This window comes from Pholcus phalangioides, unplaced genomic scaffold, assembly GCF_987345545.1.
Source record: "Pholcus phalangioides strain wild (caught in Gottingen) unplaced genomic scaffold, Ppha-v1.0 ptg000001l_1, whole genome shotgun sequence".
NCBI lineage: Eukaryota > Metazoa > Arthropoda > Arachnida > Araneae > Pholcidae > Pholcus > Pholcus phalangioides.
The window spans coordinates 28,380,954-28,502,707 of record NW_028301594.1 but is presented as its reverse complement, the minus strand read 5'-3'; the positions used below and the strand labels follow the sequence as shown (position 1 = coordinate 28,502,707).

Sequence of the window (121,754 nt, the reverse complement as noted above, 5' to 3'; positions counted from 1 at the left end):
TATCTGAATTTACTTTTTTGCACTTTGGAGTGCTTTAAATTTTATTAGATGGTAGTTAGCTTTGATGCACAAAAGAAACGAAAATTTAATCATGTAATAATCCGCAATCGCACTCATAGGTAAATCTCTTTCTAAAAAAATAATCATTTTTTTATAAAATCAGGTTTTTAATTACAAAATTTTAATTAGTGTTTTGTCTTTTTTTCTTGAGCAGATATTAATTACTCAATGTTCAGCCAAATATATCTGCTAGTATTCATTCCAGAAATATATATATAATAATTAGGGACCTTCTCACTTGATTTCGGACCAAACAGGAACATCACAAGGACTTCACTCATACTTTAAAAAAATCGCATTATCTGATCATTGATGTTTTTATGAAATACCTGTGTTTGAGTCTTATTTTTGTTTGGTGTAGTCTCGAGCGAATAGGTGACTGCAACGTGTGAATGTACCAAAAAAATAATTGTTTTTTAAAGCATCAAATGTTATGTGAATATATATGAAAATCTTTTTTTTTTTTTCTGCTATGAGATATAGTTGTTTCTGCTTCTGTGGCAGTAGACGTTTGTTCTGGATTGAGTTTGTGTTTAAAATAAGTAAAGAAATCTTCGTGATATTCAAATTTTTGCTAATTTAAATGACATTCTGTACCTGAATTACTTTATTCATGTTACTTACACCAGGCTTGACAAATCTCGGGTCTCTATGGCGACTGGGAAATCGGTATTAGTACCTAAACTTTTCTGTGTATGATTGGTAAATTGGGCCTAAAATTTTGTGATTTCATAACAGTACATCTTTTAGTAGAGGAAGGATATTACGTCTTTAAAAAGGTATTTTTTTTAGGTGTTTAGGTTTATGATATGCAATGAGCCCATTGTGCAATCCACTTTTCAAAGCAAGTAGAGAATGTTTTTTCCGGAAGTTGACTCATGTCAATTAATTATTCATTGAGTGAATCCTGTGCAACTGAACTTTCTACCAGTTCACAACACTTTCTTGTTATGTGTTGTTGCAAACTTTTCAAACTGAAATGTGATATGTAAATCATAGGCCGAGATTGACTTGGAAGTCTGGGGGGCACGATGATGATGATGATGTCAATTCATCAATACATATATACATTAGATCAGTCGACTCCACGTTTGACTCTGGAGGGGGGGGGGCAATGCTCCCCCTGTATCTCCGCCCATGATGTAAATGCAGTCTTAAAATCATGCCACAACCTCATTACAGTGCGAATCTCGCACCATGTGATTTCCTGGCTGTTTCCGATGTTGAAGAAGAAGCTCTGATGGGAGAATTATATTAGTTATTTCAACTGGACAGGGAAGCTGAGACAGCTTCCAAAAAAACGCCTTCTTCATCTTGCTTTCAAAAGAGGATTGAACTATGGGTCCATTGCATATCATCTGAGGGGAGGTATTTGAAAAAGAATAAATACATTAATTTTTCGCTGTACCAATATTTCTTGATTTTACACTAAGTTATTGTGGAGCGCACCTTGTATTTCGAATCATTTTTCTTGAGCAATAAGTTATTCTCAGCTCATAAGATATCTTCTGCACCTATTTTAATTTGGATTTGTCAAGCCCTGTGTTATACTGTTGCAGTTGACGTTAGATTTTTACAAACTGCACTTTTTTATGAACTAATCTTCTGGTCCCAAATAATATGCTATTCGTTTAAACATCTTTCCCATTTATGAACTAGTTTTTCATGTCTGTATGGGTTCGTAGAAGCTGTGTCGACTGTCTTAATTTTAATTTTGTCATTAAAATACTGATGAAGCCCATTTTAACAAATTTAATTGATTTTTTTATTTTATTTTTTTGCTAAATCATAGAAAGTCATTAAGTGTCAAAACAGATGCGAATACACTCACTTCCAAAAGTTAAGCACACAACGGGTTACATTACGTTACGACACCACTTTAATCTTGCCCCTCTAGATTGCATTGTTAGTGGAACACAAACACGTGGTACTCGCGCATACAGTCCCTTCAAGTGGAGCCATTGGCACTCAGTACCAGCAGATAGTCTTACCAGAAGCAATTTCTTTACCTACAGAGAATAGGTATGGATGGAGCCTTCATTTCCCACCCAGCTCCACTGGTTGGAAATTGCCTTATGGCAATATATGACTGGAGTTGATGTGCTGTAAAGTATTCAACCAGGATTGCCAACCCCATCTGATGATCGGTATATTGCTATAGTACCGCAAGCAGAATCCATGAGTGACTTTCACCACTGTTACATCCATTATTGCAGCATCACTTGATAAGAGAATATTTGCCAGTACTGTGTGCCGAAAGCTCCATGTGAAGTGACTATTCTCCCGAGTACCATGCATTTGTGTTCTATTAACCTTCCAATTCAATTGGACACAGTTAAATTGGTGTTATGTTATATAAGATGTCGCATGCTTAACTTTTAGGAGCGAGTGTAGGTGAGGATTTAAAAAAAAATTGTTAAATCAAGATTGGAATGTATAATTAATAAAATGTGACATGTGGGTGCAAGGAAATGGCAGGGATTTGTTTTTATTCCTTTCTTGATTTGATAACTAGCATTTTGAGGTATGGGAAGTGATCATTGATCATATGAGTCAAGTTCAATATGTGTGATATAGTACAATGCATTTGTTTCTTTGGGGGGGGGGGTGTCAACCAAATGTAAAATATGGTGTTTCCCTTGAATTGTTTTTACATCTTTGTTCATTCTTCCTTTTTCATGAAAAACTAAAAACTACAGCTTTGTGGCAAACATAAATGCTGTTAAGTGTTCAAAACAGCATGAAACATGTCGCTTTGAACATTCGGGTGCTTATGTTAATCATGATTGAATTTGTTTGTGATTATGATGGTGATGAGTCAGAATTTTGTTGAAACTCATTTCTGGAATTTCAGCATATTGTAGAGCGTGATGATGTCTGACTTCCCTTTCTTTCGATATTCTGTTGAATTATGTGATTATTTGAAAATTGTATTTTTTCTTTCTTTCACCATTTGACTTTCATTTTGATGTATGAATAGGGTTTTTTTTTTAATTGAATGATTGCTCATGTTCAAATATTATAAATTGTTTTTTTTGTGTGTGTGTTTATCTCCTTGCATTGTATTTGTTTCCTGTTGTCTATGTTCTTGCACACAATTATGAGAATCTGTTCATAATTCTTTCACAATTTCTTCCTTTTTGAACTACAATGTAAAATGTAAAACCATGTGATTGTTTTATAGGGTTTTTTTTTCTTTTCTCTCCATGAAGAATATCACATTTTGAAGTTCATCATCTTATTTATTTATGTCCCACCAATGTTTCGGTAATAAAAAAAAGAGAAAAGAATACCATTACTGAGTATTTATTAGTTTTGTTGTGTGTATGTGAATTTTGAATTTATGTGCGTGTATTCAATCCCTTCTCTTTGGTTAAAGAGAAGGGATCAGATATCTTGCATTTCTCAGGTAAAAACTACGCAATTTTTTTTTGAAGTACAACTACGGCTGTTTTTTAGTTATCACGTGATTTTAATTTAAATTAATAGATGCCTTTGAAAAGTTGAAGTACCAACAACTTTTTTTTTTGATTGGTATTCCCGCAGGGAGCGTTATTCATACTTTTACACTTTTTTGATGTCCATGACTTCTGATCAGCTTCATGAAAATCAGACCACGATTGTTCAGGAAACCATTGTTTACAGCATTTCAGAAAAGTCAACTAACGACAGATTTATTTTTCGCAACGATGCTAGTGAGTACAACAAAAATGAAAACAAGTAAAATAAATATACATTGGATATTCCTACAATACCATTTGCAAAATTAAATTCGAAAAGTAGAGATGAAATCCAATTCCTGCGGACGAGTAGGCAATTCACACTTGAATTAGTGGCAACAAAAGGAAAAAAACTTTATTTGTGATTGCCATCATGGGAATATTGTTTAACTGGCAGTGAGAAAAAAGGGCAATAATATGCTCTGACTGGTCCTCCCCACTGCCATGTTTGTCAACAATGAACTCCAAGATTAAATAATAACATTATATTTAATTTTGTGCCAGTATATACCAGATTTTTTATAACTCTTTTTGTCAATTCAAAACGAAATCAATTGATAGCAATGAAAATATTGAAAGATTCAAAATAGGTACTGGTCGTTTCTGGGATATTTTCATTAATTTCTATGTTTATTTCCATTCAGCATCCAGGTTTTCAAATGCTTTCTGAAAATCGATACGCTATTGAGATCTGTGAGCATTCTAGGGGCTTTACTCCACATCACTGGGCCAACATAGACTACACTACTACGCCCTTAATATTCGGTTTCAATTTTTAACGAGCTAAGTTCATTATGATTTCTTGTCGCGTAGTTATGTTCAGAATTATTGCACACCTCGAGCCAAATGGGGTCCTCACAAAAAATGTACACTTATTTTAAATATTTTTTTCCTTTTTAAGGAGCCCCCAAAGAAAATACCTGCCTCGGGGCCCCGAGAAGGTAAACTATGGCTCTGTCAGTTCTACATCAGACATTATTGCAAAAACAACTTTAAAAAAAGTTCTTCTCTTTAGAGCTGCATAAAGTTAGAAATGACCTACTAATCCATGAGTTGGATTATGAGAAGTATTTGGAGGCGGGGAACTGATGAAATACAGTCGAATCCCGTTTTAACGAATACCGTTATAGCAAAAATCTCGTTTTAACGAACTATTTCCTAATCTCCCGGAAAAGTTTATATAGGAACTTTTTAAAATACCTGGAATTCCTTCATAACGAAATTTCGTTATAACGAAGTGATTTCTACGGTCTCTTTGAGTTCGTTATAACGGGATTCAGCTGTACAATTCTTCAACCAAATTCTGTCGAGATAACAAATGTAATCTCAGAATTCTTTCGGGATTTAGACCGTTTTGCGTGTTCGTAAATCGAAATTAGTTCGCAAACTGAGACGTTCGTAAATCAAGGGTACACTGTTGTTATTGAAGAGGCAGATTCTTCGAACAGAAAAGTTTCGTTGTGTTCCGATACTGGAATTCTAGAAGGACTTTCGTTTTAGTTCTAGTTCTCGTAGCGTGAAACTAGTGTAGTCTTAACGCATGGGCCCACCCGAGCACTGCCCGGGGCTCTAAATAGAATAAGGGCCTCATAAAAATGAGATATAGTTGAAATTTTCGAGGAGTATGCATGCGAATTTGCCTGGTAGAGAGAGTATCAGGAAAATGACTTGGCCCGGGGGCTCTTAAGTGCTCTTAAGTACATTGTGCTCTTAAGACGGCCCTGTGCTGTAAGCCCTTAAGCCCCGAGGCTTCGCAGTTGAGTGATGTGGAACAGTACAAGCGGGCCACCTAAGTGCCGATCAGTTCATTTTAACGAAATTAGGTTTGAGATCGCGAGCCACATCAGATGACCCTGAGGGTCACATTTGGCCCGCGGGACATGGGTTGAGCAATGACTAAACAATTTCACAAACTTTGGAATAAAGAAAACAGAATTATTACAGTATGCGTGCATAAAAAGGAACGGAAGAAGACATCCACTGCCCGGATTTATTCAAGTTGTTTACGCTTTCTAGTGTGTGTTATAAAGAGGTGGCGCACCAGCCAACAGCATGTGAAAAGAAACTAGCAGCTGCTGCTGAACATGATCACAAAGAAAGGAGGTTTTCCGAAGAAAAAATCACCATTCCCCCTCCTGTATTTTTTAACTGATAAAAAAGACCTGTTTCCACATCCCTTCCTTTATTTTCTCAAGAGGGAGAGAAAGAAAGAAATGCCTTTTTTGCCGTGTCCAATTTCTATTTTTGAACATAAATAACGAACTGCTTTTAAACTCCCCTGACCACAAAGGCCTTCCACGAAGATGTGCCAAAAAGAAACGCATTCGATTCATTTCTTTTTTTAAATATCGTTAACCATTTATCAAGTGTTGGGAGTATTTTTAGTTGGTGAAATACATTACGTATTGGTATTTTCGTTGATTTCCCCTCCTCTCGAACGATAATAAAAACTCTATGAACTAAACTATGAAACTAACACTGAGCATTTAAAAAAACCAATCAGTAGATTTTAATATAGATTATTTATAATCTGCGGAAAAAGGTTCTAAATAGGAACGTTGTACATATTATAATGTTATTTCCACTGTGAAAAAAATTACCTGCCTATTCCCTCGAAAACCATAGTACCAAATCTCATTATGACGAGTCCCCCCCCCCCCCATGCACTTGAGACCCCCGGTCATGCCCAGAAAACAGCCCATGCGTTAAGACGGCCCTATGCAAACACCGTACTTTCCCCATGGGGGAATCGTGCCCAGATTTCTATGAATTGATAGAAATTTCAGCTATAGGGCCTTTCTGAGGGAAAATTCAAAGTAAAACACCAAGTCAATTGAATTTAGTCATGCTTTATGGGCTTAGTATAAGTCGCTTCGACCAGGAGCTGCGCGAGAAAAAAATCTTTACCCGTGAGCAGAGGCATTACGCAGGGAAAGGGGGGGGGTGCTCTGGGGACCAGTGCCCTCTCCAAGCCGACCAAAAATTAGAAGGAAACAGGATTAATATTTCGTTTGAAAAATTGAAATGTCGAAAAAAAATACCCTTGTATGCCCCATTTTCTGTTAATTTAAATGTGTTTTGAAGTGTGACAACTCAGAATTTCTCTGGAATAAAATTTTTGTGCCCTCCCCCCATCCCTTATACAGGCCGATCCTGCGTTCGGCCTATTTTTTGGCACCTCCTGACCACATTTTTTTTTTTGGTCGACAAAGCTCTTTTTATCCTCGGATTTGGCATCCCTCCTAGAGTTGCGCCTCGTGCGGCACACGGCCCAAGAGCCACATCTGGCTTTGACCCCTTTATATTTTGCGGCAAATGGTGTGTTGAAAACCTCCGCGCACCTGCCAACCACGCGCAAGAAAAATGTTCTTCCGGCATCAAAATCGCTATCTATCAACAATAAAATCACGGAACGAATTTCTGTAATCAGAAACTCAGAGACAGTAACGTGGCTATTTCGAATTTCGTTTCATTAATCCCATTAATTGACGAAATAAAAAACCGATTTGTCAACAAGTTATTCAATGAATAAAACGAATAAACCGATGACGAATTCGCTGCAAAGCAAATATATGTATACTACTAAAAAAAAAAAACCCTACTAGTAGTATTTTATATTCTTCACGTTTCCCCCAGTGGTATGTGATTCCGACGGGAGCCAAGAAATAAAACGCGTGTAAAAAAACAAATGAGGAAAACACCTAAAAAAAAAGCAAGAAAAAGAGTGTTGTGTGTTGTTATTATTATTACACATTCATGGCACAGTGCCAATAACCCTGAGCCTCTGACGTCAGCGGATGACGTCACCGACCGGCAGACAGCGCGGCGGTGTCTTGACTTGACTGCCGGTAGTATCGACTCGGAGAAGAAGAAGAAGAAAAAGTTTCTCCTTTGTGTAAAATCTGGTTGAGTTGAGTCGCCCGAGTTTAGTTCATCCAAGAGAAATAAAAAAAAACAGCAACTCTTTTTTAGTGTCAACAAACCGTCGGCCTGTATAATACCTGCTTTTTTATTTATTTATTTAATGCGTTCATACGTGTGTAACACTTCCTCACACAAAGGTGGGGGGAACAGAAACAACAATGTTATTAGCTCGCAAATTATAGCGGTGGGATTGAATATGGGGAAAAAAAAAACCAGCCCATTTGATGAAACAAGGAAAGAAATGGTCGAGCATCAACTAGTTATTCATTTCTTATGTTGTTGTTGTTGTTGTTGTGTATGATCTTGTTTTTATGCTCTTCTATATTTTTTGTAAACAAGTTTAACCCGAGATATTCGAAGAATAAATAAAAAGAAAGCGTGAAAGAAAGAATTTCGGATCGATCCGAATAACGGTCTTGTTTACTAGGGCGAAAAAAAAATTTTTTTTTTTTTTCCTTGATCGCTCACGAGACGAGACGGAATTGAACTGTCAACACGGTTGTGTCATCATTGTACTGTAAAAGCTTCGTTAAATCGATTGAATGGTTTTCTTTATCCAAAATTATGCCATGTCTTCCTTCCCCCAAAAAAAGATTATTGATACGGCTCTGGCGGGATCGAGGTACGTTCTCATAATAAATTCACAAGTCAATATGGGAGACCTAATGAAGGTCTTGGATAGCCCCCCCCCCCACCCCGCCCCACTTTAGAAACCCTAACCCAGGGACTCCGTTTAAACATGTAGAGCAATGGTTCTTAACTTTCCAACTTCGAGGCACGAATGCGAACCGATCTCGCAGTTAAAAAGTCGCCACAGGGAGCAACAGGCCTACAACGGTAAAATCTTCAACCATTACACTTCATTCATAGTTAGAAAAATTGATCGCGGCACTTCGCATAATAAGCATTACACAAACAAACTTTACGTTAGGTTCACAACGCGGAAACGCACATTCCAACATGTACCAATCCGTTAGAAGTTCCGCAGAGGAATGTGGACGAGGTGCATGTGTGGTTTAGTAGTGGCATGGCCCTCACAATGGTGGGGCTGACAGGGCTCCAGCTCTGGGGTCCGGGACAATTACTATCATTTTTTTTTTCATGATATAAATTCACTATGAAAGGGCCCGTGAAAAAGTTTAGTTTCGGGGCATGGTAAAGATTTCAGCGTAGGGGCCCTTTTCAAGGATGTAGAGCATAGTTTCCCAAACTTCTCGTTCCATCGCCCCCTTCTTCAGAAATTGTTTTCTCTCATCGCCCCCCAACTCAACCTAACCCATAGGATCTTATGTTAAATCCGTAACTTCTATCGCCCCCCTGAACCATTCCATCGCCCACCAGGGGGCGATATTGCCCACTTTGGGAAACACTGATGTAGAGGAAACACTGGTTCTTAACCTTTTTTCCAACCGGATTGCCCACCCCCAGTGCAATACGATTTACCTTCCCACACCCACTTAGATAATGTGTTTTCTTTTTGTTGTGAAATTCAGTTTTATGTAACTAATTGCATTAGTTATCCATTTATAAATCTTTAGAAATTCTTTTATATATTTTTTTACAAGATATACGGAAGACTGTATGTTGTGAAGATATTTGTTATTTCAGATGTTAATTTTTTTAAGGAAGGAAAAAACTCATCTCTGCCTCTACCGGGAGTCGAACCCGGGTCCCTCGATTGCCGGACGAGTGCTCTGACCACTAAGGTACAGAGGAGAGAGAGATTTTCCTTCGCTAGAGCGTATATGTGCCGAACGGAACCGTGCAATGGACGGTGAACCGATCAGCTAATAGCTCATGGACGACGAGCCACCAGAGGGCTATATATATAGCGAAGGAAAAATCGCTCTCTCCTCTGTAGCTTAGCGGTCAGAGCACTCGTCCGGCAATCGAGGGACCCGGGTTCGACTCCCGGTAGAGACAGAGATGAGTTTTTTCCTTCCTTAAAAAAAATTAACATCTGAAATAACAAATATCTTCACAACATCCAGTCTTCCGTATATCTTGTATTAACAAGTGGAGAGCGACATTCATGTCATATATTTTTTTATTCTTTTTTTTTGGCCTATGGTTAATATGTAGTTTAGCTGTGACTTCTGACTCTTTTTAAAAAGTAATTCAAAAACTAAACTAAAAATTATTATCACTTTTTAAAATTTTTTGGGATTGAAGAGGGAAGATTCAATGAATTGTTTTTTATTTATTGATTCCAACCGGAAAAACAGTGTTATGTTCTTTGCTTCTTTTAGCACTTGCTACATTTTTCGACTTTTTTTTTTTGAGTCATGTATCAAGACAATATCAAATCTAAGCGCAGCATACTAATAACACGAGGTACATGTATAAACAAACTACAGAATATTTTAAGCGAAAAAGAAACTTTTGCAACGAGAATTTTGTATGATACTGGGGAAGGGAAAGCTAAAAATTAAGATGTCAAAATGTCGGTACGATTCATATTTTTCAAGAAATTCAGAAAATCAATTTCATTTTTCTCATCATTTCAATTTTCCTGAAACATATAGCCATTTTTTATTCCCATCTTGCATGCCCAAAAATGCTTTGCCCCCAGGGGTGCCCACACACCCCAGTTAAAAATCACTGATGTAGAAGGAAGCCATAAATTTTTTTATTATACTGATCAAAAGTTTCCCATTTCAATAATTTGATTTCTTACCGGAATCTTTGGTATGACTCAAATGGAATAGGGCACAAAAATTATCATTGATTATTTTTATGTTATAAACGGTGGGAAACATCCGAATCGTCATCCGCTGTAAATGCATCTGGAGTCATCATAGAAATGGGGAAAAAACCCATATTTTCTGCATTTACTTATGACTCATATCAAACAAAAACTATAAATACTGCAACTAAAGAAAATCAGTCGATATATCGTTTTTTTTGTAGTCATTTACTCGAAGAAGGCGAAGGGGTTTTTTTTTTGAATGATACCTGCACTTTCAACATTCGTGACATCATTGGGAATTCCAAATATCTTTCGGCACCTGATTTCGAAGCACTCCGATGACACCGTCGATTGCCGAGTTACATTCGTTGGAAATTATAGCTATATGTAACTAAATTCAATTCAATTATGTATATACCTAAAATACCTCACGATATACTACCTGGGAATCGCTGATTTATATCCAGAATAAAATTCTTATTAAATTTCGAGATATCTTAAACCAATACTCATGAAAAAAACCTCTGATTAAAAACAAAATAAAGGTTCCAGTGACCTTTCAAAAGGCAATATCTGGGGTGGCTCGACAAAAAATTTCTATCCGTGCGGGACTTATTTTTGGCACCTCTTGACAACGTTTTTTTTTTTTGGTTGACAATTCCCTTTTTCGCTTTTTAAACTTGGATTTGGCAACACTTATAGAGCGGCGCCCCGTGCGCTTCACAGCTGTCCCTGGGCAGTATTGCACACTTTGCTTTGTGTCCCTCTTTACTAAACCACACCCATAAGATCCTATATTGTAACTATTTCACCAAACACCTACTCTGACCATATCGCTATATTACAATTTACTGCCATTAATGCGTTGGATTGAGAATAAAAGCACCATCTATCGGTGGTCGTCTCAAGCTCGTTAGGGAAAATATCTATATTCTTCCCAGGTTTGAACTTGGGACCGTGACGGCAAACTATTAATTGAATTATTGAATTACCGAGAGTATGCGTAGTGAACGGGTGTGTGGAGGGGTGAATGTCTACCTCCACCCTCCCACCTATATCAATAACACAATTTTTTCATCAAACGCTCTCCCCCCCCCCCCCGATATCCGCCTATATCACACACTTTCGAAAAACACAGGCTACAAACATCTTGGGCTCTGGACGGAAGCGAAAGCAAATGCTTAGTCTGCCCAGAGCTCCACCAAGTCAAATCTACTGCTAGGAAAATATTTCGAAAATCTTTTAAGAAAGAGCTGTGCCGTATATTGCTGTTTTGATCAATTTTAAGTGTCTCCCTTTCTCTTTTAGAAGGTAACATAACCAACCACCCCCCCCCCCCTGCAATCCTAAGTTTGTGTTTCCCCTCCATCGAAAAGGTAGGTCCTGCTTACAAGGCGCACATCTTTGCAGAGCCCCCCACTCCTCCCCGATACAAGCAACCAAAAACTGAAACTTTTACATATCAAAAAATAATTCTTCATGACTGATTATTTCCACCATGCCCCAAAACACACACGAAAAAAATCAAGTTTACTTATTTCTTTATGCAATTTGGCATCGCATTAGTTTTCCAGGTGTTGGCCTATCTTCACCCATTCGTCCTTCTGACAACATTACACTAAAAAAGAAATTAGATCGACCAAAGCAACAAAAAAAAACAACAAAAAAACACAAGTGTAGCTCTAATGTAATGTTTGCTGTGTGATTCACGGAAAAGGCGAGCCCAGTATTTATTCGGGAGCAGAGAGAGAGAGAGATGTGTGTGTGAGTGTGTGTGTTTATTAAAATAGGTCGAAGAACAAGGCAGTTTCGTTTGTAAAGTAGGCGCCGTGCTTCAGAATCGGGGCCACAGAAAGAAAGACAGTCAAGTCAGTCCTCTGCTGTGTGCACCGGATATTATGAACACACAGTTTCCGTGTTGTCCTTCATCGGCTAAATACAGACGTTCGCAAATCAAACAACAAGAAATATTCGACAAAAACAATTTCTTCTTCCTTTGCCACGAACAAAAATATTCATACTGTACAACTGTACATCTTCAATCCTATCTCAGCAAATAATCCTGTTAACCAGCGTGTTCAGCCTTCGAATTATATTTAGAATATTTATGTTATACGGCTGGAAATTCCGTGCATTTATTACACACACACAAGCCCCCTTTTCCGTTTCCATATTCATCACGAGAATTGTTATTTTACTGTGTTTGTAAACAAATTGCGTAATTGACTTTCTTTTTTGTTAACCGCGTTGGAATTTATTATGTTCCTGTATAAAGGGATGGTGAATGTTGCCGGAATCAATATCACGTGATGTTTATTCCGTACTGCTGTGAGAAGCAATTTGCGCCACTGAAAACTCTCTTTTGTGCCAAGGTCTCGGCAACTATAAGCATTCATTTATCATCTGTTTTCGTCTTGTGTCTAGCCCTTCGCACACGTTTCTTCCTGACATAATTTCGACATTTCAAAACATTTTTCACTCGAAAAATATCAAATTAACTTCATTAATACATGAACAGAAATAACTATTTAAAAATTCGATAATAAAAAGGTTTCCATTAAAAAATTACAAAAATTGTAAGTTTAAATTTTGGTAGGTAAACCATATAGGTAATTAAATAGTTTAACTACATGGTAAGTAAACCATGTACGTAAATCGTTCACTCTTTCCCGAATTGTTGATTTTTCTTAAGGGATCACCAGATGGTGCTGCGCAAGATACAATACTACCGAAATGACCTCTTAATGGCCCCTCGAAAACATTCCTCTAGGGCAGCGGTTCTCAACCGGTGCTCCGTGGAGCCCTTGGGGCTCCTTGTGCACTCCTCAGGGGCTCCGCGGCCGCTCGAGGAAAATAAAATTAAAAAAAGTCATTTAAAAAAAATAATTATAATTACTTTAGAATAATAAAAATAAATCAGTAATTTTGCTGAATAAGTAAAAAATAGGTTTGCGGGGCTCCGCCATAGAAATTATATGCCCAAAAGGGCTCCGCGAGTCAAAAAAGGTTGAGAACCGCTGCTCTAGGGAATTCCTATAGAGTTATGGAACGCATGCTGGAACGTATTGTGTGTGTGTATGAGGGGCTACCGCATTTATGTTGTGTGTGTCAGAGTTGTATTCTTGTTTCATGTTATACTGGTGCTGCCATCCGTATTCCATATTTTGTAGTGAAATGGCAAACGCCTGAATTTACGTGGCATGTAAGTATAGTAGTGAAGGTCTGCCAGTGCACTCTGCAGAGAGACTTTGTCAAATGGGAGATCGGCCCATATTTGCTCCTTGAAGTTGGAAAATCACAGAAAACCAAAACTAGGGCTCCTTGAAACAACTCCAGGCTGATTCATCCACCATCCGCGAAGTCTGGCGTCATTATCACTATAGCCAATCGCTGTTCCGTTTCTTGCTTTTTTCTAACGATTATAGACGTCACTTGGAGCAGAAAAACCAGTTTTTTTATTTCAAAGATAAAGGGAGATGACCCCCCCCCCCCTCCTATAGGCACCTTACTAGTCCGTAGTTACGAAATCTAGTCTCTTAAGTGCTACTATATAAAGGCTCGTTTACATGGGAAATGGAAAAAGCCTGTTTAAAACAGGGTTAATAACAGGGTTATAACCGTTTACATAGACTGGCATTTCGCGCCAGAGGTTCGCGCGCTCAAAGGATTATGGGAAAGTAAGTTACAACCCTTAAAGATCCGCAAGAAAGAGAAGGGGCAATGCCTGCTGCCCATTTTTTTCCCTACGAAGGGAAAAAAAAAGTCGTCAAGTTAGTATCAGAACTTCCAATATGCACTTCCGCAATATTGCACATGTTAACGGGGCTTAAAGGAGACTTTGAGTTGCTACCGCCGTTTTATTTTCGAAGAGGTGGCTGTACGGAATTTTATTCTGTTGTAGAATTTTTTATTCTGTGCTTATGATAGGTGCTGCCATCCATTTTTCAAATCGGAAGTTATAAACTACATCACCAACTCTCGCCATGTCACTATACAGCAATTTACTGCTGTTAACAGGTTGGGTTGGAAATGAGTGGTTCCCTCAAGCTCATTAGGGAAAATATCGTGTTATCTATACGACGAATGAGCGTCATAAATACAAGTAGATTTCATACGCTGCCGATAACTGAACACTTGGACTTTTCTGTTTCAATTCTCAGAAGCCTTTCATGTTGAAAGCGATTGCAGCCGCCTGGGCGAGTCACGTGGATAAACACGATCATAAATTACGGATAATCATTACGATCATCAGTTGCACGAAACCCCTGCTTTTGTGTAAATGAATTCCGTGGCCTGACCGTTCCGTACGCGTTAACGAACACATCGAACACGACGATGACAACGGCATCTATTTCTGTGCGAAGAAGTTATGGCTCCATTGTGGGGAGCTTTGTTTTCCACCGAACAAAGGACATCTGGCATCTTTCCAACGACGACTTTATGCAAATTTCGGTTTCGCTTTTATCATATTTCGACGTTTTCTTTTTCTGTTTTTAGAATTATTGTTTGAAACGGGTCAATAACACGCGCTTCTGAATACGTTTCGTTTCTCTTTCCCGATAAATTCATCTCCATTACTCGGTACTCTGCTGCTACCACGACAGCCATGCGTTGACGTAGTCAAAAGACGTCAGGATTTTTTCCGATCATGGCGATTATTTTTGCCTGTCATTCTTCACAGTTTTGATTTTGGGCTATTGTAAGGGAACCACGGGTAAAAAAAATCAAATGAAAAGGAAGCCCGATAAGTGGTGAGGGGGAGCCACAAGAGAGCTGTGAAGAAATTTAGCTTTTAAGTGGGAAAAATGTGAGTTGCATGTTTATGTTGAGAAAAATGTGACTACTTTCGCAATCCAACAGAGCTGTCCGTAGAACTAACGCCATCTTAACCCATGGGGGAGGGGGGGCCATAACTCGGGGCTTACACGATCAGATCTGATACTATGGTCATGGCCCCACAAGGGCGGGGCTGACAGGGCTTCAGCCCTGGGACCCGGGACAATCACCATCTTTTTTTGTTTTATCATGCTATAAATTCATAATAGAATATCCTGTGAAAAGTTTGGCTTGGGGGCCCAAGAACGATTCCAGCCTAGGGAACCTGCTCCAGGATGTGGGGGCCATGACTATGGTTTTCGAATGTAAGTATACAAATATGTAGGCAGGTTACGTATGGGGGGGGGGGGAGAATGTCACTTTCTCCGAGAATCAATTATGTCTCGACAGCCGTGCATAAAACTCTCACAAGAAGGAAGCTCATTCATATTTAGCCTAGGTAGACGAACCCCACCTTGGCCGCAGTGGTGGTCGGCTGAAGTGGGTTTTCTGCGGTTCCCAACTTCGAGGCGCGAATGTTAGCCGATCTCCCCGTTAAAAAGTCTCGCAGCAGAGAGCAACAGGCCTACAACGTTACAATTATTCATTCATTACACTTCACTCACTATGAGTTGAGAAAAAACTCATAGTTTAAAAAATTGATTGTACAGATATTGTGTGTGTGTGCACTACGCATAACAAGCATTACACAGAAACAAACTTCACGGAAGGTTCACTATACATACACACACATTCCAACATGTACCAAGTTCCGCAGAGGAATATGAGCGAGGTGCATGGGTGGTTTAGTAGTGGTAGCCTAGGTAGGCGCAGATCCAGGATGAAGTGTTGGAAGGTTCGATTTATCGTGTAGGTTCTTTGCGGATCGTCCCGTATTTTGCACAGACCTATTTTCCCGATATAATTCGACTCTTGGGAGAGATGATCACCCACCGTCTGGATCCGTGATTGGCCCAGGGTTCCACAGATGATTCTTATCTATAAAATTTTTGTTCCTTATAAATTTAGTGTTGATTTAATTCAATTCGAAAAGTAGAAAGTCTCGCTTTTGAATGAGGGTAGAGGGGGAGGGAGGAGGACACAAAAATAAAATACTGTCCAAAGAGGGGCCATGGCTGAAAAGGTTGAGAAATACTGATGTCTATACAAGACCCGAATGACCCTCAAAGTACAGTAGATTGTTTATCAACAAAACTCAAACTGAACACGACTGACTTGAACATATGCAGTTGAAGTCGGTTAATACAGGAATCTATAAAGTCTATTGCCCATTCTTTGCTCGTATTAGCCTGTAATCAATAGCATCCAGTTATAAATTTAATTAAAATTCACCAGCAAAACCAAGTGCTGTTGGAAACCCAATTATCAACTGCGTAAGAAATTATACAGGGTTCATAGCAAATACGGGGGTATGTAATTTTACTGGCGAACCGTTGATCCTAGAGGTATACTTCCAGTTAGAAAAAGTATCCAAATAACGTGTAGTACTCAGATGATATGTCATTCATGTTTCAAGGGGTTGTATAGTTATTAGAATAAAAAACATCAACTTTTTATTCAGTCCCCGGGTGCCCCAAAACTCAATTAGAAAGTTGTTACCCTTGTCTCTCCTGATGCCAAGAAAAAAAATTCCATGTTCCCAAGTGCAACAATATTCACTGAGATATTTGAATTCGAAAAACGGAGGAAAGTTGGAAAGAAACAGTTCTAAATGCGGAAAAAACAGTGTTACTCGGTTATTGATTCCAGTTATCTATTTCAATACAGCCAATTCTTTCCAGAGGTAAAGTGATCGAAATACCCTCTGTGGCAACAGGCCCCGGGCTAATTAATTTTTCTGAGGCCCCAACGTGACTAGAAATGATTGCTTACCAACAAATTGGTTAATGTTGCAATGTTGGCATGTTTAATTTCGAAAATCTAAACGTAATCTCATTATTTTGTGCTCCCCGCACTTGAGGCCCAAGAGCCGGGCTCGACGGGTGGGCTCATGCTCAGGGCCGTCTTAAAAACATCATGGGGCCCCCGGGCCAATTGATTTTTCTGATGCCTCTACCTAACTAGAAATGATTGCTTACCAATTTTGCACTTTTAATTTCGAAAATCTAAATGCGATCTCGTTATTATGTGCCCCCCCCCCCCGTCTGCACTTGAGGCCCAAGAACAGTGCCCGGGTGGGCTCATGCGTTAAGGCGGCACTGCCTATAAAGGAAAGTGGATGGGTGGGTTCGTTGTCCAAGCAAAGAACAGGTTTGCCGCCCCAAGGAAATCGTTTGCCATCTCGGAAATCGTTGGAAAAAAAGTAAGATATAGAATAGTGATTGTCTATAGCGATAATACTGACGTCACTTTTGCTCAAAAATGGCGAATAAGTCAGCCATGAATTTCGAGTTCCGGGCAGTGCCGTCTTAAGGCATTTGCCCGACCGAGCATGGCCAGGGCACTTCAAAAGGGGGGGGGGGGAGTCTTAAAAAAATGAGATCTAGTGAAAATTTTCAAGAATTTGCCTTGTAGGGCCTCAGAAAAATCACTTGGCCAGAGTTGATGTAAAAGAATCACTAGCCTCATGATGCTCTTAAGCCGTCCCTGGCTTCGGGCTAGGGCTGTTTAGGGTGTGGGTCATAATCCCGACAAGTCACAATCTCGACAGACGAAATCCCGACAAGTCACAATCCCGACAGACGAAATCCCGACAAGTCACAATCCCGACAGACGAAATCCCGACAGGTCAAAATCCCGACACGGTCGAATTAAAAAATTCAATTTCGCCGTATAAGCCGCACTTCGCGATTTCTGCCGGGATTTGAATTTCTCGCGATGAAGGGCGTTGGGGCGACGATGAGAATGAAAAATTTATTTGATCGCAATTTATCATTCTCATCGTCGCTCCAACGCCCTTCATCGCGAGAAATTCAAATTCCGACAGAAATCCCGAAGTGCGGCTTATTCGGCGAAATTGAATTTTTAAATTCGACCGTGTCGGGATTCTGACTTGTCGGGATTTCGTCTTCGGGATTGTGACTTGTCGGGATTTCGTCTTCGGGATTGTGACTTGTCGGGATTTCGTCTGTCGGGATTGTGAACGGAACCCGGCTGTTTATGGTTAGTGAAGAAATTGGGATGGAAACAGTTTTGCTGAAAAATAAAATGTAAGATGAACGTCTAAAACAGAAAAAAATTAGCAAGCTCTCCAATTGATGTGAACGCTGGAACTGGTTTCTCTTCCCATTCCTTAGTTAAGTCGCTACCAGTATGACGCACTACACCACTTTCAAAACTGCTAACCAATTCGGGCTGTAGAGAACAACAGAGAAACACCCTATACACTCAAGGAAGTACCCGAAAACGATCGAAACTAATTTTGTAAATCTTTGTGATATTCCAAAAGCTTTACGAACATAATTATGGTAAAACGAGCCGGCGAATCGAATTGGTAGACTAAACGGAAACAATCGTAGAGAGGGAGAGAGAGAGAGAGAGAGAGAGAGAAATGCAATACCAAGCACAAATTTTCGAAAATGAGAACATTCATTTGATTAATCCCGGTATTACACTATAAAAGTTTGATAAAATCCCTTTTATAAAACTTGAAAAATCTAACCAATAAGGTTAATGGTTACATTCTAGAAAATGTAACCGGTGACCTTATTGGCTGCCTTTTTCAAGTTTTATAAAAGGACTTTTACCAAACTTTTATAGTGTAATACCGGCCTAAGACAGAAACTATTCCTTTACACATCGGTTACGAGTGCAATTTTTTTCTTTGCTTTTTGCACAACATTCTTATAGTGAAATAAGGTTGGGCCATTTTATATTAGTCAAAAATTCCATTATAGCGCCTTCCTATGTCCCGTCAAACCCGCTTAGCGCCACAAATTTTCAGTGAACAAATCTTCGATTTCTAGGCTTTATACGTGTTAAACCGTAATTCGATATAATGCCAAACTCGTTATATCGCCATAATTCTGCGAAATAAATGGTAGCGTTAACCCTCAGTTGGGAGCAATATGTTGACTGCTGAGTTCGAGCACAATATACTTGATGGGCATACATTCAGAAAACATAATAAACACCTAATTAAGTTATTTATGCAACTACCGAGTGATGAAATTATTAAGTATCAATTTAAAAAAAAACGCAAAAATTTCTGCAAAAAAAACCACATCTATATATATATATATATGGAATCATAGGCGTACACAGAATTTACGCAGAGGAGGGGGGAAGGGGGGTTTACGTTTTTTCCTGCATAATAACACTAATCTTGGCTCAGGCTCCCCCCCCTCCCTCTGCGTACGCCAATGTATAGGATAACATGTCCTGACTAACTTAATGATTCATCATTGCCAAGCCGAAACCACTGAAGTTATGACTATGAAATTTGGTCAGTTTTATTTCATGAAGTAAAGACCCACTAAGGCTTTTTTTTTTTCGAAATTCGACTCCTAAAGGGGGTAATAAAGGGATTCAAAGGTTATACAGAGAAATCACATGTCGAGTCGAAACCACTCTAGAGCAATATTTATGAAATTCGGTCAGTTTTATTTCATGACAAAGACTCACTAAGCAGGGGTTTTTTTTCCTAAATTCGACCCCTAAGAGGGGTTTTCTAAGGGGGTTTACAGGTTATACTGAAAAATGATGCCGAGCCGAAACCACACTGGAGCTATCTATATTTATGAACTTTGGTCGGTAGTTTTATTTTTTGACGTAAAGGTTTACCAAGAAGGGGGTTTTTCAAAATTCGCCCCTAAAGTGGTCATCAGGGGCTCAAAGGTTATATGGGACAATAATTGCTGAGCCGAAATCGCCGAAGCTTTAAACATGAAATTTTGTCAGTAGTTTTATTTTGTAATGTTAAAACTCACTAACGATAGATTTTTTAAAATTCATACTGTAAGGGGACATAGGGAGGGGTTCAAAAGTTTTATGGGGCAATGATCGCTGAGCTCAAACTGCTGGAAGCTACCGAAATATGAAATTCGGTCAGTATTATATTTTATAATATAGAGACTCGCCAAGACGGGATTCCTGGAAATGCAACACCCAAGGGGGTCATGAGGGATTCAAATGTTATTGGAATTAATCAGCGATGATCATCGCCAAGCAATTTTCATATTACCAAATCTACGTGATGGAAGCCTTGGGTAACAGCTAGTTGGACATTAAACCAGTCGAACAAATTTTAATGAGGCGGAAAATGGCTGCTTTGTGCCTGTTAGATCAAATGCGTACGGAGGGAAAGAAATTATAGAAAATCTCAAGATAAAATTGTTCCTGTTCGTAAATCAGAGAAATACATGCGCATGGGTCTCAGAGACCCAACCCGTACACTGGATGATTGAAGTACTTAAATCTCAAAATGTTGCGTAATCGGTCGCAATGAGCCTAACAAATCACTTTGGTCACCACCCACGTTCGGTAAGGTTTTGAGTGAACTGGCTTATACGCACTCAAACCTGACTGGATAAGAGACAGCTACTCAATAGCGATAATGCCATCAAGGAAAGGAGAGAGAAGAGAAAATGCGAAGAGAGAGGAGGCTGTGCCTATTCGACAAGCCCCTTCTTTACGGGGTGTTGGCCTATTAGATCAGTTGCGCCCGATAGAGGGTTAAATCGAGGTTCGATCGTAACAATTCAATATGATTTTGGTGGTAATCAGCATGTTGTCTTGAATAAGCTAACTGGTGGACCAAAATGCCTACCAGACTTTGTCCATCAGTAAAGTACAAAAAGCGTCACTGGTAGGGGTGTGACCACTTCCGTGACATTTTACGTTTATGGAATCACTTCATAAATTTAATCTCAATCCCGAGACAAAGAGGGCTGTTATAATATTGAATGATATATTAAGGATACTTTTACTACGTTACTAAATCATACATGCACCTCGTCAACACTCACTATAGATAAGATCTTATCTATAGTGGTGTTGCCCTCGTCCACATTTCTCTGCGGAACTTCTAACGAATTGGTACATGTTGGAATGTGCGTCTATGTGTTGTGAACCTATGTAAAGTTTGTTTCTGTGTAATGCTTGTTGTATGTAGTGCTGCCATCTGTCATCAATGTTTCTAACTATGAGTGAAGTGTAATGATTGAATAATAGCATCGTCGTGGCGAGATTTTGTTAACGGGGAGATCGGCCCGCATTCGCGCCTCGAAGCTGGGAACCGGCTACAAAGTATGTGACTCAGCAATGACCTCAACGACCATCTTTGAAAAGATCCATGCTACTCGAATGGCCTCTCACACACACACAGCTACGATTCCTGAAAACTGTCCACTGCATCTAACCCCTCGACACCCTGGAAAGAGTGCAATAGGTAGTTTTCAGAGATGCACTTTCCGGGGTGCTGTCTGTGTCTCGGGATCACACCAGGTGCCGCGAATTTGAAACATTCGGGTATCCTTGCCTCAGTCAGTTCCCGCGAGGAATGGATTGAACCAATGAATTCTTCAGCTGACGTCACGAACAGAAAAGAGAAATTGAAACCACGTTTTTTTTAACCATTAAAAACGAAATATGATACTCCATTTCTAAGAAATGAAAATGTGGAATATATTAAAACTTGGTTTTGGGCTGTCCAACCTTGTTCTGTTCTGAGTGTGTGAGAGATATATAATCATCATTACAAAATAGTACTATCTGAGTTTTTACCTTCTGTATAAAGGAGAGGAAAAAAAGTAAAAACAAAGCGGGTCAACATATTAACAAAGTCTCAAGGTGTGCGCGTTTTGTATTCTTTGCAGCATAAATTTATTACACATTTTTCATCATCTCGTCATCACTCACAAGAGCTTTTCTTTCTTTCTCAGTTCCAGACGTATTTGAAAGCTTCTCCAATAGACAAACACAACTTGAGAAATCATTCCTTGGCCAAAAAGAATCGAGGAGGAGAAAAGGTCGCCACCGCCATTTTCTTTTTCTTACCATCAGTACTCGGTCAAGGTGGTTTTTATTTTTTGGATAATTTTTCTTTTCCAACTTCTCTCGTTTCTTTCCTTCTGTAATGGAAAATATGTGTATCGCAACCATCGCATTCGAATTTCGTTACATTTATAATGAAGAACCTTGTGAAAAAAAAAGGGGAGAAAGTGCTCGAAAAGATGACGGTCTTGCAAATTTTGAATCACGATGAAAGTGATGAAATGGCGAAAAATTATGCAGAGAAAAACCTCTTCTTTCAATGACAAGTTATTTCAACATGAAGTCGATAGAATGGCCATGATTCACTAATTCGTCTAATACAACGATATTGAAAGGAAATATTTCAAGATTGATTATAAAGTTCGTAGATGTTGAAAGACTAAGAGAAATTATCACAACGCGAATGCGAAATGAAAAGATGAATTCAGCTTGCGGTACTCGGAAATTATTAGTGGGGACATCAGGGACGTCCAGTGGCGTAATTACGGGGGGGGGGGGCTAACGGCTATAGCCCAGGACAACAAATTCACACGAGCGGGATTTGAGGAATAAGTTTTCAAGAAAAATTAGAACAGAAGAATGGCCGCGAAATTTGTATAACCCACCTCTGCTAAGAAAGTAAGGGACTAGGTCAGTGAATGACCAAAAAATGACCTAAAGAGTTTGGAAGCACGTGAGTGACCAAAAAAGTGAACTAGAGAGACCTAGAGTACATGCAAGCATATGAATGACTAAAATAGTGACTTCGGAGACAGTGTACCTACAGGAGTGGGTGGGAGGCCAAGAGGTTATAGCACAGGGTGATGAATTCGAGGAAAGAGTAGTCAAGAAAATTAGATTAGAACGGAAGAAGGGTGGGGAAACTATAAATATGCGCTTCTGTGGATGTAGAAAGTGCTTCGAATCTGTGGATGTAGGAAGTGCTTCGAATCTGTGAGTGCTCGTCGAAAGTTTCATGTCAGAAATTGATTTCTGAATCAATTCTGGAGGTGTTTGAACCCGTGCTACAAGTTTCTGTCGCCACTGGGGACCCTTGACGCATGACCACGGAACTGTGAAAATAATTTAGATGAAATGAATTTTTAATGTGAAATTAGGTGGGAGAGAAGGATGGGTCATAAGTGGATCCATGGCTGTTATTATTGGCTGTTGGTTCGTTGAATCGTCCCGTATTTCAAAGGGCAGAAAAACTTTTCCCATATCATTCGCGGCTCTTGGGATCAGCGCCTGGACGAAATGACTTACTTTCATAATCTAGCAGAACTGCTCATAAAACCAGGGCCATCCAAATGCGTGCTCAGGGAACGTTGTGTCCATACGGTGGCTTCATGATCAGAGGCGTATTTACGAGGTGCTAAGCGGGCTATGCGGCAAATTCGAGGAACGTGAGTGGTCAAGAAAATTAGAATGTGATGAAAAAACGGCGGCAAAACCATAAATCCGAGTGACTGATCGGTGATTGCTTAGAAAAATTGACTCAAAGTGCAAGTGTAAATATATAAACTGCTATTTCTAACTAATGACAGCGACACATAAAGACTTAAAAAAGAGGGAAGTTGACCTTACTAATATAAAAACTTTTGTTCACTGTAAATGTCCTCAAAAAATCAATTCATTAAGTAGAAAGGGTCTCGCTCCTGGAGGCGGATAAGAGTTCTTTGCACTAATCATGGGCATGCTGGTGGAGAGGGCCATATTTCCCTGTTTTGAGGACTTAAAAAATTAGTTGGAGTGGACATAAGAACTGGCTGGCCTTTTTTTAGAATTTTCGCCCTCTTCTAGATTCCATCATCCACAAATCAATCAGATTGAGATGTATTACTTAAATAAGTTCTGTAAAAAGTGTCTGAAAGCAAGTACAGGAAACATGGCCAGATCCACAGAGATTGACTTTCAATCTGAGCACAACTCTGGTCTATCACCATGGACAATTTTCAACTGAGTGAGTTGTGCCAGAAGTGTGTACTTAACAGTCCAAGTGTGTATCTAGTGTGGTATCTATATTTCAAATTGTAAGTGTTACGATTGAATATTTGTAATGCTGTAGGGCTGTTGCTCTCGGTGGTCGAGAGACTTGCAAAAGAGGCCCCCAATATGAATACTATCATTTTTATAGTTTTATTTTATTAAATTTACTATAAGAATGGAGCCTGTGAAAAATTCTGACACGTGGATCCTCCACCAGATAACCAGATATACCCTAATCTTGAGATAGAGACGACCCCCCCCCCCCCCATTCAAACTAAAATTAAATTCGTAGGAAAAATGAGACACAAAAAAGAAACTAAAATCATTCTTTGAAACAGGTTTTGAAAAGAGAATTTCGGAAGATTTTTCAAAATTCCAACTTGGATATCTTACCATCCTAGGATTACCTGGAACCTTAAGTTTTGAGACTTGAGACTCTACTGTACTGTATTTCCCCAACTTTTGCAAATATTTTGCACATTTTCCGACAATTGTTTATTTTTCCAACTCTCCATGTCACCAGAAAACCTGCAGTCTCTTTATACTTTCATACAGCCAAATAAAATAAAATTAGCTGTTCATACGTTTTATTTTATGTCCACAAAAGAACTGAGCCTTGAATGAAACCAAGACTGAAGCAATATAATATGACTCATGAGCACTCCACTCTCAAACCTTGGGGGTACATCTAACAAAATAGGATTGAATTTGAGGAAATTTTGTTTGATGTGACCAATAAGAAAATTACTATCCAGAAAATAAAATTTTGCCCTCATATCGGCACAGTAACATCAAATTCAACATTTATAGAAAAACCACAACATTATAAGGACATTAATCGAGACCATAACAGACTGAGAAAACCAGAGACAAAACCAGCACATAAAAATATCCAAACAGTGAAATTATGGCATGAATCTCACACATCAGCACAATTTCTAAATTTGTGAGATAAGTGTGAATGCTTGATTTTTATCAAATTTCTGGTGAAGCATGTTCAAAATGTAAAAAAAATAATTCTTTAAAAAAAAAACTTGATTTTATATTACTTGATATTAATACAGTGAAATCTGCGTATAACGATACTGTCTATAATGATTTATTTTCCTTGATCCCGGCAGAATTCCTACTTACTCAACGTATTTTGAACCTGTCTACAGCAATTATCATTTTTGTAGATGCACCCGTCTATAACGATAATTTTACCTCTTTAGAAAGCTAGTAGTACATAATATTCCATTTTTTTTGTGTTGGGAAACGACAACCCCATGCTTCAGAATATAAAATAACAAAAGATTGAAGTACATGAGTTCTGCTAAGAATACCTCTAACATTCTTCAGGATTTTGTTTAAACATTACCAAATGTTTCAGATGTGCATATGAACTCGTTAAATGGGCACACATGTATATGTATGCAAGTGTCATTTGTGCATCAACGCGTAAACAAACAAAATTAATACATTTTATTGTGAAATAAAATTATGTTCCTTTTTATGCATATTGTTAGCAAAAATTGTAACTAAAATTTTCACTTCAAAGTTCTTAAAAAGTTCATAATCATCAAAAAATAAAATAATCGTAAAAAAGTTACATTATAAGTACTTAAAAATAGGATGTGCAAATGCTCAAACTATCTACAACAATAACCTGTCTAACAATTTTTTTTAAGGTCCCTATAGTATCATTATAGACAGGTTTTACTGCATATTGAATGCATTCAGAGATTCTTGATAAACCTTGTTTTCTTCCCCCTTCAACAATTAAAAATCTGGTGCCCAAATTTTATGAAATAAAGTGAATAAGAGTGGATGAAAAAAACAAATAGCTATAGAGATATATGTATACCTTTCGGATAATAAGTTTTTACTTTAGAAAATTCGTCTTTTTTCTGTGATTACATTAATTATTGGGTAATTAATTTCTATGAATTCTTTTACTCATGGTTTTGTCTTTTTGGCTAAAAAAGGCTAATATTTAATTTAATTTTTTTGAAAATTCAAAAATGAAACTAAGAAAAAAAAATTCTTTAACTTTTTTTTTTGGGATTTGGGAAAAAAAAGATTCATTGAATAGTTCTTTTTGCTCCAGTCGCACAAACTATAAATACTAGAATTTTTTCTGAACCGAAATGGAAAATAAATACTATCACTAATTGAAAAAGAAACTTACAATGCAAAATTTGCATGACACATTTCTATAAGAAGTCAGACGATGCGTGAAAATATTTGTACGATTCATATTTTTTTAAGAATTGAAAAGTTCAACTTTTATTATTTTAATTCTTCTGAATAATCAAGTGAACATGAAAAGTTTTTCCCATCTTGCATGCCCAAAAAGGCTCTTCCATACCTCCAGTTGAGAACCACTGTTCTAGTGTATTTAGGAATTCCCAGACTTTCCTGTCTGATCCATGACCACAATATTTCCAGACTTTCCAGGTTGTAAGAACCCTGGATGTCTTACAGTTTCTCCAGGGTGTAAAAACCCTGCATATCAGACTGGAGCTACACCTTTTATAGATTTCATCCGTGGGAGTGTTGATAGGAATAATCAGGAAATTTCAGAAAAAGTTGTGACAATCTCTCTTGTAGTAACGGAAGAGGAAATACAGATGGCAGCACTGAAAAATCAAACAACAATACGTACACACTCAGACTGTTAGGTACACATACAGTTACACTTCCGGCACAGCTCTCTAGGTAGTAAATCGCCCATAGATGGGCGATAGACCTGAGTTGTGCTCGGTTGAAAGAAAAGAAAGCAACGGAAGAGAGTAGTTTTCCAAACTTCAAGGCGTGGATATCAGCTGACCTCCAATTTAAAATAGTACCTCCACAGAGAGCAATAAAATAGCATGCTAAGTTGTTGCTTCTGAATTTGGAAGACAGATGATAGAGCACTTCTTAAATACATCACTAACATTCTCCAGAAACAGACTCAATAGATACAAAACACATAGACAGCACATTCTGAGACACGCCCAATGCATTAAAAGTTTCACTCTGAGAAATGTTTGTGATGTACATGTGTGGTTAAGTAGTAGTAACAAGTAAGGAAGCTGGTCTATCCCTTTGAAAAAATCTCAACACAGCGCGTAACAAACCTTACACAACTGACTGACCTTGAATTATATTGCACTCATAAGAATACTCATTCATAGCCAGTTTTGTCTTTAGATGATGATAACAGCACCTGAGAGAGAGAACACATTCACGTACAAAACTTGCATAATGTCATGGTTAGGATCCATGAGAATTCTGGCACAGAATTCTCTCTTCAGAGGTGAAATGTTATTAAATTGCATCTGTGGTAATAAGACAGCGGCTGAGCACAGTTGGTAAAGATGTATAGTAACCTAGGCACGATTACCGACATAAGAAACACATCAACATCAATATTGGGGAAAAACATTAATTTATAATCGAATTTATAGAAATAGAGTAATAAAACATCTGAAAATTTAGGCTGTCAACAATTTATTATTTTTAACCTCTCTCTCTCTTAGGATATCTTTTTAATGCAAACCTTGGCATGCCAGTATTCACAACAGAAGAAAGAGAAAACTTCTGAGCCCCCCCTAGAGAATTCAGAGAAAATAATTTTTTCTCAGGGAAAATTTCAAAAATTAATTTAAAAAATGTTGACTCCTACAATTGGATTTCAAGCACTTGATCCCCTACAAGCCAAATCAAATTATTCAACTTAAAATAAAAAGAACAAAATTTTGAATCAAATTAACTAGTTCCTTTAATTTTGATGTCACAAAATTACATACAAGTAGCCCATATAATTATAATGAAACACAGTCTAAAGCTTTCCGAAAACAGGGAGACAGAAAAAATAAGTTGTTTTTGTATACTAATTTAGCTGGATATCTACATTATGAAGCAATTTTTTTTTTTTTAAATCGAGAACAGTTCCATTCAAATACACACAATCACATGATTCCCATATATAAGCTACTCCAAAAACGTTAACTTTGTTTATGACAAATGTTCGACATTTACAGGATTTGATAAAAACACAGGAGAAAAAAAACTGTCCTAAATTTTAAAATGGAACTTATTCCAACGAAACCCTTCATTGTCTATGCAGATATATATATATATATTTATATGTATTGTAGAACAGTCCACACAGCACACAGGGAACTGAATGGTGGCTGGTTTTTTTTTTGTTTCGAACAAGTGCAGTAAAATATGTGCAACGTGGTACTGGCTACAATCCAAAAAACATGCAATGCTCCAAACCTGGTTACAAACTTATGCACCACATATATACATACATATGTGAAATATTGTACATCACATTTTTTTTTTTCATACACCTTACAAAACAGGCTAACCTATGAGCCATTATAAATAATAGTGAAAAATGTCAATGGGAATTGCCTCACAGTTGAATATAATATCCGAAATAATTTCTAGGATGTAAGTCGAGAATTGTTTCCCCATTTGAATTACTGCTGGGCACACTGAACACCTGGGCCCCTGATGTGGTCTTCGTCATCGGAATCGTAAGCTTCACATCTGGCACCACTTCCGCTGGCGCCTCTTTGTAAATTGGGATCATAATCATCCAGGTTGACTTCTTCAACGTGATCACCCACTGGCATTTCAAATGAGGGCCTGCCTGGTAGGAGAACTTCCAAAGCCTAACGAGTTCAAAAAAATCAAAATATCACAAAACAAGTTGAAGACTCCATTATTTTTTCTTTATTCATCATGGTTAATTTTTTTTAACCAGTCTATTGTTTTTTGACATAATAATTAAGTCAGCAGAAATATAAATGCAATTAACACTGCTTTACAGTTGTGAATTGATATCCAAGATTATTTACTGAATAATGCAAGTTCTGATAAGGTGACTTTAAGAGCTTGGTTTGGCTTAATTAGTTGATAAATAGTTAATCGCAGTTAAAAATTTTATTTGAGTTAATGAACTATATCAATCCAATTAAAATTTATGTAAAAACTTTTAAATTTAGTTTGATTTATTTTAACAAAGCTGATTAGTATCTCGATTGATACATAAGTCTTGATTTATGTATCTATATATAATATTGCAGATAAGTGACCACATTTAAAAATATCTTATGATTAAATTTTTTGGCATGGGGAAATACAGTTATACCTCTTGTACTTGAAAATGTCATACCTCTCTACCTTGAAACTGACGGGACAGAAAATTTTTTTGAGATGAAAGAATTTAAAAAATTGTATTTTGTTTTTTTGTAAGAAAGAAAAAAACACGACAAAAATTGCAAAAATTCCAAAAAAAAAAAAAAAAAAAAAAAAAAAAAAAAAAAGATATATAAAATTTTATGAGTCGAAAGAAGGTGAGTGACTGGCTCACATGATTTTACCCTTTATAATCATATTAACATTTTGTAATCAAGAATAAATAAATTAAACTGAAAGGTTCCTGCATTTGAACAAGTACTAGTTTTCATCTTCTGGATGATGCTGTGTGAGAAAACCAGACAGCAGTGCTATGACAATCAGGAACTGTTGTCATATTTAAACAATATAAACACTTCTACTTAAAATTAAGCACCACCAGTAAATAAAGAATCTCTCATCTATTATCATAAAATGATTTAAATTTGGTATTTCTGGAATCAAACACTTTTTACCAGAATTAAATTACTCAAATTCTGAGCAACTTATATCAAAATCTTGTATAAGAAATGTGATAAACATCTAAACCATAGTTTTCCAAACTTTTTTTGTTCCATCACCCCCTTCTTTAGAATTTTTTTTTCTCTTATCACCCCCAGCTCAAAAAAGCCCATAAAATCCCACGTTATACCCGTAGCTTCTATCGCCCCCCCCCCCGAACCATTCTATTGCTCACTTTCGGAAACACTGATCTAAACAATGAGATTAGCACAAAAAGAATGTAACATTATTAATGTTCATAATAAGTGTTTAGCCTATCTGTATCTGTAACCAGAATAATTAACTTATAGAGTATCTAAAAACCTGCTTACCTATCAATACACTGGGCAGGTAAATAAAAAGAGGGAGAATCAGATGGGTTAAATACATTTGAGAATGAATTTGTGTTTACCTCCTGTATACAATTTAAACCCCCTGTATCTTATTTTCATAATTTTTATTATCAGCACTGAAAATTTGAAATAATTATGAAAAAAAACCCACCAAGGGCTGAAACAAATGTCAAGAAACGCAAGAGTTTAGAACTTTCAATTAGAAATCAATAAGTTATAAACTAGTGCTGGTACGTTTCAGGTTTAGAAAACACAACTCACTGCTAGTTTTTCAGCATCAGCAAAATGATTCTCAGGAAACCCAACATCAAATTTAACATAAAGGCTTCCTTTGTCAAATGGACTTCGGTACATTGGCATTCCTTCACCAACAACTCCTTTTACAGTGCCTAAAGAAAATATTCAAATTAATGCTAAAAGCTATAGCAGCTTTTATCTCAATCAAAAATAAATTTCTGAAAATTCTGAAATACTAATAGCAACATAATGAGCAACTCGAGAGCAGGTTGTGAATTTGTTCACAGATGCACAAACCTTTTGGCTTGAAGACCCTATTCTACCCTGGATTACTTTTGTAAGCTATATTGTCGATTGAATTACTTCAAGAGCCAAATATAAATGAAAAACACACATATTGAAATAATTGAAAAAAGTGCAGTACAGAGTGTACTGCATTTACCAGTGTTTTGTTTACAATGAGCAAAAATTTTGAACAAATTTTAACTCTATAAACAAGTGATAATTTGAATCATGAGCAAGTAGTAAAATAGTAGCAAAATAACTTAATGGTTATTTACACTCCATCGCTTACTACTCACCATCAATTTGGCTTCAGGGGAAAAAGAAATACTAAAACAGCTATAATTAAATTGATGAATTATATACAAAATAAAATTAATAAAAACAAAAAAGTAGCAGCTGTATTTATAGACATCAGTAAAGCATTTGATATGGTAAACTGGGATATCTTATTGGAAAAATTAAAAAAAAATTGTAATAAGAGGGCTCAAACTCGATTGGTTCAGGTCTTTTATAACAAATAAAAGAGACTGTTAAAGTAGGGAATGCAATAAGTCAGGTACGAGCAATAGATACAGGGATCGGTTCTGGGCTCTAGACTTTTTTCTATTTACATTAATGAAATTCATAATATCAATATTTCCAGTAACTTGTCTCATTTGCAGATGATACAGTTCCAGTTTCCTCTGCTGAAACAACTGAAGAACTGATACAAAAATTTGCAAAAAGATATCTAAAAGAATTCAAAATCTTTGACTTAGGCTAAATGCTAACAAAACTAAATGGATTCTTTTCAACTTAACAAACTCAAACGCACAGACAGATTTAACAAAATTTCATGAATGTACTGACTTTCCTTCTAATACTATATGTAGCAGTTCATACATTGAAAGAGTACTACATTATAAATATCTTGGAATTATTATTTTGGCTAACCTAAAAATGGAAAGATCATACTGATCAAATTGTCAATAAATTACATGCAACTACAGCAATGATGAAGACATTGAAGACTATCATCTCATACTTAAGTTTGAAAGAAGAATTTTCTGCATGGGTGTTCCCACATATTTTATATGGGTTACAAGTTTGGGGGGACATAAAAATTCAACTATACTATACTACAAATCATCTTTATGACTGTTTTTGACGTGACATTCTACAAACCAACGGTTCTTCACATAACAGAGTATCATTAATCCAATTTAATATAACATCAACTTTATTTGTATAAAGTTTTACTATTCATGTATAAGAATCCTGATTGGTACCCCAGAGTAAATATACAAAGAAGCACTACTAGAGCACAATATCTATATCATATACCATTACCTAAAAAAAATGTCAAAAAATCAATTTTTTCTTGCTCTCAGAATATGTAGAGATTTTGATGATATTGTTAGGCAGCAGCAATCATTTTATATGTTTAAGAAGGCTATAAAAGATCACATACTGGAAATAACAGATATTGAGCAGTTCATTTTATTCAATGGTTAATGAATTTGTAAATTTTAATGAGTAAAATTTGTATATGTGTTTGTTTTCGGAAAATATATCTGTAATGTAACACATCAGACTATAGTATAATATATGAAAGCAATATATTTGGTGTGACTTGCCTGCAACTATTATAGTAGAATATATACCCTTGTATGTTGCCAAGAAATTTCTATGTAATTCATTAGTATGACCCATGGAAGGTTATTTATATTCCTTTGGGTCGAAAAATATTTGTTTATAATTTTTTGTCTGTTTTGTCCATTGTGCGGTTTGTTCAATAAAAAAAGTCACAAAAAGAAAAAGATTGCAGTGAGCCAGCAGATAACAGTGAGTCCGTAAGCCATTCTAAATAATAGTCCTTTCTCTCTCATCACTTTATAGTACATAGATATCAGTAAAGTGTTTGATAATAGGTAACTCTGTAAAATTTATTGTATTGTACATTTTACTTTTAAAGTATTATTGTACTATTCATTATATGCACTGTACTATTGTGTTGTGTAAAAATACCATTTGTATTAGTCATTTTATTTGAATGTATAGTTGTGGAACAAATCATCTGAGAATAGAATATTTCCCCCTTATATCTGAGAACAGAAATATCCATAGAATATTTCTTATAGGAAAGTTTAATTCAATGAATGAAAGATTCAGATTACAAGTACGTTCACAGAATGAATTATGCTTGTAAGGTTCACTGTACTTGTTTTTACTGGTGCACAGATATTAAGGTGAATTAATGCACATATTTCATGAATATTGCTAATAAAGGGAGAAGTTGAACTAAATACTGCTATTCTCATACAATTTTCTACGCAACTTCATGGTGTACACAGCATGAAATATTTCAACTGCTTTGTAGGTTGGGTAAAATTGTTGTTGAAAGAGCCAGATTGACTAGCAGAATAAAGTTTGTATCCATGTTCCAGACTTACCAGGCTCAATGACTTCTCCTGGTGGGTGACGGATGACAATATCCCTTCCATCAAGATGCTTAATGCACATGCTAAAACCGCAAAGTGCTTCAGTCAAATTGATACTGTGAGAGATGAAAAGATCGCTGGAATCTCTGGTAAACTTATCATGAGGAAGTTGCTGCAAGACTATAATTACATCTCCAGGTTCAACTCCAGGCTACAAGGATTCACAAAATGAATATTTGAAAGAGAAATAGTTTTATGGAAAGATTTTAAGTATTATAGTGTTAATTGGCCAAATAAAAACATGGACATACAACTGAAAAAAAAAAAAAAATAATAATAATATATATATATATATATATATATATATATATATATATGGAGTGCTCAGAAGCCAATCAGTAGTCAATTTTTTTTAAATTACTTCTGCATTACAGGTACCTCTTCGTTGTTTAAAACTTTCAAATACCAAAGCATTCAAGTCGATACACTTATATTGTACAGCATATAACACCATTTACACTGACCATGGAATAAAAAAGATCCTTTTATCTCATTTTTAATGTTTTTTGACTTCACTGATTGGCTTCAGCACCCTCCATGTATTGAAGTAAAAATAATTTTTTAAAAAATTAAAATTATTTCTCCCTTAATGATTCTCTATAGGTTAATAGCAGTGTATAAAATGACTATCTCCTAATTTATAGACAGCATAGCTAATTTATAGAACATAGGATGTTAACCCTTTTTCTCTTTGAATCTAGATTTCTTTTTGGCACTATGACCGATTCGGTCATAATTTTCCATGCATTCACAGCATCAACCTGCCTATACAATCAAAAGAAATGATTCTGATTAGTTATGGTTTATTTTATCAGTTACGATGAAAAGCTATAATGGTACAGTAAAACCCTGTTGTAACGCTACCATCCATCCCAAAAAATTTAGACGCTGTAATAAGTTTGGAATTACATGGGATCATGGTTAGAACAGCGTTTCAGAGAAGCTTTATCACATAAATTCACACTTGATCATTTTTGTCGCACCACAGTCATTTTCTGCATGAGGGCTAATTAGACTGGGACCTACAATTTATTGCCAATTCCAAACAGCAGCCTTTTTTATACTCACCGAAAGGTGGGTGCACTAACCCCCTCAGTATGGGACTTCCTATGGCAGTAATCTTTCTGTGAAGTCTCTGTTCCTGTTGTACTCATGTCAGGAAATTTTCTGACAAGGATGAACCAGGTATTGAACTCTCGACACCTCTAAACATCCTTTGATACTTTAGGCAAGTATCTTATTGACTTGGGCTACCCTGCCTATAAATTCACTCGTTTATTATGAAGTACTGTATCTCAGTATCTTATTAGTGTTACTCAATAACTAAAACAACCTATTTTATATACATTCAGTTTTGAAAAAATTCGTCAAATTGCAAAAACTATATGATTATTTGAATATTTCTTCAAATAAAACGTAAAATATATATACTCACCTTTTAAATTATTTTAATTTTACTTAAATTTACCTACACTTTTTATAAGTAAAAAAACAAAATAAGTAAGGGGAAATAATGGTGGCATTGTTTTTAGTCCATATTGGTTTGGTAACCACAAATTTCTCATTTCCCAGATATTGAAGAAACTCCTTTTGACATGATTCAATGAAGCAAATCAAGGGAGACGATAGCACTAGAAATGTAATGAGCAGCTAGTGAAAACATGCACTGTCAAAAAACTGGTGCAGTATGGTGCACTCATTGTACACTTTTTCCTTATCAATAAATCTGTTGTTGAATATGTTGGTTGTTTTGGTCCCTACATGCATTCAGGTATTCAATGTGCTTTCTAAAACCCCCTAACTACACCATTCTTTAATTAATTTGCTATAAACTATTGTTATGTGGAGATAACAGTGGAATGAAAAGGATAAATTCTCAACTTCTTTCGAAAAAAACAAACAAAATGATGGAAGAAGAAATTTTGCGGAAATTTTCTTGGAAAATGGCACACTGACTTTGTATACATCCAATTGTTAGGGTTATGAGTTGGAGTTAAAACAGGTTTTTTTACATCAGTTTCAATATGGAAGATTTGTTCACTGAAAATTTGTGGCGCTACAACAAAGGAGAAGGGTATAACAGGGTTCGACTATATAAAAAGGAATTATATTTGTACTTCCTAGAATCTCTAATAAAACCAAATTAAAGTCTCTCTGCACATAGAAAAGTAAGTGCTCCATAGCAACTTTTTTCTAACTCTTCAATAAACAATACATTCTCCTGTAAACACACATGGCTCACACAATTGCATGTCAAACTTGTAAATCAACGAAGTTGATATGAGCTGTCAAAATGCAGTAAGACAGCTTTGAAATCTTATAAAGACCTTAGCATAAACCCAACACTCAATTTTTTAATGCAACTGTAGAACAATGTTCTAAAAACATTTATTTTTGATAGAAACTATTAGATAAGTGAAATTAGCTTTTTTCAACAAGAAAAATGATTTTATATATATGTGTTGGGAAGCAACCCAATGTAGTTTATTTCCTATTTTGCAAGACAGTAAATTAAAAATTGATGAGTTTTCAGGTACTTCTCGCAAAGGATTATACAAAACATGTTTCTTTCATAAAAACCAATTTCAAGTATTCTTAAAATATCTTTATGTACGAAAAATCTAATTACTTGCTGATTGCCTTCACCACGGAAATATATTTTTTGTCCATCTTGCATTCCTTTGTCTACGTGGACTTCTAGCCGTTTTGTTTCATTCACAACTTTCTTACCATGACAAGCTTTGCAACGATCTCTGTCTGCAAAAGTTTCACCTGCAATGAAATTTATACACAAACGTTTTCTTTAATATAAATGTGCAAAGCTACAACTAAATTATACAACTACAGTTGAATCCAGTTTTAATGAATACCATTATAGCAAAAATCTTATTTTAATGAATACTCTTCTGATCCTCCAGATAAGTTTACATGGGAATAATGCAAAAACCTGGGATTCCTTTATAACATTTTATTATAACAAAGAGAGTTCTCCGGTCTCTTGGAGTTCGTTATAACAGGATTTGACTGTATGTACAAAAAGTATGTAACCCTTCTGAAAGAGAAAAATCCAAAACCTCTCCTTAAAAAAAAACTTTAATTTTTTTTCATTTATTTCAAATTTAAAAGCTCAAGAAAAATTAATTTTAATGTTGATTATATTAAATCATTCAACTTCTAAAAACTCAGTCTTACTCAAACAGAGGAAAAATACAATATGTACTGAGTAACAAATTTATTATGACAGCTGAACAGGCCCTCTGGTTTCCATATCCAATTTGATCATACATGAACACTGTGTTGAGACAATTTGAGAGGATCCTTAAGACGTGCTGTAATTTGTTATTTTCCCTTTCGTGTTGCCCTTTCGTTGTCTTTTACAAGTCTGAACAATTTCAGCTCTGCCAACTATGAGACCCAGTTTTATTTGGCGGAAAATCCAGTTTTCAAACATTTCAACAGCTGCTCTTGAAAAAAGTAATGAAAATGAACCTTGTACCATCTGGCTTGAAAGAGAGCTGCTTTTAAAGGTTCTAGAATTTCATTCTTTGAATAAATTTGGATTGACTGAATTCAATCAGATGAGATATTGGTTCAATTAATCATTTGTTCATACTCAGTATAATTTTTTTTATACTGTCATCCTTTCCTAAAACTTTACGCCTTCATACGTACATGAACGCTAGTAAAATAAATTCCCTGGACGGATCATGCTGATCCCTTGGGAATACGTGCAGATCACATTATTAAAAAAAAATTGATAAGCCATTCACACATATAATTATCACACCAAATTTACCACAAAAGATGAACTCAGAAAATAATATAATTATGTACACACAATTCAGCAGTTTATTATAAGCCAAAAAAATACTTGCTCACCTTCTCCATTGCATTCTGGGCAAGTGCTTTGCATGTGCTGGACCATTCCAGGTCCCAACTGCCTGTAGGTGATTTTTACACCAGCGCCTTTACAGGGGGGACATTTGATAACTGAACCAGGTCTACCACCAATTCTGGAAAATTAAAATAGTTATACTTACTGAACAAAAATGAAATAAAAATATTTTACTTTCTAACAATAAATGAAAAAATATTTAACCCCTGAACAGTACAGTTCATGATAAAAAGTTATTTTTATCATGAACTGTTAAAACTGATAAAAACTGTTATTTTCAGTTTTCACTGAAAATAACAGTTGCATGATAAAAACACTTTCAAGCATTGCAGAATGTACAAGGGTTATGCAGAAAATGAAAATACACTGTGTGTGGGCAGAGAGGTATTATATTATTGCATATATTAGCAGAACTGACTTTGATAGTCCTACCCTTCATGGTCTTTCGCCATTGCTATGCTGAATCAGATTTTTGTAGCAAGTGTTTACAATGGCAGTGATGATATGATTCAGAAACAGCAGCATAGCCAGGGGGCATAGCAGAGGGAGCGGTGACACCCTCAATCAAAATTTTGCCTACATCGGCGCCTATTCTTTTAAGTGATTTATCTCTCTCAGAAAAATATTGAATTCACACACTTCACATTTTCTGTCTTCATCAACTAAAAGTGAAGAATAAAATAAAAAGCTCCCTTTATATGTGCATCTTGCAATTTCACTGTGATTGGGTTAATGGTATTCATTTTGCAGACGAGACAGACAAAAGCAGGACTTTTTATTATCACCCTTTTTTAAATTGATTTCAAGCTTTTCATATGAGAGCACATGCTGTCAATTAGGTGTAATGGCTAGTTTAAGCTCCTATAACATACACTAACATACTACTCTGCTGTTTCACGACAAAAAATATAAAGCCCTCATACTGCTGCGCTAATGAAATGTTTCGGCTGAACAGAAGTTTGATAAAAACCTTACTCAAAGCAGCAAGCCTTTTTTTTAACACGTTAAAGAGAAAAATGTTCACTCTTGGGTTATGACCTATTGTTTTTCTGTCAGCGGCTATGACTTTCGCCACACTGTTGGAAGCCCTTTCTTCAAAGTAGCCCACCAGTTTGAATTTCTTATAAAATGGCTTTCAATGAGGCCGATTCCAGCTCTACCACAAGGCTGGGCTGCAAGAGAGCTCGGCAACGAGATAAGTTCGCCTTCATTCAGCCTAAATGCAGGACCATCAAAAAAGCAACACGAGACCCCGAGCCAAGTATGTCTGGGGGCCTACCGGGATAGAAGTATTTATATAGTACGAATTTCACTCTCACTCACTGAAATCATGGCGCCACATCACATTACCACAAGGTTGCCTCCTCCCCTCTATGCACTTGAGGCCCTGGGCCATACCCGAGTTATGGGCCTATGCATTAAACTGGCCCAACCCAGGTAAACAACTGAGAGCTATGTGATGTGACCCCATCTTCTTGCTTCTGGAAAGATTCCTCTCCGGCAAGTGTTTTCAAACGAAGAAAGAATTATAATAAAGGCCCAGATCTTAGATTTTTTTTTTTTTTACCGAGCACAACTCAGGTCTATCGCCATAGGCAATTTACTAACTAGTGAGTTGTGCCGGAAGTGTAAGTGTGTGACCTAACAGTCTGAGTGCGTATCTAGAGTTGTGCATGATTTTTCAGTGCTGCCATCTATATCTCAGAAGTGAAGTGAGTGATGTGTAGTGACTGAGATCTTAGATTATGTATTTGTAGTTTTCTTTTACTTTTTTTTAAAATTTAATCTTATTCATTTCCCAGTCACTTTGTTGGAAAATTTATCAGTTGTGGCCTTGGAATTTGTATTTGTATAAATATACAGTATATATACTAAAATATTATTTAAAAACTTTAAAAAAATTTCAAAAAATTAAAATTAATCAAAACTCAATTAAAAAGTAATTTTAATTTCTATAGATCAACTGAAAATAAAAAGTAATAGAAAGGGAATTCATTTTTTATTGTAATTTCAAGTACTTTCTAAATTTGCACCTAAATCAGGAACAGAAAAAATGCGCCTTTCCCAATTTTGCTCCCCCCACTGACAAAAACCTGACTAGTCCACTCTTCAGAAAACCCAACTTTCAGAATTATAAAGTGTGCTCTACCATAAATAAATATATATATTTGAAAATATATGAAATATATATGAAAATGGTAATAAATTGTCCTATGGATCCATGCACTTTGATTCTATTTCTGTGTGTGTATGTATATATATATATATATATATATATATATATATATAAAGTTTCAATTTATGGGAACTGAAACAAAATGTTATGAGTGGTTCTGTGAATTCTCCAGAAATAGAATCAAAGTGCATGGATCCATAGGACAATTTATTACCATTTTCACCACAGTAGGAATTCTATGTTCACTACTACTAAATTGCTCCTAATGAATTCAGGGCATGTCAGAATGCCACTTGTGTGTGTTCTATATCCAACATGACGTTTTGCTTCTGTGAAATGTCTGCCATGTGTCCAAGAAAATTGCTGCCATCGACCTTCCGAGTTTGGACCCAAACAACTTAGCAGGTTATTTAAATATAATAGTATACATAAACTCATTAAAATACTTTTATGCACAATGATTAAATGTCATGGAGCAATTCTTGTACCAACACATGAAAAAAAAAAAGACATTCATATAGAAAATACTTTAATATAATGAAACTTCTGACTCACCCATCACAAGCTTTACAGATTACAGTCTTGCCAAGATTAAGCTTTGAAATTTTTCCATTATAAAGATCTTCTAGGGTTACTCTGAGAAACCAAATAATAATTTTGAATCAAAATTTTAATTACTAAACAAGGACTTAATCATATGCATATTGATGATTCTGAGATAAATGACAATATGAATCAAGAAATACACAACTAACACGTACAATAAAACCTCTCTTTTGCAGTCACCAGCGGGACGAAAAAATTTGTACGTAAAAGAGAGGAGACTGTCACCTCTCATTTTCGTACAAATTTTTTCGTCCTGCTGGTGACCACAAAAGAGAGGTTTTAACTGTTAATCAGGAATTTGAAATGTATACTTTTACTATACAAGGAGAAAATATTATTTGGCTGTAAAAGAGGGGTGACAGCATCTGAGGGTATGTCCGTTAAGAGGAGTTTTACTGTAAATATATATTAAGATGTATTTTCAAATAGCACAGTACCAGCAGTTCACAAACTTAAGTTTGGCGCACTTTTGAGAATACAATATAATAATTTAAAACATCTTACAGCAACATGAAATGTACTGGTAATAGTGACTACTGTCCTAATTAGAGTTCTACAAATATTATTTCATTCTCAAAGTATGTCTCAGCGCCCCTAAAAAAGTAATGGCTCTTTATTGGGAATCATAATTACCATATGCCAACATGTATAAGAAACCCAGGGGGGGGGGGGGGCTCAAGGGACCTGTGCCCCCCCCCCCCCCCCAAGGCCAACCAAAATTAATGAAGGGGGGAAAAAATACTTCAGTGAAAAAAATTGAAATATCGAAAATAATTTTTATACACTATATTAACTAATTTTAAATGCTTTTTGAAGGGCAATCACTAAAAATCTCGAGAAGAAAACTTTGTGTCCTCTCCAATCTCCAAAGATTGATCCGGTATATACGCCTGCTCACTTTTAAAAACATGTACAGACTTAATAATTAGTTCGTAAATAGACAAAAAATATGTGAGATAAAAAATGAGTTGGACATTCACCTTTATTGATAATTTCCATAAAAACCACTTATTTTTGTTTGCTTCATCCCAACCTTTTGGTAAATATAAGATTCCATATAGAATAGATGTTGGATAATATTTCACGCAAAACGAGAAAATATTTCCCCCGAGATATTTTCAGAATGGTAAAATGCCAGTAGAACCACTTGCTGTAGAAACAATTTTTTGCTGATCTTTGATTTGAGAACCCAATGTAATTTTTCGAATCCCATACATTTTGGCAATTTCTGTTATTGTAAGAGTTCGCACACTGATTTTGTTCAAAATTTTTTTTTTATCTACTGTCAAACACAATATTTTCTGTTATGTTGACATTGCAAAGAGGAAAAAAGACGAACAGCAGTTGGTTGAAATAGAGTCTGATCAACTCGACTTAACAATGGCCTATCAATAACCTAATGTATTGTACCATTTCTAAACCCACTTGTTCAACCAATTATAATGCACAAAGAGTGAATTACGTTCTCAACACATCTTCAATTCATGGTCACCCTCTTTCCTATTAGGAATAAAATAAATAAAACAGCGGAATAAAATTAAAGTTTGTAGTAAAATGAAGAGTTCATAGAAATGGGAGTTTGTAAAATGGAACATATTTTAACATTAACTCTATGATACACTGTTTGGAACAGAGGACCAGTTCATAAAAAAAAAGCGTGTTGGTAAATTGGACGTTCGTAAAATTAAGAGTTGACCGTATAATACTATCCATATATAATGCCGGATTAATCTACAAAAATTTCAAGAAGGCTCTTTTATAAAACTTGAAAAATACAACTAATAAGCGCATCAGCTATTATTAGTTTAATATATCGGCTAATATATTAGCTATATTCGAGCTAATGTAACCAATAGGCTTAGCGGCTGTTTCTTTCATGTTTTGTAAAAGACCTTTTATCAGACTTTTATAGTGTAATCCTGGCTTAGGAAACCCTCACTTTTGGGGCAATTTTTTAGCAAAAAAAGGTTTCTTATACATGTTGAAATATGGTAAATCAATAAATTAAGGGAGTGGTTGCATGTTTTGTTCAAAGTTGATTTTGGGAAAAATTATGGATAATCAAATGCAATCAGTTCCATTGTTTACAACACAGTAAGCCACATGATGTGCTACTGAGCCTCAACTTGGTGACTTTTCTGTGAATTGAATATGTACACATTTCCCCTGCAGTACATATACATCCTCACTTGTATGTTAACACAAATTATGAAGACTAAAGAATTATTAGTTCCAAAAAAAGTTAAGCAGTAATTAATGTACCGATTCATCATGCAGGAGAATCATAATACTTACTGTCAATTAATCTATTTGTTATTCATTGTAACCACACTTACTTCAATGGATAAACAGTATCATCACCCCGCTGCTTGCGTCTCCTTGAGCCTCCCATGCCCATACCAAAAAGACCTCCACCAAACAGCTGAGAAAATAGATCATCTGCATTCAACGAAGCTGAAATGATAAAAATTAACAAAACATTAAAAACCGATACAATGACCATTGACCCACTGAGAGAGGGTACAAGGTTAAACCCCAACAGAATTAAAGAAAATATGTCTTTAAGGATTTTGTTTGAATACAACAAAACTAACTTCTCAAGCTTCGACTTCACCAGAACACAATTTTTACTTCACAAAAGGTTGAAGAGAAAGAAAAATCATGTGAATGAATCCTTCGGCATCTTTACCTAGAAAACTTGAAGATGACCCATAGCTTAAGAGCCTCTGACTGTTAGTAAATTTGAATGATCCATTTCTGAAGCCAGTGCAAATAAAGTTTAGGCTGTGATCCATAGCTCAAGAATCCTTCAGTGTAATTTTTGTGTCCTATCTCGAAGTCTTTGCGAATCAAATTTGTGTTATGACCCATAGCTCAAATATCCTCGGCAGTGCGTTTATTTATACCACACATTTCAGAAGACCATGCGAATCAAATTTTGGTCGTGATCTATAGCTCAACAGCCACTGACTAAGTGAATTTAAATGACCCATCTTTCGGAAGTCCCAGCAACCCAAGTTTCGGAAGTCCCAGCAACCCAAGTTTGGGTCGCAATCTGTAGGTTAAAAACTCCTGATTTACACCGACAAGTTTTCCAGTGCAAAGGTGTTCCCTCACACAGAAAAAAACAGTGTGCAAAAATTTTACCCTCTTTTCGATGGATATATATATATATATATATGGGTGTGGGGGGGTGTTATATCTTATTTCCCCAAAACACTCCACGGCAATGGAAAAAATTGCCAGACATTAAAGTAACATGAAAACAGGTTTCCCAAAATCTCTTTTGTTGGTATTATATACTGGATTTTTTATTTCCTCTATGGAATTTCTAAAGAATTGGTTGAATGAAGCTACTGAAAGAACTAAGAGTTTCACATGGCTGAGAAAACGATTCCACGTTTACCAAGACCCAGTTACATACTAGGGTCTGTTAGACTACACGTACGTACCTGTGCTGCCAGGTTAAATTGTATCACTGGAAAAATTTTAATAATCAATAGCTAGCAGTAGAAAACATTTACAATGATTCTGGCAACATTGAGGCAATGTAATAAACAAAGAATTTTCAAAAACACAAGATTATACGGATAAAATATGCCTTCACAACCCAGCTTCAGGAAATATTTTCATTCTTGGACTGGTTTCTTGAAGGGGGGGGGGGGGAGAATCTTGTACCTTTTAATATGGTGAAAAACTTTGCTCTAATGGAAATGTCATTAAAAATACTATTTGACCATTGGTGTATTTCCAATTTTTTTACCCATGTTCTTGATTGTATGGTCTATCCTATAAGCCAGTATAAAGTTTTACATATCCATGCCCGTCATTTAGGCCCCCCCCCCGGCTTTTGAAAATGCACTAAAAATGATATATCTATATATATATACACACATAAATTGAGTACATGTGCTTTGCCCCCCCCCCAGAAAAAGTTGAAATGACAGCCCTGTACATATCTGATATTTAATTTTTTGTACATTTTCAAAAAAATTCATTAAAAAAAACAGCTTGTGCACATGATAAAATACCATGACAAATATAATTTCAAATAACATTGAGTCAATGAAATCTCAAACTTTTGCTTCATTTGATGAACTGAACAGTTTCCTTTATTTTGAATTGATTTTTATTCAATTACAGTAGAGCCCTAATAATCCGAGGTGGATGGGGAAACTTGAATTATCCGGAAAACAAAAAAATGCTTGAAATGTTGGTTTTACATTTGAAAAAAAAAAAAAGAAAAGCAGTACTAGCATACTTACTGTATTTTTATTGCTCAATAAGATATAGATGCCATAGGATGTGCTTCAAAAAATGAAGAATGTGAAAAGGGCATGAAAATGAGAGAGTGATTGAAGAGAGAATTGGGGATGAGAATGATGGTGAATGATGATGAAACACTGATAGCTTACCTTTCCAATGATTTTACTTAAGCAATTAGAGGACAATGCCATTGTCCACCATTTCGAAGAAAACTGTCAAACTTGCTCCTCTCTCAGCAACCCCTGAAAGTTATAAATGGACTAAATCCATTCAAGGGTGGTGGACTGCCTAGTCCCTTTTAAACTGAAAATTACAGTGCAATATATATGTACTATGTTGCATTCCTAAGGAAAAATAAATAAAGTAATTAGGTTCTTGGAATAAAAAAAAGAGAAAGAGGGTCTTCTCAAGAAGGAAATTCGAAAATTTTCAGTGACTTCGGATTATCAGAAAACTCAAACTTTCAGAGCTCGGATTTTTGAGGTATATCATGGGATTTTATCATGCGTACAAGCTGTTTTTAATGCATATTTTTAAAATTTATAAAAAAATTAGAGTATCAGAGATATGTGAAACTTTATACTGGCTTAGGATAGAGCATACAATCAAAACATAGATAAAAATATTTAAATAAACCAATGGTTAAATAGTACTTTTAATTATATTTCTATTAGAGCAAAAGTTATTCACCACCTTAAAAGGTAAGAGACCGCTTAAATTATTGGAGAATTAAATCAACGCTAAAAACAACATTCATCATTAACTTTGTATTAATTCTGTTCATGGTTATCTCAGTCTGACACATACTCACTTTCATGAAAAAAATCCACTTGTTTCACTAGGTCTCCAAGATAGTACAATTCCAGACAAAGTAATTTTTTAACTGTAAGTTTTGCAAGTTTCTTTACCTCCCAAATAAATTTTAATAAATATACAAGGTATCCGGATCAAATGTCCTTAATTTTAAACAGCAATTAAAAATCAGTAATGTCACAGGGTGATGATACAGTTGGACCAGCTTATAGTGAAGTCAGAAAAAACAGTGATACTATTCGTTATATACTAACTTCGTCATATCCGCACCGAAAAATGTGTTTAAGCAAAATAAAACATTTTGCATGCACAATGCACATTTTTCAATAATTGGACTATTTTTAAAATGAATAGATTAAAATAAAATTTTCATAAGATTAAAAATTTAATTAAAATCTCACATAATACATCAATGAAAATATGTCTTTCATGGCTTTTCCCCCTTGACATTTTTGTGGACTTGAAAGGTTTAAATCATTTTTGACAAATAAACATGCAAAATGGGGAGAATGTCTTTTCTTTTAGTAAGAGCACGAACAACCAAAAAATTTTTAGCCTCATTTTTTCAAATCATTTAAAGAAAAAATAAGCTTTGAGTAATCTCACTATTTTTTTTATATGTCACTTTTTTTCCCCATTTTTGGCTTTTAACCAACTGTATAGCTACAATTTTTGAAGCAATGAGTTGCACTTTACACTTGAACATTCTCAAAAATAATAGCACACGATGAAACCACGACCACCATCAGAATCTAGCTTGAGAATGGCAAATGTACACTAAAAGTGGTTTGGAGGTTAGATTCTTGGGAATAAATACAAATATCTAGCTTCACAGATTTGAGGCACTAATAAATAACAATCCTTTCTTATAAATGAGGTTCTGTGAAAAAAATAAGATTGAACAGAGAAAAGTAGAAAAAGAAACCCCAGCAAAATAGGATTTTACAGTACCCAAAACAGCTCTACAGGAAGGACTTCCAAGGAAAAACAGACATTATCAGTTGCAGAAAGGGAAATTTACTGATCTGAAGATCATGTTGGAAACTAGGTAGAAAATTTGTTACAGGTGTACTTTGCTGAAATCAGTGTTTGTTACAAGCAATCAAAATAACATAGATGAGCAATATGAAATTCTTGGGACACGGAAAAACTTTGTTATATATAAAAATTTGTAACATCTGTGTTCGTTATAAGCAAGACTATCATAAAAACTTGAAAGCCTGATTCTGTGAGTTTGATGACAAATTTTCTGAAAGCGTCATTATGCCATTCTTATGAGCAAGCAAAGCGAAAATTTGTGTCACCATAGGAGGAAGCTTAAAATGTTCTGTGGAGATACTGGCTTGCTGCTCATTGATGGTGAACTTGATTACACGCACACACTTGAGGATCATTTTCTCAGATGAGGAAACATTCCATGTGTCCAACAGGGTAAATATATAAAAAAAGCCAAATTTGGCACTATTTCAAAATCAATTTGTGGTGTGAGCTTTCACATGATATGGTCATAGGGCCACATTTTCTCTAACAAGAGAAGCACATGTGGAAGTGGACTGATTATTTTTAGTTAAACTTTGAGTGTTGCTTTTGATTCATATACTTTTTCATCCTTTCCAACTTCTTGTAAAGTGTATGAACTGATTATAAATAGGGACATTTGATAAGGACACCCTGTATAAATAAAACTTTTTTTTGCAAATTGTAGTAAAGATTTTTAGCATCATATTTTTTAGATTGTATTTTTTTTTTAAATTTCTTGGCTCAACATTGGCTTTCAGGATTCAGCACAGATAGTTTTACTCTTTCTTATAAAATTCTTATTTTGTGCTTTCAGTTACTTATACAAAAATGTCAAAAAACTAAAAACTAATGATTGAATAGCTAAATATGATCAAAATACACATACAATCAGAAGCACCACCCTGTAATCCTTTGAGGCCATGTCTATCATAGGTTTCCCTCTTCTTAGCGTCAGAGAGCACCTCATAAGCAAAAGATATTTCCTTGAACTGCACATAAAAAAAAAATTATAAAGTTGTTGTCAAATCAACAACCAAACTGAAGCAAGTAAAAATATTGTATATGCGTTGAATCAAAAGCTGCTGCACAGACTACTTTACAAGCATATAGGGAAAAACATGGATAAAATTTTACAAAATCAAAGAGAAACTACTAAAATGTTAAATTCTCTTTAGCTAAGCTCTGACACACATGGCTTTTAACAAGTGCCAAAAAATGACTTTTTGATGCCCTTTTGCTTATTAGTGTAGAGAAGTAGTTACAAGGGCAGCTCTTGGGTTGTCGTTCTAAGAGGGGTGTCAAATCCGAGTTGAAAGGTTGGAAAAAAAACTTGGCCAGGAAGCATCAAAAATAGGTCACGAATAGAGATGCGAGATGAGAATATTCATTTTTCTTTCAAATGATTTAAATTTTTTTACTAATTTTGTTTATACTATGAAATATAAATCAGTTTTCATTGCCTGGTTTTAAGTTGATATGAAGATTTCAGAAACCTTAAAATTAAAACCTTGAAATTATTTTAAAATTAAGATAGATTTTCAGAAATAAGTTCAAAACAAAAATTAAACCAAAGGTGAGTTGATAAAGGAAGCTGTTCTTATATAATAATCTTCATTCTAAGATACAGAACTGTTGTTTTCTTCAATGTGCATACTCTTTAATTCTGTATCATTCATATTTCTTTAAAAAGTTATGCAATTCATCCATTTTGGTTTAATTTTCTTGATTTCAAACTTTGCCGACAAATTTTGTCGGCTACAAACTTCAGTATTCCAGTCTTCTTGACGGGGACAGAGTGACACAAGACCACGAGCTTGAGAATCTCTCTCGAAGAACTATTATAAATTACTATAGAATATTCTTATCAAAAATAATGAGTTATTCATAACGATTTATGTTTTTACATATATTCTTCAGAAAACTCTCTGGAACGACTTCTATAACAGGAGAATATTCGAGAACATTCTGAAGGACTATTATTAACTTGGGAATATAATTCTTATTATTTTCTATAACATTCCCCAGTAATTTATAGAAGCAGTCTTTCCAGAGAATATTCAAGGATATTATGAATAATTATATTATCAATAACAGGAGAATATTCTCATCAAGAACTTATAAGAATATTCTCAAGTTATTTATAATAGAAATTTCTCCAGATATAATACAAATAATGCTAAAGATTATTCTCAAGAATTTTACATCTCTAGTCCCGCACAAATAGAAATTTTTACCCTCGAGTCGCCCCAGAGTAGTTCCTATATTTTTGCAAGTTTAACAGTAAGGTAATGAGCCACAAGCTTTCAAAGTTCACTACTGACAAGAATGTCAAGCGGCAACATAATCTATAACACTAAAAATAACTTTTACACGAGTCTTAAAAATGAAAAGTCAAATGTAATCAGATTTATATAATGAATTTTACCTTTTCTCCTTCAGTTGGATTTTTGTCCGGATGGTATTCTTTAGCCAAACGCCTATAAGCCTGGGAGAAAAAAAACACAAATTTATACAAGCCAGAAGAAGGCATAAGGGTGCTAACTAGGATTTTATGGGAGGGGGAGCAATGCAAAATTTGATTTTATAACAGTGTATTTTTGTTCTAACCTAAAAGATCTGCTGCCCCCTTAACCCTTGCTCTATTTCCAACCCTGGTAGGACCCATTTAAAACAAGTCTACATTCAGAAAGTCTGGATACAATGACCAAATTTGTGCAACTTTTTGGTGTTAATTACATCAAAATTGTTACATTTAGCAAGCTTTTCTTTGATTTCATGAGAAACTTTAACATGAACAAAAAAGACACGGCAGAAAAAATTAAAGGAAAACCACAACTATTCAAAAATTTCTATTATTTTCATGATAGGCACTTGATAGAACTAGAATAGAGTACATAATAGAGATGGGAATGAATATTCGGCTGCTATATAGTATTCGGTCGAATATCTGTATAAATCTAAGCACAATAAACTAATTTCTAAAAATTATATCAATTGGAATTGTTCGCATACATTAAAATTTCAGTGATTATATTTCATTGCATGATATACCCCAAAGCAGAATGTTTAGCACTGTTCTGCGAGAGCCCTCTGCTGACTGGAAATGTTCTGCAGTAAAAATCCCCATACATGTAATAGTGTTTTTTGCACTTTTTCTTAAAATTCTTCCGAATTGTTCTGCGTCGTACGTCGCAGATTTTAACACATTCTGCTTTGGGGATGGTATACACCCCTTTCTGTGAGAAAAGGTTACATCAAGGTAAATTTCTAGGATAAGTAAAACACATAGGTGGAGATAGACTTGAAAGTCGGGAGGGGGCATCATGATGTCAATTCATATGTATACACAAATATATTGGATCAGTTGGCTTTACCTTTGATGTTGGGGAAGCATTGCCCCCATGCTTCCCATATCCCCGTTCATGGTAAAACATGAAACTGAAGATAGAATCCTACTGCAATAAGGTGGAAGTGAATATGCATTATACATAAGCTAACTAACTGAAGGATGTATTGAACTATGTATTGAACTACTGAAAGAGGCAAGAGGTGCAAAGAACATCTAAAGAGGAAAAATAAGAGAATAATTTGTAAATTTTATGATGCATTACTTGTTGAGAGTAAATAATGGTTGACATTTTCTTTTGATAAGATGCAAAATTGTAACAAGTGTTGAAAAAAAAAGATCCTGTACATAACATTAGAAGCTTGCACATAAATGTGAAAGTAGCCTATGCATGTTTATACTTTATACAAATCTACAGCTTTAAACCGATTGCCAAATTTTACATATATACCAAACAGAACCGGGATTGAACTGTAAACTACTTTAAAAGTTTGTCAGCGCAGGGCAAATGCCTGAAATAGGCAAAAACCATCAGGCAACAATGGTTCCTCGGCCTTAGCAGTCACTTTCGGAATGTTTACTTTGATTACCGTGGTTCCCTAACAATGCATTTCAGACATGCATATATGTCTTTACAAGGGTTTGCCTCTTCTTCAATGCTGCCAGTATTAGTTTATTCCTTTATAATGGTTTTTTCACTTTTTCAGTCCTCCCAGTAACTAAGAAATTTTCTTCAGTTACAGTATTTTTGCTAGTATAATATATCATTAAATTTGATTGTCAGTATCAAGGCAATAAAAACCTTTCAATTACCAGTTTTTCAATTTTTAATAGAGAAACCTCACTACAACAATAAATCGATGATATTGTTATGAAAATTATGCAAATAGTGCTTATTTATCATTTATTATGTAGTTTTTTGCATGTATATAATGTATTTCATGTATATACCCACCAATATATTTCTCTTCAAACTGAAGACAAACTTGGCATGTTTGGCGACAGCGCAGATAAGCTGGGGACATCATGACGTCAAGGGAAATGGTGGGATCTCAAGAGAATATGATAGATCTCTCTTGAACCTTTCTTCGCCTGTATATAAGTGCCGTCACAGCGGAACCATAAGCAGTGGGTTTTTATAATACAAGACCTCTGGTGTGCAAGAGAAACCACGCTATGTTTAACATGTTTTGTCAAATCGCTGTTTTTGAATACTTGCAAATAGCTGTTCTGTAAAATAAATCTGTTGTCCTTGAAATTGATTCCTGCTTTGCTATCTCGAGCGCTTATGAGAGGCATTATCCGGAACAATTTGGTGCCAGAAACGGATAGTTCAAGGACTTTGAATGGTAAAGACCAAAGGGATGGACATGGACGAGATGCAAGAGAAGCTGAACCAGTTGATGACTGTTATGGGCCAGATGAAATTGGGCATCGTGAATGACATGAACAAATCCATCACTGCCATGTATGATGAGATATAGTCAATGAGCTCGGCCCTCAAGGACAATGTCACCACCTCCATTGCTGAAGTTAAAGATATACGAAAGATTTTGAGTCATTTCATGTAAAATGAATAGACCTTGCTTTGATGAATAAAGCATTAAACTTGAATGGTTTTTGGTGTATTTAGTAAGATTCTTAATACTAAACTGAACAGTTTGCACGTTGTAGGAACTTTTCCATCTGCATAAGCATGAGAGAGAAATGAGCTGACTATATCACATAGCCTCACACACTTTTTTCTTTCGCTATGGCTCATAAACCCAACAGTATAGTTTACATGAAGTGAAATAAAACGATGTTGAGTTTTGCCATCTTTCTTCGAATTCTTCATCCAATTGTGTTTTCTCATCCTAGCCTTCGGTCAGTATTTGTCTTTTCTGCAGTACCTCTCATTGTTTCCTGACAGTTGCTTTGAAATTTTGGGCAGTTCCTAGTTAATTCAACTAATTAAACTATTTTTTTCAAATCAATTTATTAATTAATATAAGGTTAATAAAAATATTACATTTGGTGAATGAAAACCACCAAGGAGAGAGAGACTATTTTCCATAGAAGTGTACGAAAAATTATATTTCGACCAACAAATGCGATTCTGGAATGAATTATCACGGTTAGCGGAGGTATCACTGTATTAACCATTAACTGGAATTGTGAAAATTGTGTGTAATTGGAATCATGGTGCCATTTTGACCCCAGCAAGTATTAATAAAAATCCACAAAAGAAATTTTCATGAAAGCAATGGGTTTCTTCATCTATCAGTTATAATTAAATAAATAATTTTTAAAATTTCTTTAATTATTTTCTAAAAAATGGTCTTTTGCGAAGACATATATTCAAAAGAAATTATATATCAAGTATTTGAATGCAATGTTCATTATTAAAAAATGAACAGATATAAACTAGCTTAAAAGGTCCAAGGGTGATGTCACTCTCTGCTATCCATACAAAGGTTTTTAACAGCTGGCTGATGCGAAGATATATTTTGGAAAGAGAAAATTCAACTGCCCCTGTGGGAAATCGAACCCACGTCCTTTCACTTTCCGGGTGAATGCACTAGACTACAGAGGCAACGAATATCTCAATCTTTCCTTGGAGCTCATGTGCACTGAACAGGACATGGACGGTCGGACCTAACTCAGGCCAAAGCTCACAATTGCTGACAATGCCACCAGATGACAATTTATCCAAGGATGTCACTCTTTGCTATACATACAAAATATCTTTGCATAGCTTAAAAGGTACTGAAAATAAGATGGTCCAGATGCATTTCTTTCTCAAATGACCCACCACGCCAGTTAAAGGTTAAGCTGCAAAAGGGGAGGGAAGAACATCTAAAGAGGAAAAACAAGAAAATGAGTCATGAATGTTACGATGCATTACTAGTTGGGGTAAATAATTTCCGTAATTAGATGTAAAATTTGTAAAAACAAGCGTTAGAAAAAAACATTCTGTAAGTAACATCAAAATACAATATATCATAGTTAAATTTGATTGTCAGTATCACGACAATAAAAATCTTTCAATTAACAGTTTTTTTATTGCATTTTTAATTGGGTTGCTATATTTTTGAAATATATGACATCCATATTTTTATGGGCATCTTTTTCTCAGCCACCTCGTTGGGCATTTTGCCTGTTGTGGCGCTGTATTTGTATTTTTAACATTAATTTAAATAAAAACTTCATAATTAAAATTGAATTTAAATTACTTAAAATTTTCAATAATTTTATTTTCAATTGAAAACACCAATTTTATTTATAATTGCGATAAATTTTAAGAAAATTGATATTAACCCGCCAAACATTCAGTACTCCGCCAAATCACTATTCATCTTATTTCTAGTTCAAAACCTCAAAATGGAAACCAATTAGATTTTTTTCTGTTGATGTTACACTCATGGCCCTCCCCCATTGCAGGCCCCGCAAGACCAGACTTTCCCAGACCCATTTATGATGAATTTATGGCGTGAAAAGACAAAAATGATGAGAATGGTCCTATGCCACAGCGCTGGAACCCTGTCTGCACCACCCCGGAGGGGGGGGGGGGCCATGGTTACCCTAGCATACTATTGAAAATCAGAGGCAGTCAATTGTCTATCTGAAATCTGCCTATATGAAAGTGTCATTTGAGTTTTGTGCTTAATGTTTTGTTGGCCATTTTGTTAAGCTGGTGATTAACCTTTTAAGGCATGGTGTCCTCCATAATGGACCCACCTGTTTACACCGTTTTCTATGGGTTTTTGAAAAATGTCTGCCCTTCAAAGGATTAACCCTAGAATACTAACTAAAATAAAAACTGCATGTTAACTACTTATACATCTATGTTTGAGACATAGTTAGTATTCTAGGGCAGGAGTATCCAACTTCTCACTATTCAAGGGCCATCATAATGGTCAGCTGCAGTGCTGCGGGCTGCACGAGGGATAACACTCATGTATAAAGGTGTGTATACACCAGCGCACCAATCTTTCAACAGACAACCCCCTGCAGCGGTTCTAATCTGCTCATGGGTACACAAACCTTTGTGTTCCTTTCTTTCCTTTGTGTTCGTTGAAAAACCGATTCCAGTTGGTTGGGTCAAGTGAAAAGAGCAAGAATCGTTCACAATACCGTACAAATTACTAAACCACCAATGGTGAATGCTTTCATTGCATGATCCATGCACTATTGTATACGCGCCTTAAGCCACACCTGTAAAGTTACCTAGAAAGCTTCAAGATTTATATCCACATAAGCAATATGATGAAAAACGGGCATTCAGTCAGTGAAATTTTACCCCCGGGCTCCACTTCTTCATAAACATACATATCCATTTTTCTTTTCTGGTTCCCAGCTAGTATAGATACAATGCATCAAAAATCACTGTTTCTTATGCAAATTACTCCAATTACATCTTCCATAGTTTGAATTTTGCACACAAAACATTTCTTTTCTGTAGTTTTCTGAAACTATTTTCATCCCTTACTCTTGATTCAGCCAGCATACCAGTGGGAACCACATGGGTTGAATAGATGCTCAAGGAATTGGTTTATGTACCAGTACACTTTGACAGTACAGGAGTTTTGTTATTTGGATGAAAATCGTGCTGAAAGCCGGTTGTGTGGATAGTATTGACTATCATGGGTAAACCCAAAATAGTACCAATACAAAATGGATCAGCTTTGGCATGGACCAAGTATTCAGTCATTACACTTCACTTCTGAAATATAGATGGCAGCACTGAAAAATCAGAACACCAGTTATGCACTTAGACTATTAGGTACTCAAACTTACACTTCCAACACAACTCACTAGGTAGTAAATTGCCCATGACGATAGGCACAGGCTGAGGTTGTGCTCGGTTTGTGTAAAAAAAAAAAATACCTGTAGATGTAAAAGGATCCAAACATGCATCATTACACAGTGCTTCTGAGATGCCCACGAGATTACACGGAACCAGATTTGCAATACACGTATTCTTACTTCTATTATTACTTGAGTTCCCTTTATGGAACAGTATATCAGTACTTTGGTTTAAAGAAAGTGAATTCAAAAAAAGTTTTGGAAGTCTGCTTCAACGTGAAATGCCACAAAACCTGCTGAGTCAAAATTTAGATATGTGACTGCTTCCCTGTTTTCGACACAAAAAAATCATGTCTGGGTGTGGAGCTCTCTTGTGCAACAGCAGAATATATGAACCCGACCATCCCATATGACACATTTTTGCTCTTTGGAATTACAGTATTAGGATTTGCGTAACCTAGTTCGTTGTAATTCAAGCTGCCATAGTGAGTCGGCATCCACTCACTTCAAAAAAGTTCTGTCACTGAGCAGAAAAATATACATTCAGTTACAAATACAGAAACCACGAAAATGCAACTTGTTAAACGAGGTGGCGGAAAGAAATGAGGTAAAAATACCCATAACAAGCTTTAAGAACAATACATTTGTTCGAAGAGGTAGTGTGATGAGAACATAGCTGATTACTATCGTTACCAGAAATAATGAATAGTCTCTTAATTAGGTCTGGAAAATGATGGGCTTAAATAAGAAAATTGTTATGAATAAACAGTAATTTTACTTAGTCGCGGGCTGCACAATATCACCTGAGGGGCCAGCTATTGTCAACCCCCGTTCTAGGGTTAAAGCAGAAAATCTATAATAAATTGATAACAATCTCTCTCTCACACACAATAATTATGAGTATTAACTTTTTTATTTTTTAAATTTCACGAAGCTTTTCATTTGCTTATTAAGTAGGTCTAATTTTAACTTCACATCATAATTTCACACGTGGAGGTTTTAGACAGTTTAGGATAAAAGGGTTTTGGACAATACATTGATAAAAACATGTGTGTGCCTGTACTCCAGTTTTTTTCCATAATACTGTCCAAAGCTTGCCAATCATGAGTTGTATTGATAATTCTGACAGATTTTTGACATGTTTTTTTAAGAGCTTGAATTCAATTTTATTAAAGTTAACAGTAAATCTTCAGTCATCAATTGACTTGAATTATTAAGGCAATCTTTTGTAGGGCCGTAACTAGGATTTTTACCTCACAATTTTAAAATTTGATAATTCATAGCAGTGTTTCTCTTTTCCGTCTAAAATTGCCACCCTTTAAATTTCGCAGTCCAGGGTAGTTGCCTCCTCCCACCACTAGTTCCAGCCCAGGTGTCATGTAACTACTTTGAAAGACTCAATGGGAAAAAATTTGTTTAAGTTTTGTCCACTTGGAGTGGCCAGAACTAACATTGACCAGAAAAACTGCTCTGAATCAAAACTGATAAAATCCTGAATCCCAGATGTCAGGCTACCATAACTGGGAAGCCGCCTAAAATTTCCAGTATATGTGATTGCTTGACTGAAGTGTAAGGATGAGACAAAATTTTCGGACTTCATCGCAGTATCTTTCAACACAAAAAGTTATTAAGTGCTGAAAAAGTAAAAGTAAATATATTTCGTGAAGCATAATGATGGAATATTTATACCATTATAAGTCTGTTGCGCTCTGAAGAAGCAAGACTTTCTAACAAGGAAATTGACTCACATTTGCGTCTCAAGGTTATAAACCACAGAAGAAAAAAGGACCTATAAGGCCCAATTACATGGCTGAGTTTACTAGGTATTCTCCAGAAAGCAAAATAGCTGGGGAGCATTTAAAGTATACAAATTTCAACCACGCATGACTAGTAAACTCACTCACTACATAACCAAGCATTTCATTTCATCCCCCCGTTCTTGTTTTGTTATTGTCTACTTTGTCTAGTGAGCGTTTTTTTTTTCAAAATAAAAGTAACCACATCCATATTGCACCCTTCAGATAGTGGAAATGCAGGCCAGTAATGAAAAGGAAAAATAACCAAACTTAACTCGCATCTACAGAGCGAGCAGCAAGTTTTCTAGATAAGGTTACGCACAGCGAGTAAAACTTGAAGTAAATTCGAAAGAAAAGTAACCGCACAATGGAGATAGCGAAAATGCAGGCGAGTAACAAGAGAAATAGCAATCCTTCAGCTCAACTTATGTTCACACAGCGAGAGTTTTCTAGACAGTTATTTACACACTGCGAGTATAAAACTTCAAAATTTGAAAGAAAATTAACCGCATCCTGCAGATAACCGAAGCAAGAAAAAATAGCCAATCCTTCAACTATAATTCTCGCTAGCAGAAGCCACAAGTTTACTAGATAACACTATTACACAGCGCCACTATAGTAGCAGCGAGCAAAACCGCAAATGAGCATAGCTAGTGAACACACCCTTTGTAATTGAGACTCATTCTCAAAAACTTGTAAAAAACTGTCATTTAAAAAAAACTGCTTTGAACTATTTAATCAATAATCCTCGATCGTCACTAAATTATTTCAACTTTTGATCATTTAATTTTTAAAATTGAGATTTTGAAAAGTAAAAATATGCACATGCAGTAACATTATTTCGACACATCATAATCCCTTTCAAATTTAATATAATAATCAACGCGGCGATTAACCTTGAACTAAATGAGATACAATCGCGAATATCGAGACTACAATCAAAGAAACAACTACTGCTAATATTAAGCGTCGATGTTTTTCTTGTGTTGGAAAAACTAAGAAACAGAAAAAAAAATGTCCGTCTTCCGTGCGTTGTTACCCTTTTGATCTCGGTGTCGGTGGCGTGTCTGGACACTCCAAGCATATCGTACAACTTTGTTTCTGCCATTGTTTAGAGCTTCTACGACGAGAAGGAAGAGTTCCTGCTTATCTTCTTGAATGTCTTTCAATCGCGATTATTTCAATTAAGAGGTTATTTTAAATGAGCTCAAACACAAAGACCTTTAACAAGCTGTGAATAGCTAATTTCAGAGGAAATCACCAAGAGAAGGAGGCTACACTGTTGCCATTCCTGAAAAGAAACTGAAAGAAATATGTATATTTTAATCTCAGTCATCAGCTGTGCTCAGTTTTGTTTCTTTCAGATCATAGCCCTGGCAACTAGAGCCCTGTAAAATTTCAAGCCGAAGATTGTGTGGCTATGGTTACTTCTTGACTAGATTTTAACAAGATGAAAACAGGACATCCAGTCGTGTTTGAATCAAATATAACTGATTCTCGCTAAATGTAACCAATTACATCCAATATTTGTCTATTAATTCCTAGAATTTAGTAAGTGTCTAGTTTTACAGTCAAATTACATTCTTATGACATTTAAAAAAAAAAAATCAAACATTTATAAACTTCACTTTAAAATACGGAAATCAGATGACAGCACCAACTGGAGCCGCTCAAGTGTGAGATAAGTTCCTGAGCAGTGATTTTTAAGGCCTGGAAAATACTGTAAACCAAAGCGTATTATTAATACGCTTTGCTGTAAAGCCTCTGTTCTGGTTGGAGAACAATTCTTGTTCTTGGTTTGTATAAAAACTTCATCTGTTGTGAAATATGTAGGCCTATTTATATTTGAAAAATTACTAATAAAAATTATCTTCACCCACAATTTCACTTAAAATCAGGAATTCAAGTAAGTTTTCTGTGAAAATCTTAGAGGAGAAACAAGGCTTATATTTCTTCTCAATGGTGAAAATGCAATAATTAAAAAAAAAAACTGATGTGATGTCAAAATCAAATCAAATTGAGAGTCTTATCTTGCGTGGCCATATGACTCCTATTTCTGGAACAGAGTTGTTTTGTAGTATTTGGCCAACTCATTATTCAAATCATTTCGTCAAGTGTCCTAAAAAAGCTCATTTTGAATTTTTTGAACCGTAAATTTGTTGTTCAACGTGAATTGTTTCCTTAATAAAATGTCCCGTGTTTTCTAAATATGGTCAATACCAAGGTTTATCATGACAGAAACAATTATTCAAAAAGTGCTGCCATCTATCCAACCCATCGAGAAAAACTTGGTAAGTTTTCGGAATCAAACCAAATTGGAAACACTGATTTTTTTTGACAAAGCAAGGGTGTGCACATCTTAAAATCCTAACCGAACAAATTTTATTGTTGGTGTCGAAAATATACACCATATTGTGCTATTTAAAGTATCCAGAACTGCAGATGACCAAATTAATAAAGTCACTAAAGTGACATTACTCGAAGAGGATTGAAATAACCAATATGATAATGCAGTTTAAGATATTATGACCAAAAAAATGGTTTTTCAACACAAATGGTTGTCGATTTGATAGTTTTACTCAGAACTGGAAATGTCCGATGTAAAAGTATTGGAACGAATGAGCACATTTCCATACGATCCTTACCAGAAGCATAAGAACTCAACCCAGCTGTGTGAGTTTGTTGTGAAACAAAGCATGTATTGTAATAACGCAGATCTTGTTTTTTGCATCGCATCATAAGCAAATCTAAACAAAATTCGATGTTTGATCGGGGCAGTCCCAGTTTATAACTGAGATAAAATCATGTTAGAGCTGGAAGTTATGCCCGAACGCTCTCTGGGCAACGATCAGTGGGAGCTCGTTTTAGGTGAATTTTATTGTCATTTTTAAATTATTATTTGATTTGTATAAAGATCTTGGGGGAGATGGGACTTATCTACTAATCTGAGAGATACAGGTCACAGCTCTTGATGCGTCATAAATATATATCGGATCTTTATGTGTGTGGGTTAAGGTGAAGACTGCGCATTATTAATTGCTATGGCGTTGTTTTATTCTTTCCTTAATTATATCTACGGTTTTTCCTGAAATTATGTTACACTCCCAATTTCGTAATTATCCAGCCTTTGTAGCTAATCGCGACTGATCGATATGTTAGCGTTTCAAGTTGCAAAGAGCTTTGTAATAAAAGATAAACTTTCCCCCCCTTAATTTCCTCGGCTTTGCTTCTTTGTTTACACAGCCGTCCTTAATGTGGTGTGCATGGCCTCACCACGCCCATCACTGGTGAAATAAAAATGGGGGAAAAAAATACGCTTAGCTTTAGCTCACAAGAAAAGTGATGCCCTAATCAAGATTTTTCAATGATTTTCTCAATGAATATCTTTCTCGTTATCTGAAGTTTGGTGGTTTAAGGGCACGTAACAAACACCATTCTCAGCAACTCAAGCAACTACGAGCAAGCATGGTATATCCAGAAAACATGGATGACGCATGCTTTTACATTAAAAAAAAATTTCAAGCATTTGTCATTCTTACTTCAAAATGTAAAGGGCAGATGGCAGCACCAGCAAGATGGGGGAGGGGGGTTTCTCTCTCTGGCATAATGTGTGTCAGTTATAAGAAGTAGGATTACCAGATGTCCTCTTTTCTGATGTCATTTCAAGCGTCCTACGTTTCGGAAAATTCGCCCCTTTTTGTCCTCCTTTTCAGGTTTCTGGAATTATTTTTATTTTCAAGTGCAATTTTTTTCCATTGACTAATTTTTTCCTTTTTTTGTTGTATTTTTAGTGGTTTGGTTTTAGTTGGGAAAAGTTAGTGTTGTAGCCAGTTTTATTACTCAGAGTAGGGGTGCCATCTGTTGAGAAAAGTGACATTAGTAAGAGTATATGCAAGCGTCCTCCTTTTTAAGTTTTCAAATCTGGTAACCCTAGGTATTGGTGGTAGTGCACTTGCCTGGTATGCAAGAGATAGGTTTGATTCCTTGAAGAGAGAAGACATTTTTTTACCTGAGTGGCATGGTGGTAATATGCTACTCTACAACCATGAAGGTTGCCATCACATCCCAGGCTTGAACTAGGTGAAGAACATGAAAATATATTTTCCCTAACGAGCTTGAGGTGACCACAGATAGATGATGCCTTCATTTCCAACCCAACTCGTTAACTGCAGTGAATTGCATATAGCTATGTGGCCGGAGTTCATGTGTAAATATGTTGGCTCCACACATACACTTAGAACACGCATACCAATTTGTTAGGAATTACATAGAGGAATGTGTAAGACATGGACTCACATTCTGGAGCAGGGCCTCTATATTGGGACATTTGGCAGGCTCCCAGAAAAGACTTTTCACGGGCCCTTCAACAGTGAATTTATAGCATAAAAAAACAAAAAATGATGAGGATCATCCTAGACCCCCATGGCTAGAGCCCTGTTAGCCCCGCCTTTGGGGGGGGGGGGGCCATGGTGTACGAGGTGCATGTATGCTCAAGTAAGCAGTCATAGTTTGGTGCTTTTAGTGAAATTTGTCAGGATTAATGGCAAGGACAATATGAAACATCAAAGATCATAGAGAAAAGTTTGTTAAGACACTAGGGTGGTAGTTCTAAAACTTTTTCTACCTGTGATGCCCTTGGCCTTGTCATCGTTTATCCGTGCCCCCCCCCCCCCAAACAAAATGGTCTAAAAATGAGTCATTTTAAAGCATTGAAGAGGCACACATTAATTTCACCAACTTTTTGTGATGATCTTAGGAGTGCTGACACATGCTTTGAGAACTTCTGCACTAGGGTGTTGGCAACATCACATCTTTTTTGTGTGATCGAAAAATTTTTGATAAAATGGCTCATTACTTGGTTTCTCCGGTTATTGGGTATGTGCAAACAATTATTTGCCCTGAAAACCACTGTTTAAATTATTAAAAAGATACAAACATACTACAATGAAAATCCTGTATAATGATAATCACCTTCATAAGGGACCAATACATAGTCTTGATAAATTTCATCTATAATGGTAACTATCCTCTAACAATATATGTCCCCCGTCCCTTGAGTATCCTTATATAGGTGTTTCCAAAGCAATATAAATAATAATATTGTTGTACCATAAAACCCCTCTTAATGGACCCCCTCTTTCACAGCCAATTAATAATTTCCCCTTGTATAGTAAAAGTATGCATTTTAAGCCCAGTGATTAAAGGTCATCCCTCTTTTATGGATAATTTTTTTTCCTCACGGTGACTGCAAAAGAGAAAATTTACTGTATAATATAATCAGTTTTGAGTCGTTTTTAAGTAAGAGGCACACTATGGCATTATAGCAATTATGACTACTTAACCGTACTTGCACCTTATATACAGATGCTCCTGTAGCATATCTTACAAGTCGGTAATTCCTACATGTCAGAATGTGTGTTCTGAGTGTATGTGTTGTTTCTAATGCACTTCATGTTAGCAGAGTTGTGCTTGTTTCATGTTCTTGCTGTCATCTGTCTTCCATATTTTGAAGTAAGGATGGTAAATGCTTGAATGTTTATTGAGCCATCTCGCTGAAGTAAATCAAATTTAACATGGATAAGATAGGGATTTGCTTTGGAAGGATAAGAAAAAAAAACACCCCAATTATAAGAGCAGCAAAATAAATTTTATCAATGTTCAAACTTAATAATTATCGTCAATTTAGACTATATGAATAAATTTAATTAATATCTTTTACTTCTGCCTTTTCAGTAGATACCTCAGATTAATTCTAGTGAGTGTGGATGTTTTCTTTCCTGAAGAGCCTGATATGATATATAGGGGCTGATAACTTTTTTTTAATGAAAGCAGTTGAGATTCAGCTGACAAGCAGCATTTTTCATCTCTTTATAAAAACTTTAGAAGCAAAGTTAGAGAATTCTAAACATTTGTCGCAAATACAACAATTCTGGATCCATTAGGATAGTTTCTTAGATTAAAATTCTGATTGTATTGTCTATGTGTTACAAAAATATACTCATTAGTGAGTTCCGGTACGATTTATGCGGGGCTGGACAAATCGCAGGTGCCAGGTAGCCATAGCGACTAAAAAATTGGTATTGCCTCTTGAAATTTTCTTTCTCTATAGTCCGTTTCAGGTTAACTTTGCAGTGCAGAGAAAGGTAGAGAGTGTATTCCTTCGCCACAAAATATAGTTCCCATATATCGGATGCTTACGATGATCATTTATGCAGAATATTTAAATTTTTTGAATGGTTGAAGAAAATACTGAAAAAATATTGTTCTGAATCAATCTTTATTCATTTAAGAATTTTAAATTAGAAAAAAAAATGGTCACCATTATACGTGAAAAGATTTTTCTCAGTGAGAATAAGCTATACCTTACCGCGACCGCGCATCGATACATTTGTTGAAAGGCTTTCGTTGTCATAGCAACGTGTGATGCGGTTCCCTCGTAGCTTCCCTTCCACTGCAAAGTTAACCTGAAACGAACTATAATTACTAAATTGTGGATTGAGAGCAGCCCAAAATTTGTAGCAGGAATTTGTATATATCTGCCAACATGAAAGAGGGTCACGGTGCCCTCAAAGTCAAATGAAGCATTATTTTGCACCTTTTTCTTCGGGTAGAAATTTTTTTTCCATGCCACCTAAACAATTGTTCTTGTGCCTAGATTTTTTTTTTTTTTTGCAATTTGTCCAGTCCTGTTCCATTTTGTCCAAATTTGTCTCGTCTATATCAACAAATCCTAATTACATCCTACCTCTAATTTGCGAGCCCATTTTCAGGGTTAAAATTAAACTACAAACCTAATTTTGTGGGCCCGCAATTTGTAAAATTAACTTTTCAAAATCATGTTAGCAAAATCATGTAAAGCCAGATATATTTCTGTAATGCAGAAATAATCAAGACTTCTATTGCCTCAAGGTGAATTCATCAGTTGCTATTCATCTATTCTAGCCAAATATTTCTCATTTGCAACCAGTAGAATATTATGCAGGGGTCTGTCCAGACTTTATTTTTAGGGTCCTGTTTTGTGTGAAAATTTTCCTAATTTTTGTGAAAAGGATCATTAATTTCGTGAAAATAAGTAATTTTGTGGAAAGCGAAGAAATGTATTAGATTGATCACAAAAGAAATGAAATTCCAAATTTATGGTTTCATTAATTTTTATTTTGTTAAGGGTCTGTTTTTCAGGTCCTGAATTTTTTGAAGGAGGATTTGTTTTTAGGTCCAGAATTTGTAAAGGGTTGGGAAAATGGACCCAAATTTTGGCTGGATAGACCCTGTTATGCTTAGTTTTCCTAGGGCAAATCACTAATCTGCTAGGACACCAGGGCAGATCGTCCTAAGTGGGACATCTGGGCACCCTGTATAATTAGTAGTTCCTTGTGTATAGGCATTTCAACTTTGAAAACTACTTTGATTTATTTTGCTCAATTGAGTACATATCTTATCTTGCTCATATTTTTCTAACGGCCAAGGCTTGTCTATTAACCAAAAATAAAATTCTTGATTTCACACAGGAATGGCGTTCAGCCAGGTTGTTCATGCATTGCAGCAACAGTTTCAGTCTATCCGAGGTATTCAAGTTTTGTACAGCGAATTGGTAAGTGTTTGCAACTAGAAACAATTATAGCAGTTGCAATTTTTTTTCATTTGAATCATATTATTAAACGATTGTTTTGTTTTATTTATTCCCTTTTTTTGGGGGGGTGGGGAATATGATCTTTTATTTGGTTTTCAAAATTTAAAGGCAGTACATATTGCAATCCAAGATCGGAAGCAAAGAAGGGTTCAATTCCCAGTGAAGGCAACTGACTTTTCTTCCTAAAGCTCACCTTGATGTATATGTATTTTCTAGATATGTCGTAATCTGAGGAAAAACATTTCTCTTTGTAACCTGAAGGATGCTTCATCATCTCAAGATTTAACAATGGAAGGACTAATTCTCACATGAAAAGGAACCCTTTCTGTAATTTCAAAAATTCTACTGATTCACATTATAATTACCACAGTGAAAATCGCTAAACCCTCTGTATAATTTTCTACTTCTTTTCAGTTTTTTGCAGTGAGCTGCAGGATCAACTGAAAGGAGGAAGTCCTGCTTTCCTGGTTGTGCATGGGACACAATTGCATTACCAACTCATATCTTTTATTAGGAGAGAGTCAACCTGAGTGCCCACATTGTTAAAGTTCATTGTTCACTCTAATTATATGCCAACATAACCATCGTCATTTTACTACCGCTTTCAGTTGCAATCACAGCTTAATTTGTGACATTTTATCACATCTTTGCATCATCATACATCTCACATTTTTAAATTCATCAAAGCCATTTGTTTTTATAACAAATTATAGTTTTTACATTCTGCATCATTTTTTATATCATATATACAGTAGACTCTCAACTATACGGTCTCTGTACTAAATGGCCTAATTAAAAATTAAAAATAATAATTCTCTGTGATTCCGAGCTACACAAAAAAGCTGTTTTGGGGTGTGGCTGCACAAAATCAACCATTGAAATCTCCTGCAATGTGCTAGCCAAACCTCAAAACTGGACTGGTTTTTTTGCGGGTTAAGAGCGTAAATGGAGGGACTTTGCATCGCGGAAGAAGGCAAAAGGGGGAAGACTTCAGTCATCTACATCAAAGACTTTTAAAAAACTAAAAGCTGTGAGTTTTGACTTTTTCATCTCAGGTCTGCCATTTGCATTACCATTCATCAATGTAGAGTGAAATAAGTTTAAATAATTTTTGTGAAAGTGGAACTTATGTTTTACGTTAATGTTTTGTTTACTTTTAACCCTCCCTTCTGACACATTAGACCAGATGGTCCAGAGTCTATTGACTTTTTTCCTGGCATGACAGGAGCAAATTTTACCTTTCTTGTTGGTCATTTGTTCTAGCGCAGTTTGACCGAATCAGTCTTTTTTTCCCAAAAAAAAAAAATCTCATTTTGTGCAGGTGATAGTGCTTTCTCCCCAGCTCTGAACATAATAAACAGAAGACGTGAAATACTCTAGCCTTTTCTATTATTTATACTGTATTCATATTCCTTATAAGGGGTGGAGAGAAGAGGAATTTCAAAAACCATTTTTCCCCTATTCTTTCTTTTTTATCAATATGTTAACAAAAGCTGGCTCCGTCCACTGGTAACTGATAGACTGGTGTGGGGGAAGGAAAACATGTTGAAGTGTGGAAAAAACATCACTACCTCTCTGGGCTTGTCATTGCCAAAATAAGGCAGTTTTAAGGAGGTGAGATATCTTGGGATTGCCAAAACACAAAGCATTTAGTTAGGCGAGATGTCTCATAATTGCCACTGAGAAAGTTAAATATCATTTACCTGTGAATATATATACAGTGGAACTTCGGTTAATGAGCAATTTGCATTACGAGTAAAACTTTTGTGTTTGTTCATTTATTTTTACGTTATCACAACTGAGTTGATGATATTTTGCTTCTGCCCACACTCGTGTTATGGAATTGCGGATAATAGTCTCCCATAAATTCTCTGGTAAGCGCACCTCACTCGGAAAATTAACACTTGTGCGAGTGTGAATATTTATGATACGAAACTAGATGTAGTATTGTAGCCATGAATACATGCGCTTGAAGTTTTTTTTTTTCAAATTCTGCTTGGAGAAAACTGTGGGCTGATTTGAATTATTGCACTTTACTTTGAAGGGCTAGCTCATGAACAGGAGCCACTACTTGTTAAAGAGATTGTGTGATTGGGGAAGAGAGAGAGAGACCATGGACTGGGGGTGCATGAGAATGGCATTCAAGAACTAGTGGTGAAAAATGTCTAGGAGTTGACGATAGATGAATTGATGGATCTCTTTTTCACGTACAAGTTTCGAGCAAGTGTTTATGGACGGTATCTCATCTGAGAAAGAGAGAAGTAAGATGTCCCACTCACATAAAATGGGAGTAGAGGGATGTGTAATCTGTGCAAAGCTCTGTAGAAAAGAACCACATAAATAAAGCTGTAGCAGTATGCGAGCAATGAATCACTAATGAACACTGCAATTTCCCATTTCCTAGAAATCCTAAAAAGGGGGCAAAATTAGGTGTCATTGGTAAGGCTCTTTTTGAAAGTCATAGAAAAAAAATAAGTTTGCAAACAACAGGGAGTCTGTAATCCCTGTTGTTCTGTCTCTCTATCTCTAAAGTCTGTCCTAAACGATAATCCTCCTCTCTCTCTATCGTTTAGAGTAAGTTAATAGTCAATAATGTTTGTAAAAATTATTGTATTGTATGCTTATTTATGGCGTTATTTATATTATGTATATTTTACTGTATTACATATTATTATTGTGATTAATTATTGATTGAATGCCGTTTTTATTAGTCATTTTTATGTGAATGAATAATTGTGGAACGAATTATCAGAGTTTCTATTATTTCCTATGGGAAATTTTAATTCAAATGACGAGCTATTTAGATAACGAGCATGTTGGTGGACTGAATTAAGCTTGTTAACGGAAGTTCCACTATAATATGCATGATTGGGAAAAAAATTGTCTTGCTAAAAACTGCATTTTGAGTAATTTTTTTAACGACGAAACTTAGAAATTATAATAATTTAGTTCACAATTGTTTTTTTTTGTGTGTTGTGAAATATGTGATTTATGATTGTGTTTTTTTAATTCTATTTTTAGAATCCACTGGCAATGGATCTAGTATTAAACCTCTCGCAAGATGGTATCAGACTAATATTTGATCCTCTATCACAACGACTAAAGGTACTTGTATCATATTCATAAATAATTGATTTTTAATACAGCAGATGTGGGAAATTGGCAGATGAGTGAATCTTTATTGAGTGAAAATTTTCCTCTTGTGCTTGTACTACTCTCTACAACATTAATTTTTTCCCATAAAACTAAAATAAAAAATTAATTTACATACTATATTTACACAATATACTACAATTTACTAATATACACAATTTTTTCAAAACTGAAAGGAAAACAATGAGGAAATTATGTATATTCTGAGAATGAGATGGCTTTTTTTTCTCAGCCCAATGCTTCAAGGAAATAGAATTTTTTCTGGATATTTTTCCCAAGGTGAACTTGGAAAGAAAAGTCATCTGGTCTCCGCTGGGAGCCAAACCCTGGTCCTCTTTTAAACCGGGTAAGTGCACTACCAGACACAACCCTGCCTTCCTTATTTCACACACTTTGGCATGACATGCTGAAGTAGAAATATTAGTAGCCTCTCTTAACTTCAGAGACTGAGACAGCTTTTTTTCAGACCAATACTTCTGGGAAATAAGACCTTTTCTGAATATTATGCCAAGGTGAACTCGAAAAGAAAAGTCTTCTGGTCTCTGCTAGGAATTGAACCCAGTTCCTATAAGGAAATAAGGAAGGCAGCTTTGTGTCTCCAGTGGCGTATATGGTGCCCGAGTGGCATGGTGGTAAGATGCTCGTCTACCATCGTGAAGGTTGTTGTCAGGGTCCCGGGTTCGAACCCAAAGGGAGGATATCAATAAGATATTTTACCTAACGAACTCGAGGCGACCACTAATAGACAGCGCCTTTGCTTCCAGCGCATCTCACTAATGGCAGTAAATTGCATTATAGCGGTATGGCCAGAGTTGGTGTTTGGTGAAGTAGTGGTGTATATGGTAGCACACTTGCCTGGTTTGCAAGAAAACCTGGGTTTGATTTCGGCCAAGACTAGGGGACTTTTTTCACCTTGCTGAAATATCCAGAGAAATTCCCTATGTATATTCTGTATTATCAAACTGCTGGTTTTAATTTATTCCATTGTATAAAGTAAATACTGTTCAACTTACATTATATTAATGATTCATTTCATTCTTGCATTCCTTGTCATAGGCATTGCAAAACAAAATATGAGTAGTGTATTTTCAATGATGTTTATTACCTGTAAAGTTTTTAAATTTTTTATTAGATGAAATGCTTTATTTAATGTAAGTTTTTATTTATTCTAGATTATCGAAGTCTATTGTATGAATAAAGTGAAACTAAAATATTGGTAAGTATGTCTTTTTTGAAAGTTCTCATTTTATCATTTATTACAAGTTGAATTTTTTGATTAATTACATTTCAATTTTTATTATTTTGAAGAGGACATTGCTTGCTAGATGGCTCAAATAAGAAAATTCTTTTTTCTAATAGTGGTAATGTATTCTGTTCTCCTGAGGTGCCACCAACATTGGAGCAGATTGATCATTCTTTTGGTGCAACCCATCCTGGAGGTCAGCCACTGCTTTTTTTTAATGCATTATATTTCACATTTATTTTTTGTCTCAATTAGTTTTTAATTTTTTTTCTATCAAAACACTCTCTACATATGCTGCATTTGCATAATGTGGATTTTTACATTCTGGCATACTTTTATTATAAATAGTGAAAAGTAAGTTTAACGATTTTTGATACTATTTTTATTGCCTAGCTTTATTGAATATTTTGATAACTCCAGTGATGCCTCAGCTAACCAATGCCACGGCTACAAATTCTTTGGCTAACAAAGATTTTTTCTGCTGTCTTTCAGCCTCGACTGATAAACATTTTTGTGGATTTGGATGCACATGCTAATCTAAAGTAGCCTCATCATAAGCTGAAATTTTGTACCAATCACCATCAGAATGACTAACTTGAGCCCAATTAATTTATGCCCACCTTGAAATCATCTTTCAGATGAGATGTATCTCCACTTTTGTTTCATAAGGTTTTTGAATCATTTCATGTGAAATAAAAGATTAAGATAAGAGAAAATGTGCTAAAATGTACTGAAAGGAAAAGGGATGACTTGAATGTTTTCAGTGCACACATGGTGAAATTCTTCAAATCATCAAATTGAATGGTCTGGACATTCTAGGAGCTTGTCTTTCTACTGCACTTATGCTCCATTCTCAACAGAGAATGAAGCAGACCACATCACATAGACGGACACAAATGAACCTGACTGGGTTGTATGTATAGGCTGATTCTCTCTCTCTCTCTCAGGATGGGGGGGGGGGATTATCCTCATTCAGTGCAAAAATTGTATAGCCATAGGCAGGAGGGCGGAGGTGGACATCTTCCCCCCAGGAGAAGCCTGTTTATGCTTACGGTTGTACGCATAGCGTAAAATGAAAAGATCAGGTTCTCATCTGCTTGTGAATTGTTGTGCATTTCAGTCAATTTTAGACATAGGTCAACCTTTGTCCTTTTTACAGTGCTTTTTTGAGTGTTTTATGAAACTTATCTTCAAATTGTTGGTGCAACCTGGAACAAATTAAACAATTTCAATAGCGACCTATAAGAAATTGTGTTTGGGCATAGAAGATTTCAGCTTACGAATGTGATTCTGGAACTAATTATATTTGTTAACCTAGGAATCACTATAATATGTTTATTTCACTGTATTCCAGGACTGGACAAATCACTAAAATTTTGCATGCCTGGTTGGGCCTGTGACTTAAAAAAAAATACATACTTGACTCAATATTTCACAGCTTTGAGTGCCCGCGTTGAGCATGTGGTTGAAAAGAATGCATGCCTGGTAAAAAATTTTACATGCCCTCAGCATGTTGGGCAATAGATTTGTACAGTGATGCTGTATTCGTACAGAGTTTCCATTTGATAATGAAGTACTATGTAGACATAAGTAGGTAAATGAAAGATTATGTTTATAAAAATATCAAATCATGTGGAGCTTAATTATTATTTTTTCTCAATGTTCCAATTTTCAAGAAAACATCACAATTTTTTCCCCCCTATTGATAGGTGTTAATTTATTAAGCATTTTTGAACTTATTTTTTCAAGGTTTTCATCAGTTTCGGTACCTAGCTAGTGAACCATAACATTTTTGTCACATTGACCTATGATATTGTATCTCAAAGTATTCATAGTAGTTTTAATTGCATGATTCATCTAATTTTGGTGTGTAAATATTACTTATCAATGTGATTTCTCTCAAATATTAGTTATATAGTATTGTAGTTATAAAATCACTAAAAGGAATGAAATCACTTTTTTTTGTGACTTACAGAATACCACTCATCGCAGCAAGTTTTTGTGCTTAATTTCAGAGGTTTAACTTTTGCTTTTGCCATTGATTCAAAGCTACAGGTGAGAATAACAAATTGGGTTAATTTCTATGTTTTCTACTGTAGGTCTATATCGATACATGTGTTGATTGTTTTAGACATTCTATTTTGGGGAAAAAAAAACAATTTTTAATTTAATTTTTAGCCAAGATATGCCCATGGTTTGGGCAGTCTGCAGTTTGGATCACATCCAATTGTTTCAAAGATGTCAATATACAGTGGCAATAGTCTGTCTGAAACAAGGTGAGCCTTTAGTGTCACACACAAAATTCTTGAAGTATGAAAATATAATGAATTTTTTTTATGCTCTAGAATGGCGTAATGAGCCTTAATCTTTTAGGTACAATACAACAACAACATAAAACTAGTTTGTGATATGCTTGTGTGACTGATACATTGCATCCAAGTAGAGTGTTAGATTGAATGTGCCACTGTCTATGTTCTGGAAATAGTTTCTATCACGAGTAACATTTTCTTGCCCATGCAGCTTGTCATTGCACTTACCTTACAGGATTATTAGCCTTTTATAGGCTCGATTCAAATTTGCATTTATTTCCTTTCACTTTTCAACCTGTATGTTTTGAGATTTTGATTTTTTTTCATGAATTTCTGGAAAATTTTTAAAAATGAATTCTTTCTCGAGAACAAAGTATTTTAGAAAATTAAATTTACAACATAAGTGCTGAAATATAAATGGTTTTTTTTTTCTCAATTAAGTTTGGAATCCCAGGAGGAGGAACAAAAACGAGACGTTTTCATGAACAAGAAAAAGAAAATTTTAATTTATAGTTTCAATGTTCCCTATTGGGAACTTGGTCTTTAAAAGTGTGAACAAGAGTGGACAGAAAAAAAGATACAAGATTCATCGAAAGACTGGTTATTTGTGGAGATAATGATTACAAGGAAGAAAATTCATCACTGCCCCCACGGGGACTCGAACCCCGGTGTCTCTCGCTTGCTGGCCAAGTCTTTCCAGTCTCCAAGTCTGACCAGTCTTTCGATGAATGTTGTATTGACAAGTGGAGAGGACATTTCTATATGAAAAAAAAAAATGTTTGACAAATCAACAAATTTAAAGTTGTGGACACTAGCCTTAGAGCTTTCATGGCAAGCCATGTCTGGAGAGTTATTTTTGATTGATAAGTGAACCTGTCACAACTATTATTAGGTATATCCAATGTTTTCCAATCTATCTCCACAAAATTGTGGGGCTACATATGATGTAAAAGGCCACATCACATTGGTGTATGAGCTTAGTGAAATCACACTATAGTATACTATTATACCATTTACGAGAAACCACAAATTCTATCAGATAAAAAAAATTTTGAAAGTTAATTTTGGGAGCTTGTCTTAATCTCTTAATTTGTTTTACTTAAACAAATCAAAACTTATGAGCATATAGTTGTGATTATTCGAGTCAGTTTTTTTCTTTCATTGGATGAGTGAATGTTTTTTTTAAATAATTTAAACATTCAAATGTTGAAAAATATTCTGATTTAAACTGAAACTGATTCGATAAATATACTTATTACATACTTTAGAGCTCCTCCACTGCCAAACAACAGCTTTTGTAATCACTGCTATCTTGAGAAGCTCGACGTTCTGAGAGAAGACGATCAGACGATTGGAATAAGAGTACAAATGTTTACAGAAGGTGAGTTGGATCTGTCTTTTTTTGTAGGACAAAATAAATCAAATTTTCAAGTTTGTTGTTGAAATAAAATAAAAAAAGCATGTAAAATCACCCAAACTAATTGGATTAAAGAGCTGTGATGAGTTCGAGTTTTCACAAAAGGTTATTTCTTTAACTCTAGATGTTGGCATGATGAGATATTAAGTTGTCTTGTAGTATTATATTCTTCCACCAAGTTCAGTTCTTATAATAAAAATTAATTAATATAAGTTCTTATGAAAAATGTTGCTGTTGAATTTAAATTCGATTACTAAAAATTTATTGTTTACTCAAGCATATTACTGTCAAGTATGCTGGACAGTATATTAATGTCCAGTATTATTATAATACTGTTCATACTGCTGTCAAATAACAACAAAGTTCTTTTTTATAGTGTCACCAACATTCCCCTCATTTTTTTCCCCCATGTAGATCTGTTGTTTTTTTTACTCCAATGAAATATTTATTGATATTTTGCATTCACAAAATTTACTCTGCTCAGCCTTGCATTTATGCAACAACTTGGAGCGAAACATTTGTCAATCCTGTTTTTTTAATTTTCTTTTATCAATAAAATTGTTCTTTTAGATCAAAAATTGGTAGTAAATTTTTTCAATTCATTTTTTTTCTTAGCTTTGGGACCAAATAAACTCTTAGAACTGAGAAAGCAAACTCTGGTGAAGACTGTCAAGTTTGGGGACTCAGCCCAGGTAATAGCAATTTGTTTCTATTGTAATTTTTCAAGTGATATTATGTTTCCTAATTTCAACTTAATTTTTTTAGTGGAAAGCAAATTTGCTTAGTTGGCATTTATTGTTGTTTTTTTGTGGTGTTATTAAAATATTTGCACTGTGTGCATAAAAAAATCAAACTTTATGTGAGAATAAAATCATTATCTCTAAATATGGATTCTAAATGCAATGCTGACATTTTTAAATGAATGTTTTTTGAAAGCTTGCATTTTTAACTAGCTCTCTGGTGATTATTATACAGGGTGTCTCAGCAGGCTGAGATACCCTGTATATAAACTTGCATTTGTGGTTTTTCTCCAATAAGCATTATTTGGCAAATATGTGAAGTTTTAGTTTATGAGTTTGATAATAACTATACTTAATATCAGCTGAACTGAAACTGCCAAGTTATTAATAAATTGAATAAATATATATAGCCAAAAATAACATTCTTCACTAGAGGAGAAAACCAATTTACTTAGTAGGGCACCTACAATATGAGCATAATTTTTTGTAGTATTTGAAAATTATTTAAAGTCTTTACAATCTGATTCAGTTTGGAATGTATACATTCTTTTCCACTGAAAATCTTGATTTTTGGTGTATTGGCAATTACATGGTTTTCTTTTAACTCTTCAATTTCTGTTACTCAATCTTTCTTGTTCTTTATTTTTTTTACAATAGGATGTTACAAGTGCCTTAGGTTCCCCAAGCAAAGTATTCTACAAATCTGAAGATAAGATGAAAATACATTCCCCAAATTCTCATAGGTACCGCAAATGGTGCTGCTCTGATTATTTTTACAATTATTTTACTTTGGGATTGGTAAGTATCATAAAATATTTTCCTTATGAAAATATTTTGAAATCCTTTGATTATATGTTATTGTCCTATTTCTACTTTGTAATTATTCCACACACATATTTTTATTAATTATCAGTATCAGATAATATCAATAGTTTTGCATACTAAAATGTACAAAAAAGCAAAAACGTTATTTTTTTATCTTCTCATTTTATTGTTCTTATCGGAATTGATTGTTCTAATAGATGGCTAATAGAGATATGCAATAATTTCTTTGTAGCATAATCCCCCATCCTCCCCTTCACAACACCAATTATTCATTATGATGTGCATTGTCTACTTCATTGAATATGAATTTTCTTGATCGTATCCACATTTTATGTAATTCATAAAAATTCGACACATTTACTTTGTTTATTCATGTATAACTTTGATATTCTAGTAGGTTTGAAAATTTTGTGTCTTTCACAACAGAGGTTTGAAAAACCGAGTCTTCTGTTTACTTCTTAATGACTGAGAATATTCAATATAAGCTACTTATGCTGAACTCTGATTAAATAAATTGATTCTGTGATTAATCAAAATACAAAGACATAGAAAAATTTATCCATGAATATAATAGATAATTTGCTTTCAAAAACCTGCTTTCTCCTCAGTCATATTTAATTCATGAAAATACTTAATTTTCTTTTTCTTCATTAGGACATTCTTTTCGATGCAAAGAGCCACTGCGTAAAGAAGTTCATACTGCATACTAATTATCCTGGCCACTACAATTTCAACATGTACTTCCGTTGCAACTTTAATCTGCCCATTTTGATTTCAAGATCTTCCGAATCAGGAGGTCCACCTCCTCTCATTGGTGTGGCAGAGCAAAATGAATTTACTATCACTGCCTTCACAAAGGTGAATATGCAATTGTCAATGTCTAATTATTATTTTTTTTAAAGATTATATATTATCATAAGCAAAATTGTAACTTTTTAATGAAATGGGAAGAAAATTATTTAAATCATTTGATAATTTGGTTTCATTCAATTTTTATACAATTGAGAAAAAAAACTGTATTAAAACTAAATTTTGATGATTCAAAGTAATAATAAACTTAACTACCACACTTCAGGAAAAAAATTAGTTTTATCTATGAGAAAGCTTGGGAAAGTATAATTATGGTCATTCATTTTATAATTTTGAATAAAGCCTTTGTGCTTAACGGAGAAAATATTGAACACAATACCTAAATGGCTTCTTTTATTAATGGTGCCAAAATATGATTAGTGCAATGGTCAAGCTTTTACAAATCTGACTGCACAACTACATTTGATAATTTAAATAGATTGACTTCTTTTGTGCATCTTATTCATTGTGAGTGAAGGTTTGAAATCAGGTTGTTAGTTATATTTGTTTCTGTGCAGAAATTGGAAAAACATGGAATAAGCATTGCATTAATGTATGAACTAGTTCACCTAATATTTATGTACAGTAGATCCTGATTATAACATTCCCACTTAGAACATTTTCCAGCTTAGTATGACTTACTTTTGTAGGCCCAACATTCACTAATACTCTCATTGTGATTCTTCATTTAAAGCAGTGTTTAACAAAGTGGACAATGGAGAAAGGAATTATGGTCAGGAGGGGGGGGGGGCATGATAGAAGCTACAGAGTTAACATAGGATCCTATGAGTTACTTGAGTTGGAGGGGGCAGTGATGAAAGAGAAAAAAAATTCTGATGGAGACGATGGAACAAAAAGTTTGGGAAACTCAGGAAAATGGGACTTATATATATACACACACACACACACACATACATATATACACATACAGGGTGGTAACTATAAACCACCTAATAATTATGCACATAATTCCTTGTGAAAAACTAATATGGAAAAGTGTTTTCAGTTTTTTGATCTGACTCATAATTAATGAGTTATAATGCTTTAAAAATTAATCACGTCACTTCAAAATCCTGCCAAATTCACCAGTCTTACACCAAATGTAGAACTTGGCATTTTTGGAAATGCTAAAAATATATTAACCCCCACACAGAAATCCAAAAAACGAAAGATATAAAAACTAGTTTTCTTTTCACACTTTTCGGGAAAGAGAAAAACTTTTTTTGTAAGTCAATCAGAATATGTTCTTTGCATCTCGCAATGCTAGCGTTATAAAGGTTATAGATAAGCATTAGTCATTTTGTTTTGTTCCCAGAAAGTATTGAATCTATTTTTTTTTTTTTTTTTGTTATAATTTCTAATTTTATTTGATTTACCATACAAGAATATTGCATGCTGAACTACCCTTGAAAATTTTTGAGGGGGGGGGGATGAAGTAATTCTTCAAAATTATTTTCTCAAGTAATAAACTGGCTCTAATGATTACCATAAAACAACATTTATGAGTAGATTAAAATAGCCAAATTTTAGGACAGAAAAAATATTCATGTTGCCAAAGGAAATTTTAATAGTTTTAGGGTATATTGGGGCTGCTGATTTCAAAACTGGTGTTGGTTTTGCAGAATCGACTCTAGTTTCTGAAACAAAGCATAATATCAATATTTCAATATGCAGGTCTTTCACTTTGCAGCCACTAATTTTTGCATGGAAATGTTTCTTTCAACTTTTTATTTACTTTCCTATTTTATTCAACACATCATCATATTTATATTATTACCAGACCTCAGTGATATTTATGAATTGATATTAAGCTTATTAATGATTTACATTTGACACAGTTTCAATGTGATTTTTATGCTGCTTGTGGCATGAGCGGATCTAGAGCTCATTGTTGGAAGGTGTGACTTTGTAAAATAATAATAACCCCCCCCCCCCCCCCATAGATCAATACCTGGCTTATGGTATTACCATTGAAATGAAACTTTCACTTCACCCCAAAAACTAGAGCCGCTTCAAAAGCACCCTAAAATCACTGAAACACTTTTCCATATTAGTTTTTCACAAGGAATCACACTTGCAATTAGTAGGTGGTCGATAGTTACCACCCTATATATTGGAGAAAAGTTGTTTAAAGCATTTTCTCGCAACATATCTTTCATAATTTCTTTAAGAACATTATAAGCAAATCCACATTATAATTATCATACTTTTATCTTCTCAGTTCTGATTGTTTTTTTTATATATTTTTTTCAAGAAAAACAGCAAAAAAATATCATTCCTACCTTTCGTGCACTTGATTGCATGTCTGACATCATGCGAAAGGGTCACTAACACAATTTCTAAAAATTTTGTATTGTCCTTAGACTGATTTGATAAATAATTAAACATGTGAAATTTTAGGGTTCAATGCTGATTTCTTAGTCCTTATGGTGATCAAGTATCTGGGATTTGTCAGCCCTGCTGTTGATTTTTTTTATTAACTTATTTTAAGCATGAATGATTCTAGATTTATATAGATTATATATTATAGATATTTGTGTGATATACATTATGTCAAAAAATCTGTCCGATTCCATTGGTATTTATATTTTACATATTTTCAGTGGGATACTTTGGAAGAGCATTTTATGAAGCCTCTGGGAAGACCTGTGGTTCTCAATAGAGCATCAACTCATAATGCAACCAATCCTTTCGGCTCTACATGCTGTTATGGTTATCAGGATATCATTCTTGAGGTTTGTATTTTTTGCAAATCATGGTCAGTGTGAAAGTATGATTTTTTTATTTTGTACATATTCAAATTCAATATATATTTTAAATGTATATTTTGGTATTTATCATAATTCTTCAGCTAACAAATGCCTGCAGGATTCTCTGTGACCGGGAAAGTCAGAAATTAAAAATGGTCTGAGAAATAGTAAAATGTTTGGCAAAAGTCACAAAAATATGCAAATATTTGATAAAATTCAGGGAAAAGTTCTTTGAAGGGTAAAAAACATACAAAAATTCTAAATTTGAAAGGTTAAGATTTTTAATCATTTTTTCCAGAGTTTTTATCAGAGAAAATGAGAGAAATTTGTTAGTTTCGGTCAAGGAAATGGTCGAGAAAATTTTGCTGGAAAGAAACCCTGACCTTCAACTTATGAATGGGAAATGAAATTAATCTATGAAATTAAAATGACAATCAAGAAATGAATTATAAAACTTGTGTATAGTAGAGTGATTAGTATGTTATCCTAAAAAATCAGTGTTATCCTAAAAAATAATTTGGAAGAGTGATTTCACTCTTCTTTGAAATTTTAAAGGGTAGTTTTGCAGAACAAGGGTTTATTTTTATGAAAAACGCAGAAATAACTCCATGAAAAAAAATTACCTAAAATTTGAAAAAGTATTTTCACTCCTCAACGAAATTCAGAAGAGTGAAATTGAATTTTGATGCATGAATCACACATCTAGATGCATATTGACAAGCACGGGTCTGTATAAAACAAACTTCCATAACAAATTTTTCTTAATTTAATGAAATTTATACCACAATGCTCATATTTCTGTTAATTTATTCTGCGTTGAGAAAATTACTTATCGCATTATTTAATTGTGTATAACAAATTTTTTTATGAAAAATAAGTGATTTAGTGATTATAAAGGTAGACTGCTGAATTTTATTTATTTTTTTGAACTTATTATATAATAGTTTATTGAAAAAAAGAAAAATGCAATATATATATATCTTGTGTGTAAAATATTGTGTGTGCACTCACACACACACACACAATATTTTACTCAAGGGATCACTTGATCCGTTCAGACTATACACCATAAATTAAATTATTATTCATTTAAGCTAAAATTATCTAATTCAAAATTCAATTCTGGTGAAGAAAATATGAAGTGAATAATCTGCATAATTAACGTACTGACATTGACGTGTGAAAATGTGAGATGATTTTATTTTTTTCAAATGTGTCCTTATCCCTCTGCCATAGTTAAATCTGAGACAAAATATTGAAATATATAATTGGAATTGAGTTATAGTTTTGTGTGTGTTTGCCATAATTTTGTTTGATAAATAATCTTGGTCAGCTGTTTGCAATCTTTCGATTGATCAGCTAGTAGATTGCCACCCAACTTTTGGCCCATCACAGGACATTTTACTATGACCTTTTTTCTTTTCCTTTTTCAAAATTCTTGTAATAAATATCTGTAAAATCATAAATTAGAAATTTTGATTATAATGACATCAAAGTCAAAATATCTTCGAACAAACCATCAGGAAGTTCCAGGAGATTCAGGGAGGTATGGTAGGGAAGGCAATTTCAGAAGAAAATGCTGTTCTGTGAATAGGCGTTTTATATTTTACAAGGTCAGAAGCATTACTTTTCCATTTTAGCTTTTGCTCCCAGGCACATGGGGGAGGGAGGAAGAGAATGCCCTTCTGAATCTGCCCCAGAGGGATCTCTCACCATACATCCGAGTCAATTTTTAGTGAGTGAGAAAAAAAATACTGGGTGGCTCACGCATGCGCACCAGTCAAGTTTCGACTCCTGAACTGCGTTGTCTGTATGTATTTTGATCGAAGTTGAATTTGTGTTTGTGAGGTTAATGCTTCTTTTATCATTTTTATTTCAGGTAATGCCAAATAATCATTTAGCATCTATCACATTGTATCAGAAGAAAAGAAAATGAATATAAATTGGCAAATATGTTGATAATTCAAAAATGAAAGAACTAAATATGCTGCCACTTGTATTACCTAGTCAAAGCAAAGCATTGAGTGCAGTGGTAATAATGAAAGACTGAGCTCTGACTTACATCAAAATCACAAGCCATCTGGAACAACAAAGCGAAGAGAAAATAATGCATCTTTTTTTTTCTATCTATACATTGCTCAATAAGCCATATTGCATAGTAAACGATGGGAAACCTGCATTGCCAAACTTATGAGGGTAGGGAGGCAGTTTATTTTCAAGTTTTATTGATATATATATATATATATGTATATGGACGAATAGAGAAGGTGTGTGAGCCCACAAAATGTTTTTAATCATTACGTATATCCTTTCATCCACACATTTTACAATGCCTAAGTTATTATTATTATAATTTTTATTTTTTGTAATTGTGTTTTGTATTTAAATTCTTGAAGAATGAATTCATCTCAAGTGCAAAAAATCTTTTGCAAGTAAATTACAACGATTCATCATATTTGCAAATAGTATTCAAATATTTTAGTTGCAAGAATTTTTTAAACAAATTTAAAGTCCATTTTTATAATTTATTTCCTGGAACTTTACAAGTATGTCTTGAATAAAATGTCTGTGTAAGTTTTTAAAAACCTGTTTCATTTACTGCATATTCAAATATAAGATAAGGGGAAGTATTTTTTTTTTAATGGCATGAAATTGTTAACATCTGTTTCATACAATTGAAACCCGACATAGATGAACCCAAAATTGCAAAAGAACCACGGCTATAACTCCCCCTATAAGGAGTTTTTCTTTGTTTCTGCTACTGATGAATGAACTTCATATAGTTCCAAAACGCGTATAGCTGTGGTTCTTTTGCAATTTTGGGTTCATCTACGTCAGCTTTCAATTTTATTATCTAACCCAAAAGGTAATTCATTTCTATCTGTTTCATATTTGTAAAATTCTATATATGAAGTTAGGTTCACACTACTAAAGCTGAGGACTGTGTCAGTGGACTTGTTCTGCTTTTGTTCATCTCATTTGGTGTAGGTCCTCACTACTGCACTTGCCTGTTGGGCTTCTGTTTGGGAGGACTTGAAATTCAAACATGAATCATAATAAAAATAAAACAAGGGGTCAACTCACAAGTCATGTGAATGACTTGTGAGTTGACCCCTTGTTTTATTTTTATTATGATTCATGCTATTGAGTGGAAAGGATTGGTCTAAAACCTAACATACTTACTCTTGAAAATTGTAACCAGATACCCATTACCACGAGGGTTCCCTAGTCATGCTTGAGTAGGCCGATGTGCTAAGACAGTAACACTGTTATGGCAAGAAGAAAGACCAAAAGTGGTCTTTTCTATTTTTTGAGATTTGGAAAAGATCGAAAATTTAGAGCACTGAGTATGTCAGACTTACTTTGAACAATTCGTTTTTCTTTTCCAAGCTCAGAAAATATTTTAGCATTAATTTATTTTTCAACTGTAGCTGATTAAGAATTTTCATGGACTTGTGAGGCTTTGTACCACTTTTTTAGATTTACTTATAACCGGTGGATCATCATTAGTCATTAACTTATTAAGCACATATTGTTTGTCTTGTGCTTTGTCACCCAGTTCACAATACTTACCTGCTCAGTAAATCACCAGAGTATGAGACATGTTGACCCACTTTTTTGATTGTTAGTTACTTGGCTCAGTATACCTTTTCAAATAATAGTGTCCTTTTATCTGAAATCCATCATATTTTTAATCATGAAAATTCTTAATCAGCTACAGTTGAAAAATAAATTAATGCTAAAATATTTTCTGAGCTTGGAAAAGAAAAACGAATTGTTCAAAGTAAGTCTGACATACTCAGTGCTCTAAATTTTCAATCTTTTCCAAATCTCAAAAAAGAGAAAAGACCACTTTTGGTCTTTCTTCTTGCCATAACAGTGTTACTGTCTTAGCACATTGGTCTACTTAAGCATGACTAGGGAACCCTCGTGGTAATGGGTATCTGGTTACAATTTTCAAGAGTAAGTATGTTAGGTTTTAGACCAATCCTTTCCACTCAATGGCAGTAACCTGCAGTCTTGGGATATAGATTAGAGCAGTGGTTCCCAACCCGTTTTTCCTTCCCGCACCCCCAGATCAAGGCAGCTTACCTTCCCACACCCCTTGGAGAATGAGTTTTTTATATGTAAGAAAATTCAGTTTTTTTTTCTGTAATTGATTATATTAAATATCCAATAATTAATTTTTGTGAATTCTTTTACCTATTGTTTAATGTCTTTTTGGCTATGGCTGATATTTAATTTCAGCTTTTTTTTTAAAATTCAAAAACGAAACTTAAAAAAAAATTACTATTTTTTTAACGTTCGGAAAAAAATCAATGAATAGTTCTTCACTTATTGCTCCAGCCACAACAACTGTAAATTAATGTTTTTTTGACACTTGACTGAATTTTTGGAGTTTTTCCTGAGTCATGTGTTCACGACAGTATCAAATCTAAGCACAACATGCTAATAACCTATGTAAACAAACCACAAAATAGTTTAGGTAAATAATGACATTTTTTCTCAACTAAAATAGAAAACAAGTATGAACGCTTATCATTTTAATTTTTCTGAATAATCAGTCAACATATTTTTCCCATCTCGTATTCCCAAAAATGCTCTCCTGTAGCCCCAGTTGGGAACCACTAAAATTAGAGATTCTTCTAAATGTTGATTGGATCTTTAGATGGTTATGCTGCCCAACACATCCATTCATCCAGTCCATAATTTTTTATGAGCATTTTATGTTGTTTTTGGCCATCTGATTTGGCAGTGTGCCTGTTGTTGTCTTTAAATTTGTATTTATTCTATAACAGGAGGCTGATGGATATATCTATGACTGGTATTTTACCTATAAGAGTTAATTGAGATTGTAAATCTCATACACTAAATGAATAATCTAAATAAAGTTTGACTGGGTTATGTGATAGAGCTGGATACACGATAATGTTTATCGGGTATATTGTGTGTCAAACTTGGCATAATTGCGCCATTGTGATATGGCGCCATGGTAATATGGCTATAAGTGTTTCAATGTATGTTCAGTGTATGTATGTTTCATGCGTAAGATATTGAATACCATATTGAGTGCATATTTTTTTCACGCTAGACGAATTAATGCCATTGAATTAGTAGATAATATGGTTTATGGGCACCCAGTAGGAACCCCTGGTATGTGTTTTTTTTGTTTTAGGTTGGGGATAAGCAAGGGCCCCCGGGAGAGGAGACACAATGATGACGATGTATGGCACAGCTCTATATGCAACCATTTTGCACCACTGACATAGAGCATTTAATTTTTAAAGAAAACATCTTGAGCGGGATTGCTCACTCAGCGTCAGATTAACAGATCTTGTCGTATAGCCCAATGGGCCAGGACGAGGCTTAGATGATGATATAACAGGAGGCTGGGATTGCGTTGTGTTTTGGGGGAGGGGCAGAAAAATCACTTTGCCAGAGGCGAGGTATGATGCTGTTAAGAGGACCCTGCTTCAGCATTGTATAAATAATGCTTTTAAGTCATGGGTGAAACAAATGAGTTTTAATTGTTTCTATGAAAAGAGTCTAACCTGTTGAGCCATCGGAAAAAAATTTTTCTCTAGCAAGTAAAATAATGATCTAAAATTGCTTTCAAGTTATGTACGATTTATGTCATAATCTGCTTCATTATATCAAAGAGCTTATTAAGAATTTGCATAATACGGTGCATACTCATTTGGGGAAAAGAAAAGTACATTTGCTATATACATATTCTTCTACATATTCTTCTACATGTATACCGAAGGATTGATTCCATTCGTGAATTACTAATGTTTGGTTTTTAAATAATGAAATCAAATTTTCTTATTGTGGAGAGGCTTGGTTTTTCAAGATGAAATCAAAATATTTCATCTACGAGCATAAAAACTTGATAGTAAGCAATTTAAAAGTAAGGTAATGATAATTTTCAAAATCTATTTATTTTATTCTTATTTTGGTAGAGAATTTAACGAGGGATCTTTGAATTCATTAAATGGTGGGTTCTGGAATTTTCTAATTCATTTATTGCTTCCGAATTCAAATTTTATTCTCTATTTCCTCACAAAAATTAATCTTGTCCATGAAATCAGGATGAATTTTGGAAGGGATGACTGGAAAGCATTTGTTGAGTATTTCAAATGCATAACTATATTTCTTTTTTGTTTATTGAATCTATATTTTTGAGAATTTAGCCAAAATACCAGTTATTTGATTTCTGTTATGTGAATCTGATGCCATAAGTAGATTGAAATCGTTATCAGGTGAAATGTTATCAGGGTCTCTTATGCTGTTACCCAACTTTGAGGAGTTTCAGGTGCAGCAGACACGTGTTTTTTTCAAACAAAAATTTTCAATCCCTTACACACACACATTTTGCTGCCCTGTGTGCTGCTGCATGTGTTGCAAATCGTTCAACTCGCGGGCCCAGATCAGAGATTGATGTGACCCAACAGACAATTTTAAGCAGTGGCTTCGGAGCCGGGAGTGCTGTGGGTGTTCGAGCACGCATGGTAATTTATAGTATAGGTCTGAGCACCCACTGAATTGATTCAGAAATCGGAATTTTCTATGTAAAGATCCAGACGAGCGCCCACAATTTCCCAACACTTCCGACGTTCCTGATTTTAAGCAAAGATGAATATGTATATTTTTTTACGGTTCTAAGTGGTCCAAAACAGTTTTTCTTTTCCCGATGCCACCCAGAAAATCCCAAAATTTGAATACTCAGGATTTATATGAGATTTTTTTAGTTTCTGATTTCGGTGTTTTTTGTGGCCAGTGATGGTTAAAAATTGTCTGTATCGGCGTTCTAGTCACTGGTCTCGAAAAACTCAATTATAACAGTGTAATGATATATTGACCTCTCTGTTTGTGCCACGAACCAAGCTGAAAACCGGTCCACAGTTACGCATTTTGGTTTTTTTTCCTGTTCGTGGCATTCGCGTTGTAATGTCTGCTGGAAGCTCCGTCATGCCTATGCTAGCATGACACAGCTGTTTCTCTGCAATCGCAAAAACCAAGATGGCTGACGTGGCTGAGATTACGGACACACACACACAAGTGGTGGCAGAACTAAGCTCAACCTACAGCTGAACGCGACGAAAAAGAGAGGAAAACGAGAAGGAAAAAAAAAAAAAAAAGAGGACGAACCGCTGCAGTTGTGTTCAAAATGCGGGAAGGAGCTACTGCTGGAGGGATACGTTATTATATACGCACAAAGCGCACGACGCCCGCAGAAGTGGAACAAGGTTGCTTGTTATATGAAACATGGCTGGGGCTTCACTCATTCGTAGTAGTAGCAGAGGCGAAACGGGAAGAAAGGACTCGCTTTTCACAGAGAGGTCTATAAGCCCAAAGCAGCTTGTCGATGTATTGCGACCAATGAGAGAAAGAGAACCACCCGTTGCCAGCCATCCGCCGCCCCGATATCAGGAGAGTTGCCGCAGTGCGCAGCCACAGCAGGAGAAGATGATGATCATAATCACATCTGCTTGCTGCTGCTTTTCAGATAGATAAAACTCGCCGTCACCTGTGCCATCATGAATAATGAAAGAATCTTCCACCCAGTCTTTGACAAATCTTGACTTAGCGTAAATTAAAAACAAATAAGGTATCTGTATTCGTTTGAATACTAAGAGAGACAGAGACTCCCGTTTTGGAATTAAAAAAAAAAAAAAAAAAAAATTGCTCCCCTACTCTCAAGAATTCGGAAAATCTAAAACGCGTAATTATCTAATACTGATGCAAATTTTCGCTGATTTAAAAAGTAATCGGGTCACGTGACATTAGTGGAATGATTTCACGATGGTTCCGATGAGCAGTGATACTCTATCATCAAAAACTTTCCTCTTTCGTCAATCAATGTTACTCACGAGCACCTCGGTGCTCATTGAACCACCCCCATAGTTGTAGATGTTTGTCATAGAATGTCATGTTTGTTAAACATCTAATTCAAGGATTAACATAATTCTAATTTCAACATATGCCAGTGTTTCCAGATATTGGTGCTTTTCTTCTTACGATGAGCATTATCAGGTGCCGTTGAGCTCTTGATAATCGTGAGCACCGTTCAGGCCTAGCATTAGAAGAAGAAAAAAAACGGTTGAGAAAAAGAAACACCCATGTGGTGACTCTCACACATGCTTAAATAAACTCAGACTAGAATAATGTGAACTCCTAGATGGGTTTCATCGAGGTGTCGATCATTATTCGAAGTCGTAAAGCGCAGGTACAAAACCATCGAGCGTATGAATTACTGCGCACCACAAAGAAGTTCTGTCATAAATGGTGCTCGCTACTCAGAAAAGGGTGAAAATCCGCTCCATAATCCAATGATTGTCAAGACCTCAACTCAACATTTATTTTAACTTTGCTATTCTGGGTCTGATTCGAATACACGCATGCTTTTTTTTAATTAGCACTCATGAGGAAACTTTCGCCTAGGCGTTCTAGTATCAGAGATCCACTACTGATTTCTTGGGGGGTCCTTGGAGAAATTTCAGAGAAGGTGAGGGCGAATGAGAAAACAGTTTACTACTGTATTTTACGTTATTACATGTAAAATAGCATGTTATGTGTCGATGGTATATTTATTTTACTGACGCGGTTCCGTGTAATTCAAAAGGTTGAGAACTTCTGCCCTAAGCTATGCCATAGCCGCTTGCCGTATTTTCTATATTTGTTCTAAAACAAATCGGACAGTCGCGGACCCCCTTGGTACCTTCTCGTTGACCCCTTGACTTTGAATCCCTGAATCGTGAGACCCTTGAATTTTTATGAATTTCACATCAAATATGGGCTTTTTTTTAGAGAGACATTGCGAGTGAGCTATGGGAATTGGACGTGAGACAATTAGGAACAAGCATTTATAGATGCAAATCGCAAAATCCAGGAATGTATGAGATATTCATGGCTATATGTTTCCGTCAAATTAATAGTATTATTTTTAAATATATAACTTCCGAGACTTTTCCATCTCTGCACAGAAACAAATGCTAATATTGTTGTTGGCTGATTTAACTTGTTCTAATTAGTAAGGTGCGTTCCCCCAGAGAGAGAGGGCGAGTCCGTGAACTACCCCTTGAAAACCAAGTCAGTACAAATGTAAAAACGTGACGGACAGTATTTCGCCCAACAAATCACAATCCATATGATATCTTTCATCGGCAAAAGCTGCTCCCAATAAATTGAAAGTAAATTATGTATGTAGTGACTGTGTAGCAATAATGAAGTTGCAAAATGTTTGTTATTTGATGACTCAATCAATTTTTCCTCGCGCTCTCTCTCTTTCTGTAATGTGCTCGTCACATTGTATATTGTTATGTTACTCAGAAACTTGGTATTTGCAAAGCAATCCATGAGCCAGCGCGCGCAGATAATCAATGCCCGTGTGGATGGCAGTCACGTCCAGATAAACTCAGACGCATAAATTGGCAATGGAGCTGAAATCTATCGTGACCGACCGGAGTGGATGGAGTACGTATACGTGTGTGTGTATGTGTGATAGCAAATTGTTGTTTGTGTGTGGATATCGCAGCATCGCCATGGGTAATTGACAGAATACGGACTTTGAATTCTTCCATAATCGTTTTTTTTTTGTTTTTTTTTGGCCTTCTTCCATCGTGTGTTTATCAGAGCCTCCTTTTTTTGTACAGGAATCTTTATCTCTGTTTTTATATTTGATTTTTTTTTGGAGAGGTTTCTTCCTTTCTTCATGACCATTTTATTCCCATGGGCCTACCATCGAAATCCTAAAAGAAGCGTAAAACATCCACCCATGAAAGGTTTATGCTCGATTTTTATTTTCCAAGAAAGATATCAAAGAAGATGTATAATTAGATCAATGGTTTTTCTCTCTGCAACAGCTTTAGTAATTAATTAACAATTTCTATCGTGTAACAATTACTAATCATATTGATGGTATTCGTCAATTTGCTTGTTTTTGATGGAAAGCCAATGAGATGGTGAAAATGAGTAGCAGATGAATCTGATTAGGATCTATCGGCGCATCAAATTCAAACGTGCTGTGTGATGAAGTTACAATCAAACGCTGTTGTAACAATTCAAGGGTCCGCGAAATTTTTCCGTTATAATCGAGATTGATGTTCTCGAGATACTTGAATGAAATATGCATTCAGATGAAATGGTTATTTAAATATAGTGAAACCTGCATGGAACGAACTTCAAGGGACCGAAATAATTTTTCGTTTAGACCAGTCCTTCTCAAACTGTGCGCCGCCAGCCTTTGTCAGGGATGCCGCTCCGCGGTGAAGAAAGGACGTCTGCAGAGAGTCTAGCTTTTTTATTTGTCGTTGATAAGGGTTTTTGAACCACGAACCACATCCGTGAGCCATTTGCTGCTGAACTTGTATAGAAGATTCCTGAACGATTGTCGTAACCCCCATTTCGATCCGGCCAGTCTTTAAAGTAATTGAAGTATATCCGTTACCTTATCAGCTTTCTTTATTGGGTGGTCTATAAATTTGAGCTTTTAATCAAAGCGTATTCCTAAATATTTTATAGTCTTGGATGACTTAATCCTTTGCCTGGCATTCCATTTTCGGAATTTTCTGCTTGGGAAGCGGGTTTTACCAAAGCCTCTTAGATACTACTAGGAGGCTTTAGTTTTACCTAGAGTTAGTTGGAGCCAATGTTGAAATTGATTCATGGCAATGTAGGCTTCAGTTTCCTGAAATGAATTAATTTTTGGGTGAGACAATATAAAAAATTTTATATGGGAAAAACCAAGACACCGTTGGTTTTTCTCTAGTACATTCAGTTTCCTTATTGTGGGATCCCGAAATGGCAAAAACTACGTCATCTGCAAAAGGTGGGACGTGCATTGACCTCCGCCAGTGCTGCTTTAACAGATCATCCAGAGTGATAACCCACATCAGGGGTCCATTGCATGATTATTGTGGGCAGCCTGTCCAGGGCCCGTACATCCTGGAGCGGGGCCCCCGACCAGACTTTCACGAGGCCCCTTTATGATGAATTTGCAGCGTGAAAAAGCAAAAAATTGTGAAAATTGACCTGGGCCCCAGGGCTGGAGTCTTGTCAGCCCACCCCTTGAGGGGGCCATGAGACTCTCTCATTCGCGGGTTTACCCAACGTCTGTGCACATTGCAACTTGCCTGTCTTCAAGTTAATATTTTCCAGGACTTAATCAGGTTCCAAGCTAGCGACAAGTGTTGATGTTGGCTATAATTTCATGCCGTAGAGAGTCAAACGCACTTCTGATGATTCGGCTGATATGACCATTGTTTCCCTCCCTCTGTCAAGCGACTGACGTACTTGCCATTAGTTGATGAGTTGCCTGTCCGGCCGATTTGCCTGCCCTGAAACCGTATTGGTACTGGCTATCTGGCTTTGTGTTTAGTTAATGCACTGAGCTCTTAACTATGATTTTCTCACAAACCTTTCCAATATAGATAGCAAGCATATCGGTCCGTACGATTTCAACAGTGACGAATCTTTATAAATTTTTCACGAACAATATAACTTTACCAACTTTAAAAATATTCGGGAATATTTCGTTAACCAGAACAGCGTTGAACATTGTGACGAAAAATCTTGGATTTTTTCCGGCAAGCGCTTTGACTATTGTACAGTATAGATTCTGGTAGCTTCAATCTCTCTGTGAGAGTGAAGCGAGGTCTGTCTGCCCGGTCCATAGACGAAAGATATATACTATTATTACTCTATGGTCCGGTCCTTTCCTTTAGTGTTCAATGTGATAATAGTATCGACGGCCCATTTCAGAAAGGCATCTACGTTTTACAGATTCACTTTGTATGGAAAAAAACTCAGATTTTTAATTACAGTAGGGAGCGTATAAGCAGAGCTGGGAGTTGTTGCTGTTTTTCCATAAGTAAATGCATAATTCCACCGTTGTCATTGCGTGCATAACTCAAAATGTAAATTTCAGTTGTTGCCTTTTTGAGCTGGGCCGTCGATATACAGATGCTACAGCCAATCTCCCAGGAGTTGTTCGCTTTTGTCCAGATTAAATTATCAAGGTCTGGAAACAAAAGAAATCCAACTGTCTTTGTGCAGCCACAACCATGGAAACGTTCTCTTCGTTCGCTGAATTTATCATTATTTGTGGTAGGATAGGTTGGTTTTTTGAAGACAGAATGATATGCAGGTCGATATGCTCTCTCCTTCGCGAAATGTTTTCAATCCATCATACTTTGCTTTTTTGACCATCTTAAGGTACATCCAAAGCCTCCTACGTACTACTACTAGGAGGCTTTGGTACATCGCTCGACCTCTCATATAACTGGTTGCGCCTGCTGTCGTTCTTCCCCTGAGAGTTTGAGAAATCTGCTCTCCTTCTCCCGTTTTTTCACCGCCAGCTGTTGGTGTCCAACAATTCACATCTGTGGGTTTTTACCCACTCAGTTGCTTGACGGTCAGGATCTTGCATTTTCCTCTCAGTAGGGCAAAGAATTTGCTCAACAAAGTTTCCTCTTTCTTCCCTAGTGCCACGAAAAATAAATCAGATGTGTCCTCCACGATATTTATTAGTCTTTGGGTGGTTCTTAGCCTTGTTTCTGAGCACTGTGGCTCGCTTAAATAAAAATGTTGATGTAGTTTTGAGAGTTGAAAGAATTCCCTGACCCTGTTTTTTTTTCTCCAAAAGTGGCGTCTCGATAAATTCTTACTGAACCGAATACAGGCATACCTGAACGTGTGTAGCGAACTTTAGACGGGTTTCACTGTTTAAACAATTCAAAGATGAAAGAAGTTTCCACCATCCCCCAGATCTTCGTAATACATAGATGTAGAGCGCTCTTTTTGAAGTCTGAACTAACGATAACACACTGGCATACGCAAGAGGTAACCCCAGTGAGAGCCGATATTTTTTGCAGTAAAAACGAATAAAACCTCCCTCAAAGAAATAAATAAGGACCTCCCCCCCCCCCCCCCCCGAGAAAAACCTGCGTGCTCCTAAATGTGATGCTAACCCTTTAAGCGGCATTTACGAGACATCTCGCCTCCTTGAAAGCCTCGTATTTTAGCATTGACAAACACAGATACTTTGTGAAGTTGATTTCTCAGTGAAACACTTTTACCTACACCCCCTTAGTGTGCACCTGCTGAAAGTGGAAAGAAAGCCTACTGCATTAAAAAGTATATGACATTTTAAAGAGGATTTAGTGATTTCTGATGTGCCGCTTAAAGGGTTAATGTGTTTTTTTCACCCTGGGCATTCCTTAGAATAGGGTTTGAAGTGAATTTCAGAAATCCCTGGAAACAAAGGACACTTTAAATACAGTGGATCCCACTTATAACGTTTTTAAAAAAACAGTCACGAAAAACGTTGTAAGCGGGAAAACGCTTTAAATGTGAAATCTTGATTGAGTATTAGTAAAAGGTGGGACCACGTAAATGAGTCGTATCGTCGGAACGTTATAAACGGGATGTACTGTAGATAATGAATGCATAGATTAATCGAAGTTAAGGATTCCGAACCTTGAAGCACTTGTAGCTTTGCTATGGATACTCGTACTACTTAACCATACATGCACTCTAATGAATCGGTACATGACGAAATGTGTGTTCTGAGTGTATGTGGGGCCCCTAACGTATTTATATCGTCAGAGCTGTGCTTGTTACCTGTTCTGCTGGTGCTTCCTGTCTTACATATTTTGAAGTGAAGGTAGCAAATGCTTTAACTTTTCATATTATGTTGAAGGTCTGCCTGCTCACTGCGGAGAGACTTTTCCTGTTATGGATACTTAAAAGTAAATAAAAACCACATAAAAAGGATCCGTTTATTTCAAGAATTTTACCAGTGGTACATTGTGCAATGGATAGAAACTGATCGATGATCGACAATCAGGAAATGAATTTTGTTTTTATTGCCAGTCCTATTCACAGAAATGGCGAACGAACATTGCGCCAATGTGTTTAGCAGAAATTTCTCTGTTAATTTCTTGAGGAAAAATCCACCTTGTAAAAACGGAAGAAAATCTGGTGAAAAATATGTAATTGCCTGCAGTAGGCCGTTGCATCGTCCTACGGCCGTATTCACTGACAGATTTTAAACTACAGTCGCAAGTGAAAGGACTGGAGATCGACACGGATTGGTTAAATTCAGGATTTTAACCAATTCGCGTCGATCTGTAATCCTTTCACCTAGGAATGTAGTTTAAACTCTGTCGGTGAATACCGTCATTAGACCTTAAAACTGGCCCTAACTAGGATTTTTGCCGCTCCTATAACTTTAAAATTCTATAATTCTATAACGGTGTTCTTTGTTCCCACCTAAAACTGCTGCCCCCTAAATTTTGCTGGATGGGGCAGTTACCCTCTCACCAGTTCCGGTCTTGCATTAAAAAAAATGTTCACTAACAGTGTTCTCTATGGGAACTGGCTGGGATAGCCGCTTATTGACGTTATAGCCGAGTTCATTAAAACAGACTACTGATATCACGAAGATCTTTAAAATACGTGTCCTTCTGTGATCGAATTGTTAGCTTGACCGATGAACATGTAGGGCATTGATCGGAGCTGTTGGCTGGAGCCTTTTCCACAAGACACCGACTGGCCCTTGGCCAAATTTCAGCGGTAGCGAGTGAAAAAAAAACTGGTTTCGGTAACGCAAGTTGCTCGCAGTAAGAATGGGAAAGGCCAAATACAGAATCAGGAATTAAAAAGGTTTAATTTTTTTTAATGGAGTCATTCGAAGTTCCTAATATTTAGTCTGTTTTCGAGGTTAGTTTGAGATAAGGCTGAAAAAACTTGGAAATATTCGTGAACGCATTCGTTAATCGACGGTAATTCGTGGTGTGCTGTGCCATCGTTGTAAAAACAAAAATGATGGACCGTTTCATAGTAAATACATGCATAATTCAAGCCGGAAGTATTGAGTTTCCACTGAGTATGCATTTAAGAGACTTAAATTTCATGTGCCGAGCGGGTGTACGCAGGATTATCCTTTGTGGGGAAAGGGGAGGGGTTAGTACAAAGTTTGATGACTTTAGTGAGTTAGTCCCCGCTAATTTTCTTGCAAAGAAATTGACAAAATCCGTCTTTACTGTATCTGTTGTTCTTGAGCCTTAAACTAATTTAAATTTCTTTTTTTTTTAACTTGGTGTATTTTTATTATACTGCTTACATTAACCTCTTCACTCTAGAAATACACATATGTGATAAGAGATATACCTCATTTTTAACGGTTTTAAATGGTTTTTAATGATTCTTCTTTCAAGCTAAAATCTTCATGAGATGTTAAAATACATATGTGTGACTTTATTCTCTACTTCTCCACCAACGTCCACATCCACGCTTAAGTCAACCCCAATTATTATTATTTTTTTTTTTTTAGAGTTTAGCAAGCGTTTGAACCTCGTTTGGACACGGTAAAAAATGTTACCAAGCTACATTTGATGTTCTAAAATAAAAGAACAATAATGCTAAAAAGACATGAATCTCCAACACATTTCACCATATAATAAACTGCAATTTCAGCACTCCAGCTTTCAAATATCCCCACACATAAAAGCTTTCGTATACCCGAGTACGGTAGTATAACTTTGCATGCGCCATTGACGTGGCCCCCACATCCTGAAACAGGGCTCCAGGCTGGGATCTTTTGCCCCGATGAGACTTCCACGGGTCCCCTTTATGATGAATTTACAGCGTGAAAAAACAAAAAATGGTGAAAATCGTCCCGGGCCCCTTGAGCTGGAGCCTTGTCAGCCTACCCCTTGTGGGGGGTGGGGGGGGGCATGGCCCATTGAAAGGTGTAAAGAAGATATCTAAGATTCGCGATGAAACGGTAATGTATGAAACTGGTAACGAAATCATTGCTTCTTAAAGTCGAAATAAAAAAAAGTTCCGATTATGGTGATTGCAACTTTTCAATGTAGGATGCATTTATATTCTGGAAAAGATCTGTAAATTGAAAAATAACGAGAAAGGTGACTGAAAGTTGGCCTGGAGTTCTGAGAAAAGAGACATTTTACTAATAAGACATCTGTGAAACTTCGAATTACACAAAGCATTACGAAAAAGAAAACTCGAATTAAACAGGTAATTTCAACATTAAATTCAACATATTAAAGAAACTCAAGGAGAATTGCTAAAATTGGAATTAGCCAAGTTTATCTGTACAATAAATACCAAATGAATCAAAAAATATTGTTTTAATTGCCAATTTTGGTTCAGGTATGAAAAGGTTATAACAAAATAAATAATAGTAATTTTTTTATTTTATCGAAATATAGAATTTGCTTAAGAAGTTAAGTTTTATGATTTTAAAAATTTTCGATAAACGGACATTCAATTACGTCCGCTTTCCGTGAAACAATGGGAGTCGTACTGTATTTCTATACAGCGTCTCTCTCTCTCTTTTTTTTGGTTGCCGATTTCAATAACTTTTTCTGTAGAGCTAAGAGATTGCTCCCAAAAGATATCTTTCTGATGATCTCAAACTCTGATAATTCCCATGTTGGAAGACGGAGCTCCTCAAAGAGAAGTTGCGGGATTGTCTAACTGTGCTCTCGGTACAGTGATCTATCTTTGGAAAAAAATATCATTGGACTGGCGGTGTTGAGAATTCCCCTCGGGTTCGTCGCATACCTGGAATTACAAAGAGAGATGATAGAAAACTCATTGCACTTACCAAGAAGAATCACCGTGCCACTCCGAAATAATAGAATGTAGTAAAAAGTACAAGGTTCGTGTCTGTAACCGTAGTTTACGCAATCTTTCGCGAGAAGAGAGAGATTTAGGGTTCTGCAAATCTCAATACCTGACCCTCATTCAAATTGGCAACAGACGAGGTCTCGATTGCAATGGTATAAGACAATGTTTCTCAAAGTATACGTCGTAGCTCCTAGGGGCGTCGCAGTGAGCTGGAGATTTGTGTACCTATTTATGCTTTGAAGTGATTCTTTTATATGGGAAAATAACCACCACAAACCATTCAGGGTAGCCGCAGGTGTAAGAAATCACGTCAGTTGGAAAATGGATTACTAAAAGATGCCTCAACTAGCTTTATTTGTCGTTCCTTTAACTTAGGACATGTATGACAACCAACGGATTAGGAAAACTTTGCATCGTGAAGCGTACTGTGATCTCTGAAGTTTTGTGTGGACATTATAGAGAGATTTTTGATTTCGAGTGTCCACAAATTTTAGATTCAACTAATTTTATATTACAAGACTACAAAGCGTCTTGCCATCCAGGCAAAAACACCGCCAGTTCTCTGACATTTTTTCCTAAAGGTAGTGTTACACTGTACTTAGAGCAAAGCTGAATAATTCTGAAACTTCCTATTGAGGAACCTTGTCTTTCAATATACAAATACAAATACAAATACCACGCCACAACAGGCAAATTGCCCAACGAGGTGGCTGACTTAAAAACATCATGGATCCCCGAGCCATTTTTTGGAGGCCCTACCTACTACTGCTACACCATACATGCACCACGCCCCGCGGAAACCCTAACCCCCAACGAATCGGTACATGCGGGAATGTGCGTGTACATGTAGTGAAACCTGACATGAAGTTTTTTTGTTTCTCTGTAATGCTTGTTATGTGTAGTGTTGCCATCTGCCACCAGTTTTTCTAACTATGAGTGAAGTGTTATGATTGAATGATTTATCGTTGTAGGACTGTTGCTCTCTGTGGCGAGACTTTTTAAAGGGGAGATCGGCTCGCATTTGCGCCTTGAAGTTGGGAACCACAGAAAACCAACTTCAGCCGACCAAAAAAAAATATGGAAATTATTAGCTTTTGAAATCATCAGAAAGATATCTTTTGGGAGCATTATCTCTTTGCGCTTCAGAAAGAGTTCATAATGATGAAAACCCCGTTGCACATTCATTTCTTATGCATTGTATGGTTACCCTGCAACTGCGGAAGCATTTCATTTACATATTTTGAGCCAATACGTTTTTTTTAAAACAGTAACTCCACACATTTCACACGAAAGTACTGATCGAACACTTTTTCCCCGTGCGTTGTCAGCTCGTTAACTGATTTTCAAAGTCAAATTGGATTTTTTTTTCATTTATTCCGTATTTAAAATGATTGTTTTCACCAAAATGTTTCACTCGGAGAATTTTTTCGGTTTGTTTTAAACGCATCATTACTAGTGTTTTTTTGTACATGATCGAGCACTTTCTGCCAGGAGTAGTAAATCAGGATTCCCAGCGGCCTGTAAAGTCAGGGAAATGAAAAAACGCACTGTCCTAAAGTTTGAGCACCCTTGATCTAAATTAATGGGCCATTCAAGTATTACGTAAGCAGATTTTAGGCCATTTTTGATCCCCTCCCACCACCTTGTCAGCAAAAGTCAACGAAACACTGAACCCCCCCCCCCACCCCCTGTCAGCAAAATTTCGTCAGAAGCTTAGAAAATTTTATATCTTCAAAAAGGGGTGGTTGATGATGTAAGCAACCTTCAAACCCCCCCCTCCCCTCCTTGTCATCAAAAATCAGCAAATCCGAACCTCCCCCTCCACTCGATGCTGGAATTTTACCACAGGCATCTTAAGTGGTTTGGAACTTTGTCGTGGGCCACTTAAGTACTCTGGAACTGCTTCGCTTGTCATCCGATCTGTAGATGTGCTGTAGGTCACTTGAATAATGTAGAACAGTACCGCCAAGGCCGTCTTAAGAGCATCGTGGGCCCCCGGGCCAAGTGGTTTTTCTGAGGCCCTACCTGGTGAATTCTAGAAAATTTCAACCGGATCTCATTTTTGTGAGGCCCCTCTTCTCTTGAGGCCCCCGGGCCGTGCCCGGGTGGGCCCATGCGTTAAGACGGCACTGAGTACCGCAGGTCTTTTGAGTGGCATGGAACTTTACCACAGGTCACTTGAGTGGCATGGAACTTTACCACAGGTCACTTGAGTGGCATGGAACTTTACCACAGGTCACTTGAGTGATATCGAACTGCACCGCGGGTCGCTTAAGTGGTCTGGAACGGTGTGGCGAGCCAGTTAGGTACTCTGGAACTTCACCGCAGGTCACTCAAGTGATTTGTAAATGCATCACGGGTCACTTAAATGATCTGTAGGTGTGCCACTTGGTTCATTTCTATAAAATTAGGTTTGAAGTCGCGGGCCACATCAGATGACTCCGAGGGCCACATTTGGCCCGTGGGTTGTGGGCGTAGCATATATGATTCAGACAAATTCAAATATGTCTTGTTCTTTACGGAACTGTTGTCTTTCACAGTACATGGGTCACCAAAAAGCTCAGCCGAATAGGGTATTGAAGAAGAGGAAAAAGTGTTCGAATGGAAAAGAAGTGATTGATTGATGCACATTCGACCTCGAAACTGAAATCATTAAGCAATCATGTTGCTTTATAAGCCTTATTTATAAGACAGAGATTCTCGAATATAAAGTAGATTTTTCTCTCTATATCTTCCTCGTTCCAGTGTCTGGGACTGAAAATACCAGGTCAAGAGATTTTCTCTCGATGATGATTTTTTTTTTTTTTAAACCGTATCTGTTTGTGGGTCTCCACTGATGATGTCATGTGAGAGAGAGTACAATTATCGCAGTCGTTGATGCGACCCATTGTTTTCTATCGGGTTTTGGGATCTCTATCAGGGGAGGTTTCTGCATTGTCGAGCAATTGTAGCGCTGGGTTGAGATAAATTTCAAGAGTTACAAACCTTTAATGGGGTGCTGGCTGCTTCATAGATTTAGAAATGTGCCGTGGGCCACTTAAGTGATCTGGAGCAGCGCCGCAGGTCACTTAAGTGATGTGTAAATGTTCTACAGATCACTTGTATGTGATCTGGAAATGTAACGCGAACGCTTGAGTGGATCTGAAAATGTGCCGCGGGCCCTTAAAGTAATCTAGGTATGAGTCACGGGTCGCATAAGTGAACTGTATAAGTGCCGCTTATTGTTCATTCTTACAAAATTAAGCTTGAAGTCGAGGGCCATGGGCCCCCACAAGGGGTGGGCTGACAAAGCTCCAGGCCCCTTTTTCCCCATTTTTCGCTTTTTCACGTTATAAATTCATCATAGAGGGGCCCGTGAAAGTGTAGTCGGGGGGGGGGGGCGAAAGATCCCAGCCTAGGGGCCCTGCTCTAGGATGTGGGCATTTGGCTCACGGCCATGGGTTGATCATGAGATAAATAAACCTGAGCGAAAATATAGTTTTTCATAATGTCTACAACAGGATTTTGTTTCATTTTGTTAATAATTTTAAGCCGAGCCATAGTCTGCGGCAAATAGATGTTATCTTTTCTTGCTTTTCTACGGCGCAGAAGGACTTTTTGAGGATCTCCAACTTTTCACTGCCAATTAATGCCTTGCAATAGTGATGCTCTGGATTTTAAACTATCTCAGCCGTATATGTGTCATTAGCTTCTCAGTGGTACTTTTACCCCATTTGTAGCCCCTGAACTCAACCCAGCAACTATAGCCATAACCTTCGGAGAGGAGAGAGAAAGAACTTTGCCTTTTTGGACCATGGAGGCCATTTCCTTTCCTTTCCATCGACGTGCGCGTGGGCCGCTGGCATCGCTCATTTCTTCTACTAGAACTTGTTTGCGTCATCTTCTTGTCAAGTACTTGATCCAGATTCCAAGGGCCGACCGAGAGAAAGAAAGGAAGAGAGAGCGAATGTGCAGCAGTAAGTGGCAAGGACCATATCGATCTATCTACGTTTTGTTGCCATCCAGCTGCTGAAGAAAGCCTCTGGACGAATGGCTCTCTTTCTGTGTGTGTGTCTCTTTTTCCTTTCGAACGTCTCTCTCTGTTCAATGTGCCAAGTAATATTGGTTTGCTCAAAAAGAGAAGGAGTTGCCAAGAGAGGAGTCGCACAAATCTCTCCTTTCACGAGGACGAAGGCGTAACTTGACCAAAGATGACTCACTATAACTCAACTTCAATGCTCCACCATTAACAAAAAAAGCTATTGTGACTAGGCTGTTAATTTAAGGAGTTACGTTCGGATGAAACCGTTGATAGAGCTGAAATCGTAACTCCTCTGATAGCGAAGAGAATCCTAGTTTCAAAAAGTTTCAAACTAACCCATTAATATGGAAGAGTAGATAAACTTTACCCAAAACACTCAGAAATCACCAATGAATAAGGCAATATGGAAAATACAAAACTCCCAGTGTATCGAAATGCGGAAAAAAAATATACAGTGTACAAAACCGTTTAACCCGCATTTAACGCGGTTTTTTTCCCCCAAATTTCCTCCGTTTTTCGAATTCAAATATCTCAGTGAATATTGCACTTTGAAACGCGGAAATTTTCTTGTTTGCTATCAAGAGAGATAGGGCAACAACTTTCTAATTGGGTTTCTGGGAACACGATAACGGTATAAAAAAAATCAATTGTTTTTATTTTAATAACTATATAACCCCTATAAAACATGAATGGCATATCTGAGTACTACACGTTCTTTGGAGACTTTTTTAATTGGAAGTATACCTCTCTAGGATTATAACGGTTCACCAGTAAAATGCCACATCCCCTCTTTGCATTCACCATGGATAACCACTAATCACGTTGATCGAGGATCCTACTTGGATCCCAGTCAGCGTGATTAGTGGTTATGTATTTTTCCTCTGAAGACGATACCTACTCTGTGACGAAATGTATTAGGAGTTCTGTGTTTTCCGCGTATTTGCTTTATTTGTTATGATTTCTGAGTAAACCATTAAATTTTGTACATTTATTAGTTTTCATTGATTTTCCATCCCTTGATTTGAAGGTCAAGAAAAATACAGTGAAGTTTTTACAGTAAAGCTCTTTTCTCCTGAAGACAATGACAGCTTGTCACCAATGACATTCAATAGCAAAATTGAAAATCTTCCAAGATTTACATGCCCAGTCAGACACGTTACTTATTACAGCCGAATCCCGTTTGAACGAATACCTTTACAGCGAAAATCTCGATTTAACAACCACTTTCCTAATCCCCCCCGGATAAGTTTACACAGGAACAATGCGAAAACCTGGGATTCCTTTATAAGGAAATTTCGTTTTAACGAAGTAATTTGTCCGGTCTCTTGGAGTTCGTTATAATGGAATTCGACTGTATAATACATGCCTGAATCAATAATTTACACAACTGAAATATATGATTTAAAAAAAATTGGAAAAAAAAATTATTTATCAACTTAAAAGAAATCAAAATTTGAAAGAAATACAAAAATTCAAGAGTAATGCGGTCTTATCAGTAACAAATCTAAAATCAAATCACCAACTAATGTTTAATTTTCTGCGCTGTTAATGTCAGAAAAGAAGTTGCCGTTGAGTTCACTCACTCTTGGAATCATAGCTGATTCACGTTACAGGACCGGACATGGGCATGGGAGAAGGGTGCAGCCCAGTATTCGCCAATATCCATCCAGATGGGTGATTCACGCATCAAAATTTGACTTCCTCCAAATTTTATTTGAAGAGGGAAAATCAAATTTTAAGTTAGTTCTTTAATAAATAAAGTTTAATAAAGTTCTTTCCTCTGTTTTTCCTCAAAAAAATGTCCTCCTTTTTCCAAATTTACAGTACCCCTTAACATTTTAGAGAGCAGTGAAATTACTCTTCACAAAATTATTTTATAGGACAACACTACAGTATTATATTATGTAACATGTAAGAAATATCATTCAATTGGAGCTACTGCTGCCACCTATCATATAAAGAGCACAACTATTATAATTTTTCTATTAAAATTCATGACCGGTTTTCGATTGATGTGCCACTTAAAAAAAATATATATAGTGCGATATTTCTAAATATTTCATAAGTAATAATATTAGTTTAATTATCAAGTTCGCATCGAAATTTTAACAGTCGCTGTTTATGTGTTGTAAAATAGCATTAGTACAGCAAAATGTAACTCAATCGAAAAAAATTCAATCATTAGACCTATCATGACCTACGCCGCCCCAGTATGGGCTCATGTTTCAAAAACCAACATGCAGCGTCTGCAAAGTCAACAGAATAAAATACTGAGAACTCTTGTGCGTGCCCCAAAGTACATCAGAGGGGCTGACATTAGAAAAGACCTGAAGATTCCAACTATCCTCAGCTACATCCAACAAATCTCAGAGGATCACTTTGAAAGGATGAGGAACTCAGAATACGAGCATCTGAGAGAGCTGGTCGATTACAACCCCCGTCAAAGACTAAAATTTCTCAGGCCTCAAAACGTGCTGCACGTGTCACGGTCGGTGCGTTAGGGTCTGAACTACTGAGCTGTATAATATTTGTCTATCTATCATAATATTTTTGTACTTTTAATTTGCTATCGAAATTATCGATCAACTCTATTGCATAGAGTGGCATTGTGGTTTGATGTACATGACTGATCTTGCACTGCACCAATTTGTATAATTTCGGCTAACACGCTTGTTTTGTTATGACTTCTTTTGTATGGTAGATTTATTTTTTATTATTATTTTCTCATTAGTGCATTATGTAGCATTTTGGTGAATTGTACATGGGTGATTTCATTTTTGTGTCCATTATAATATACATTTATCGCATAATATGTATATGTATGTGTGTATATGTGTATGTATATATATATACAGGGTGATTATAAAAAAACTATCCCGACATATGGGCTCTTAACTATCATACCATTCACAGAAACTGAATGAAATTTTGGCATAAGGTATTTTGATGTATGCGCTCAAGAATGATATGGAAAACAACAGTGTCACTCTAACAGTTACGGTTACAGTGAGGAAATTTCGAAAATATTAAATGGCAACACCAAGTTTTTTGTATTGGAATGCGATCTCCATTGTGAAAAACCCTAAATAGCGTTCGAACGGCAACTGTAGCATGAAAATCGCCGGCGGTAGATAGGCTAAAAGTGAGGACAACCAATAAGGACAGAGAAGCAGCATTTATTGTGTTTCACAAATTTTCCACATGACCTTGTGGAGGACTAATCAGGCTGGGATCTCAGCCGAAGAAACGGTGTGACGAATGAAATGAACATTAATGCTCTGGTGCACGGCAAAGCCCTTTTCACTTTTTCCTTGCCTAGCTCCGGGGATTTTCGTGCTACAGGTGCCATTCCAACGCTATTTAGGGTTTTTCAGTATGGAGATCGCATTCCAATACAAAAAACTTGGTGTTGCCATTTGATATTTTCGAAATTTTCTCACTGTAACCGTAACTGTTAGAGTGACACTGTTGTTTTCCATATCATTCTTGAGCGCATACCTCAAAATACCTTATGCCAAAATTTCATTCAGTTTCTGTGAATGGTATGATAGTTAGGGGCGGGAATATATCCCATATGTCGGGATAGTTTTTTTATAATCACCCCGTATATATTTTTTTATTCTATTGATTTTACCGATCAACTCTATTGCATAGAGTAACATTTTGATGAAGTTTGGCTGATCTTTGTGCATTTTACTATTCTGATGGTAGCATTTATCGGACTGTATGGTTTTTTTCTTCTATTAATTTACAAGCACTTCACATCTACACAAACTTGTCTATAACCCCCTTCATAGCTAGCAAGAGCAGTCTGTAAGTCGCCAGGCAGCCCCTTTGGGCTGGGCAGCGACGAGAAAAATTACATTCTGTCTGTCTGTCAATCGGAAAAAATATACACCAAAAACAGGTCGATTCTAGGCCTTTTCGATTAGAATTATTTAATGCCAAGGAATGTAACATTTTGCTTTACTAACGTTATTTTACAACACACAAACAACAACTGTTAAAATTTCGAAGCAAGCGTAATAATTAAAATTAGTTATAAAGTATTTAGTAATATCACATCATAATTTGTTTTTATCATCAATCAAAAACAAGTCACGAATTTTAATCGAAAAATTATAAAAGTTGTGTTTTTTATATGATAGGTGGCAGCAAGAGTTCCAGTTCAATGTTGTTTCTTACATGTTACATAATATTATATACTTTAGTATTATCCCTAAAATAATTTTGAAGAGTAATTTTACTCCTCTCTTAACTGTTAAGGGGTACTGTAGTTTTGTAAAAAGAGGGACAGTTTTTTTAATGAATAACAGAGAAATAATTCTATTAAAAAGAAAAACTTAAAATATTTGAAGGAGTATTTTTTCGCTCTTTTTTCAATGAAATTCGGAGGAGTGAACTTGAATTTTGATGCGTGAATCACGCCTGTAGATGGCGTGTTGGCGAACAACTGCTGTACTCTGTATAGTTACTTTCAATATTTTCTAGAGGGCATATTTTTGCTGAAAAGTTTCATTTTTATCCGCTGGGTTATAACAAAAGTTAGTGAGAAAAGCGCAATGGTCTCGATCCAAGAGTCTGATAGAAATCTTGAAAAAGTTTTGGGTGTGATGTCCGCCAAACTATTTTGGGAACCTCAGAAAAACTTTCAATTGAGCAAGGGAGGCGCAGATGACTAAAGTTTGAGAACCACTGATATACGGCGATACTTCGGCTGACGAATTTTTCGGCTAACGAAGATTTTTTTTCGTGATTTTTCTGCCTCGGCTAACGAACAATTTCATTGATAGGATGCACACGTGCTAACATAAAACATAAGTTGAATTTCCGTGCCAATCATCATCAAAATTACTCTCACTTGAGTCCTTTTCACTTATGTCCACCTCGGAACCTTTTTCCAGATGTACCTCCACTTCCCTTTCTGAAAGTTTTTGAATCCTTTCATGAAAAAATGAAGGATTCAGCTAATAGAAAATGAATTTTAAAAAAATGAGCCTGTTTTCAGAGCATGTGCTCTTTCAGTACAAGTCTCTTAGCATCAAACTGAACAGTCTGAATATTCTAGGAAATGATCTTCTCCATCTGCATGTATCAGACACAGAAATGAGCTGACAAAATCACAAATGGGGATTGGGGACACCTTAACTTGACTGGGTTGGGCCAACATCAGCCTTTAGTAGCCTAAAGCTGGTGTTGGTTGTGTACACGAGTGTAAAATTAAAAGATCTTTAGAATCTCATCTTCCTGTAAATTTTCATTTCTTCAATTTTAAAGCTCTTAATTTTAACCTTCAATCAGTTTTTGTCTTTTAAAAAAAAACTTATTATTTGAATTTTGGGCAGAGCATAGAACGAATCAAATGATTTTCCATAGAAACTTACGGGAAATCACGTTTCGGCTAACGAACGTAATTCCGGAACGAATCATCTTCGTTAGCTGAAGTATCACTGTGTATAAGTGTATTTTTCCCAGAAAGAATTCCGGAAATGAAAGGCACTACCCTCCTACTTATAAAGCAGTCGTATGAAGGAAAATGTTGACGCACCCGTCTTCATTTGACCAGACCAGACCAGCATTAGATTTTTACCCTCATGCCCAGCCGAGGGGGGCTGTCAAAAAAATGGTCGTGGCTTCTGAAGAATTTTGGCCTAGTGAAGTTTTTTTTTTTTTTTCAATGCCGCCACACCTGAAAAATAAGAATCAGGAAAGCAAGGCAAAAAGCAGTCCACATAAAATTGCAATGATAACACAAACAAGAGCAGTGATCAACATTGTTTGTCAACAAATATTTTACTGCCATCATTCGTTCAACCCCTTTCCAGTTTTCAATGCAAGTCCCCTCCGTCCAGGGTGGATTTTTTTTTTTGAATAAATAATAAAAATTGAGTAAATAGGTGCCAAAAAACAAAGAAAGAAAAACTGCGCTAATAATAATGCACAGGAGATAGTCAATAGAGTGTAAGCGAAGAGGTTATATATGAGCCAAATCGAACAAAGACAAACTATACAGGAATCTTCCCGTCAATATAGAAAATAGGAGCCAAATATATACGAAAAAGAAAAAGCCAAGTTGACATATGTTTCAAAGAAAAGTTAATGTGAAAAATGAATACTATGTACAAATTTACACAATGAAAAGTGAAATAGACGTTCAAATGTTTCTCCAAGGGAGATGAAAGATCTGTTTAGGACGTCTGTAGATCTTTCTTCTAGAGATCCTAGGCGGTGGAGTTTCGCTATAGTTGACGATTTCGTTGATGCGTGGGTAGGCAGAGTTAGCCATACGAGAGAATTGATTTTTATTAAGCTTCTTCATGTATTTCCAGATGTGGTTAATTTTGAGGTCCTTTCTTATGTTCTTACCTCTTATGAACCATGGTGCCCCAGTGAACCTCCTCAGTGTCTTGTTCTGAGAAGTTTGTAATGACTTGATGTTAGCTTTATTAGCATGTGCCCAAGTTGGGGGGGCATACAAAAGGGTGGGCCTAATGATAGATTTGAAAAGTAAAATTTTGTTTTTAATAGAGAGCTTTGCTCTAGGGAAAGTAATTTTGTTTAAAGCACCAAGTATGCTGTTGGCTTTGTTGCGCACATATCTCATGTGCTGTGTAAATGTAAGTGCACTGTTGAGTATGACACCCAGATACTTTATCTGGTCGGCTGGGGCGAGTGAGCAATTGTTTATGTATAGTCTGCGCAATCTGGGTCTTTTTCTACATCGAGTAAACCAGATAAATTTGCATTTATTGCTGTTCAGAACTATGTCTGATTCTGTGCACCATTCAGTGATATCATCTATTGAATCCTGAAGCATGTCGGCAGCATCACTTGGTTTTTTGTGTCTGCAGATCACAACAGCATCGTCAGCGAAAAGTGATAAAATACCAGCTTGAGGCGCTGGGAAATCATTGATGTACAACAAAAATAACTGCGGGCCCAAAACGCTGCCCTGCGGTACAGACGCAGTTATGGGTTGTGTAGTAGACAATGTATCATTAATATTTACTTGAAATGTTCTACCAGTTATGTAGTGATAGAAAAAGATTATGTAGAAATACGGAAAATGCAGGTTAATCATTTTGTTGAGAAGAGTCACAAAGTTACATTTGTCAAATGCTTTGTTGATATCGAGGAAAGCTGCAGCTGCGTATTCTTTCTGTCTAAAGACGTCCGTGATGAATTCTGTTACACGGAGTAACTGCGTCACACAAGAATGTTCTTTTCTAAAGCCGTGCTGCTCTGGCCTTAAAATATTGTTAGTATAAATAAAAGTTTCCAACCTGCTGGCTATGATTTTTTTCATAGATTTTGCTAATATTAGTCAAAAGACTAATAGGTCGATAAGAGGTTGGAAGTAATACGTCGTTTCCATTTTTATGTATTGTTTTTATTATAGAATGTTTCCATGGTTTTGGAAAGTAATGAATTTTGAGAGACGTGTTAAAGATATCAGTGAGAGCTAAAATTATGTTAAAAGGTAAATTTTTTCGTGTTGGATATGTTATCATATCCAGACGCCTTTTTAGTTTTGAGAGCAGATATAATATCGATCACTTCGTCCACACTTGTTGGTGGAATTTTTTCCTCAAATTTATTGATATGTTGATGGACATACCCTACTACTCTGTTCTTGAGCTCTATTTGAGTATGAAGCGGTTGAACATGATTTGGTGAAAGTTGCCTTTTGTATGCCTCCGCAAAAGTTTAAACTATTTCACTATCTGAAAATGCTATGCCCCCTGAACCCAGAATCTTGTTTATACGCCTGCTATTGTAGGGTTTGCAAAGTTTCCAAGCCTTCCATATATTGTTATTATCACATGTGGCGTTTTCTATAAAGCTTGTGAATCTGCAATTTACAAAATTCTCAACCTGAAGTTTAATTTCTTTGCTTAGCCTGTTCAGTCAGTGTAATTTTGTCAGATCGATGTCTAAATCTTTGCCAGAGGCTTCGGACACGATTTTTGTGCCTTATTTTCTGCAATATTTCTTTAGTTAGGCCATATTTGTTTTCTTTTTGTATAGAGATGGTTGTGGATTGCTCAATAGCTGTTTGAATTTTATTTGTAAGTTGATCAACTGCACTATCTATTGCAGGTGCATATGTTGGAATGTTATTGTGCGTGCCCTCGTTCACGAGTAACTCTTTAAATTTACTCCAGTCAGTTTTGCGATATATTTTCTGTTTGTGAGGAACAGGGTAATCAATCTGGAAGAATATAGGATTATGCGGGGAATTAAGTACTGTTTTGATGTACATATGTATGTCATATATGTATGTCGTTTGGTGTACATATGTATGTCGTCTTCATTTGACGTGGAGTCATAGAAGGATGAGTCAAAAAGTTTTCTAAGCTAATCTAGTATATGCTCTGTATGGGCCAATCATACTCAACGGTGAACAGCCCAATCATTTCTATCGAATACTTTGGGAAAGGAAAGTTGTCTCGTGGATTTTGAGTAGCAAAAAAAAAACATGCTACACCAGTCAAAATTAATCAAAAAAAAAATCAACCAGTGGAAAATTTCAGTTTCGCACACGTAATTGTAAGATCCAGTAAAATTTTTATTATTTGCATCCACAGCTTGAAAGACTCTTCTGCCTTCTATCTAGTTTGTTTAATTCTGTTTAAGAAAAGTAAAATAAAAAGAAAAGAGGATTCTCTCTCTCTCTCTCTCTCTCATCATGCGAACCCTTGGATTGTCATCCACCAGGGCTCCTCCTAAATACAATCGAGAGCTCATAGAACTTATCATCGAGGTAATCTAATTGAAGAATGTGTGGATAGCAAGGTTGTTGGTTAAATTGGCTTTATTCTCCGCCTTCAATTATTATCAAAAGGATTAAATTGCTTTTAGCAATACAGCTCTTATATTGATTAAGATCATGCCTCCCACATGGGGAGGGGCTGGCAGGGTTCCATCCCGGGATAAATCCTATTATTTTTTGTTTTTTCACTATGAATTCACTTTCAAAGATCTCAGCCTGGGGGCCCGTTTTCAGGATGCGGAGGTTCATGATGATTAAGATCCTGCTTGTGATCGTAATCTTAGTCGATATTTCCTATCCCAGTGATGGGCAAACCTTTTTTTAGTAGCGGGCCAAAAAAACAAATAAGAAAACATTTTGGCGGGTCGAATATGATTTTTTACACAACTCAATAAGGACTCAAAAATATTATTTGAAAAAAATTCTTTAATACTTTAATACGTTAAATTTACTAATCACTAATTTTCACATTTTTTTAATACAATACTGATAAGTATAATTTTAATAACTTTTTGCGTATTTATTAGAGCGTGCTCTATTTATTTGCATGTATGTAAGCAAGTAGTAGGTATTTGTGCGGCTCTCTCTACAACATTTCCATAAACATTAATGTTAATCTCCCAAAAAATAATGTGCGCGTGTAAAACATCCCAAAAATAATGTGCGCGTCTAAAATACAGAGAGAGAGTCTAGAAAAAATTCTGTCACATCATGGTTATCAAAATACTGAAAATTTTTCATTAGCCCCACACAATTGAAGGGATATAAAGGTTTATCAATCTCTTCAACTGCGTGAGACTAATAAAATTACTTCTGCAGAAGTTTTATATTCGGTTTTGAAGTAAATTCTCACAACGGTAGTTTGCATATGCAAAAAATGGAACACCCCCTTTAAATTAATTTTTTTTTGAAACACTGAAATTGAAAATTTATATTGGGGAGACCGAGGATGGTTATTACACTTTCAATTTAATTCGGGTATGTAATTCCAACCAATGGAAATGTCTGATGCATCTACATCAACTTTGAACAACTAGCATGTACTAGATATTTTTCAGCATTCCTGCATATTCTGTGATAATAAATGAGTTTTTGTATATGCCCGATTCTTCCCCCCCCCCCATAAAATATATAAAATCGGGGCTAAGGAACCACGAAATTATTCTCTTACCGGGCCCCCTCGTCTGATAAGGGTGGCCCTGTTCACTACGATCCGGGTGCGACCGCATAGCTAGAGAAATACGGAAACTGAGATCACATGAACACCAAAAATTCACACAGTTCTCACTAAAAACGTTACCAATTGTTGGCGGAAGTCTCAATTACTGCGTATAAATAACCATTGGCGGGAAATAAAACAGCACTAGCAATTTAATGTACACTGCTGGCCACCCAAATTGCAACACCAAGAAAGACAAGAGATATCGCAACAATATTTATTTTGTAGATAACATGTTGACCAAGCATCAAATGATTAAATTTATAGACTTCTGTGAAGTGTGGTTCCTGCCGAAATCAGTAGCCAGAGTAGCCGCCATTGTTGGAGATCACCGCTGCCCACGCCTCGGCATTGATTCAAAGAGACTTTGGATGTGTTGTTGGGGTACAGCAGACCAAGCAGCTTCCACGCGTTGCCAAAGTTGATCTGGTGTGGCAGCTGGGGATGCAATCTGGGTCAATCGTTGAGCAACCATGGACCACGTGTTTTCTATCGGCGAAAGATCCGGTGAGCGAGCTGGCCAGGGAAGCAATTCAATCTGGCGATTGACGAAGAACCTTTGGACAATGCGTGCCACGTGTGGTCGCGCATTATCCTGTTGAAATATGGCTGTGGGCAAGCCCTGAAGGTAAGGAAGGACAACTGGCTCCAACACCTCGGAGATGTAGCGCTGGCTTTTTAAAGTACCGGCAATGCGTACTAGAGGAGTGCGAGAGTGATATCCAATACCGCCCCATACCATAATACCCGGTGCAGGACCAGTGTGGCGGTGCATAACGCAGCTGTTCAGCATCCTCTCTCCACGGTGTCTCCAGACTCGAATCCGACCATCGTGGTGTTGCAGACAGAAGCGTGACTCGTCAGTAAAGACAATTTCATTCCATTGTGCCGTCCACATCCTTCTTTCATCGCACCATTGGCGGCGGAGACGTCTGTGGTTCTGCGTCAAGGGTAGACGAAGCAATGGACGTCTTGCGGGCAGACCACTCTGCTGTAAACGGCGTCGAATGGTACGCGCAGACACTGGATGATGCGGTACAGACTGAATGTGCTGTGCTATGGTTCGTGATGTGGCTCAGCGATCCGTCACTGCCATGCGCACAATACGCCTGTCATCACGTGAAGTGGTGCACTGAGGTGGATGCGATCGAACACGTCGGTCCGTCGTACCCTCTTGCATCCAACGATCACATATCCTCATTACAGTTGTTTGGTTTCGTCCAACACGACTACCGATTTCGCTGAAAGATAATCCACAATCTCGGTAGGCCACTATCCTTCCTCTGTCGAACTCGGATACTTGATCAAAAGATGATCGCTGTTTTCTACGAGGCATAATTGATCGTTTTTTTGAAAAAACCACAAGAAAAACACAATTGCCGTACTTCAAATCGTCGAAATCTCCAAGCCTTAAATAGCGCTTTGAAGTGGCGCCACAGGCGCGCGTGATGTGCGTCTGCGCTGAAATTCTATTCATTTGCATATCTCACCTCCACTAATGCATGTTGTAAATTTCATATTATTTGCATGCTTCCTTCAGGGTGTTGCATTTACGGTGGCCAGCAGTGTATTTCATTCACGAAAAAAAAAAGTTGAGCATAACAAATGCGTGTGAGATGGGTATTACTTAATGGGTATTCATTATATGAACACTCAGGTTCATAATTTAATTTATAAATTATGAAAATTGCCTCCGTCCCCAATTTTAACATGAATTTTGAATTTGACTAATTATCATTAAGAAAAAGGGAAATTTTTTCAAAAAAATCGGGCAAAATAATGATAAAATGTCTCGTATATACGGGTTATACCAATAAACAAAGTTGGAACATTAACACATGAAAGAAATATTTTTTTTTACCATTTTATCTATCAATAGAACAACATACGGACACGTGAACATTCCTTTGTTGTGCTGACTTCTACTTCTAGAAATTTCTTGGGACATAATGCCATAAGAAAACAATCGTCGAAAAAGTGTAGTATTTATTCGAGAACGTTGTGTTTTTTAGTCGACGTTATAAGCAAGATTCATTGTCTCATGGCAGTGTTTCTCAACCTTTTTGAATCTGAGGACCTGTAAAATGTTTAAAACAATTCCACGGACCACAAACTTACAACGTGATGGTGTCCCGTATTTCAAGGAACTGTCGGAATGGCCAGATTTTTGGCTGTTCTGACTGCTTTATGCACTTGTCCCGTTTTTTTTATTTTTAAACGAAACCTATTTTAATTTGTAATGCTTATCAAACTCGTGAATGATGATGATAATTTCACAGCTTATATGCTTAGCACCACCATATAAATCATATTATGATAGTTATGGCTACATTTAAATTAAAGGCGATTTCCAGTAGTCCTTCATTTCTAAAGAATTCAGCTATTTCAGCAACTATTGTGATTTTGCTGACTTATGGCAACGTTTTCGGTGACAATCGACGGTGTCTCGTATTATGCCGTATTTAAGATCCTAGCTTCCCAATTTTACTTAATGAAGTATGGTCACAAAGTCAAGGCGAATGGTTTTTTTTTTTTTCAAGGAATGCATTTTTGTTTACACCGATTTGCAGCAGTCCTTTATTTCAGCAAATTTGTTGTAAATTGAATTTTTTTGACTAAAATTAGTGGTATTACATCCCGTATTTAAGGTTGAAATTTCCGGCATTTTCCTCGAGGAGATATGATGACGCCATCTAGTATATTTCCAAGTATGAAGCTGTAATTTTGCTTAAACTCATAAGGATATTAATAATACCAATTGCACCAATTGAACAATTTTACAATTGATTTGGAACTAAATTATCAAGTGTGCCTGCTTTGTCTGCCCATTTTTGTCATCGTCGCGGAGACCAGACAAACCATAGCAGGGGCGTCGGAAGTGTTTCGAACTTGTGGATGCTCGTCTTGAGTCCCATGTAGGAAATTTCGAGTTCTGAATCGATTCTGTGGGTGCTCGGACCCGTTTTACAAACTTCCGTGGGTGCTCGAGCACCTACAGCACCCCCGGCTCCGACGCCACTGAACCATAGGTTTTAGAAACGCTGCCCTACAGCATTGGTTTTCAACTTTTTTCACTCGCGGAGTCCTTTTTTGGAATCAATTCATTTCGAAGAACCCCTTTGACCCTTTTTTTATGTACAGTAGGACCTCTGAAATCTAGACTCCTCGGGACCTAAGTGATTCCGGATTAGGAGAATCTTCCGTATTATGCATCCACTTTTATTCATTTCCAAATTTTTTATATTTACAACAGTAATATTTTATCTTTGAGTTATATTGAGTTATTTTATCTTTGAGTTATGTTGAGTTATTTTATCTTTGAGTTATATTGAGTTATTTTATCTTTGAGTATATTGAGTTATTTTATCTAATAGTTATCTTTGAGCATTGTAAAAAAAAATCGTTATTCTTTAAATACAGTAGAATCCGGACTATCCGGCCTAATGTGGAGGGCGGGTCGGACAACAGAAAATCAGGATAGGCTGGAGCTCTCTAAATGTGCTCACATTTCCTATCCCTACTACACCATCAACAACACCATTTCAATACCAAAAACCACCCCCTATTCATATTTCGTGACCTCTCGGTACAGGTCAGTACTTTATACATAAATGTAATGTCTTCATAAATAAATGTATATGCTACGGCGAAAGCCCGAAGTTGGCCACTTCGCGAACTGGCAGACCCAAATGTCCGAAATTCGGGCTTTCGCTGTGTTTTAGCCGATACCTATATATATCGAGCCCTATATATTCCTAAAAACAAATCCCTATGATTCGGGATCATCGCCACTGACGTATTTTTTGTGTGGTAAATTATGGCCATTTATAATTAGCCATAGCTAACCATAATTATTATGGTTGCTATTGACCCATAATTATTATGATTAGCTATTGACCCCTAATAAAATAACTAACCATAAAAATTAGTCAATAACAGTCAATAACTAACCATAACAGACTCTTAATAATATTGGTTAACTATTGACCCATAATTATTATGGTTAGCTGTGACAACCCTAACGTTCAAAGGAATCTGAATATCGATATTTTAGTGATCGATATATAGGCATCGACATATAGGGCCTTCCGAAGCCCAGCGAAAGCCCGAAATTCGGACATTGGCCGGCTCAACTGGGCCAGCCAGTTCGCGAAACGGCAACTTCGGGCTTTGGTGGTAACATATACATGGTGTAAATGTTTGTTATTGCTGTACTGCACGTTTTAAAAATTTATTACAGAAAAAGGAAGTCCAAGGATATAAATATTGTTACGAAAATTATGTAAATAGTTCTTGTTTATCATTTATTATGCCATTTTTCGCCTGTAAATAGTCATTATCTTATGTAAAAATGAAAATTAACGCATTCCTCTGTAAATATTGCCAAAAACTGGCAGCAAACTTAGCGAAGTTTGGCGACAGTTCCGAGATTTGGCGACGTCATAGCGATAAGAGACTATAAGATCGGATAGTCGAGATTCTACTGTATTCATTTTTTATAGTTATTGCTCGGATTAAAAAAATATATATATTTTTTTTCTTTTTGTTTCTGAAGATCATGAAAATGGTAGATTTTCTGATTCTTATGTTCTCTCGACACAATATTTGTACTGGTGCTCCACATTCTAGCTTTTCCATAAGAGTTAAATTTTCTCATTTATTACATAAAGTATCAAAAATTTCCGTTCGCAACTTGCACCAGCAAGAGCGGGGAAATGAAATGAAGAACGAAAAGTTCTTTTGGTCAAACCTGCAATTTTTCTTTTTTTTGTTTGTTGCTATTTTGTCTTTCTAACTAATCACATTCATTTCGCGAAACACACAGTTGCCATCATTGTTTCCCTGAAGCCCGAAAATTCCAGCGGACATCAACAATGAGAGGTACATTTGTGGGTGAATAAGATTCGGCTGAAGTGTCCCGATTATGGTGTCTAGATTTGGGCGCTCCTACTGTATTTATTGAATTTACTGATTCATTTTTTATTTTTCTGGAGTGGCCGCGGAGCCCTGAGTACATGTTGAGAACCAGTGATCTAGAACAGTGGTTCTCAACCTTTGGAAGCCCGCGGCCCGGTTGAGTATTTTTTTTTTCGAGTGGAAGGCCCGGTCATAAACACGACTATGGGAAATAAATGGGGAAGAATTGAAAGATGAATCACTCACAGCCCGGTTTGACTGACGCCAACCGCTGCCCGGCGGTTGAGAAACACTGATCTAGAAGAATCAGCTCCTTCCGCCAATAATTGACGTTATGCCGAGGGGTATTTACAACCGAGGTAGGTCATTATTATAACCGAGTTTGAACTGAAAATCGCATTTATAGCTCAGAGTTCTATCATCTTTTCGGCTCATAGGATTGTATTTTTAATCAAATGAAACGGTTGATGATGATACTTGAAGTGGGATAACTCGGATCTTTGTTCTTTCTTGAAAGGATTTCGAAAATGGTAATGCGTATAAAGTTCGGAAGGTGGCCCGAAACTTGTTGAAAAATATTCCATGCTCAATAAAATGGTAATGATCATGTCATGTCGTCATGGCTTTTCACGATCTTACAAATCATGACTCGAAATTCCTCTTGAAGTCAAGAGGAGATCCCTCTCTTGAGAAAACCTGATCATCCTGCTAATGTGTATAAAGTTTTTTTTTCTTCTTCTTCTCTTTACACTGCATATGTATGTTTGCCAGAGGCAACGTCTGCTTCTTGGAAGAGGTTTACGTTCTCCCACGACGACTCCATTCTTGTCTGTCGAAGTCTTTGCTCCTCAGGTATCGATCGCTGCTGCTGCTGCTGCTGCTCACACAAGAGGAGCCAGCCGTGTTGGCCATCCCAATGAATGGATGACCTTTCTCCCCATGTACTGGCGTGAAGGGCAATCGCAACGTTCCTGGATGATCTCGCGATTATGCGGCTTCTCGGGGGTCGAAGAGCTTTCAAAAACGATTTCCATCCGCAGCAATGCCGACCTCGAAATATACAAGAACCAACATTCCCAGAGCTTTTTGGAATGTCGCGTTAGTTTCGCCTACGAGGATACCGTTTATGAGTGATAAATTATGCCTCTTTTAACACCGATGTACTCGAATAAGAAAATTTCTTTTTTTCGCTTGCACCGACGCACTAGTGAGAGATCACTGTATTTCGTTGAAACTTAGTATGTATCATAGGGAAAAGAAAACTGCAATGAGGAAGAATAGTTCAATTTCCAATCACCAGGTGAAAAAGCGGCGCTTAAAAAACAAGAAACGCAAATTGTAAACATGAAATTTAATTTAATAACAGCATTTGTTCAATATGCATTTCCGTCAATCACAAGCTCATAACGCGTTATATGCAGTACGCTGAACAGTAACGTAAAGTGTTTCTTAAGGAATCGCAAAAATATATGGCGGGTTATGTTTGCTTTCAAGTCTGAGGAACAAGGAGGCCAGGTGGATGGCTGGAGAATATTCGAAACGACCCAAATATCTCTAAAGAGAGCACAATACTGCTCCTTCAATTGTTAGTCAATATGAGGGTGTTGCACTTTCTTGCATGAAGACAGCAGTCTGAATGACTTGCTGCTGAAGTTCTCAGTAACGGGCGCTTGTGACCGACACCTTTTAGAGCCTTGGGGGAGCTCTCCTCAAAACACATTTGAGCATGTGATTGCAGCAATGAATGCATATCGGACAAATGCTGTCATTAAATGAAGTTTAATGTTCACAATTTGTGTTTTTTGTTCTTTAAGCGTCACTTTTTTCACCTGGTGGTGGAAAATTGAACTATTTTTTTTATATTGCAGTTTCCCCCCCCCCCCCCCATGGTCTATATAACGTAACCAAGCTTCAACGAAATACGCCCATCAGAACGGATGCCACGTAGGTCTGAGTAGTGTCAGTTCAATTATAACTATCCTGTAGCTTTCTGGGAAAATCCTACAACCAATCAAATGAAGAAAGGAAAATTCCCTCCATGAAGGAGGAAGGGGAAAAAAAGTTCAAACATATGGATATGGACTATAAATATTTGAAATCCGCAAATCTCTGGGTTAAACCGCTAAAGAAACAAAAAGCACTGACGCAAACAAGAGAAGCCACGAATCATTCAGTTCTACCCGCGCAAAAGAAATATCTTTCTAGAACTAGAGAAATCGCGTTTGTGAACGTGTGAAAAGGGAAGTTGCTGAAGATCGAAATGACACATGGCAGGATATTACGTTACATCTTTATACGACATTATAATCATGTAGATTATTTTTCGGTTTTAAGCTACGTCAAAGAGAAAAAAATGCTGCTCCTGATCGCGTCCGAACTGAATTCGTATGAACTAGGGCTGTGTTTCTCACCCTCTTTTAGCCCGTGGACCATATTCTTGTCTTATCCAGTCACCGCCCCCCCCCCCATACGGGACTGCGGCTCTTTCTACTTGATGAATTGAATTTAATTGAAAGTAAATTGTGTGTGTGTGATAATAAAAATTTTCTTTTATAAAAGACTAATCTCTGGATCCCGGGGCCACACGCAGATCCGGGGGGGGGGGGACTGATGGAGGAAAGGGGTGATCAACTGATCATCTTTCCCGAGAGTCAAATTATATCGGAAAATCAATGCGTCCACTGATCCAGTGAAATAGTACAATATATATATATATATTGTCTCTTCCGGCATATGACCCTGAATTCGAGCCTGCTCTGGGATGAGATAGATTTCAGTGAGTGTCCGTCTAATTTATAAGGCTCTGTGCAGTGCCTCGACATGATGTCATTCCGCCCCCCCCCTTTTGGGTAAAGTGATGTTTTGCGGCTGCATACAGTATTCAGCTGGAAGTAAGAGCTTATACATTTACGTATTTCTTGCAAAGATCAAAGTACCAAATTTCAACATGTAGGCTTCCTATCTGCATGAATCCCACAGAGTCATTCCCAGATGGACACGGCCTCTTTTTGTAGATAGTACAGGTTCTATGAGCAGTTCTGCTGGATTCTGAAGTAGGCCGACCTTTCTTCGCCATATTTCATTCTTTACTTCATTTTCTTTGTCGCAGCTCTCTGTGACCGTTTTAGGTGCCTATCGGGGTTCTCCTTTCATTTGATTTTTATCTGTGCCCCCCCCCCCCCACAAATAGCCCAGGACTAAAGGGGGGCATATTTCCATGGCCGCAACTTCGGGGGGGGGGGAACGACAAGCAAGTATGGAGCCCCAGGTGCTGGACCAGAGAGGGTTCCGAATTTACCCTTTAACTGCTCATTCTACATTACATGGGGGTGCCAAAATGCATGCTTGCCCCGACTGATAAATTATCTAGTTGTGGCCTTGCATATGGCCCCCAGCGTTCAGAGCCACTGAAATAGGGCAGTGGTCTTAAAAAAAAGGGGTGCTTGAGAGTAGGGGATGTCTGAAATTTTTTAAAGATCTGTGGGTACCGGCTTGATCGTTGTATAGAAGATTTTAGTTTCTGAATTGATTCTTCGGGATGCTAAGGCACCGTGGGGGCTCGAGCAACCCCGGCTCTGATATCACTGCTCATGTTCAAACTGAAATTAACACTATGCTGAGCTGAGTTTGAACACTCGAGAGCGGTTGGAAAGATCCCTATTGTAAAATTTCAATTACTCTCTCTCATCACGAAAAAAAAGTTATATGTCATGAAACTATTGCAATTATGTATTACGCCCAATGTGTGTGTCACCAGGGCCAAAAAAAAAACAAGGTAATAGCAAATTAGAGGTATAAGTACGTAATTAGTCATATCGAGTTTCAGATGTGATCATTTGGAACAGGAAGTTAAAGAAGCAAATTTTTTTTTCAAAAATGTTTTGCTCATGTACACCATCTCATATAAGTACCTACTAATAGCTATGCGGCATTAGCTAGTAGTAGTTTTATATATCAGAGTAGGACAGGGCCGTAGTGCGCCTTCTTGGGGTCTCTCTTGAATTATTATTATCCAAAATAAGTGTAAACTTTTGTGGGGGCTCCGGTTACCCCAGCCTAGTTACGGCCCTGCGGTAGTTTGATCTTTGACGATTTCTTCTGTTGCGGTCTCGGATGCTCTGATCGTTGTTTCTGCTACTATGGCGGGGTATAAAGATCCATTTACATGATAGAAAACCATGGCATTGTTACACTTCAGCAGGTCGATTGTCTTTAGCCGGCATAGGCATAGCAGAAACCACTTATGCCCCCCCCCCCAAAAAAAAATGGCATTTCTTTTTTAATGACTTCCTTTCGATTTTCATCAGGTACAAACTAAGAGGGTATAAGGGTATACGGAGAAGTGTTCATTGAGGAGTGAATTTTACAAAATATCTGAGCTTGTTAGTGCTAAAATAAAAGGCTTTGAAGGCAGTGCCGACTTAACGCATGGGCTTACACGGGCATGGCCCGGGGGCCTCCAGAGAGGGGGGCCCTCACAAAAATTCGATCTGGTTGAAATTTCAGAGAATTTGTCAGGTAGGGCCTCAGAAAAATCACTTGGCTCGGGGGGGGGGGGGGCATGATGCTCTTGAGACAGCCCTGTCTGAAAGGAGAGAGATATCTCGTCGATGCCGTTTAACAGGAAAAAAATTAATATGACTACAGAAATGGCAGCCGTTATACTGCAGCATTGAAAATGAAGGACTAAACACGACCCGCGCGCTTATAGCAGCCGTTCGCAATCGTTATTCAGCTTGAGTGTGAAATGATCGTTGTCTAATCCCACCCCAGCATGGCACAAACCAACTAGGTAAAGGACTTAAATTCCCTAACGGGACAGACCACGGGCCTTGTCTGGTCTGACACAGTAACCTCATAGACAGGAACAATACCCCTCCCCCCCCCCCCCCCACATAGATAGGAACTTTTCTTTAGGGTGGGTGCGTTTGTTAAGATCAAAGGAGTAGTACTACTATTACTATTGTTTCACAGGAGTACTCCGACGTGGGCGGTCGGAAGTAACGGACAGCCAATTCTTCACTCAGTCGCATTTCTGTGGAATGGTACAGTGCCATCTTGGTAATGATTCGTCGGTTCAGCTTTTGGTTATGTGAAGGATTGACGTGATTGTCCACACAGAATAAGGTTTACAAAACTCTTCTTCTATTCTATACGAAGGTTTTTAACAGCTGGCTGATGCGAAGATATATTTAGGAAAGAGAGAAAATTCAACTCTGCCTTTGCGGGGAACCGAACCCACGTCCTTTCACTTTCCGGGTGAACGTCCGGGTGAGACTGATGCAGCGTCGCAATTATATGCTTGGTCAAGCGGGACAAGTAATGTCCCTTGTAATGCTGAAGGGAAAAATTCGCATCCCCATCTATGGTCCGGTGCATCGGATCCGCCTGCTCCCCCCCCCCTTAGTTACGGATATGGGGGAGTCACTCAAAATTTACTTTTAGGGGTGGGGGGAGCTTGAAAAAATCCTGCCTTGGGACCCTAGCCCAAGGCCGCAGCGCTAAATATTCACGAACAACATTAGATACGCACTCAGACTATTATGTACACAAACTCTCACACTTCCGGCACACCTTACTCACTAGTAAATTGCCCATGGCGATAGACGGGAGTTGTGCTCGGTTAGAAGGGGAAAAAAAAGCATGTGCCGCAAATAGATACTTTGTCATCCAGTGTATGCACGCATTTTGGCGGCCCGTGTGATGTAGAAGGAGCAATTAAAGAGTGAATTCGGCTCCACCTTTGGTCCAGCACCTGAGACACCAGACCCAGTCTGGTGCCCCCCCCCTAGTTGCGACAATATCCTAGCCTATAGGCCCGGAGAGAGACCATGGCTCCAGGGTCGTGTTGAGAATCGCTGTAGTAGTCCATGGATCATGATCACGGACTACCCTAGCTCGAACCCCCACCGTTGCTGCAGTGGTGGTCGGCTGAAGTTGGTTTTCTGTGGTTTCCCCAACTTCCAGGCGTGAATGTGAGCCGATCTCCCCGTTAAAAAGGTCTCGCCACAAAGAGCAACAGGCCTACAACGTCACAATTATTCAATCATTACACTTCACTCATAGTTAGGAAAATTGATTGAAGATGGAAGCACCACACACAACAAGCATTACACAGAAACAAATTTCACGAAAAAAATCATAGACTAAGAACAGCCATGTTGATTACTCAACAACAGTGCTCGATTTCGTGCTCGCGAGCACTTGATCAACGCTTCAATTAAACACCCTGTAAAAATTGCATTTAATGATTACAATTGAATGCAATTTTAGAGGTTAAGTTAAGTTGCCGTAAGGTCAGTGCCGTCTTAACGCAACCATCCCCTGCCTTCCCCCCTCCCCCCGGTGGGCCTCACAAAAATTAGAACGGATTGAAATTTTCTCGGATTTGTTAGGTGATTAAATGAATTTTTCCTGGGGGCCCATAATCCTCTTAAGACAGCCCTGCGTAAGGGGGTGCTCTTCGTTTGGTGATAGGTATAAGCCAGTGGGGCCTAGTCGAAAATTTTCAATAAATACAGCTGCATGCCTCTTCCATTATCAGAGATCAGGGAAATTTTGAATAAAGACTGTTTTGAATAAAGAAGTGGTTGTTTTAAGTTTTAGTTTTAACTTTTCTGAGGAACCAATGTGGTTTCGATACTATCAAACGCATTTTCTTTCAGAGTTTTTTGGTGCATACTTTTTTTGTTACTTTTTTTTAGAGCATGTTATCCGGGCTCTAGTGGTAATGTATGAAAATTTTTGCATGCTTTGATTCTCTTCTCCCTGAAAAAAGGTTAAGACGTCCCTGGCTCCGCAATTATCTTCACACCGGGCCCACAACTGGTATGACAAAACCAATGCGAGATTCGGAATCAGCGCCCCGAAATCCAATCCAAATATCTAATGACTATAGGTGAAATGGTGAGTGACCATCCGATCTGGCGCAATGATATATGTTTTATGACAATAAATATGTAAATTAAGATGTGGTATCTAAGTCCTCTTTCATTTTGCCCCGGAGCTATGATGTTGAGACGGCAGTAAGGATACTCCCTTTTTTTTTGGATAAATATTCAATAAAAATTTTGAATTCCGTAGAACAGCCTCGTTATCATGAAGAGTTCCACGAAACAACCTTATAAATATCAAGGGTTCCGCGAGAAGTTCTACTCTGGAAACCCCTGATGCAGTGTGTACGTGTTCGTTCTTTGATCACGCTATTTCTTTGTGTGTGTTCTTGAGGAGGAAAGATCACTCAGAACATTGCAAATTGCAAATTGATGAGGAAAGACAGCTTTGCTACGGCCTTCACCCACAACTTATTTTGTTGTTTTCGAACACAAAGTTTTTCGAGAACGTACGTATTCTTGCTAGTATTACACATCTCATGAAACTACAGGAAAAAGTTCGCAGCCGATGGATGAAATTTCCTTGATGTTTTTCAGATAAAACCCATATCTTCCGTTGCTGAGGACGTTACGCGTCTGATTCAGGATGTCTGCAGATTTGGAGGATTTAAATTAGCATTTTTTGTGGTTAGTGGTGACTAAACATTGAATTGATCCTAACTTATGTATGAAGTAAAAGTGTATATGAGCATATCCTTGATCTTCGAGGATTATGCGCGTTGTTTCTTAGCTTATTATGGAAGAGAGGGGAGCGACTCATTTTATTACAAGTGGTTATGGAAAGAGCGATGCTTCGAAGCCAAATCAGGTGAAAGGATCGCTATTCTGGTTGGCTGCTGAAGCTTGAGACTACTCTTTTCCACGGAACGGATCCATGCATTCCAGATATCGATCTTTCTCTTACGCTCGCTCTTTCTCTAGCGTAATCATCTCAGAGAAGGAGGAGTATTTTGCTCTTCCCGAGCTGATGATTCGTTCTTCATATATATCATGGTAGGGTATCCATAGACGCTCGTCATACCGGGATTATTCTGTTGCGCCGGAGTCATAACATTCGGTCATTTCATTGCCATCACGTAGGAGCAAGAGCTCATGGGAGGATCGTCGTATTCCATCAGCTCCTATCATCATCATGATCGGTGAATGTCGCTGGTCATAAGAATCCTGGAAACGATAATTGAAATCATGGAATGTGTCTGATTAAAGACTTACGTGTAAATTGAATTTGCACAAAGGGTTTAAAACTAATTTATTTTCGATGGAAACTAAAATCATCTCATCCTCGGGATGTGTTTCAATTAGACGATGATAAAGGTAAAATATATACCGAGAGATTTTTCCCACAGGAGGATTTTTTAAGTAAAAAACCATGGCAGGTTGTCCCAATGGTAATAGATTTCTGTAGATTCTGATAGAGATCATCGAGACGAGTATTTTGATATGTAACATGGAGGGGGAAGGTTGAGGGGATGTCTGAATACACCGTCATAATCTAATAATCACTACGATAATTTACGCCAACTATCTGTCTGGCAATCGTTTATCCATTTATTGACTTTCACAGTGATTATTGGACTATGAATTGATTGACAGTATGTACCTATCTGACGAAGAGGATAGTCATTCCATCCCCTGGACGCCGATAGTAGTAACTACTCCGGGATAATATTAATCGTATGCACCATCTTTGCTGAAATATCAAGATCTAACAACATTTTCAGAATAGTGAGTGTTTTATTATGTACCCCAAAAACTTCGATCGACTAACATTCGTCCGACCACTGGGAAATGGCTTATAGAAAATTCAGCACTGATCATGGCCCTCATAGCTAATCCGAGGACACAACAAGGGGAAAATATTTTCCCCAGGTCAGTGGCATTCGCAGAGTAAGAATAATCTTTAGTTTAGAATTATATCTTTAGTCTATGGTGGCATTGGAGCCGGGGGTGCTCGACCACCCACGGTAATTTATGGCAGGGATTTGAGCATCCACTGAATTGATTCAGAAATCAAAATTACCTTCGTAAAGATCAAAGCGAGCGCTTGATTTGTATTTGTATACAAATACAACGCCACTACAGGCAAAATGCCCAACGAGGTGGCTGAAAAACACGAAGTTCCAAACACTTCGACGTCCTTTGCCCCAGTTTGGGAACCACATACATGCTCAACCCGTGGCCCTCGAATCATCTGATGTGGCCTGAACCTTAAACATAATTTAGTGAAAGTAAACTAAGCTACACATTTCCACATCACTGAAGTGACCTACGATTAAGTTCCAGAGCACTTAGCTGACCCACGGCATATTTACAGATCATCGTGGGACATTCCCTGATCACTTCAGTGACCTGTGGAACATTCCCAGATCACTCGAGAGGCCAGCGGCACATTTACTGATAACTTGAGTAACCTGCGACGCTGTTTCAGATCCCTTAATTAAGTGGCCCGCGACACTTTTTCAAATCAATGAGGTGGTCCACACTCTCCTAAACGTTGAACACCCCTTGCACTAGGTTAAACGAAGATCCGACTTCATAATTCGTCGATTGAAATTTTTCAACGTGGCTCATCGATGCATCAATGCCTCCTCCTGAGGTGAATCGTGAAGAGCTACCGGATCACAGACATAATCCGAACATGAAGAGAAGAAATGAAAGCGGCTTTTTCTCTTAGCTAACAGAGAACTGCCATCAATCAGGTTTTTACATATTACACACACAAAC

At 36.6% G+C, this 121,754-nt stretch overlaps 2 protein-coding genes across 2 annotated transcripts; one reads left to right on the top strand and one right to left on the bottom strand.

Moving 5' to 3' along the window:
- Positions 1–27,633: 27,633 nt before the first annotated feature.
- LOC149090274 (dnaJ homolog subfamily A member 2-like) lies at positions 27,634–56,931 on the bottom strand. Its single transcript, XM_089233706.1, has 10 exons — positions 56,672–56,931; positions 48,128–48,187; positions 46,589–46,691; positions 41,940–42,057; positions 39,553–39,633; positions 36,806–36,939; positions 35,556–35,698; positions 32,879–33,077; positions 30,186–30,313; positions 27,634–28,565 (listed from the first exon to the last, which is right to left on the bottom strand). Exons 1-10 carry the CDS (start codon positions 56,738–56,740, stop codon positions 28,371–28,373), a joined length of 1,230 nt encoding a protein of 409 aa, XP_089089832.1. The 5' UTR covers positions 56,741–56,931; the 3' UTR covers positions 27,634–28,370.
- Positions 56,932–57,978: 1,047 nt separating this feature from the next.
- LOC149090273 (phagosome assembly factor 1) lies at positions 57,979–78,784 on the top strand. The gene is made up of 13 exons (XM_089233693.1): positions 57,979–58,500; positions 63,141–63,223; positions 66,284–66,367; positions 67,588–67,631; positions 67,775–67,854; positions 69,634–69,713; positions 69,837–69,934; positions 71,236–71,348; positions 72,000–72,076; positions 72,782–72,922; positions 73,604–73,807; positions 76,402–76,533; positions 78,428–78,784. Exons 1-13 carry the CDS (start codon positions 58,437–58,439, stop codon positions 78,482–78,484), a joined length of 1,257 nt encoding a protein of 418 aa, XP_089089819.1. The 5' UTR covers positions 57,979–58,436; the 3' UTR covers positions 78,485–78,784.
- Positions 78,785–121,754: the final 42,970 nt, after the last annotated feature.

Bases quoted from the DNA above. Each gene is read 5' to 3' on its own strand.
- LOC149090273 (XM_089233693.1), top strand. From the start codon at position 58,437: ATGTTAGAGCTGGAAGTTATGCCCGAACGCTCTCTGGGCAACGATCAG. The intron at 58,501-63,140 runs GTGAATTTTATT...GATTTCACACAG, and splicing joins TCAGTGGGAGCTCGTTTTAG to GAATGGCGTTCAGCCAGGTT. The intron at 67,855-69,633 runs GTCAGCCACTGC...TGTGACTTACAG, and splicing joins TGGTGCAACCCATCCTGGAG to AATACCACTCATCGCAGCAA.
- LOC149090274 (XM_089233706.1), bottom strand. From the start codon at position 56,740: ATGGCAGAAACAAAGTTGTACGATATGCTTGGAGTGTCCAGACACGCC. The intron at 42,058-46,588 runs GTATGTGTATTT...TTATCATTTCAG, and splicing joins ACAGGGTGGTGCTTCTGATT to CTTCGTTGAATGCAGATGAT. The intron at 30,314-32,878 runs GTAAGTCTGGAA...TATTTTCTTTAG, and splicing joins AGGAGAAGTCATTGAGCCTG to GCACTGTAAAAGGAGTTGTT.